The sequence below is a fragment of the Aulonocara stuartgranti genome, assembly GCF_965226115.1.
Source record: "Aulonocara stuartgranti genome assembly, chromosome: 7".
NCBI classification, from domain to species: Eukaryota; Metazoa; Chordata; class Actinopteri; order Cichliformes; family Cichlidae; genus Aulonocara; species Aulonocara stuartgranti.
This window is the reverse complement of record NC_138945.1, coordinates 41,116,872-41,259,355: the sequence shown is the minus strand read 5'-3', so window position 1 is coordinate 41,259,355 and position 142,484 is coordinate 41,116,872. Positions and strand designations below refer to the sequence as shown.

General features: G+C 43.2%; 9 protein-coding genes and 1 long non-coding RNA gene across 16 annotated transcripts; 3 read left to right on the top strand and 7 right to left on the bottom strand.

The window, feature by feature from the left end:
• Positions 1-10,121: 10,121 nt before the first annotated feature.
• LOC309711897 (cytochrome c oxidase subunit 5B, mitochondrial-like) lies at positions 10,122-12,813 on the bottom strand. The gene is made up of 4 exons (XM_082542439.1): positions 12,669-12,813; positions 11,313-11,383; positions 10,654-10,753; positions 10,122-10,479 (listed from the first exon to the last, which is right to left on the bottom strand). The coding sequence occupies exons 1-4, from the start codon at positions 12,763-12,765 to the stop codon at positions 10,367-10,369; spliced, it is 381 nt and encodes a 126-aa protein (XP_082398565.1). The 5' UTR covers positions 12,766-12,813; the 3' UTR covers positions 10,122-10,366.
• Positions 12,814-24,394: 11,581 nt separating this feature from the next.
• cox5ba (cytochrome c oxidase subunit 5Ba) lies at positions 24,395-26,665 on the bottom strand. Its single transcript, XM_082542440.1, has 4 exons — positions 26,517-26,665; positions 25,642-25,712; positions 24,926-25,025; positions 24,395-24,749 (listed from the first exon to the last, which is right to left on the bottom strand). The coding sequence occupies exons 1-4, from the start codon at positions 26,611-26,613 to the stop codon at positions 24,637-24,639; spliced, it is 381 nt and encodes a 126-aa protein (XP_082398566.1). The 5' UTR covers positions 26,614-26,665; the 3' UTR covers positions 24,395-24,636.
• Positions 26,666-26,786: 121 nt separating this feature from the next.
• Positions 26,787-40,881, bottom strand: LOC309711896 (drebrin-like protein B). The gene is made up of 15 exons (XM_082542438.1): positions 40,334-40,881; positions 40,204-40,259; positions 38,975-39,087; positions 38,353-38,427; positions 38,140-38,283; positions 37,825-37,902; positions 37,581-37,732; positions 37,454-37,508; positions 36,766-36,831; positions 36,213-36,318; positions 35,938-36,138; positions 35,445-35,507; positions 34,257-34,351; positions 28,844-28,913; positions 26,787-27,747 (listed from the first exon to the last, which is right to left on the bottom strand). The coding sequence occupies exons 1-15, from the start codon at positions 40,414-40,416 to the stop codon at positions 27,611-27,613; spliced, it is 1,494 nt and encodes a 497-aa protein (XP_082398564.1). The 5' UTR covers positions 40,417-40,881; the 3' UTR covers positions 26,787-27,610.
• Positions 40,882-41,142: 261 nt separating this feature from the next.
• On the bottom strand, positions 41,143-52,029 carry dusp11 (dual specificity phosphatase 11 (RNA/RNP complex 1-interacting)). The gene is made up of 10 exons (XM_082542441.1): positions 51,973-52,029; positions 50,296-50,626; positions 49,629-49,704; positions 49,407-49,538; positions 48,988-49,111; positions 48,466-48,526; positions 48,341-48,387; positions 44,434-44,509; positions 43,007-43,138; positions 41,143-41,832 (listed from the first exon to the last, which is right to left on the bottom strand). The coding sequence occupies exons 2-10, from the start codon at positions 50,331-50,333 to the stop codon at positions 41,481-41,483; spliced, it is 1,038 nt and encodes a 345-aa protein (XP_082398567.1). The 5' UTR covers positions 50,334-50,626; positions 51,973-52,029; the 3' UTR covers positions 41,143-41,480.
• A 277-nt stretch (positions 52,030-52,306) lies between these two features.
• Positions 52,307-75,195, top strand: LOC309711910 (caspase-7-like). 4 transcript variants are annotated; one of them, XM_082542461.1, is made up of 7 exons: positions 52,307-52,327; positions 67,901-67,963; positions 72,540-72,679; positions 72,822-73,026; positions 73,668-73,831; positions 73,942-74,068; positions 74,729-75,195. In XM_082542461.1, the coding sequence occupies exons 4-7, from the start codon at positions 72,900-72,902 to the stop codon at positions 75,040-75,042; spliced, it is 732 nt and encodes a 243-aa protein (XP_082398587.1). In that variant the 5' UTR covers positions 52,307-52,327; positions 67,901-67,963; positions 72,540-72,679; positions 72,822-72,899; the 3' UTR covers positions 75,043-75,195. The 4 variants fall into 4 exon arrangements, with proteins under 4 accessions (XP_082398587.1, XP_082398589.1, XP_082398588.1 ...); XM_082542463.1 differs by lacking the exon at positions 52,307-52,327 and adding an exon at positions 52,336-52,442; XM_082542462.1 differs by lacking the exon at positions 52,307-52,327 and adding an exon at positions 67,606-67,680.
• Positions 75,196-76,699: 1,504 nt separating this feature from the next.
• Positions 76,700-84,951, bottom strand: LOC309711911 (caspase-7-like; the record flags this gene model as incomplete). The annotated part of the gene is made up of 4 exons (XM_082542464.1): positions 76,700-77,071; positions 80,235-80,361; positions 80,472-80,635; positions 84,756-84,951. 4 exons carry the CDS (start codon positions 84,949-84,951, stop codon positions 76,827-76,829), a joined length of 732 nt encoding a protein of 243 aa, XP_082398590.1. The 3' UTR covers positions 76,700-76,826.
• A 4,888-nt stretch (positions 84,952-89,839) lies between these two features.
• Positions 89,840-103,698, bottom strand: LOC309711900 (transcription factor 7-like 1-A). Of its 2 annotated transcripts, none has more exons than XM_082542443.1 (12): positions 101,432-103,698; positions 101,272-101,341; positions 99,995-100,134; positions 94,453-94,530; positions 93,672-93,789; positions 93,506-93,587; positions 92,806-92,880; positions 91,946-92,089; positions 91,679-91,844; positions 90,861-90,968; positions 90,738-90,786; positions 89,840-90,657 (listed from the first exon to the last, which is right to left on the bottom strand). In XM_082542443.1, exons 1-12 carry the CDS (start codon positions 101,606-101,608, stop codon positions 90,125-90,127), a joined length of 1,740 nt encoding a protein of 579 aa, XP_082398569.1. In that variant the 5' UTR covers positions 101,609-103,698; the 3' UTR covers positions 89,840-90,124. The 2 variants fall into 2 exon arrangements, with proteins under 2 accessions (XP_082398569.1, XP_082398568.1); XM_082542442.1 differs by having other exon boundaries at positions 93,506-93,590; positions 101,432-103,697.
• Positions 103,699-103,815: 117 nt separating this feature from the next.
• Positions 103,816-105,474, bottom strand: LOC309711913. The gene is made up of 3 exons (XR_014278131.1): positions 105,417-105,474; positions 105,130-105,217; positions 103,816-104,420 (listed from the first exon to the last, which is right to left on the bottom strand). It is a non-coding gene; the product is annotated as an uncharacterized lncRNA (long non-coding RNA).
• A 7,698-nt stretch (positions 105,475-113,172) lies between these two features.
• On the top strand, positions 113,173-118,702 carry LOC309710220 (G2/M phase-specific E3 ubiquitin-protein ligase-like). Of its 3 annotated transcripts, XM_082539507.1 has the most exons (13): positions 113,175-113,656; positions 113,839-113,957; positions 114,039-114,345; positions 114,412-114,503; positions 114,753-114,805; positions 116,015-116,054; positions 116,161-116,228; positions 116,362-116,448; positions 116,529-116,842; positions 117,074-117,252; positions 117,407-117,579; positions 117,734-117,948; positions 118,039-118,702. In XM_082539507.1, exons 1-13 carry the CDS (start codon positions 113,506-113,508, stop codon positions 118,272-118,274), a joined length of 2,034 nt encoding a protein of 677 aa, XP_082395633.1. In that variant the 5' UTR covers positions 113,175-113,505; the 3' UTR covers positions 118,275-118,702. The 3 variants fall into 3 exon arrangements, with proteins under 3 accessions (XP_082395632.1, XP_082395634.1, XP_082395633.1); XM_082539506.1 differs by having other exon boundaries at positions 113,173-113,656; positions 114,039-114,503; XM_082539508.1 differs by lacking the exons at positions 113,839-113,957; positions 114,039-114,345 and having other exon boundaries at positions 113,173-113,656.
• Positions 118,703-129,121: 10,419 nt separating this feature from the next.
• Positions 129,122-137,394, top strand: atp6v1b2 (ATPase H+ transporting V1 subunit B2). Its single transcript, XM_082542445.1, is given in 16 exon segments — positions 129,122-129,200; positions 130,026-130,125; positions 130,127-130,299; positions 130,963-131,018; positions 131,232-131,330; positions 131,414-131,507; positions 131,620-131,697; positions 132,742-132,881; positions 132,994-133,095; positions 133,233-133,330; positions 133,709-133,832; positions 133,920-134,070; positions 134,163-134,245; positions 134,398-134,502; positions 134,582-134,711; positions 136,663-137,394. Coding segments are annotated over 15 exon segments (1,605 nt in total). The 5' UTR covers positions 129,122-129,200; positions 130,026-130,090; the 3' UTR covers positions 136,800-137,394.
• The last annotated feature ends 5,090 nt before the right edge of the window (positions 137,395-142,484 follow it).

Below are 142,484 nucleotides of genomic sequence, written 5' to 3'. Positions count from 1 at the left end.
CTTATGTTCTATTATTGGGCATGTAATATTCGTATTCTCAGGTACTGGCTACAGGGGGAAGGCATGAATAATGCCCCGGCCCGGCTGAGTTTGGAGACTTCTTCTTGTGCCTCATCCTCTTTACCAGCCCTGATTTATGCCCAAAAGCAGCCTCCGAGTGCAGGTTCTTATAATAACTCTATTGTCAAAGTTACCTTGAAAATATGGTATCAATTTCGTCGTTATTTTAAGTTGACCTTTTTTTCCCTTCAGTCACCCATTTTGAAAAATCCCTCTTTTCAGCCTTCATTAGTTGATGGTGCTTTTTATTTGTGGGCCTCCTTGGGTATCAGGTCTTTTTCTGATCTGTACATTCAGAATACATTTGCCTCCTTTGAACAGCTCTCATTGAAATTTGGCCTTCCAAAAAGTCACTTTTTTCGCTACTTACAAATCCGGAGTTTTGTTAAGGAGAAATCCTCTCAGTTCCCATCTAGACCTCCTTATCATGACTTTGATAACCTTCTATCGCCTCCCCCTTCATCACAGGGCCTGATCTCTTGTTTGTATGGGAGAATATGTTCCTTTGGCAACTCCTCAACCTCGGCTATTAAAATGGCATGGGAGCAGGATTTGGGGTGTGTGATTCAGGATGACTCTTGGGATAAAATTCTTTACCGGGTCCATGGCTCCTCATTATGTGCCAAACACGGGCTGATTCAATGTAAGATTTTGCACCGTGTACACTGGACTAAAGTCAGACTAGCTCAAATATACCCCAACCTTAGCCCTGATTGCGACCGTTGTCATCAAACACCTGCCTCTCTAATACATATGTTTTGGTCATGTCCATCCCTCAAACAATACTGGATTAATATTTTTCTGACTTTATCAAAGATCATCCAGCTAACCCTCCAACCTGTGCCCTTAACTGCTTTGTTTGGGGTTCTTCCTGATACAGTTGCCTTGCCGACGCTCCAAGCGGATCTGGTAGCATTTCTCACCTTATTGGCAAGACGCAGAATATGGGAAGTCCCATATTTATATGGGATATTGGAAGTCCCCTTCTCCCCCATCCTGGGAAATCTGGATCAGAGACGCTTTGCATTTTAGCAAACTCGAAAAGATTAAATTCACCCTGCGTGGGTCTATGGCCAAATTTTTTAAGACCTGGCAACCCTTTTTTGACCATGTTCAGACTTTGCGGTCTCGCAACGCTCCCAATTAGCCAGCTCAGACTTTATTATATTTTATTTTATCTTATGTTTAAGTAAGATGTTTAAGTTTAAGTATATGGACTCTATTGTGCCTGCACCTTATGATGGCATTTACTTACCTACTTTATACATATTTCTTTTCTCTTACAGAATTGACTTATCTCTACAACTAAGCTGACCACTCATTATGTTTGTGTTTTGTTTTTGTCTTTTTGTTTTGTTTTGTTTTTTCTTGGTTTGTGTGTTTTGTTTTCTCTGTGTCTGTGTGGGGGTGTGGGCTTTGAAACTCTCCACATCTCTCTTGTACACTCAGGAACTGTTATCTTGTACTCCAGGGTTTGCTACTTGTATTATTAGATTGGACCCTTTCTTTTTTCTTTTTGTACACCCACTGGTACTCCTATAATTATGAGGTGGGAGTGTATGTTTCATATTGTTTTATGTTCTTCAAAAAGAAAACGGTATATCATTCAATTTGTCTTTTGTAAAAATGGATGCAGAAACTTTAATAAAAATATCTGAAAAAAAAAAAAAAGAAACAGCTACAAAAGAAGCTGTGTGAGGCTGCTAAAGGCAGTGGATCCCTCACCAGATGGATTAAAAAGAGCACAGGTAAAAATAACACATGTACCAGTTGTTGTAGACGTATTCAAGGATAAAAACTATCACTTCTACCTCTTCTTAAAGTCATTAAAGAGTTCTTTTACTGATGGCATGAAGTTGGCTTTAATGTTAGTTGTAAGGTCTTGGGGTTGTTACAGCTTCACCTTGATCACAAACTACGCCACCGTCGAACTAAAACATAACATAAAATTCAATGAAATAGTAAGACGAGTGAAATAAAAACATAAAATGATCTATATAACATACAAACATACCTCGCTGGCTGACCCATGCTTTGAGGCAGAAATGAGCACTTTACAGATACTTTTAAGAAACAACTTTCTCTGAATTAAATTGACTTCTCTTGCTTCAACTTGCCATGCTCACACATCAACATGGGCGTGCATCTCCCTCAGGTGCACCAGTGGAACCAACATGCAGTACAATAGTTCCTACATGAGAATTTTCACAATAAATGACCTAATGGCATATAAAATATGCATAGTGAAAAACAAAATACATTGACTGAAAGTAAGGCAGTAAAAAAACAATAATAACAGTTGCAGTGTTTTGGTTCTACAACATTTTCTATCATTACTTTACCATGGACTAGGTGCAAAAGTTGTTAAGTGTAGATAATTAAATAATAGATTAATGCGATATTAAATTGTGTGTTGTTCTTAGATAAACAGCAAGTGGAGGGTGATAGTTCAGATGAGGAGATGGAAGGAGGAAGCGAGGCAAAGCCTGAGTCACAGACAGAGCCTAGAGAGAATGTAGAGGAAAGGGCAAGCCAGGAGAAAGAGACTGGAGTGAGAAAGTCAGAGAGTGAGACAGAGCTCAGAGAGTAGAAGAGTGAAGCCATAGAGAGGACATTCTCAAACCTACTTGGACACACCCAACTGATCCTGCCCATGTCATAAAATTCCACATACAGTATGATGAGGCCTTTATTCAAATGTGTGACAATATTGGACCCTGCCAACCAGTACTGTCATCATATCCAAAGAATGAAGAGGGACGATCGTTTCAAAAGAAGTGGTATGAGAATAATCCATGGCTAGAGTATTCTCCAAGTGCTGATGCCATGGTTTGTTTCAGCTGCCGTCTTTTCTTAAATGATGAAAAGTACACAAGTCACAAAACCTGGAAAACGGAAGGGTTCAGTCGGTGGAGAAGGGCTTTAGAAAGGATTAAAGAGCACATACAGTGGGGCAAAAAAGTATTTAGTCAGCCACCGATTGTGCAAGTTCCCCCACCTAAAATGATGACAGAGGTCAGTAATTTGCACCAGAGGTACACTTCAACTGTGAGAGACAGAATGTGAAAGAAAAATCCATGAATCCACATGGTAGGATTTGTAAAGAATTTATTCGTAAATCAGGGTGGAAAATAAGTATTTGGTCAATAACAAAAATACAACTCAATACTTTGTAACATAACCTTTGTTGGCAATAACAGAGGTCAAACGTTTACTATAGGTCTTTACCAGGTTTGCACACACAGTAGCTGGTATTTTGGCCCATTCCTCCATGCAGATCTTCTCGAGAGCAGTGATGTTTTGGGGCTGTCGCCGAGCAACACGGACTTTCAACTCCCGCCACAGATTTTCTATGGGGTTGAGGTCTGGAGACTGGCTAGGCCACTCCAGGACTTTCAAATGCTTCTTACGGAGCCACTCCTTTGTTGCCCGGGCGGTGTGTTTTGGATCATTGTCATGTTGGAAGACCCAGCCTCGTTTCATCTTCAAAGTTCTCACTGATGGAAGGAGGTTTTGGCTCAAAATCTCACGATACATGGCCCCATTCATTCTGTCCTTAACACGGATCAGTCGTCCTGTCCCCTTGGCAGAAAAACAGCCCCATAGCATGATGTTTCCACCCCCATGCTTCACAGTAGGTATGGTGTTCTTGGGATGCAACTCAGTATTCTTCGTCCTCCAAACACGACGAGTTGAGTTTATACCAAAAAGTTCTACTTTGGTTTCATCTGACCACATGACATTCTCCCAATCCTCTGCTGTATCATCCATGTGCTCTCTGGCAAACTTCAGACGGGCCTGGACATGCACTGGCTTCAGCAGCGGAACACGTCTGGCACTGTGGGATTTGATTCCCTGCCGTTGTAGTGTGTTACTGATGGTGACCTTTGTTACTTTGGTCCCAGCTCTCTGCAGGTCATTCACCAGGTCCCCCCGTGTGGTTCTGGGATCTTTGCTCACCGTTCTCATGATCATTTTGACCCCACGGGATGAGATCTTGCGTGGAGCCCCAGATCGAGGGAGATTATCAGTGGTCTTGTATGTCTTCCATTTTCTGATGATTGCTCCCACAGTTGATTTTTTCACACCAAGCTGCTTGCCTATTGTAGATTCACTCTTCCCAGTCTGGTGCAGGTCTACAATACTTTTCCTGGTGTCCTTCGAAAGCTCTTTGGTCTTGGCCATGGCGGAGTTTGGAGTCTGACTGTTTGAGGCTGTGGACAGGTGTCTTTTATACAGATGATGAGTTCAAACAGGTGCCATTCATACAGGTAACGAGTGGGGGACAGAAAAGCTTCTTACAGAAGACGTTACAGGTCTGTGAGAGCCAGAGATTTTCCTTGTTTGAGGTGACCAAATACTTATTTTCCACCCTGATTTACGAATAAATTCTTTACAAATCCTACCATGTGGATTCATGGATTTTTTTTTCACATTCTGTCTCTCACAGTTGAAGTGTACCTCTGGTGCAAATTACTGACCTCTGTCATCATTTTAGGTGGGGGAACTTGCACAATCGGTGGCTGACTAAATAAATCGTAGTCTAAGGAGCTTGGAGAGAAAAGCGTCTGGACTTGGACGTGGAGAGCCACCTCCACAGGACAAGACTCAGCAGTCCATTACAGTAACACGTTAACGCGTTACTGTAATCCAATTACTTTTGCAAGTAACGAGTAAAGTAAGGGATTACTATTGCAAAAACGGTAATTAGATTACTGTTACTTCCCGTAGGAACGCTGCGTTACTGCGTTACTAAAACCATGATTTTTTTGCGAGAGTGTCTCATGACAGTGACGTAAGCGAGTGCGACGTTCGTGACAACAGCTGTGTGCAGATCAACAGTGGATCATATATCGAGTGCCGGAGAGAGTATGAGCGTGCAGTGTTTAAAGCGTGGAAGTACTGACCTTACTTTAAGTTTGATTCCATAAAAAGTGACAAAAACATTAGCGTCCGTTGTGCGTGGGAAGAAAAATTCTTTTTACAGCAAAAAAACCCCCTAAACTTCCAAGCAAGCACCAAGTACGCTACGACGTAATGGGAAATTCAGAGAAACTCGCGGATTCTTCAAATGACCGCTGCGGCACACCTGCACCAGGGTAAACCTCCGCCTACCCCACTCCTGCTTTACAGGTGAAAATAGAGCAAAAGGACCGCTGAGTGTTTGACTTTATTTATTTTCTGCTGTGATTTACTTGCATCTATTTGAAAGAGTGACTGTAAACACACACACACACAAAAATGTATTTTATGTGCTGGAATGTGCAGAAAATAGGTTTAAATGTTAAACAAATTTCTTCCAGTCAGGGAATGGTGCATATAATTAAATTTTTGCTTGATGCATAAAGTTAAAAGATTAAAACTGATAAAACAAGTTAAAAAAAGAGACTTTTCCATTTGATTACATTTTGTATGATGGATTATGCAGAAAAAGTAGAATTGGGCTGAAAGATCTATCACTTTATCACCTCTTCAGGTTGTAAATCATGTTTTTAAAAAGTAACTAAGTAATTAATTACTTTACTCAGTAAAGTAACAGGATTACTTTTTTGGGAAGTAATCAGTAATTAGTTACTGATTAGTTTTTTCAAGTAACTTGACCAACACTGGAGAGTACAGATGGTTTGAAAGAGGAGTGAAAGAAGCCATCTATGTCCACTGTGAGCGACCATCTTTGAACAGAGACGGTGGTTTACGACACCAACTGTCTGCCATCTATAATCCAGTTTTGAGATCCCTTCCCAGACCCCTTAACACCCACTCACACCCTGGGCCATCTGACCTCAGGAAATCACATGATAGGGTGGGGCCAGGTTTCACAATGAGCTCACCAGAAACCCTGGCTGACTGTGACCCACACCAGTTTTCACGCCTTGGCTCATGTGACTAGGTAGAGGATCAATCAGGGGGTCCTTTTGTCCCTCTTTGGGGGGTTACTCCCACAGGGACTCTCCACCATTTGACCCTCGAACTTAAGAAGCTTCTCGGATGAGAGGTGAAACGTCTTCAAGCAACTTAAAGAAGTCCAGACGCTTTTCTCTCCAAGCTCCTTAGATTAAAGCGCACAGTGCCTCAGAGTCTCACATGTGTGGTGACCAAGTGTCACAAGCTGTAAAAGACAAAGAGAGAGAAACAGAAATTTTGTCTTGTTTTATAGACATCACTCTTTACCTGGCAAGACAGGGTATGCCTTTCAGGGGAGATGATGAGACCTTGTCAAGTCAAAATCAAGGAAATTTCTCAGAGTTAGTTGAGTTGTTCAGCAAGTATGGCAGTGTAATTAAATTACACCTTAATGCCATAAAAGAGCGACAGGGAGCTGGAAAAAGACCTCTCGTTTTGCTTCTCTCTAACAGAAGTCAGAACAAAGTCAGAATCAAAGTTTTGGCCACATCAGTAAGACGTGTCATCCAAGCAGAAATGCAATAATCTGAAGATTGACAACATCTGGGGTCAAGGTTATGATGGGGCTGTCAGACACTAGGTGAGCCTGCAGAGAAGCTGCCCTCAAGACAATGAGGAAGATCCTCCCAGCTGAAATACTACAGCAAGATCCTCCAGACTCTTCAGCAGGTGATGCAATGATCCTTCTCAAAAGCATCAGTTTTGAATTCATCCTGTGTCTGGAGATCACCTGTCCCATCTTCCAAGTGACTGCTACTGCATCTGATGCATTGCAGAAGAAAGACTTTGACCTGGCTGCAGCATACAAGATTGTTGATGATGTTTTGCAGAGCCTGGAACACAGTAAAACAGAGGAAGAGTTTGAGAAAATTTATGAACAGGCTAGAGAGAAGACGGCATCAGTGGGTCTGGACACTCCATCTGAGGTCCCTGGACAAGCTCGGAGGAGGAAAGTGCCAGCAAAGTTTAAGTTTGCTGCCACAACAGCTACTGCTGATGACCATGCTTTCACAACTCCCCAAGCATACTACTGTGTTAAAGAGTTCTGTGTTTTTGTTGACACAATGACACAGGAGCTTCTGAGACATGTTAGGAGGAGGAGATAATTCCACATGGGAAATCTTGAATGCCTTGCATACCCTGACAGTCCCAGAGAACTGGAAAAAAAAAAACACCAGTCAGTGTGGCATCCATTCTTTCAGTGGTCAAAGAAAACAATGACATCTGATCTTCCCCAACATGACCGAGCTGCTGAAGACATATGGAACACTCCTGGTGTCCACAGCAACTGGGGAGCATTCTTTCTCAAAACTAAAACTAGTTAAAAACAAACTGCACCCTTTGCTCAGAGGAGAGGTTGTCAGACCTTCTTTCATTGGCAGTTGAGAAGGATGTTCCAGTCAACCACAGTGATGTCATTGACATTTTTTGGGACATGGCAAACAGAAAGTTACTGTTATCATTTGGGACAGGACATGAAAAGCATCTTATTTCTTCCTGCTCTTTCCAAAACATACCCTGTGTTTGTTTTTGTTTTCTGATTAATAAAATGTTTGATTTATCCTCCTGTTGGTTTATTTTCTTTACTGTTGTATTGTTAATTTTAATATTTGAAAGAAAGAAAGAAAGAAAGAAAGAAAGAAAGAAAGAAAGAAAGAAAGAAAGAAAGAAAGAAAGAAAGAAAGAAAGAAAGAAGATTTTACGGTTCTACAATCTAATCCTTCCCATGGTAAAGTTGATGGTGTGATGTTCTGTGCTCTGTGATGTTTAGAAGGTGTTAACAGGACTCACACACTGTATGTATATATTTTTTTAAATACATGTTCATCCTACCATGACCACCCCTGTCTTTTGTACTACTAATATTCTGGTTTCAGTTTATTTCCCAGTTTTTAAAAAAAAAATCTGTTGCCTTATGGTTCCAAGCATTGTCATCAGAATCAGAATCAGAAAGGGTTTTATTGCCAAATGTCATCAATCTTTTTACATTTTATTTTTTATCTCAAAGCACTTGTTTACTTAACTACCTATGGACCTTTTAATGTCTAGTTTCCTGTGAACTTTAAAGCTTCACCTGAAATCTGCCTGAGCTCTCAGGAGCCAACATGGAGGACGAGATCTCCTGAACTGAGCTCCTCACTGTGGAACTGCTGTATTACCAACATTTATGCCTGCTCTACCACATCAGGCATTTAATGTGTTCCTCCACATTCATCCCACAGCTCCAGGTGTTACCTGTATGCTCTTCTTGACCTCATCTCACTTGTATCATCCTCTCAGACTCGAGTCAGGAGGCTGACACACCTCTGATCCATTAATCAATTAGGAAATGAAATGAAAACTCATTGAAAAGTAAAATACCCAGAATCACTGAGCGAGGGAGCACAGCATCGAGGGCAGAGGGACACTCACAGCAGATATACGTGCACCGAAAAAGAGGACCAGGACGACAGTTGACATGAATCCAGGAAAGAAACACAGGAAGTAAAAGAAAAACTTGTCACCAAAATAAAAGGGGAAGAGCTGACACACACCAACACAGCAGCTTTGCTCTTACAGAAATGGAGATCATCGTTAACAAAGTTCTGAGTGAGCTCCTTGGGCTCTTTCAGTCCCTTTCAGCTCCTTTTCTTATTCGTGTGCAGCTCTGAGCGGAAACTAAAGGAAGCAAAGCAGGGGTCACATGATGCGTGCTTTAAAAAGCTGTGATGACAGTTTTAAGAAACTGTGTGAACCATTTCACGGCATCTATCTATGAAGCTACACTACTGTCACAGGAAGCTGCAGACAGCTGTTTCCTCCTGTGGTGGCGGGGTGACTTCACCTGTGACAAGACTCGCCAGTGACTGCGCTGACGTCTCAGACCAAACAGACCTTTCACCTCCTCGCCTCACGCCAGCAGGCTCCTTAATCCACTTCATCACTACTGTGAACTGGTCTCAGTGTCTTCATCGCATCATGTACGAAACACTTTAGATTCTATTAGCAAGAAGCGCCCCCTGCTGCCAGAGGCTCAGCAGTGACTACAGACTTTTGAGATTACATTTCAATTACATTTAATCAATCTATAAACTATATTTAATCTATAATCCATCTATAATCTGTACTTTATCCATCTACAATGCATATCACCTGTAAGAAAATGATCAGCAACACAGTAAATCAGATGATCAACACAAACTGTAAATAATCTATAATTTCAAAGTTCATCCTAAACTTCATTAATCCCACTGAGCAGTTTTGAATGATTCTGATAAAATTGTTTGTGATCTGGCTTCCATCATCTGAGGTCTCCAGTTCATGTGACATAAATAAGTCATATTACCTCTGACCTCTGTCAGGTTCAACAGATTGATCTGAAGGTCAGAGTGATGCTGATGCTGTTTAAAACGGTTTCTTGATGGATGCCTTGTCAACATTTAGGAAATTATATACTGGTATAAGGGGATTATGAATGTCTGATTATGGTGATGTCGTATCTGACCTCTCTTTTACATTTCACATCTGCCTCTCTGGCAAGTTGTCCCCAGCATGCACGACATCTTTCAGAAGTCTTTTTCAGAAATACACTGCAGATTGATCTAATCATCATCCATGTTGTCATTACACATCACCGTGTGATCAAACATTTCTGATTCCTACTTCACTACAAACCTTCTACACTACATTTCGATAAGATAATAGAGCGAGCTGAACACTGAAGGTTTATGCTCTCACTGCTTCATGTTCACTCAGTTTTTCATTTTCAAGTTAACCCTTTATTTAAAAGACTCATTTACTAATCCCAGCTGAGCTGGAATAAACTAAATTCAAATTTTGATGTAAACAGTCTGATGTATTCTAGTTTTATGTACATCATATTTAGCACCAATAACTTTCATTTTCTTCATTTCTTGATATATTCAGGAGCTGTGGTCCAAAAATAAAACGCTAACACTGTAATTAACCTGTGTGTAATATGACACATTCATTAATGTGATAACACAGAAACAACCAGAGACGTCTGTTAATATTTCAATTGTATAAATAAACTAGGAGCTGACAGTGAATACAGATACACTTCATTCTTTCATCCTCAGTTTGCTATTCTGATGCTGGGTGAGAACTTCACAGCTACACTTCCACGTTCAGGTGGAACAGATGACACAGACAGCGTGTTGACAGGAAGTTAAAGTTTATTGCTGCTCCTGGGAGGTGGGAGGAGTGTAACGTGTGCAGTACAATTGTGTGTGTAAACTGACTGAATGGAAATGTCTGAAGAAACTCTTTGTTCCCCGAACGTGTCTGATCCCGAGTACATGTAACGTGTACGCAACGACTGATGAGGTCAGCAGGTATGTCAAGTAGAAGAAGGTGGGAAGCAGACAGCGCCGCTTCCTCTGCAGGAGGAAGAGGAGGCAGGTCAGTGGGGGAGCTCATGGGGAACCAGCTTGTAGTGGGCGCCGCAGGACGGGCAGCGCTGGGCCTCACCCTCATGGAGCCAGAACCAGACCACGGCTGTGTTGTCCTCCTCACCTGCACACAGGAAACTGGGTGAGAACCCTAACCTGCAGCTCACATGCATGCTCAGGTTTCCCAGTGAAGAATAAGCCCCACCCCCTTTAAGCCCGGAGACGAGTTTAACCCTCGTCTGAGAAAGCTGCCGCTGCTCACATACGCGCTTTCACACAGGAAACAACAACAACTCACACACGCATCCCACAATCCTCTTGTTCGTGATGGAGGGAACCAGGTGGGGGTCGGCCTTGGAGCCTGCATAGTGCTTTGGCTTCATCATGTTGAAGGGGTCCTACAGGAGGGGGAGGAGTCAGATGAGTCAGGGCGTGACAGTATTCAACATCAGTTTCACCTCAAAGTTTATCTTTCATCATCTTCATGTGCAGGAGGAGGACAGCTTAGGCTACGTTCACACTGCAGGTCTTAATGCTCAATTCTGTTTTTTTGATCAAATCCGATTTTTTTGTCTGCTTGTTCACACTACAAATAAAATGTGACAGCAAACGCGCTCTAGTGTGAACCCTCAAAGCGGCCCGCATGCGCAAAAGAAGAGGTCACACACAACGCACTCTGTATAGACCCAGACCCAACAGTACTGTTTGACTGATGGCCGTTAATATAAAGACCTGTTTCGGACTTTACGTTTCCCAAATTTTCTTTAAGTCATACAGTTGTTTTGTTATTTACATATGGCCTAATAATTATCCTTATTGCTGTTTAAGAGAGGAGCTGTACTTCAAAGGATAGCTGCAGATTTCTGTCAGAATCTGATGCCTGCAGTGTGAACGTAGCCTGAGATACCCCAGAGACCCGTCAGGTCAAACGGGGCTGAATGAACTCAACGATCTTACCTCGCCATGCTTCATGGCCTTCATGATGACTTTCTCCAGCCCTGTGGCCTGCTCTTCATCAGTGGGAATCCCTGTGAACACAAAATCAGCTTTCATCTTCACCTCATCTTCATTCATACACATAAATCAATACTTTGTTTAAAAGAAAAACAGGATTATTTTTTTTTAAAAATGTTTACATTTACGTCGTTTCACAAGATACTGACAAAAATGAGAAAGAAAGCATCAAACGTTCCTCACAGCGTGCCAAGAAAACCATTAATGGCTGGTGGAGAAAATTCAGATTATACTTTACTTATGAGGAAAAATTCAAAGTTTAAATGTTTCTGCTTTATTTTATTTAGAAAATAATAACATACTTTATTGTTCATTTTGATCTGAGTTTACAGTAAGCTCATGCTGCTGCACACACACAGGTTGGAAAACACATGGCTGTCTGCAGACTTCATGCTCTGAAACACAATGACTTCTTTAAACATCTTGATGCATGCTCAATCATCCAGGTAAGTAAATTCCCAAAGCTTGATTCTGTTCATCTGGACGTAGCGTTTTCAGTGGGAGAAACGTTTAGTCACTCATCCAAGTGCATTTGCATAATGACCGTTTCAGTCATTATGCAAATGCACTGTTTATAAGACTGGGGAAACCTGCACTCAGCTGAGACTGAAGAAGTCACTTGGACGAGTGACGAAGCGTTTCTCCCACTGACAACGCTACGTCCAGATGAACAGAATCAAACTTTGGGGACTTCTTTAAACATTTAATTTAAGCCAGTCTGAGCTCTTCTCGTCCTGTTCATGTCTTCTTTACATTTCATATTTAGACAGAATCTCGGTGAAAGTTTACTTTGTTTTTTGGTCATTTATTAAAATCATCACAGAGCAGATTTTTTCCGAATAAAAGATCAATCAATAATCAACCAGATTAGATAATTATAACCAGAGAAAATATTCATTACTATCCGAAAGCAGTAATGTAATCGATTAACCGAGCGTTTTGTGTAATTGAATAACTGACTAATAATTAACTGTTAAATTGAACTCTGACCTCCCGAAGCTAACAAACTGCTAACGCTGCTAAGCTATTAACAGCCAATTGTCTTATTTCCGGTGTTCCGTCCTTTAAAGTGTGCCGATCTGAACATGGGTTTATTAAAATCTACTGATTGGACCGTTTAATCGTTTTAAAATGAGCCGATCCATCATTTATATTTGTTCTGAATGAAATCTTGTCTAAGCGGCGCTGTCACCGGGACAGGAAGCGATTGGCGTTCTCAGTCTTCCCCGCGGATTAAACCCTCTCTAAGCCGCCTGTTCCCGCCGAGTTCCAGGTGTTCTGTGCCGGCTTGGAGCTCACCTCCTGCTGCCATGCTGCGGCTCAGAGCGGGGGTCCGGACGGAGCGGCAAGCCGCCGCGGCTCTGACGGCGGAGCGGAGCAGTAACCTTGCAGCCATTTCTCCTTCTTCAGCGATTACTTAGGTCGATCGGTGATGACGTCATATTTGTGGACAGGTTCTTCTTCTTCTTTGTTTATTGGCAGCTTTGAGGTGCACTAGCGCCACCTGTGGATCTCCAGATTCAGGAGGTTACAATATGTGACATCAGCATCAGTTCATAATGTGACGTGTGAATGAAAACAAACGCTGTTGTGACAGTGATGTACACAGTCTTGTTGGTATATATGTATGATTTCTATACATTTTACATCAGATGAAAACTTTAGTTGTAAGATCCAGATTATTTATTAAAAGCTAGACATTTTAAATGAGAATAAGAAAGAAAAGTATTTCTTTGTGCCCCCCTTTCCCTGTTAATATCCTACCTGGCCCCCCTGGGAAAACTTTGCTAGACCCGCCCCTGCACAGTTACCAGCTGTCAGCTACTTAGAAAAGGATCCTGGTGTTATTTGTTTCTCAGAAACAGTTCATAACTTCCCTTCAACTCATTCATGTCACCTCAAAGGTAAACCTGTTTGTCCATCACCTGTTCAACTCTGATGATCCAGTAAGGACATCTCCGGGTTTCATCTTCATGTTTCCCTCTCACCACATATCCAAACCGATATCATGACCAGCAGTTTTACAGCTGTGGCTCCAGCAAACATCAGTTGATACTAGAAATTAATATTAAATAACTTCTAACAACAGCTGATCAAGCTTAAACGTATCGGATTGCAATACCCTACAATGGATAGTAAGAACTGCTGAGAAGATGAACGGAACCACTGTTCCCTCCATCACAGACACTTATTGCACCCGCTGCATCCGCAAACGGTTGATCTGATATCCTCGTGTTGGTGTTGTTCCCAGATCATCATACTAAATGTTGTTCCAGGATCAACATTGCAAGTGACCAATCAGATGTTGTGACGTCATACTTTTGCGACTTCGGGAAAAACCGGCGTAAAACAAAAAACTGTACTTAAGCTGCGTGAAACCGCCTCTGTCCGCCGATCAACGGACCCTGACCCTAACCCTAACCGTAACCCTTTAATAAACAGTAAGCAGAATTGATATTGTCCTTGCAACATTGGAATTTCATAAATGCACGAATGGCTTGGCGCGCAAAAGAATAACGTCACAACAATGTGATTGGTCACTTGCAATGTTGAACCTGGAACAACATTTTCATGATGGTCTGGGAACAACACCAACACGAGGATATCAGATCATCCATCCGCAAACCCACCAGCATTGTGGAGGACCCCACGCACTCCTCACACACACTCTTCAGGCAGCAGGGCAGTCGGGCCCTCACTGCCAGACTGCAAAACAGTGTCTTCTACCAAGCCGCCAGACTTGGTAGACAGAGGCAGAGCCAGACATTTGAAACACCCGGGGCTTAGCCCTAAAGGGTAGTATGCATGTGGGATTTTTTTTGGGGGGGGGGGGGGGTTAGAAATGACTGAGATCAATAGGCTCTGTTTTGAGTTTTGTTCAAAGAAGAATGACTTCATATAGGAAAGAAATATATCACATATGCAGGACACCTTAAACTAGGTTTTTAATTAAGCAGCAAGGCAGAACAAAGTTGGGCTGTATCAAGACACGAGGACTAAACCCCAATTCAACCAGACCCAGAACTGATCCGGAATTAAAACTGGACTACAACAGTTCAAATTCAGGACTACTTAGGACTTAACCAAGACAGAACCAGAATCAGAACTAGATGATAGTAGCACTAAAAATCATCATAGACCTGCACTACACTTATTGTTTAATTCTACCAAAGTCCACTATTTAGATTCAGAAAAGTTTATATAATTATTTAGCCTTGTTGTGCAAACAAGCCTGCATAACTTAATAAATATAGAATTTGAAAAATAACAAACCTAAAAAGAAACACTAGGTACGAGATACATGAGGACCTATGATACGGTGATACTTTTGGTAAACAACCATTTGACTAACATGTGTGTCTCACCTGCTCTTGTTCCATCTCTACTAACCTATCAGAAGCTTCTTCAGCTCAGAATGGAATCATCCGGAGTTTTCTTATTAATTAACAATAAACTTAGTGTATATGTGATCCTAAATTTGATGAAAGTGATAAAAAATAGACAGCTTTGTCTCTCTTTATTCTGACATTTAACTAATTCAAAAGATATTTCAATATTTATTTAACCAAAACAAAACAAGTTTACTCTAAATTGATGTTGTACAGTAAAAAAATGTTCTTGTGTTTTCCATAAAGTGTGTGTAAATATCTGGTTTAAACTGTGAATATACTGCTGTGTAAATGCTGTTAAAATGTTCTGTGTAGATTTCATGATGTAGATGACTGATTTATAATAAGTTAGTTACATAATTTCATGAATATATATAGTTTGTGTTGAAATGTCTTTATTTGAAATGTACATGTGTAAAGTGTAAGAGCTAGTGTCTCGTGAGAATACCCTTAACGAGAGTACACGAGACTCTTCATGGACTGCGAGGGAGCAGATGTCTCTCATGAAGCGATTTTAAGCTAAAAGTTTGCTAAAAGAAAAGGCAATACAAGGACTTAAGGACGTCTTTTCAGGACAAGCAGCCAACGAGGTATTTGTCATTTGAGAAATGTTTTTTATTTGTGTTTGGACTTAATATGTGTACTGTAAAGTTGCTAATTGGTTTGTACTGTTCGCTCGTGACCAGTTCTCACGGCGTATCGGCGTACTGGTGATGGTGAAGCTGAGGAGAGAAGGTCCAAGTAATAAACGCCCATTTCAAAGAACCGACCTGTGTCTGTGTTGTCATGAAGAGAGCTACATGCTGTGTATTGAACTTCCTCTTGTTTTGCATAGAAATATACTGAACAACATACAAAGCACAATATATAAAATACTACCAGAGTTTTTTCTTTGAAAGAAGCTCCTTATGTCCATTCTTGTATATCAGTGCATTACTGAAACCGATTTATTTAGCCGTGGAGGGAAACAACTGAAAATATGAAATAAACACACATGTAAGCTAAGACTCTCTAAAGAAACAGCATTGTTGTTGTTTGGCTTTTCATTTCGCCATTTGTTGATTCACTCGAAGAGCAAGTAACGTAATATGGGTCAAGTGATCAGTTTGACATCAATCTTTCGTGATACACCGTCATATTGACATTATTTCTACAGTACGAATGACTTGCTTTGGTAACTGGTCAAACTTCAGTTCTCCTCTGTCTGCCTGGCTGCGCTTCTCCAACAGCGCACTCGCAGGCAGCAGCTGCCCCGCCCCGTCTGAGCTCAGATCATACCAATATTAGGGGGGATTTACGCACAGTTGTAAATTCCCACAGTGTGCTCTATGTGCTTTTTTCAGGTCGGGTTGTTGAACTGCATAAGCAGGGTCTCTCGCAGCACGCCATCGCTGCTGAGGTGATACACAGTAAGACAGTCATTTGGAATTTCTTAAATGATCCTGAGTGTTACTGAACAAAAAAGTCAAGTGGAAGACCAAAATAATTTCACCAGCACTGAGCTCCAGTTGGCTGTCAGTCAAGAAACTGGGTGATCCTCGACTCAAATTAAGGCCGTTACTGGTGCCAACTGCAGCCCCATAACCACCAGACAGCAAGCTAAGACCGAAGAGCTTGAAAAACAAAAATCGTCTTCAAGACCTCTTCTCCAAGAGAGGACCAAACATTGGACAATATAAGTGTGGAAGAAAGTTTTATTCTTTGATGAAAAATATTTAACAAGTAGATCCCACCTGAGACGTTTTCTATGTGCCACAGAGGAAGGGGAGCCATGATGATCTGGGGTGCTTTTACCTTCAGTGGAACAATGGAGCAGGGAGGTGCAGGGCCGTCAAATGGCCGCTGGCTATGTCCAAGTGTTGCAGAGAGCATCCCTCATGACTGAGGGTCTGAGGGATCCAGTCGTCATCTGTGTGGTGACGACTGGGTTTTTCAACAGGACAACACTACAGTCTACAATGCCTGCAGGACAAGGGACTTCTGCCAGGTGAATAATATCACTCTTTTGGACCATCCTGCATGTTCTAAATCCAATTGAGAACTTTTGTGGATGGATAGCAAGGGAAGTTTACAAAAATGGACAACAGTTCCAGATAGTAGGTACCCCTCGTGCGACCGTCTTCACCACCTCATAAAAACTTTTGTATCAAGCATGCCGCAACAAATTTTTGAAGTGATCAACAATAATGGTGGAGCTACTCATTACTGAGTTGATGTTTGGAACGTTGAATTGTATTTTGGGGGGTTTACAGGTTTCTTTGGAGGTGTGGTCTTAAAAATTTGATCAGCTGTAAAACAGCCTGTTTCAATTTATTTCAATAAACTGTATGCTGAAAAAAATGTTTTGTCTCACTCCCATTTCTTCTTGTTGCATGTTGAAGTTCTACTTGAAACCTTGTTAAGATCCAACAGGTGTCCCTGCAGGTTTTAGATCTCACCCTGGGTCAACGCACCTGAATCACATGATTAGTTCTTTACCAGGTCTCTGGAGAACTTCAAGACATGTTAGCTGTGTCCCAATTCAGGGTCTGCACGCTTGAAGTACTGATTTCAAGTGCGGTTACGTCACCGCCACGCGACGACGGCTGTCCCAATTCGAAGTGTACTTCAAATGCATACTCCAAATGCGCCGTCGATTTCCCTCAAATTGAGTTTTGAAATTTACATTTATGTATGTGGAATTTCCCTAATAAGATGGTGCGGCCGAAGAGTGAACTGTGAAACGTACTGAATATGACGTCACTTATTTATGTGCGAAGGTTTAATAATTAAAGTCAGTCATATATCCACAAACACAACAAGCTGAAAGTCAGTGATATATGTATATGTGTGTGTATATAACAACACCAACACGAGGATATCAGATCATCCGTGTATATATATATATATATATATATATATATATATATATATATATATATATATATAAAAAACACCCAGCACGCCCCTGCGGGTGGTTTATCCTTCAAGCTCGGGTCCTCTACCAGAGGCCTGGGAGCTTGAGGGTCCTGCGCAGTATCTTAGCTGTTCCCAGGACTGCGCTCTTCTGGACAGAGATCTCCGATGTTGTTCCCGGGATCTGCTGGAGCCACTCGCCTAGCTTGGGAGTCACCGCACCAAGTGCTCCGATTACCACGGGGACCACCGTTACCTTCACCCTCCACATCCTCTCGAGCTCTTCTCTGAGCCCTTGGTATTTCTCCAGCTTCTCGTGTTCCTTCTTCCTGATATTGCTGTCATTCGGAACCGCTACATCGATCACTACGGCCGTCTTCTTCTGTTTGTCTACCACCACTATGTCCGGTTGGTTAGCCACCACCATTTTGTCCGTCTGTATCTGGAAGTCCCACAGGATCTTAGCTCGGTCATTCTCCACCACCCTTGGGGGCATCTCCCATTTTGACCTCGGGACTTCCAGGTTATACTCGGCACAGATGTTCCTGTACACTATGCCGGCCACTTGGTTATGGCGTTCCATGTATGCCTTGCCTGCTAGCATCTTGCACCCTGCTGTTATGTGCTGGATTGTCTCTGGGGCATCTTTACACAGCCTGCACCTGGGGTCTTGCCTGGTGTGATAGACCCCAGCCTCTATGGATCTTGTACTCAGAGCTTGTTCTTGTGCTGCCATGATTAGTGCCTCTGTGCTGTCTTTCAGTCCAGCTTTGTCCAGCCACTGGTAGGATTTCTGGATATCAGCCACCCCCTCTATCTGCCGGTGGTACATACCGTGCAGGGGCCTGTCCTTCCATGATGGTTCCTCGTCTCCCTCCTCTTTCTTGGGTTTCTGCTGCCTGAGGTATTCACTGAGCACTCGGTCAGTTGGGGCCATCTTCCCAATGTATTCTTGGATGTTCGTTGTCTCATCCTGGACTGTGGTGCTGACACTCACCAGTCCCCGGCCCCCTTCCTTCCGCTTAGCGTACAGCCTCAGGGTGCTGGACTTGGGGTGAAACCCTCCATGCATGGTAAGGAGCTTTCTTGTCTTTATGTCAGTGGCTTCTATCTCCTCCTTTGGCCAGCCTATTACCCCAGCAGGGTACCTGATCACGGGCAGGGCATAGGTGTTGATGGCCCGGATCTTGTTCTTACCATTCAGCTGACTCCTCAGGACTTGCCTGACCCTCTGCAGGTACTTGGTGGTTGCAGCTTTTCTAGCGGCCTCTTCATTGTTCCCATTCGCCTGCGGGATCCCCAGGTACTTGTAACTGTCCTCTATGTCTGCAATGTTGCCTTCTGGTAGTTCAATCCCCTCAGTTCTGACTACCTTCCCTCTCTTTGTTACCATCCGACTACACTTCTCCAGTCCGAACGACATTCCAATGTCATTGCTGTATAGCCTGGTAGTGTGGATCAGTGAATATATATATATATATATATATATATATATATATATATATATATATATATATATATATATATACACTCTAAACCAAGGCACAATGTACATTTCAATTCCTTTAATTTTAAATATGTTTATATTGTCTATCCTGTAAAATAGTCAGATGTCTATTCTTATTAATGTACAGAATTCACCTGCTTGCTGCTACTACTGCACATTCACCCAGTGTATATACTGTATGTATGTATATATATATATAATGTTCTTCCTCTACACACCCCCCCCCCCCCCAATTTTTGCACATGTCGAGGAGCATGTCAGGCTACATTTCACTGTGTGTCATACTTGTATGACTATGCATGTGACAAATAAAGAACCTTGAACCTTGAACCTTGAGCAGGGTACCTGATCACGGGCAGGGCGTACGTGTTGATGGCCCGGATCTTGTTCTTACCATTCAGCTGACTCCTCAGGACTTGCCTGACCCTCTGCAGGTACTTGGTGGTTGCAGCTTTTCTAGCGGCCTCTTCATTGTTCCCATTCGCCTGCGGGATCCCCAGGTACTTGTAACTGTCCTCTATGTCTGCAATGTTGCCTTCTGGTAGTTCAATCCCCTCAGTTCTGACTACCTTCCCTCTCTTTGTTACCATCCGACTACACTTCTCCAGTCCAAACGACATTCCAGGGTTCAGGCCTATGCAGAACAGCAGTGGGGACAGAGCATCTCCTTGGTAGATCCCGCACTTGATGGTGACTTGATGGTGACTTGTGCAGCTGGATATATATATATATATATATATATATATATATATATATATATATATATATATATATATGTATATATATATATATATATATATATATATATATATATATATATATACATATATATATATATATATATATATATATATATATATCATAATAATCTGACAATACTATGATATTGGCCATATTATATTTACATTATCAAAGTGAGATGATTTTAGTCTCATGAACAACGTTAACTAATTGTTATTTACTAACTAATCTTAAATGACTGTTCAGCACAGAAATGAAGCCCAACAATCATGTTTACAGTCCCGTGGTCTCAGCCTCAGATACTCAACTAATCAAAGTGATGTCATGAATGACCAATAAAACATTTTTCTCCTTCATTTCTGTCAAACAAAGCTGTATGTAACGTGTCTCGCGGTTAGTATCATGGTTGCTAGGCAACCTGAACAGCGCGACGAAGCGTATACTGTCCCATTTCACAAGCCTCTCACTTCCGCACTTCTCGTACTTATAGTACGTAGTACGCGTAGTGCGCGTACTTCAAGCGTGCAGACCCTGAATTGGGACACAGCCGTTGAGAAGGTAATTTATCCATTTAAATCAGCTGTGATGGATCAAGGACACATCTAAAACCAAATATCAGAGAATAAATGTCAAAAAGCTTTTCTGTTCACTGAAAACTGATAAGACAGGATAATATTCAAAGAACTTTGTAAATATTCATACATCCATGTTCTTCACCTCTTCTCTAGCTGAGCTCTTCAGAGTTTCCACTATGGAAATAAGATGACTGTTATGAATTCTCTATGATGCTCACTGCATGTCCAGCATCATGCTCTTCATTTTTACATGTTTAACCTGTGATATGTGATGGGATGAAATAAATCATACACACACCTGTTGTTTTCTCCTCTCTCCCTCCTGCCTCTGTTCCTTTTATTTGCTGAAAAAATGTAAAAGAATTCAGGCTAAACAGAAATATTTAATTCACTTTTATTTATATATCACAAAACCACAACAACAGTCACCTCAAGGTGCTTTATACTGTAAGGTAAAGACTGTACAATAATACACAGAAAACCCAACAATCATATGACCCCCTATGAGCAAGCACTTGAACAGCGACAGTGGGAAGTCCCTATTAACAGGAATAAACCTCCAGCAGAACCAAGTGCAGCTGCGACTGGTTGGTAGTGAGGGGAGGAAGACAGGACAAAGACATGCTCTGGAAGGGAGCCAGAGATTAATAATAACTAATGATTAAATGCAGAGAGGTGTCTAAACAACAGTGAGTGAAGAACAAACACTCCCAGTGCATTATGGGAATCACCCAGCAGCCTACACCTATTGCAGCATAACTAAGGGAGGATTCAGGGTCACCTGGTCCAGCCCTAACTATATGCTTTATGAAAAAGTAAAGTTTGAAGTCTAATCTTAAAAGTAGAGATAGTGTCTGTCTCCTGAATCCAAACTGGAAGCTGGTTCCACAGAAGAGGGGCCTGAAAACTGAAGGCTCTGCCTCCCATTCTACTTTTAAATACTCTAGGAACAACAAGTAAGGCTGCAGTCTGAGAGTGAAGTGCTCTAATGGGGCAATGTGGTACTATAAGGTCTGTGTTTAAACGTTAAACCCCTCACACTAAAAGGTCAAAGGTCATCAGTGTGTTCAGGCAGGCCTGATGAAGAGCTCATGAACATCACTGATCAGTTTTCTGACCTGTCAGTCAGCTGCATTTTAGAGAACCAGTGTGAACCTCAGTCACCACTCGCAACAAGTGTGCTTGTTAACCGCTTTAACTGTTGATCAGTACAGCTTTCCAACTGTCTCCATATCACACAGCACAGGAAAGGCGTGAAGAAGCTGCAGCTGGCATGCCAGCCTCCCTGGAATTGCCCCTCAAGACTGCTGATCCAGACTACACCTCCACCACCGCCAGACATGTTTGCATCAGTAGCTCTGAACATCCACCATCAGTGACATCATCCACACAGGTGGAGCTTCAGTTTTTAATATTTCCGTGTTTTAATCTTTTAATTATTGTTGTATGAAGCACATGGGTGGGGGGGACACACAGAATTTCAGTGTGTTTTGAAATTACAGTGTGATGATGTCACATCATTAAAGATAGACTCGCAGGAATAACATGGCCACATTTTTACAGGAAGAAAAGAAATAATTATGTAAGTGCAGGGCGTATGTGAGGTTATAATGATGGAGGCAAGTCTGACTGAATCTTCCACAATCACCATCACTGTTACCTTTCAAAAGGCATGTACAGCAAAGTAAAGCACCTGGAAGTTGGGCCAGGTTAATCCACTGATATGGCCCACACCCTGAAAAACACAGCTTACTTATGAAGTAATATCTAAAAGCTGTGTTTCTGTAAACATGCTGAAAGTATGCACTGCTTAAATATACTTAGTGTAATGATGAATTTCCTGTGTAACCTGACTGCTCACCTCCTTATTCTAGTATTAAGTATTTGTAGGTAAATATGATTACACAGTTACTTAATATAAAATAAGTTTCTTATTTAATCAGAGGAATTAGGCCTTCAGTCATGTGCTGCATTATATAGTGTGACCTTGTTTTTCAGGCTCAGTGGGACGTACCGGACGTACACTGCAGTCCCGTCATCTCAGCGTCATCACTGCCACACGCTGCCGTTCTGGTCATTATTATGACAGCATGTCGATTACAAACAGCTGCTGCTACTGTATCCGTGACATCATAAATATGGTAACACGTAGACATTGAGGGCTAGCAGGAGGGACCATGCGCTTACCTGCTGCTCTCTGGCAGGTAGCTCCATGCCCTCCTGGGTTTTAAATGCACCTTAGAACACACATGCATCAACATTACAATGAGCGGGTGGAGGGAGGTTTGGAGTCTTCTCTCACCCCCGTTCTCTGCGGCCTGCTGGAGCGGGGGGGCTAGGAGGAGGAGTTGGCCGTCCGACTGCGGTCTGGGGTGTGGGGCCTCCCTGCTGCTGCGGAGTCGGGGCGGTCTGCCTCTCCCCAGCGCAGGGAAAAGGGTAACACCACCTGGGTCTGGGTGCAGTTCCCCCCTCCAGGGGCAAGGGTACCTAGACCCGGTTTGTAGAGTACGCTTGGGGAGTGTGATCGTGTGTACAGCGTCTCTTTATGTCTGTCTCCACGTTGGTTGAGTGTGCATAAGTGCATATGAGAGCATGAGGGTGGGAATGGATGTTTGTATCTGTGTGTGCCTGTATTTCTGTGTCTATATGTCAGGTTGGGTGTCAGACGCCACCTCTCTGGGGACATCTCAGGCCCTCCAAGGTTTGGAGGCCTATCTCCCCCTACCACCACTTCCCCTGCCAGTGGCGGACTCCCTCAGACATCGGTGCGTTGGTGGTTCTTTGTGTCCTGGGATGGGCCTCTGGGTACACACCGGCTCACTCCTTGATGGCCGCTTATCAGGGCCTGGAGCCTGGGGCTCGCTCGGGCCACTTCGGAGGTGGGGTGCCCCCGGCCTCTCGGCCTGGGGCTCGGCCACTCAGGCACGGCTGGCTGCCGGCGGAGCTCACGGGCGCATCACTGCAACTCCCCCTGGCTTCTGCTCCGCGGCTGCTGAGTGAGCCCTCATCTGGGACTCTCCTCAGCTCTTTCTGGGACAGTGGCGCGGCTGCCCCTCTGTTGGTCTTCCTTGGTCTCTTGTGTTCTGGGGGCCTCTGGATGTCTGGAGTTTTGATCTCCTCCATACCTGCTTCATGCCCTGGAGGACGGGGCTGTGGCCCCCCCACACCCTCTAGCAGATCGTTACATGAAGGAACCTTTTGAAAACAAGCGCGTCCATGCTCACAGGTGTACACACGGGTGATCACACCCACAAACTACACCCTTTTTGGCTCCTACCTCAAAGCACACTGTGTTCTGTTGATCTTATGTGCTGCAAAATAATGTTTAATATTTAGTATTTACTGTCATATTCCCATATATCATTGTGATGTTGTTTATTCTATTACTCTTGTTCTCTTCTGCTTGTTTTCTTTTTTCTTTCTCAGCAGGTGATCCAGGTGATCGATAGATGCATTTTTTTTTCTCTGCCCGTTCTGTTGGTTTTTGTCTTTTGCCCTTCTCCCCCGTCCCTCTTCTCAGCTGTTTCTCTTTCCCTCTTTCTTTCTCCCCTTCTTTCTTCCATTCAAGTCTGTCCCGTATTCAGCAAGTGAAAATAAAATAAACAATAAAAGGTGAATCAAATGGACCATTATGGCAAGGCTGGGATGGTCAATTTGGTAAAGTAAATCCGTTGGGCATCTTTCTTTGCCTTTAGACAACAATTCTGATGGCAAAAGAGCCAAACGGGACAGGCCAAAAAAAATAAATAAATAAATATGGTAATAAAAAGACTGAGTCAGCTGATTCAGGATAAACAGATCTTTGTTGTTAAAGGAACAGTTCACTCAAACTACAAGAACAAGTCTAGAAGTTCGATGTAAAACACATTAATCATGGTTAACTATGAAAAACAGGAAGAAGACTCAGAGACGCACACAAACAGGAAGTTACGTTTATTGCTGCTCCTGGGAGGTGGGAGGAGTGTAACGTGTGCAGTACAATTGTGTGTGTAAACTGACTGAATGGAAATGTCTGAAGAAACTCTTTGTTCCCCGAACGTGTCTGATCCCGAGTACATGTAACGTGTAAGCAACGACTGATGAGGTCAGCAGGTATGTCAAGTAGGAGACAGCGAGAAGCGGACAGTGCCGCTTGCTCCGCAGGAGGAGGTGGTGGTGAGTCAATGGGGGAGTTCGTGGGGAACCAGTTTGTAGTGGGAGCCGCAAGATGGACAGCGCTGGGCCTCACCCTCGTGGAGCCAGAACCAGACCACGGCCGTGTTGTCCTCCTCACCTGCACACAGGAAACTGGGTGAGAGCGGTGCCACCTGTACGTCACACGCACGCTCAGGTTTCCCCAGTGAGGATTATGCCCCGCCCATCTTTGAGCCTGGGGCAAAGTTTAACCCTCGCCTGAGAAAGCCGTGGCCGACACTCACACACGCTTACAAACAGGAAACAACAACTCACACACGCATCCCACAATCCTTTTGTTCGTGATGGAGGGAACCAGGTGGGGGTCAGCCTTGGAGCCTGCATAGTGCTTTGGCTTCATCATGTTGAAGGGGTCCTACAGGAGGGGGAGGAGTCAGGTGAGTCGGGGCGTGACAGTATTCAACATCAGTTTCATTTCAAAATTCATTGTTCATCAAGAACGATTCACACGACTCAGAGGCTGACCTCAGATCAGCTGAGGCTGAGCTGCAGACAGAATAATTTATATTAATATTTGAAAATGAGCCGAGCAGCGAATATACCACAAAATAATTATTAATCATCAATAAAAAGGCAAAACATAGAAAACTAATGTTAATCAAATAACTGCTATATGAAAATAAACAAATAATCGAGAATACATTAACAAATATTAATACAAACTTAAACAAGCCCAAAAATACTAAAAATAAATATTATGAGTAACAAAATCAGTAACTACTCAAAATAAAAATGTTTTATAGTTTTGCTGAAATATGTCGACACACCGACAGCTTGAGTCTTCTCGTTTCTCCTCAGATTTGATGTTTAATGATTTTAATCTTGATTTAATTTCTGGTCTGTGTGAAATAGTGTTAAGATGAATCCACATCACGCTCTTCTTTTTCTACTGCTGTTTTTTTTTTTAAAAACACTATGTTTTTCATGTTTCTGGAGCACATGATGTCAGAATTCCTGTGCGTCGGTCTTACCTCGCCCTGTTTCATGGCCTTCATGATGACCTTTTCCAGCCCGGTGGCCTGCTCCTCATCAGTGGGAATCCCTGTGAACAGCACAGTGTGATTAAGAGCTTCAAAGCAAACACTGTTCATCAGAACTGGCTAATGTGTGGACTCCCTGTGGGTCACATGACTACAGTACACGTTATTACAGGTTCTTATGACCTCAGTGAGTTGCTGAGTTTGTGAAACCTAAAGCAGCACGGGTTTCTCTCACAGACATGAAAACATCTCAGTGTAAAACTGAAATGTTTGATCTGATGTTTTCATTCACGTCACTCTGATTCACTTCATTGATCATCGTCAGTCATGGTCACACACAGCAACTTAAAAATGCATTGATCACTGCCTTTAGCTGTTCCAGACTACATACAAATTATTCAGGTTTCTGGGAAACTCTGCAAGTTAAAATGCTATGTTTATCGATACCATTACAATCTTACTGATCACTTCGATCGGCAAACCAGACCAATGACAACTTCCGTTACTCTCTCATGTGTTTAATCTTCATACCGACGAGACGTTCAAGGACCTTCATGGAGAAGGTTAAAATATGACACGTTAATTGTTTCAGATATAAAATATATTTTAGGTTTTAAATCTCACCGTATTGACCGTCGTGATTACTAAATTCTGATATATTAAGACTTTTTAAATCTACAAGTCAAACAATCAGCCAACACACGGTTTTTAATAAATCGCAGGATATTAACATGAAGTCTGATCCGAGAGGAGCCGTCACCAGGACAGGAAGCGCTCGGCGTCCTCCGACCTCCCCGCGGATTAGACCCTCTCTAAGCCGCCTGTTCCGGTGGGTTCCGGGTGTTCTGTGCCGGCTCGTGGCTCACCTCCTGCCGCCATGCCGCGGCTCAGAGCGGGGGTCCGGGCGGAGCGGCAGGCTGCCGCGGCTCTAACGGCGGAGCGGAGCAGTAACCTTGCAGCCATTTCTCCTTCTTCACTGTCAGGGAGGCCGGGCGCACGGAAATGACGTCAGAGCAGCAGCGTGCTGCTTTAAAAAACAAACAAACAAACAAACTTTATTCAGCACAAATAAAGTAACAAGGAAACAGCTGGTCGTGGACAGATGGCAAACATGGCAGTTTGTCTTGAAACAACAATGATCATCTCCACATTTCAACTTTATTCTCAAAACACTTGACTTTTCTTTTCTTAATGTGGCCCTGATACTCCTTCCTACAGTACAGTCTGCTCAAATCAGGTAATAAAACACAAGACAGATATTATGAAACATGACAACATTAAAACTAAGGACGGACATTAAAAAAACAATACATGAATATTGTAATAAATATAAAATAATATAATAAACTTAATTAACATTGACATAGATATTTAAAAGAGGTACGGAAATAAAATAATTAAAAAACCAGGGAACTGAAGAACTTTTCTGACAAAGACAGTTTTTATATTTGAAACTCTGCTGACTGGAGAGCAGTTTTTCCCCACATTTTCAGAGACTCCAAACTATCTGGACAAATTAACTTTTTTTTTTTTTTTTTTTAAATATAAGAAAGTCAGTGACTGCCTGAAGAACACAGGAGCATCACCACATGCTGTGTGTCCTCCTTGAGATGCTCTGCAGGCCCCCTCTGAGGTCCATAGTCCCAGTCTCGGCTGAAATGCCACCTGTTCACTGAGGCATTTGAGTTTTGTGCGTAAAGCAACCTTGAGTTTATTAAAAGGCTCTATATGAACCTAATTTATACTTCTTATTAATTACGGTAGTAAGACTGGCCAAATAGGACAAAAGAAAAATAAGAGCAATATCCAAACTGCACTTGAAAATGACTGTATTTATTGTTTACTGGTTTTTACAAAGGTTTATTAATTCAGTGATACTGAACAAGTTAATGTGAGTAAAATATCCATCTGAAACACCCACAGCTTTATTAAAATTAACAGGACAATGAGCCAATGACAACTAGATAAGCTCCACATAGTTAGCCGGGAACATGCCGTATTCCCCATCAGGTCCAACACCTCTCCACCAACCCTCATCCAGCATTTCTATCTGAGTAATAATGTCATCGGGGTCAAAGGTGATCTCAGTGTCATCCGCTGTGAGGAAGAGAGAAAACTCAGTTAAACTAAAGGTTTATCTAGAAACACCTTTCAAGAGTTTCAAGTTTAAAATTACAAGCATTTAAAAAAAAGAAATGAAAGAAACTGTTCTGTATACTCGACTTTAGATCTGTATGTAAAACAACAACATTTCAGTGTTTCATCAGGTAAATGTGATAAATAATAACCAAACTGGATGGCTTACTGCACTGTTGAGGTACAACAGCTCTTTCCAAATGTAAGACCACTGCAAGCTTATTTTACAGCCAATAAAAAGCATTATAATAATAATAATAATAATGGATACTTTATTGATCCCCATGGGGAAATTACTTGTTTTTCTCTGCATTTGACCCATTCACTCAGTGAAGCAGTGGGCAGCCCACTAAGCAGGCGCCCGGGGAGCAGTGTGTAGGGACGGTACCTTGCTCAGGGGTACCTCAGGGTAGCTGTTAAGTGGATTCGAACCGCCGACCTTCCGATCATGGGGCGACCACTTTACCTACTGAACTATCCTGTTTTTACAGATTTGATTTACAGATTTGATCTTCTTGATTCATTTATTGAGATTCATCCTTCTTTAACAGCTTTTCCCCTGTGACAGTCAATGGTTCATTTAAACACTTTTCCTCAATTGAAGAATACAGAATACATTTTGGTCAAATATTTGCAGGTAAATTTATAAAAAAATGTGGAAACTCAACTAGTTAAGCATTTAATCATTAATATTCAATAACTGATAATTATTTGATAATCAAACCAAATAAATGGATAAATAAAAACATGTCATTTACTGTGAATGATCTGCTGTACCTTCACAGGCCACTAGAGGCCCCAGTGCAAACTCAATTACAATAATGTTGTTGTGATATCACAGAAGTCTTATTTTCATGATATCAGTATGGTGAACAACACTCTGGACTCTTTCCAATTTCATTCAGACATGTTAGACCACAAGACACGATGGTCCTCAGTAGTCACAGAGAAGACGGCAGACCCCACAACTACCAAAAACATGAGTGTGTGTGTGTGTGTGTGTGTGTGTGTGTGTGTGTGTGTGTGTGTGTGTGTGTGCGCGCGCGCGCGTACGTACCGGCCTGGTAGTCGTACAGAGCTCTGGCACAGATACCTTGTCCACTGCCATCCCAATTAATACCATCAGCCTGAAATTCAAAAACAGCTAATTAACATTTAAACAGTATTTTAAATCATTTCATTCAATAACTTTTTACTCATACACTGGAGGACCAAATCTGCCAGAAGAGATTAAATAAATACATGAATCACCTCAATAAATACACTCAACAAAAATATAAACGCAACACCTTTGTTACTGCTCCCATTCCCCATGGGATGGACGTAGAGACCTAAAATTCATTCCAGATACACAATATAACCATCCCTCCCAAACAGTGGTCACAAATCAGTCCAAATGTGTGGTAGTGGGCACATCTGCTATATTGAGATAATCCATCCCACCTCACAGGTGTGCCACATCAGGATGCTGATCTGACATCATGAGTAGTGCACAGGTGTACCTCAGACTGCCCACAACAAAAGGCCACCCTGGAATGTGCAGTTTTGTCTCACAGCAAAATGCCACAGATGCCACAAGCAATGAGGGAGCGTGCAATTGGCATGCTGACAGCAGGAATGTCAACCAGATCTGTCGCCCGTGCATTGAATGTTCATTTCTCAACCATAAGCCGTCTCCACAGGCGTTTCAGAGAATATGGCAGCACATCCAACCGGCCTCACAACCGCAGACCTCGTGTAACCACACCAGCCCAGGACCTCCACATCCAGCAGGTTCACCTCCAAGATCGTCTGAGACCAGCCACCCAGACAGCTGCTGGAACAATTGGTTTGCACAACAAAACAATTTCTGCACAAACTGTCAGAAACCGTCTCAGGGACGCTCAACTGCATGCCCGTCGTCCTCATCGGGGTCTTGACCTGACTCCAGCTCGTCGCCGTAACAGACTTGTGTGGGCAAATGCTCACATTCGATGGCGTCTGGCACGTTGGAGAGGTGTGCGCTTCACGGATGAATCATGGTTCACATTGTTCAGGGCAGATGGCAGCTGAGAATGTCCCAGTTCTTGCATGGCCAGCATACTCACCGGACATGTCACCCATTGAGCATGTTCGGGATGTGCTTGACCGGCGTATACGACAGCGTGTACCAGTTCCCACGAATATCCAACAACCTCGCACAGCCATTGAAGTGGAGTGGACCAACATTCCACAGGCCACAATTGACAATCTGATAGACTCCATGCGACGATGTGTTGCACTGCATGAGGCAAATGGTGGTCACACCAGATACTGACCGGTTCTGGGTCCCCAGACCCCCAATAGCGCAAAAAACTGCACATTCCAGGGTGGCCTTTTGTTGTGGGCAGTCTGAGGTACACCTGTGCACTACTCATGATGTCAGATCAGCATCCTGATGTGGCACACCTGTGAGGTGGGATGGATTATCTCAATATAGCAGATGTGCCCACTACCACACATTTGGACTGATTTGTGACCACTGTTTGGGAGGGATGGTTATATTGTGTATCTGGAATGAATTTTAGGTCTCTACGTTCATCCCATGGGGAATGGGAGCAGTAACAAAGGTGTTGCGTTTATATTTTTGTTGAGTGTAGGTCTACAAATATAGGTATTCATTAACTTAGAAGCCAAGAACTTACAGTGGTTTGCAAAAGTATTCGACCCCCTTGAACTTTTCCACATTTTGTCACATTACAGCCACAAACATGAATCAATTTTATTGGAATTCCACGTGAAAGACCAACACAAAGTGGTGTACACGTGAGAAGTGGAACAAAAATCATACATGATTCCAAACATCTTTTACAAATAAATAACTGCAAAGTGGGGTGTGCGTAATTATTCAACCCCCTGAGTCAATACTTTGTTGAACCACCTTTTGCTACAATTACAGCTGCCAGTCTCTACCAGCTGGTAGAGCTGGTATGTCTCTACCAGCTTTGCACATCTACAGACTGAAATCCTTGCCCATTCTTCTTTGCAAAACAGCTCCAGCTCAGTCAGATTAGATGGACAGTGTTTGTGAACAGCAGTTTTCAGATCTTGCCACAGGTTCTCGATTGGATTTAGATCTGGACTTTGACTGGGCCATTCTAACACATGGATATGTTTTGTTTTAAACCATTCCATTGTTGCCCTGGCTTTATGTTTAGGGTCGTTGTCCTGCTGGAAGGTGAACCTCCGCCCCAGTCTCAAGTCTTTTGCAGACTCCAAGAGGTTTTCTTCCAAGATTGCCCTGTATTTGGCTCCATCCATCTTCCCATCAACTCTGACCAGCCTCCCTGTCCCTGCTGAAGAGAAGCACCCCCAGAGCATGATGCTGCCACCACCATATTTGACAGTGGGGATGGTGTGTTCAGAGTGATGTGCAGTGTTAGTTTTCTGGCACACATAGCGTTTTGTATTTTGGGCAAAAAGTTCCATTTTGGTCTCATCTGACCAGAGCACCTTCTTCCACATGTTTGCTGTGTCCCCCACATGGCTTGTGGCAAACTGCAAACGGGACTTCTTATGGTTTTCTGTTAACAATGGCTTTGTTCTTGCCACTCTTCCATAAAGGCCAACTTTGTGCAGTGCACGACTAATAGTTGTCCTATGGACAGATTCCCCCACCTGAGCTGTAGATCTCTGCAGCTCGTCCAGAGTCACCATGGGCCTCTTGGCTGCATTTCTGATCAGCGCTCTCCTTGTTCGGCCTGTGAGTTTAGGTGGACGGCCTTGTCTTGGTAGGTTTACAGTTGTGCCATACTCCTTCCATTTCTGAACGATTGCTTGAACAGTGCTCCGTGGGATGTTCAAGGCTTGGGAAATCTTTCTGTAGCCTAAGCCTGCTTTACATTTCTCAATAACTTTATCCCTGACCTGTCTGGTGTGTTCTTTGGACTTCATGGTGTTGTTGCTCCCAATATTCTCTTAGACAACCTCTGAGGCTGTCACAGGGCAGCTGTATTTGTACTGACATTAGATCACACACAGGTGCACTCTATTTAGTCATTAGCACTCATCAGGCAATGTCTATGGGCAACTGACTGCACTCAGACCAAAGGGGGCTGAATAATTACGCACACCCCACTTTTCAGTTATTTATTTGTAAGAAATGTTTAGAATCATGTAGAGATGGCACGATACCACTTTTTTATGTCCGATACCGATATCATAAATTTGGATATCTGCCGATACCGATATGAATCCGATATAGTGTTTTTTAATCAACAAAACTGTTTTTTTAAATATCTTGCTGCATTTTGCAAGTCTGCAAGTTCATACTCAAGTTTAAAACAACAACTACACTAAAGCTATTCTGTTATACCTGTATACAAAAAAAATATTTCATAGTTCAGCAATACTGATCAATCTAATAAACTTAGACCTACACCATCCTCCCTATTCTGGTATTTTAAAGAGTACTTAGCGTAAATATTAAGCAACCTAACTAATAGGGTTCCAACTCCCAGCAACAACAACAATAAATAAATAAAAAATAGGGAACCACCCCTCACGCGCCACCTCATGATGCTTAATCGACGTAATCAACCTTAATTTGATGCAGTGTGAAAAAAAATGCACAGAAATCAATTATTTTTCAAGAAATATTAAATAGATTCAACATCTTTCTTCAACAAAATTGCAGACTGCACAGATGGTACCTTCCCAAAGGAAAAAGTACTATAGCTTACTAGGTTATATATATATATATTAGACTTAATAGTCACTATATACAGTAATTGACTTCTATTCATTTTACATCAAATTAAAACTTTGTGTGTCAGATAATTATTTATTAAAAGCTAGACATTTTAAATGAGAATAAGAAAGAAAAGTATGTCTTTGTGCCCCCTTTTCCCAGTTAATGCCCTATCGGCCCCCCTGGCTAAACTTTGCTAGATCCGCCCCTGCACAGTTACCAGCGTCAGCTACGTAGAAAAAGATCCTGGTGTAGAAAGTAATATTAAATAAATTCTAACAACAGCTTATCAAGCTTAAACGTGCTGCTGTTGTTCAGCCGCTGGTTTCCTCTTTCTGGTGCAAAGTGGGCCAAAAACAAAGACGGACTCGCAACAGAAAAGCCGATCAGCTGATCATTTAAGCAGTTTCACGATTGAAGTAGCAGCCGGAGAGCGAGAGGCAGTCGCTCGTTAAGCTTAACGCAGGAATGCTTTACAAACATTCAGAGATGGACTTACACACTTGCTTTACTTCTCTCGGGGATAACTTTGTCGGAGATGAAATGCCAGGTTGCTAGCGAAGCTCCAAATGCTATCCAGACCACCGACAGGTCCCGCATGCCACAGCCGCTCTATCACGTGATGCATACTGCTCCGACATGCTAACGTTCTGAGGTGAGTTACGGCGTGTTGCAAGTTTTGTGAGGTGCTTTCGTGATATTTAATGGATCGGATTACATTTTTTATTTTTCTCCGATATCCGATCCAGTCATTTAGGTCAGTATCGGACCGATACCGATACGTAATATCGGATCAGTCCATCTCTAGAATCATGTATAATTTTCATTCCACTTCTCACGTGTACACCACTTTGTATTGGTCTTTCACGTGGAATTCCAATAAAATTGATTCAGGTTTGTGGCTGTAATGTGACAAAATGTGGAAAAGTTCAAGGGGGCCAAATACTTTTGCAAGCCACTGTATGTGTATTTTATTTCATGACAAATATGAGCTCATTCTGAATCTAATGGTACCAATATATCTGAAAAAAGTTGGAATGAGAAAACAAACGTCTGGAAAAGTAAACAGAAACAGCTGGAAGAGTATTTATTTAAACAGTGCTTCACTGGAAATTCAGAATTATTTCTTATGCTAAATGAAACATTTTCTGATTGAGGCATGGTCACAGTATGTTTCCCATTTCAAGGTTCTTTTTTTGCCATTTGTGCATAAAACTAGCAGTCAAGGCACACTGGAATTCTTGTGCAGAGCACTTTCAGTCATAGTAAGCAAATTTTAGGGATTTTGCATTATTTTACAAAACACAATCCTGTTTATGATTTCTTTGGTTGAGGTGGGACACATTAAAAGGAATGACTGAAGGTTCAATCTTGGTGTCAGGGTTAAACATAGAATTAGATGCTGTGGTTTAGGTTAGTGTTTTGCTATGATTAAACTTGGGTATAACATCTTCAGAAAATGATCAGAACAAACACGCCTCCCCCTGTATCAGTTTATTCTAACAGAGAACAAATTTTAGCCAAAGTCTGAGATCTAGTCATCCAAACAACCTCAAACTCAGCACTGCACTTACTCGAGACCACAGAGATACACCCACTAAGTCTCAGGTCTATTGGTCAGTTTTTGAGTCAGACACATTTCTCAAACTGTTAGTAAGACGTTAAGGGAGGAATCAGAATCAAAATACGTTGTTAATTTCTAAGGAAAATATTTACTGGGAGTGTTGTACATGTAAATGTACTTATGATGAAGAGGACTTACTGCTGGTGCATGCTGGGAAACGTTTTGATACAGGTCCTCGTTACTCCAGGCTGAATGCGGTGCCATGTATGGATCATCTTGAGCTGGACTTCCCTCTGCACATTATAAAAATCACAAGTTTTAAATACCAGAGATGAAAAAGTGTTCTTTGTTTTCCAGGACAGCGAGAAAAGACACAAAAGTACCAACAGGATAAAGTATTAATACTCCAATTCCAGGAAAAGTACTAAGTATCACCACACTACAACCCTCAAAAAACAGAAGTTACAGAAATGTTACTATGAATTATGTTACATAGTCTGAGATTCTGATATAGCCAGTGAACAAATCTATCTATCTAACCAGCGCTGTGCTACAATCGTGGTGTAACAGCTTTACAAACATGAAGGCCAACGAAACAAAAACCAAGCTGTGAGCTGTAAACATGATGGAGCAAACACAGAATAACCACAAATTATTTCAGCTAACGTCCATCATTTGCTGCTGCAAACTCAAAAATTCACTGACTCGCCAACTCTGACAGTGACTCTTACTCAATATGTAAAATAGTTCAAATTAATTAATTTTATTAACCAAAAAATTTGAAAATATAGCAAAGTTTAAACTTTAAACTGCTAAGTTTCCAGTATTTAACATATTTAATTACTTTTGTTTTTTTGTCTTTAATGTTTCAAACGTAAAAGCACCACTGAGGAAAAATTCATTAGTATTCACTTCACAGTGTTATAGATTTAATTTAAAATGGATAAAAGTGACATTTTCAACTCTAATGTTTTCTAATGTGGTTTCAGATTGTTTTAGGTTTATTTTGTTTGCTTTATTATTATTGAGATGTCTGTTATTTTTAAATTTACTGAACATTAGATTCATTGACTAATTAATTGAATTAAATTGATATGGTGTTGTTCTGCAGCTATTTGTAATTCATGTGTTTAAATCTCAGCTGCAGTTATAAGACTAAGAAAACTCTGAAATGTAGCATACTAGAAGTATAAAGTATTGTGTAAATGTACTCGGAGTGATTTTTGTGGGTGTTGATGTTAGTGACAAACTGATCATCATATAAAATATGGTCTTATAGGAAGAAAAAGATTAAAAAAAAACCTAATTCAAACGACTCTGATTATTGATAAATGATCAAAATTGCACAAAACAAAAGTTTAAATGAAATGACGTTAAAGTTCACACCTTGTGCAGCTTCATCTTCATCAAAATCATCTGACCACTCGTCTTCGTCACCATAACCAGCGTCTGTGTTTGCAGGAGGGACGTCTTACTTCATGTCATACACACAACACGCGGGTATTTCACAGTTCAGGTCACTAATCAGTTAAATTAATACATAAAAAAAGGTTTCCAGACTCAACTTTTTCAGCTGATTCAGCATATCCAAAGAAAATATCAGTGTTATGTGAACACAAGTTTTCTACTCATCACACAAATCCACTCCTAAATTTGAAAGTATTTTTAACAAAGCTTAATATTTAAAAATAAAAAGCCACCTTGGTTCTGACTGGCTAACTTCTGGACGCCTGCTGAAGGCCAGCAGTTTTGTGAGAACTGTGAGAACAACAGTTACTCCACAAAACTTACTTTATTTTTTATTTCTGTTCTACACCAAAGAACTGTGGTTCCTTCTGGGAACCTCCTGCAGTTGAAAAGCTGCCTCAATATGTCTCACCTGCAGGCTGCACAGGTGAGTGTGACCTCTCTGGTGCTGTAGTGGAGGCAGGTGCAGCATGTGAGACAGGCAGCACAGGTGAAGCAGATGTAATCAGAGACAGGGGGGTCACTGCTGGAGGAGAGGATGGTGGAAACCGAGGCTGAACCGGGACGTCTCGCTCAAACGATTTCTGCGATAGAAACGGACTCTGCAGCCTCCCTGCAGGGGGAAACTTTAAGGTGAACCACCATCATCATCATCATCCTCATCATTATCATCATCGTGTTTCTTACCGGGTCTGGAGGCAGCAGGTGTGTCGCCAGCATCAAAGCTCTGCTCCTTCTGCTTGAAGATGTCTCTGGGATTAAACGCTCTCTGAGAAATCAGAGATTTCGCCTCCTGTGAATAAAACTGGGTGACATTAAAGTAAAGAGGCAGGATCCTACACTTCTCTCAATGCAACTCTTCAGCCTTTGTAATTCAGCTCTTCCTGTTCATTTCAATTTGGCTTACAGTAAAAAAATGTAAAGGCTTCCAGGCTGTAGAACTAAACATGTGAAGCAGACTACAGTTCCCATGATACGTCTTGGTGGGCAACATCCAATCACAGAGCCAAACAAATGTGAACAAATCACCAAGAAAATCCTCATTTCTCTAGTTTTAACATCTGCTCAGAGCCATCCACCCAGCTGATCAAAAATGAAACTGGAATAACAAAAAAGTTAAACCTGTGTGATCATTTTTTTTATGTTTCTGATGCTGTGTGAAAATAAATAATGAACATTTAGAGGGAGAAACAGGAGCAGATATTACGTTACAAGAATTTATGGTCAAAATTGCGCTCACGTTAGCTTTCTGCACCGAGGCAGCAGCGGAAATTCCCGTCATCTTCATGTTCTCCAGCTGCTCATTCTGAAACACAGAAATTATTCATACATGACGTTAAATATAATTTTAACATCACACAACACAGACTTCCCTGCCTCAGTGATTTGCCAAAAGGATTTAAAATCAAGTTTCAATAAAGAAATGACTCATAATCCAGTATTTTTTACTTTCTTAATATGTTTTTTTATTTATTTATGAATTAAATACACAAGTTAGCTCATCCTTTAAAAGTTAAAAACATCTTTCTCTTACCCTCAAAATCAATTAATTAACTAATATCTATGTCATTATTATTGGGTAATTTAAAACATGTTACCCTTTCCATTATTTCCTGTTTATTTACTTTTCATTATCTGAAATAGTTTTCAGTTTAATAACTTCTTTTATGTTTGCTTTTATGTTTGAATTTATTCATGTGTACTTCAGGATTTTTGCCCCTTTATATTTCTGTTTATTTATGTTTATAACTTTTTTTAAAAGGGGTTAAATAGTAATGTTGAATATTGTTTTTTATATTGTTTGTGATCAAATAAACTGTTGTTTTCCAAATTTGATTTATTTTTAATCTATCAGGAGCAGTAATGTGATGCTGGCTGGGCTCATAAACTCAACCGAATCAGGATCAGTGAGCTGAAGCTGAGCTCACCCGACGCTGCTGTTCCTGCTCTCGCTCCTCGTCCTCCCGCTGCTTCTGCCGGAGCCTGAAACACAAAATACTTGAAGTGTCTTCTTCATGAGTTTCTGTGATTTTGTGTTTTGTGTGTCTGACTCACTTCTCCTGTTCGATCTGCTGAGCTCTCTCTCTCGCTATCCTCTCCCTCTCCTTCGACTGTCTCTCCTCCATGTCCCTCCTCTCCCTCTCCGCCTCCTGCCTCTCCTGTTCCACTCGAATGCTTTCCTCCTTTTGACGCATTTCTTCATCCCGCTGAAGGAGAAGAAGAAGAAATAGAGAGTCGTGTGACTTTGCTGACTGAAACCTGTGGTACAATCTTGGAGGACTCGGAGTTGAAACCGAACCTGAGCTTTGACCCAGAAGTCGTCCTTGTTGATTTGTTGGATTTCCTCGACAGCATTGACTTTGCGGTACACAGAACCCTGACGAGAGAAAAGGCTCAGGGATTATAACAGAAATGTCCTGTTTTTCTTCTTTGTGCGCAACCCTGATTATTTATTCTTTATTTCAGCATTCTCTCTCTGTAGACAGAAGTGTTTGAGCTGAAGAAGATCTACATTAATGTTCATGCAGGGGTAGGAGTGCACTGTGAGATGAAATATTGGCTTATTGGATGGTAAAACGAGGCTGTGCTGCCGATTCAGGCGGCGTGATCTCACCACGGGTCCTCTGGGAACGTCTCTGTACTCCTGCGTTTGCTTGTGGAAGTTAAAGTTAGCGCCGGACGCTTTGGCCACTTTGGCCAAGATGGTCTCTGGGTCCACGTCGTCCTCCGCACGGGCGTTTACAGTCACATGGGCTCCCTGTGATGTCACACATGTTAATGATGCAGCTCTTCACACACATTAACAGGAAAAAGAGGCCAGACTCACCTTCAGGAAACCTGCTATGGTGCTCACGTGATTGGCACACTGTCCTTTCCGAGAGTCCTTCACACCTTCACCTGTCTTAGAAAACAAAAATCATCCATTCAATCCTGTGAATATGGCATCCTTCTATCACTCGACACTCATAGAAAGTAAAGTCTGCAGAGCTCTCTACAGGATCTCAGAACTGGATATGGACTGTTTAGCCTCGCAGACTCTGCCAGACTTTAGGAGGAAGTCGGAGGGCTAGTTTCCATCTAACGATGACATGCCATGTTCTGACTGTAGGATCGAAGATGGAGTGAAGTGGGCATATAACGATGACCTACTCGGTGGCTAGGCTAATATGAACACATCAGCAGGCTGAAGATGGAGGATGGGGGTTAAAAAAAAGTACATGTTGAGGGGCTTCCTGTCATGTGACTGGAAGATGCTGAAACCAGCCAAACTTCACTCCAGAGGTCTGAGATGATCCGTCCACAGCATGAGATCACTTATTAATGGTCTGGATTACTCACTGTGAAAAAGTCCTGAGCTTCACATCCACACTGAAATCTTCAGATATTTGTGGTTTTCAGAAAAAAGAAAAACTTCAGGAAAAAAAGCTTTGAGTTAAAGTTGGTCTTACCCAGTTTATGAGGATGTATTTGGGCAGTCCAGAGTTCGGGTCCCTGACTCGACAGAAAGCGTACATCACCTTCCCGCTGTTCAGCTCCTCCACCATCTCCTCCAACCCTCCATCTACACAAAACACAAAGGAGAACATGATCTCATTTAGATCAGACCGCAGACACCTGAAGGCCAGACTGGAGATCAGAAGGTTATGAGGGTGGCTTACGCTGGTGTTCCTGCGCGCACGTCCTGTGTAACACATAAAGAGGTCAAGTGCTGCACGAAAAACCCTCCACAGCTTGTTTGAGACGTTCCTCTGACACTCTTAATGCCGGTGATGTCATTGCATCATTTCTCAGCTGCACAAACCAGTTTGGAGCGCTGAGCAACTTTTTCTTTCTTTCCCACCTGAGAGCAGCACATTCTTATCTGTGTGCTTCAACACACCAGCTGTACCAGCGTTCACAGACCTGAGCCCAGTGGTTTTCTTTGCTTTCACTTGCAGCCTCTGCTCCATTCTGCTGAAACTTATTGGTACATCACAAGATGTAGCCGTGGCTCAGCTGTGGAAGCTGAATGCTTGTAATAACCACGCTGTTAATGTTTGCTTCATATTTAATAATAAGTTTTAAGTGTATTAGGGCAAACACCACTCTGCATGTGGTCGGTATGCTCCTGGATTTTAACATGAAACCCTCAGAAACAGAAAACACTCTGGGAGCAGACCAGAGGAGTCAAACATAAGGCCTGGGGGCCAGAATCAGCCCAGTAAAGCCTTCATTCCGGCCCCCAGGAGGAGATAAATGTTTTTTGCTGCTGACGCTAGAAATGTCTGTTTTTACAGTTGGTCCAAACAAAAGGACATTTTCTGTGATGAACACAACTTTGTTTTATACTTTCGGACAGTCTGGATGAGTGTATTTCTTACAGTCATGATGATCATCACGTGGAAAAAGCTGAACTTGGTTGTCTTACATTAGGAAGTCTTAGGGTTTACATGTGCACAGAGGGACAGACTGCAGCACTGCTGAAAAGTCAAACTGAGGTCAAGAAACAGGGTGGAGTGCAAGAACACCTCAAACATCTCCTCAGGTCCAAAAACAGCAGGAAACCAGCAGAGAGAAGAGTCAGAGAGGAAGGACAGCAAAGAACACAGGACCTGACCTTCAAAATAAAACAGGAAGTGAGGGGAAATCCACAGGAAATAAATTCGGAGGGATCAAAAGTTTGGATCCAAGTACTTACCTCCTTTCTGTGCCACTCGGAGGTTGTTGGTGTTTCCTTCGTAGGTGAACAGTGCCCTGAAACAGACAGACAGGTGTGGGTGTGCAGCAGATGTAGGTGTGGACAGACACACAGGTGAACTTTATCTCACCAGTCTGTGTTAGACTTGCCGCTCACCACCTCCTCGTAGGCGGCCATCAGCGCGGCTCCATTCTTGCTCAGATTAACAGACATGTTCCTCCACAGCACGGCAGCAACGACCCAGCAGTACTGTGGCAAACCTCCCACAGGCACCAACTCAGCTCAGGTCTGAGGAGACTAACCGGGCGGGTCGAAGGACCCAAACCTGACTGACCGCATTCTCCCCAGGTGACTCCTCCCACCTACACACCTGTGCTCAGCAGCAACAGGACACAGGTGAGTGTATCATGTGACCCTCTGCAGCAGGGAGTGTGTGTGTGTGTGTTACAGTGAACAGGGTGTGATCTGTGTTATTGTTGGCTTATTAGGGGCGGAGCTTGCCATACCTGCTCACCTGAGTTTCTGTTTTGTTTTTTTACAGAAAGGAAAAAAACTTGAAAACCTTCAAAAAGCACAAAAACAAGTGAAACCAGAAGGAACGTGATAAATGTTCTTCAAAAAAAACCCAAACAAACCCACTGCTCTGTCTTTCTGTTTCTATAGCCTCACCCGTACGACCCCTCCCACCTCAGAGGCAGACAGCAGGTTAACGAGACTATGAAAGCCACGATCAATGGAGCTCTGACACCAGTATTCACCATGGCAACAGGTAAACACCGAGCAGCTCCTCGTTTGAATCGGGTGGCATTTATCTCACAAACAGGAGACTGAAGACAGAAACGTGGACGACTGTCCACAGTTCAGTGAGCTCACAGACGCCCGACAGAGCGCTCAAGTCACACCACTTCATACCAGTTTATAATTTACTGACACACAACATTTTCAGCTTTCATTTAATAAAACAAGCACACAAACAACATGTTTCATTTTCTTCTTATTCACTCATGAAAACATGAAACTTTAAATCACTCTCCACTCTTCACCTTGAACTCTGACCTTCAGACATGTGGCACACACACACGCACATCAAATGTCAGTCTTGGAAGCTAGAGCGAGGTTATCAAAGTAATAATGACGACATTTGAACTGCGCTGTGATTGGCTGAAGTGGACTTCAGCAGCGTTAATTTTAATTCCTGTTTAAATATTCTCATTCAAACACTAACATCCTTAAAAGGCCACATCACCTCAGTCCATTCTTCTTCTATCAAATAAAATCTAGTGGTCGTATCCGCTTGCTCTGCCTCCCCGTATGTGTCTGCTGTCGCTGTGTCTCATTTGTGGCCCCGCCCACTCTTCCTCAGGCACTCCATAGCCTTCAGCAGTCCAGCGTGGTGAGTAGCGAGGGAGGATCGGAGGAGGAGGAGTTCTCCACGTGTCCAGCGTTGTGGCGCCTGGCCTCCACTGAGGGTTCCCCACACGGCTATCCTCCAAGTGTGGCGGTCTCCTCCAATGATTATCCGCCTGAGGACGTGTCCATCGATACGGGTTGAGCGATGGTGGAGGAGGGGGGAGAAAGTCACCCTGAGGAGGGCGGTGATGAAGGTGGACGTTCCCTTGTCGTGGAGGTCTTTTTTCATTTGAAAAAAAAAGAAAATATTTTTATTCATATTTTTAAATATATGGAAAATTGATAATTTTTTTGTTTTATTTAAGAATATACACACACACACACACACACACACACACACACAAGATTATATTTCAATCATTTAACCCTTTAAGACCTACCATAGAACCAAGTCCGCCAGAGCTAATATTATATTTTTACATGTTGTAGAGCCATTTTTGGGAACATTTCAAGTTGATATACATCAATACAACCATTATAGCCCAAATTTCAATAATATGTATGCATTAAGTGCATAGTAATTACATAAATTGCAGAAAAGTGCAATAAACTACAAAAAAATTAAAATCGTTTTTGTTTTTTTAACATATATTTCTAGTTAGAGAAATTTAAGAGGCTTATCCCTCTAAACTGTAAATACAAAAAAGTTGCACAAAATAGTTTCCCACCACAGGAATTTATTTTGAGTGTCTTCATAGTTTTATTTTTGAAATACACCAATTTTTATATACTGCAGGAAAAACGAAAATAAATATTATAGTGTAAATTTGCAAAAAAAACAAAACACCATATGCATCAAAATAAACTATTTCCAGCAGTGTAATATGAGTCCTAAGCATCCCAGAAACGATACAGAAAGTCATAAAGTCAAACACAACTTTTAAAAACACCAGTATAGGCTCATGAGGCCCTGATGGTAAAAAAACTACATTTCCGCAAAATGACGTCACGTCCGGTTTCGGGCAGGTCATGGCGGACATGCGATAGTTCGCGCTGATGGACGTAGGTAGTGTTATGAACAGCTGATCGGATCGGCAAAGCGTGTTTCTGGAATATTATGTTTTTGTTGCTGCAAGTGCTTTTTATGCAGTCTTTGCAAAGCTATACGTGGAAGGAAACTGTGACCTAGATGTAAGTACAACTCCTCCGGTTTCATATGCAAAAAACATTTACTGCGCTAGCTCACGTGGTTGCAGTGCTACAAGGATTTAAAAATAGTTACGCAAAACGGAGGATGCCCGCTTCGACCGGCTTTAAAGGGTTAAAAAACTTTATTCACTTCTGTAATGAGTGAATTTGAAAGCAGCAGGATGTAATGATGATTCTCTGACGTTTATTAAACTTAGTTCCTTCCTTCTATGACTGATGAACATATTCAGGTGTGTCGTCCTACCTGTGGTGCCGGGACTTTTGAGCGTGTTCGCGCCTCTTCTGATCGCAGTCATCGCTTGGCAAGCTGGAAAGCGGGCGATGAACAGCTTGACCTCTCATTGGCTCCTGCTCCACCTCCTCCATCCCTTCGTTACTGTGACAATGGACCAGAAAGAGTCAGGAACCAATCAGAGCGCAGCAGTTAGTCGGCATGACGACTCAGAGCAAGACGAAAATGACAACTGTAAATACAATTTCTAAAGGCGAGCTTAGACTGTGGTTAAAATATATCAGATATGTATTTCTAATATTTTATTTGTACTGTAATAAATAACCAAATAAAATTGAAGAACATTCGTTTTTCCTCAAAAGAAACTTTCACAAACATTTTGAGTATGGAAATGTGTTGATTGTTCTTTGATGAATAATTTGAGATATTTACATTTTTAAATGTTTTTGTCGTGTTTTAGTATTTTTTCCTCTTCATTTTTAATATTTTTATTATTTCATAGCATCCATCCATCCATTCACTTCCGCTTATCCTTTTCAGGGTCGCGGGGGGCGCTGGAGCCTATCCCAGCTGTCATAGGGACAGAGGCGGGGTACACCCTGGACAGGTCGCCACTCTGTCACAGGGCCAACACACAGGGACAGACAACCATTCACGCTCACACTCACTCCCACATTCACTCCTATGGGCAATTTAGATTTTTCAATTAACCTATCCCCACTAACTGCATGTCTTTGGACTGTGGGAAGAAGCCGGAGTACCCGGAGGGAACCCATGCAAACGCATAGCAGTTAAACACAAATATTTTAAAATATTCTATGAAAACTTCTGCACCATTTAAATATTTTGAATTCATTCTGATTATGAAAACACATGAAGGGAATTTCTGTTGATATTTTACAACATTTTAAACTTCCTTTAACCCTTATATTCATAATTTATACTGTAAAACAGTCCAAGTCCAACTTTTTTTGCGCCCTGTACCAGTTTATGTCCGACAATATTTTCACGGATTGGCCTTTAAGGTGTCGCAGACAAATACAACAAAATGAAACTAGTACTGGTATTAAAAAAAAAAAAAGATTTATTCGTAACAGACGGGAAAAGACCCAGAGAAACCGAGTTAACGATAAAAACAACTTAAAAAATAACGATAAAGACCCCCAAAAATCCCAAAAAAACATACATTTCACACCCGAGCCTCAACTCTCGCGGCCTGGTACCAAACGCCTCATGGACCAGCCCCGGGGCTGGGGACTGCTGCTGTAAAATATTTGAGACTGTTTAATATTCTTTTTTTTTTTGGCTGTTATTTGATTTTTTTGTTTGCTACAAAAAAATTAAAGTTGAAATATTTTTGTCTTTAGGATATTTCTAAAGAGTCTATCTGTTGATTTTGAATAATTCGTGTGGGTGCAGTGAGTGGGGGGGAGCCTCACCTCCTCCTGCGCCCGTGCTGCAGGTCATGCAGGTAGTTCTGCCTCTCGATGGCGTGACCGCGGGACAAGTTAAACACTGCAGAGAGAGACAATGCTTACACATGCTTCACACGTGAAATATGAACAGTGTTGGGAAGGTTACTCTTCAAATGTATTTCACTACAGATTACAGGATACATGGCCCAAAATGTATTTTGTAACGTATTCAGTTACGTTACTCAATGAGAGTAACGTATTCTGAATACTTTAGATTACTTAATATATTATTATGCTTTTTACAACTACATGAATGTACTATTGCTGTGTGATTTATTACTATTACTGAAGGTTAGTCGCCATACCAATACCGACTAGATTTTTAAATCTTAATACAAAATGAGTAACAGTAGGTGGACATTAGGTAAGGCTGCACTTTTTGCAGCGATCTCGTAAAACTATTCCACGCGTATATAAAACAGGTCCGTGGCTCCGAACCGTAGTAAAGGGACCTCTGGCTAATACGTCGGGTTCGTGTCGGGCTCGTAGCCGAAAAATAGCTTTACCGTATTTCCCGGACTACAAAGCACACCTGAATATTAGCCGCACAAGCTAAAATCAGGGGAAAATCCTGTTTTGTACATACATTAGCCGCACCTGACTAAAAGCCGCAGGTGTTTCAATGTTGACTTATCATATGTAAGAGAATATGCACAAAGGGAATTGTCAGGAAAGAGATGGCTGTTTGGAGACACACCCCTTTTATTAATATTTTGAAAAACAAGTTATGGGTACATATTTGCATAACTTTTTAGGTATATGTACAAGTAGCAGTAATTACAAGTACGAAACATGTACTGTGCTTCATAAATGAGTAACAAATGTAGTACATAACAATAACCTACAGCACACCAGAAAAATAGACTCAGGTGCAGTGACATAGCTTTAACAAGAAGAAAAGTCAGTCATTCACCATCTTCCTGCGCACTAAAACCACCAAAGTCCTCTTCTCCAGTGTCGGATACAAACAGGCTCAGGATGGCTTCGTCATCCACTCTCAGCTTCTTTCCTTCGTTGTCACTTTCAAAACCAAAGAAATCCTCGTTGTCAGTGTCGGAGTCGAACACCCTCAGAAGGGCCGTGGCGGTGTCCTCCTCTCCATCATGCAGCAGTCCAGCCCTTCGAAATCCGTTGGTGATCGTGGATGTTTTCACACTTTTCCACGCTGTCAGAATCCACCGGTGGAGTTGAGCATAACTTGCTTTTCGCAAGTTTATCGCCGCTCGTCATCCACGACTCCCGCTGAACGCGTAGCGTTAATTTGAAGTTTGTTTTTCGCGTTACTTGTATGGCACTATGTTGCCTGGCGGATGGACACGTGACCAACATACCACTCTTGAACCCCGATCCTTCCGCCAGGCAACGTAGTGGCGTACAACAGCGGAACAAACAAAACAAATCGTCTTACGATATGACAAAAATCATGGACAATCCATAGAAAAGCTGCACCTGACTAAAAGCCGCAGGGTTCAAAGCTTGTGCAAAAAGTAGCGGCTTATAGCCCGACAATAACGGTACTTTGTTGTCTGGGTCAACTTTGCTAGCGAGAGACAGAGAGAGGCGTTGAAAGGCTGCTCCAACGGAACTTATTGTTTCGGAGGAAAACACGAGCACAGCGTACAGTCGAGTCGAGTCCACGGCCTCTCTGTGTGAGGATCTAAACGTATTCTACGCTAGATTCGACACAGCGAACACCATGAGACCGGACAGTGTGCGCACCGCGGATGACGTCAGTGCGCACACTGTGTCTGAGGAGGATGTGCGGAAGTGCTTCAGGAAGGTGAACGCACGCAAAGCTACTGGTCCGGACGGGATTCCCGGCCGCGTCCTCAAGTCATGCGCGGCTCAGCTGGCTGGAGTGTTCACACACATCTTCAACCTTTCCCTCTCTCTGTCTGTAGTCCCAGCCTGCTTCAAAATGGCCACCATCGTCCCTGTACCCAAATCCTCCACCATCTCCTCATTGAACGACTGGCGACCTGTAGCCCTGACCCCCATCGTAAGCAAATGCTTCGAGAAGCTGGTCAGGGACTTCATCTGCTCTGCACTACCCGACTCACTGGACCCTCTACAGTTTGCATACCGCCACAACAGGTCCACTGATGATGCCATAGCCCTGACACTACACACTGCCCTGTCACACCTGGAGAAGAGAGACACGTATGTGAGAATGCTGTTTGTAGATTACAGCTCAGCATTCAATACCATCGTTCCCTCGAAGCTGGACAGGAAACTGCAGGATCTAGGACTGAGCAGCTCCCTCTGCAGCTGGATCCTTAGCTTCCTGTCTGACAGACGCCAGGTGGTCAGACTGGGCAGCATCACCTCATCCCCCGTCACACTGAACACTGGTGCTCCACAGGGGTGTGTACTGAGCCCTCTCCTGTACTCACTCTACACCTACGACTGCACAGCCACTAACAACTCCAACATCATTGTGAAGTTTGCGGACGACACTACAGTGGTGGGTCTTATCACCAACGGTGATGAGACGGCTTACAGGGAGGAGGTCAGCGCCCTGACCCACTGGTGTCAAGACAACCATCTCACCCTCAACGTCGCAAAGACAAAGGAGTTGATAGTGGACTTCCGGAGGTGCAGAGAAGTACACAACCCCATCACCATCAACGGCGCTGCTGTGGAGAGAGTGAGCAGCTTCCGCTTCCTTGGTGTACATCTGGCTGAGGATCTTACGTGGTCAGTACACACAAACAAAACAGTGAAGAAGGCGCAGCAGCGCCTCTTCTTTCTCAGGAGACTGAAAAGATTCGGCATGAGCCCCCGCATCCTCAGGACCTTCTATCACTGTGCCATTGAGAGCATCCTCACTGGATGCATCACCACCTGGTATGGCAACAGCACCGCCTACAACTGCAAAGCTCTCCAGCGAGTAGTGCGGTGCTCTGAACGGATAATTGGAGGTGAGCTTCCCTCCCTCCAAGACATCTACAGGAAGCGCTGCCTGAGGAAAGCGGGGAGGATCATCAAGGACTCCAGTCACCCCAGCCATAAACTGTTCAGACTGCTTCCATCAGGAAGGAGGTTCTGCAGCATCCGGTCCCGAACCAGCAGACTGAGAGACAGCTTCTTCCACCAGGCCATCAGACTGCTGAACACGTCATAGACACCTCAGCTTCACTACTGGAACTTCAACATTATGCACTCCACACTGTATATAAATGCCACTTGTTTTGCACATATTCAACTCTGTATATTTTTATATATTTTATTATTATTATTATTATTATTATTTTTTTTTTACTATTTAATTTGTAAAAATGTGTATACACACACACACACACACACACACACACACACACACACGTAGGAAAATATTTAGTATACACATCCAGAAATGCATACACTATTATATATTGTACATATATTTATTAGTTTCAGGTTGGCCATTCTTGTATTTTGCTCGTTTGTGTTGTTGTGTTTGCACATCTCTGTTGCTTGTGGGGCTCGCACACAAGAATTTCACTCGCATGTGCTGTGCCAGTGTGCCTGCACATGTGATGTGACAATAAAAGTGATTTGATTTGATTTGATTTGAGTCTTAACAGCTTACTTACAACTGGGCTCGTCAGGCACTCTTCTTGGCTGCGGTGGTTATTATTCTATTTACATGCTTCCAGCTCTCGTTTCTGGTGGGTCATTTGTTGAATAATAATTTTAAAAAATATTTCTTCACGTCATTATGCGGCTGCAAGTAGTGGTGACATGGGCCGTGAGATTGAGAAACAGGCATTTGAGCCTCTTAATGTACTCATGTACTCATATGTTGTATTTTAAATACGTAACGCCGATACATGTATTCCATTACTCCCCAACACTGAATATGAAATATGGACACAAGAAGCCGACTCACGCTGCACCGCCTCCCTGGGGTCCATCCCATCCACGTCAATCAGATACCTGCAGGTGACACGTGGCAGTTAGATCCCGCCCACACCCTTGAGTCCAGCCAACCAGCAGGCTTAAGTTTGTACATACCTGCAGATCAGGTACCCGGTACGGTTCAGGCCGTGGGTGCAGTGCACGCCGATCAGCTTATCTGCAGGAGACACAAGCCACAGTTAGAGCTCAGATCGCACTTCTTCTACTGTGGTTTCCTATTAAAGGACACAATGCCAATCGCACACGATCTCATTCATGCAAAGCCTAAAAGTCATGTGACCACAGCCAGCATGACGGGTTTGATTGAAGTAGGAAACCAGCAGCTCCTCGTCATGTGACTGCTTGAAATCTGACCAATCAGCTGCCTGCGAGCCTGAAGTCCCAGCAGACTTCCTCCTCCTCCTCATCGGAAGAGGAGGAGAGCTCCTGTGAGACAGCAGCTGATTAAAATGCTCAGAGCTGATTTTCTTCCCAAAAGTCCCCAAATCTAAAATCTGAGCAGCCTCAAATCTGCAAAACATGGCAGTCATGCAGGAGCAGCAGAGCAGCAGGAGGTGAAGGAGGAGATCAGACTTAAACCTGTGTCAGCGAGGGAGGTTCACAGTAGCTTGCTCTCACCGTTCTCCTTATTCTCCCGCAGGAAGCTGCAGACGGCGCGTTTGAAGCTCAGGATGGTGTCATCACTGGGAACCTCGTGACCTCGCGTGAAGATCTTCACACACAGCAGGGACCTGGGAATGTCCTACACACACACACACACACACACACACACACACACACACACACACACACACACAGTTTACTTTATCATCATCAGAAAGCTGCAGTTCCTCTAATGTCCAGATAAGGCTCTGAAAGAGAATGAACGCCTGGAGAAAATCCATCTTTTATATACATTCTGTGGGATAAGCAGTGCGTCTGTCTGTGTGTTCATGTGTGTCTGTGGTCAGGTGGAATAATAGCAGCATAATTAATAACACTGATCAGTAAACACAGACTTGATCGATTTGTCTATAAATGCAAGATCTTGTGCTCACCTCGAGCCTGTAGTAACGTGTGGTGAAAGTGAGGTCGATGATCAGCCCAAGCTCCTCCTCCTCGCTGCTCACAGCATCTAGCAGCTCCCAGGGGCCAAACACATCAGAGTGCGGCAGCTGGCGGTTCAGAGACTGCACAGAAGAAGAAGAAGATGATGATCATGATCATGAGTGACGCTGAGCGAGGCATTTGTGGGGAGGAAGCTCAGATGACACACTGACCTGCTTCAGAGGAACTTTGAAGGCGATGAATCGAGTCCCGCGGAGGCGTTTTCCAACCGGCGAGTAATCGAGCCACCTGCAGGACACGAACAGTCAGTCAGCATTGTCATGGAAACCTGAAGATGCCCGATTCTTACTTCTACTGCCGTTACTCTCACCTGAGAGAGAACTTTCACATTAACATCTCAGTTTAAAGATACGGTTATAGATGTTCAAAGACGTTCCCAAAATAACAGTGAACTTCCATGTAGCTTTCCTGTAGCTCTTTTAAATAACTCTTTATTTACTTATTTCACACACAGCTGAATTTTTTAAAATAATCTTTAGAAATAATCCACTCGTGTTTCCTTTGCAGGCGTGGCTGCTTGATGATCACAGATTACACATGAACGCTCAGTGTAAAACCCTTTAAACGTCACATCGGTGACGTCATTATGATCATGCGCTAGATGTTTATTTTTTATATTTACCTGCGGGTCATTATTTGTTTACGTGTGTGATGATGTAATCGCGGTTACTCGTAAGACCGTGCGCTGGTCATGAGGTCACACAGCAGCAGACTGGAGGCTCTCAGGTTCATGAAGCTGTTATTAATAACCGTCTTTGTAATAAACCCCGGACTCTTAGTTATACCTGTGCATGCGCGGAGCTGTAGGCTGACACGCACCTGTCAGGTATGCCGTTCTTCTTCGCGGATCTGGACATGTCTCCACTGCTAGACGTTAGAAATAAAAGAGTAAAAGCTTGAACCCAGCGGAAGTCCGTCTCTGACCACGTGTCTCTGCCACGGCGACTCGGAGCCGGACCACAGCTCCTCCGCCGCTGTGTCGCTCCGCTCGGGGGTAAAAAGGCGGATTAGGTTATGCTGTGCTCTGGACGGTGTGCGGTGTCACGGAAAGTTGGAGCAGTGTCGCAGCACCAATACTGCCGGCGCACACGGATGACGCAATGACAGCCGCTCTGGCGCCTACCTGCCGCCAGACGTCGCACCTGAGAGACTAATCACAGACAGAGGATACGAAAAATAAATGATCTCAGATCAATCCAGGTTATTCCGGATGAAAACAATAAGATTTACTCTTTTAAAAAAGAAATGTGGAACAGCTGTTTTCAGAGGAATATTTCTAGTGCTTGTCCTTTGTTAACAAAGACGGAAATATTGTAATCTCAGAATAAATTTTGACACACTTCATCAGACAACATTATTAAAAATTATAGCAAATTCATTATACTTTTTGGAACATTATATTATATTATATTTTTACATTAATAAACATCTCATCCAGGAAAAAAAAACAAAAACAAAAAAACAAAAGCAAATAGTAGAAACAGGAGTTCTGATGTGATCTTTGTGGTTTTGAAGTAAAGACAGTGTTGAAACAGTTTCAGGCATTTATAGAAAATAAGCAGCAGTTATGGTTTAGTTTCCCGGATTAGTCTTTCCTAAAATCTGGTGTCTTAAAATTTTGGCTGAGGCGTCATTTTGACTCCTAAAAGTTTCTGATGATCATGTGCATCTATCAAAGTGTCACTGTGGTACACACCAGGGGCTATTGTAGGATCAGAGCTTTGGGGGTGCTGAGCACCCAGACGGCTTGTGAAATGGGACGGTCTAGCCTCCGTTGCGCTGCCCAGGTTGCCTAGCAACCATAACACTAACAACTGGAAACGTTTCATACAGCTTTATTTGACAGAAATGAAGGAGAAAATCTTTTGTTCGTGTGTTTGTTTGTTTCTACATGAGCTTTGATTTGATAAGTATCAGAGGCTGAGACCACGGGACTGTGAAATCATGATTATTGGGCTTCACTTCTGTACTGAACGGTCATTTAAGATTAGCTAGTAAATAACAATTAGCTGATGTTGTTCATGAGACTCAAAGTCATCTCACTTTGGTAATGTAAATATAATATGGCCAATATTAAAGTTATAATTTCAATCATTATTAGTTATTACAGCAGTAAATGAACTCTGTGTCAAATACTGAGCTTCAGTAAAGATTCAAGCTGCATTTGTTTATATTATTTATATTTTCTGTCACCTTAAATCTTCACTCAAAGACAGGTTTCTTTGACACTGTATATATATAACTGTGTTATATATATGAGAGACAAATATTGTTCTTTTAATATGTTGGCATTACTAAATTTGTCTCAGTGCTTACTTTAAATATCCATAAAATCATCACATTCTCTGTAAGATTAACGTCAACTATTGAACCAAATTAGTACAAACATCGCTAATGTCACATAACTTTGCCGACATGTGGCTAACAGTAATGTTTTAATGTTCTTCGTTATTAAACATTCACACATAAATAAGTGACATAATATTCAGTACTTACTTTTAAAAGTTTACTCTTCGGCTGCCCCTCTTCCGCCGTTTTTTTTTCCGGCAAAACTATCCACACCAGGGGCGATTTTAGCCCATTTTTGGGGTTGCTTCAGCATCTCCAAAAATGAATCAAAGCACCCCCAAAGATTTCTTACTTTTTTTGACAATATTTGCTGTTTGTGTGACACACTGCTAAAAATATAAAAAGCATACAGTACGTAATTGAGATGGAACATTTTAACAACAAAAGTATGTATAAACCCCCCCCCCCCCCCCTCCCAAAATGGTTTGGGAGGGGGGGGGGGGGGGGGGCTCTAGCGCCGTTGCTGCCAGAGCGATGGTGGCTGAGACGCAGCGGAGCAGAGGTGTGAGTGCCTGGCTTAAAACAGGACATATTAGCTGCATTTAACCTTCTGTTACTCTTTATATAGTTGGTAGGAGTCAGACCATGTTTCTTTTTACTGAAAAACATTACACCAGGTAACCAGGGTGTAAAAAAACTTGTTTTCCAGCGATGTTTGCTACCCTACAATTTGTCCTACACTGCAGTAAAATCAGTGACTGTTCTGAAGGCAGGACTGTGATGCAGTTTTCTGCCTCGCCACTAGAGGGCGCGGCCGTTTTGTGAGTAATGTTTGACTGGGATGGAAAATGGTGTTCATGAAGGCAGTGTGAATCACAAGTTATGCTCGGGAGCAGTTTATGTGGGTTCAATGAGAGTGTGCGTCCATAAGACTGAACCACACACACACACATACCCACACCCACGCTAAATCTGCCATTAAAGAGCTGAACGATCATCCCCTGTCCTCGTTAATTTCTGGAGGGTCATAGTGGCACTTGACCTGTGCACACCCTGCGATCACCACCGTAGAACTGAACCTCATATCAGAAATCATCATAACAAAATTGGTCCTTCGAGCCGGATAGGTGATTACAGAGTGAAGATGGATTATGACCCCCAGAGAGCAGGTGCACGTCCACGGAGGGCTGTGCGACCACCAGGATGGATGACTCAGTATGAAGGCTACACACTGCCACCCACTGCTACATTGGAGCAACAGCAGACTAGAGAGGGATACGCCAAGATGACGCCCCTCACCCAGACTCCTGGTTCTATTGGAGCTGCAGGACAGACTCCAGTGTCATCCAGCATCCCTCAGGAGTTCATGAACATTGTGCAGCAACTGCAGGAGGACAACAGGCAACTTCAGATGATGGTAGGAGACATGAGGAGGCAGATGGATCGTAATGTCAGCACGTTGGAATCCACCCGCTTACGTTCTGCCCAGCAACCAGGGGGCTACATTTCAGCTGATAACACTTGGGTCTCCACACCTCTAACTACACAGCCTTTTCCCCTGAGACCAGAGCAGCACAATATATCCTACACACAGGATGCAGCTGAAGAATGGCCAGTACCACCACCTCCAGTTTTTCTCCCAAGAGATCATCCTGATCTACCAGAGGTACAGTCTGTTCCACCTCCACCGCTACCAGCCATTGCACAAGAGCTTAGCCAACGCTTACAAGAGCTACAGTTACAGCAACCCTCAGCCACTGAAGCTCCTGAGTTTCAGCCTCGTGCGCCACAGTCCACCCCCTTATCTCAATCACTAGCTGGACCTAGTTTCGACGCGAACATGCTCCCCCCAGAACAAATGCTGGCTCCCACTACAGCCATAGGTGTAAAGGAGAAGACCTACAGAGGACCATCGCCCTCCATCCCAGAGTTCACGCAGGGTGATCCCAGGCAGTTTGCTAGATTAAGGCTTGCCCTAGACAATATTCTCCCCTTTGATGCAACGGAGAGGTTCAAATATCAGGTCTTATGTGACCACCTTAAATTTGAGGAAGCTCTTTTAATTGCTGACTCCTACAGTAACTCACCTCACCCCTACTCTGACACGATGGCCTCGCTCATTAAACATTACGGTCAGCCGCACCAGCTGTCACTGCAGAGGATAGCAGAGCTTATGGATGAGCCCAGCATCCGCCCAGGTGACACAACTGGATTCAGAAGGTTTGCACTGAGAGTCCGTGCTCTGGTCGGCATGTTAGAGCAACTTGGGGAAGATGGACACATAGAGCTGCAATGCGGGTCTCATGTTGCTAGACTGACACGAAAGCTACCCCAAGACCTACGTGCTGCTTTCCGCCGCTACCTTTACCCACAGAAAGATGGAATACCATCATTGAGAGACTTTGCAGAGTGGCTGGAGTATGAGCTGGTCATTCAAGAGGGCGGAGATCACACAGAGAAGGTAGAGGAGAACTCGAGAGACAGGAGCAGCATGAAAAGAGATAAACGAGCCACCAAAAGGACTACCACCGTGCTGCATGGTGCAACACACAACACTGCCCCCCAAAGGTCCTCAGCCACAACCCCTTCCACTTCTGAGGTCCAAGACAAGCACACAGCTTATTGTCCATATTGTAATAACACTCTGCACTTCCTAGATCAATGTGTCAACTTCAAGATGCTGACTAAGGAGCAGAAATCAACTTGGATTAAGTCCAACAATCGCTGCTGGCGTTGTGGGCGGCACCACCAGGCCGCTCAGTGTCGACTTAAAGTGCAGTGTAAGACATGCAGGGGAAAACACCTAGAGGCCCTGCATGAAGTGAATCTCAGACCTGCTGCACCCAATCCACCAATGGAACACGTCGCTGAGCTGGGGAGTAAACCATCTACTGAGGTACTTTATCTAGACCGGCGTGCTGGCTGTAGCCAAGTACTTCTGAAAATAACCAAAGTGCTGCTGCAGAACGGTGAGCACACCCTGGAGACATTCGCCATATTGGATGATGGATCTGAGAGGACGATCCTTCTCCCTGAGGCCACTCAAAGACTGCAGTTACAGGGCACGGCAGAGAGTCTTACTCTACGTACGGTGAGACAAGGATTGAGAACCTTGCATGGCGCATCAGTGACAGTCAAAGTCTCCCCTGCCAGCCAACCATCCAGAACATTCACCATTGAGAGAGCCTTCACAGCAGATGACCTAGGCTTGGCTGAACATTCCTACCCTGTGAAGGCACTTCAACAGAAATATAGACACTTGAGAAGGCTTCCCTTGCAGCCCTTCACAAATGCCCAGCCACTCCTTCTGATCGGCTCTGACTGTCCTCACCTAGTAACGCCCATCAAACCTGTGCGCCTAGGCTTACCTGGAGGACCAGCTGCAGTCAAGACTAGACTTGGTTGGGTACTACAGGGACCAATCCCCTCCCTTAAGCACTCTGCTCAACCACAACAGTGCCTCTTCCTCTCAACTGCCTCTCCTCAATCAGAGCTTCATAGTCAAGTAGAGAGGCTTTGGCAACTTGACACTCTCCCATATCGAAGTGAGAAACTAGTGACATGGTCTCGGAGGGATGAGCAAGCTATGAGGCTTTTGGAGGCAAAGACGACAAGACTGAATGTCGAGGGAGTAAACAGATGTTCAACTCCCCTTCTGCGTGTCAGTGATATGCCTACACTCCGGGTGCCACCTGAAGCAGTACTCCCCAATCTACGTGGCACGGAGAAGCGCCTCAGTCGAGACCCAGAGAAGGCTAAAGCTTATCAAGCGGAGATGGCAAAGTTGATAGCAGCAGGCTATGTCAGAGAAATCAGTGAGGAGGAAATGAGGGCCTCCACAGAATCATGGTTCATCCACCACATGGTGACACACAACGGAAAGAACCGTGTGGTGTTTAATTGCTCATTCACCTATAGGGATCAGAACCTCAACGAGCTGCTTTTACCAGGCCCGAACCTGGGGGCCTCTCTTCTTGGTGTGCTGCTACGCTTCAGAGAACGCTCCATCGCAGTTAGCAGTGATATCAAGGGGATGTTCCACCAGGTGAGACTACTGCCTGAGGACCGGCCACTACTACGTTTCCTCTGGCGCGATCTGCAAAGAGACACCCATCCCAAGGTGTATGAATGGCAGGTGCTCCCCTTTGGGACAACATGCTCACCGTGCTGTGCAATTTATGCACTCCAGCGACACGTCCATGACCACAGTGACCAGGGAGATGACGTGCGTGACTCCATTGAGAAGTATTTTTATGTTGACAACTGGTTACAGAGCTTCTCTTCTCCAGATGTGGCCACAGAGGTTGTGGACAAACTACGGTCACTATTATCGGAGGGAGGATTTGAGCTCAGACAGTGGGCCAGCAGCACCCCAGATCTCATCAGCCATCTACCAAAGGAAATAAGATCGGAGAGCAGCGTACAGTGGCTGAATCAAACTGATATGGACCCTCAAGAACCTGCTCTAGGTTTGCGCTGGATGTGCTGCTCTGACACTCTGCACTACAAGTCCATGCAGTTGGAGAGGAATCTTCCTACCATGAGAAACATCTACCGGGTTCTGGCGAGTCAGTATGACCCACTAGGGTTTCTCGTCCCCTTCACAACGAGGGCGAAGGTACTAGTCCAGCAGCTGTGGGACAAAAAGCGTGAGTGGGATGACCCCCTGTTACCAAGTGACCTGCTCTCGGCATGGAACGAATGGGAGGGTGAGCTGCAACATCTGGACGACATTAGTCTACAACGTTGTTATGTAAGCCCAGAGCTGGACAAATCTGACAGTAGGCGTGAGTTGCACATCTTCTGCGATGCATCTCAACAGGCATATGGAAGCGTTGCCTACCTACGGACGGAAGATGCTGCTGGAAAGGTGGAAGTTGCTTTCCTGACTGCCCGCTCTAGGGTGGCCCCTAAACGGCAGATGTCCATGCCACGTCTGGAACTATGTGCAGCCTTGACTGGAGCTCAACTTGCTAGCCTGCTGACCAAAGAGCTCACCCTACCACTATGCAGAGTGGTGTTATGGACAGACTCCACCACTGTCCTAACATGGATCCAGTCAGAGTCCTGTCATTTCAAGGTGTTCGTGGGAACTCGGATAGCTGAAATCCAGGAACTGACAGACAGCCAGTCTTGGCGTTATGTGACAACATATGACAATCCGGCAGATGATCTAACTAGGGGTAAAAGGCTACAAGACCTCACAGTCCAGTCATGTGGGCCCCCGTTTCTGCAGCTACATCGAGACCAGTGGCCAGAGCACCCAGCCACACCATGTACAGACTTTGCTGAGGAGCAGCGTAAACCAATAACTTGCTTAGCTGTGTCTACTGACTCTATCTCCCTGCCTGATGCACAGCAGTTTACCAGTTTTAGCAAGCTTTTGGAAGAAACAGCCAGGTGCCTTCACGGGGCGGCTGGTGACAATCTCACATCAGAGAACTACAAGGAGGCTGAGCTTATTCTGCTGAGAGCTGCTCAGAAAGACAGTTTCCCTGATGAGATCCAGTGCCTGACCACTGGGAAACCAGTTCTCTCATCCAGCCGTCTGTTTTGCCTAGACCCGGAATTTGATAAGTCGCTTCAACTCATAAGAGTAGGTGGTCGTCTCAGACGATGCCATGATTTGGAAGCTGCTGTGATACATCCAGTAGTATTGGACCCTAAACATCCAGTCACCAGACTACTCATCCGACAGGCTGACAGTGATTTGAAACACCCAGGAGCAGAGAGATTGTTTGCAGAGTTGAGAAGGAAATACTGGATTCTTCGCGGCCGTGAAGCCGTAAGAAGCGAACAGCGCTCCTGCCCTGAGTGCCAAAAATGGAGAGCCCAACCTGCCAACCCAAAGATGGCTGACCTTCCCCTTGCACGCCTACGATTACATCAGCCAGCCTTCTTCTCAACAGGCATCGACTGCTTTGGGCCAATGTGTGGTGGATCATAAATTTGATTAGTTTTGAAGTTGTACATCTCTGTTCCTTATATTTCATGTGATGCCCTTATTAATGTTTTATTTGTTGCTTTGACTGTTTTCGAATAGAATATGCAGTGGGAATATAGAGGGAGATAAGCAGTGAAAGTTTTGCCTGGGTTGATTGTGCGTCGATCCATTGTTAATGCCTCAGGGCTCCAGTAGGTGGGTTCGCGCGCTTCCTCCTTCACTCAATACAGACGAGTGAGAGCTGCGTGTCTGTGCCGTTCTTTCACCTCTCCTCACTATTTCCCCTGTTTAAGGTAACTGTCATGCACAAATCTGTATAAATGTGTGTTACTGTTGATTATTACATTGTTATCATTGTTCATTGTAGCGGAAGATGTGAATTGCAGACTATTTTGCTGAGAAGTTCCAGTTAATCTCTGTTGCTGCGTATGCTAGTTTTCGCTATTACTCCGCCATATTGTGTGAAGATTTTTCTGTTACGATCTGTATAAGTTAACTACTGAAAGACATGCAGTACTTAAAGTATTATTTCATTGCTGTGAAAAGTTAGTGACTGTGTCAGCTAACATGTGCGAGTTAAAAAGATGTTTTTGTCTAATGCTACAGTTCAGTTATCTAAAGTATTCTCATCAGCTAATGCAGCGAACAATAGTAACTTAGTTTGGATACAGTTGTCCTGAGACTGAGTGCATCCATAAGAATATTGTTTTGGTTGTATTGCTTCTGAAACTCAATACAGACGAGTGAGAGTGAGAGCTGCGTGTCTGTGCCGTTCTTTCACCTCTCCTCACTATTTCCCCTGTTTAAGGGCACAACATTTGGAGGCACCGCTGGGATGATTGATTCGAGGACCATCCCTGACCTGTAAGAGAAATCCTCTCGTTGATCATCCCCCCAGACGACCCAGGTATCAGAAAGGAGCATAGTAAAGCAGCAGAGACATCGCTAGACCTACGTTGGTATCTGTATCCTGAAGTGAAAAAGTGGCCACTAGGGGGCAGTAAAAGCCAACTAAGTCTGATCATTTCTCAACTGACTGCTTGTGCTAACTCCTCTGACAACATGGAGTCTGAATTAGAAAAGCTTCAGCTGGAGATTAAAGGAACACTGTATCAACTGACTTTAGAGCAGCTGACTAAATTATGTGATGTACTTCAAATCTCAGGACCAGGAAAAGAGTTTGTGATTAATAGAACGCGCAGTCAGCTAGTCTCGCATTTAGTTAAGCACCTTGAACGCACAGAGCTGGCTACCCGAGAGGACGAAGGTATGTCAGAACTTCTTAATGTCCAGGACATTATAAGTGACATACAAATGGATAAAAAACAAGGTGTGAATGAAACAGTGGATCCAGCTGTTCAGGACCAGGAAAGTAGCCAGGAGGAGATAGAGACATTAAGACTGCTCTTACAACAAAAAGAGGGTGAAATGCATGACTTGATGAGGAATAGCATGAATCCTGCCTTAAGTCCTCGCACCCCAGTGAGAAACATTGTTCCAACAGCACCAAACAGTTCCATGTGGCGCAAAGATTTTAAGATATCAGGCCAAATAGGAGAGCCGGGGCAAAAAGACAGGCTGACATTCTCCAGTCTGGCGAGACAAATTGAAAGCGGGATCAATAGAGGCTACCCAGAATCAGAAATCACTGATGCTGTAATTCGTGCTATCACGCCAGGCTTGCAGCTAAGGAGTTATCTTGAAGGAAAAGAAAACCTCACATTACCTGCTCTTAGGAGAATCCTCAGGTCTCATTACCAGGAGAAAGGTGCCACAGAGTTATACAAACAACTTACCTCTGAGGTTCAGAGTAGTAAAGAGACACCCCAAAATTTCTTGATCAGGACAATGGACTTGAGACAGAAAATCCTGTTTGCTTCTCAGGAAGTTGAGTCCAGTCTAAAGTATGATCCAGCACTAGTCCAGAGCCTTTTTATGCATACTGTCCTGACTGGCCTTCAGAATGACAATATTAAAAGTGACCTGCAACCTTACCTCCTGCAAACAAATACTTCAGATGAGTTGTTGCTCGAGAAGGTAAATATTGCAGTCGCAAATGAAAAGGAAAGACAGGACAAAAAGAAACATGCCGCTCCATCACGAGTAACAGCTGTAAATACTGTCCAGTCTAATGATTCCCCAGTGGGAAAGAGAAGCACAGCTCAAGAGAAACCAGCCCCTCCACCCCCTGATCTTCTAACAGAAATAAAGGAAATGCGTGCTGACATGGTGCTGCTGAAAGACTTGAGGGCTGAAGTTTCCCAAATCAGAGAAACCATTCAAAAGACAACCCCAGCACCTCAGCAGCCTTTCCCCATTAAGGCTGAACAAAACTGCATGCCATTTTACCACCAGCACCCTCCTGCAGCAGCACAGGAACACCACCCAGCACATGGACCTGGACATGTGTATGGGACAGCACAGTTTCAACAAAGATTCGCACCACAGCGATATTATCCCTCACCAAGTCACCGTTCCAGATGTTTTGCATGTGTGCAGGCAGGTGAGGCATATTGCCAGCATTGTTTTAGGTGTGGGAGTAGTGAGCATTTCCGTGCAAGTTGTAAAGCACCTAGACTGACAAAATCAGATAAAGGGAGCCCTTTAAACTAAGGGAGGTTGCTCCCACGGGACATGGGGCAACCGACAGCATTGAAAAGTCCCAATATTGTGCTAACTGTGAGGGAAAGGAAGAGAGTATGAAGTTAAAATGTTGTTCTGTTTGTAAAATAACATTGTACTGCTCAAAAGACTGTCAAGAGACACACTGGTCTGTGCACAGAAGGTACTGTAAGCCACATACATGTTCATCTATTAAGAAACAGGAAACACAGTCAAGTTGCAAACCAAAGTGTAGGAAAAGAAGTAATCCAGTGAAGATGCCTACTGTAAAAGAGCTTGTAGGAGAGAAATGTCTTATTCAGTGCTTTCTGCACAACCAAAGAATCCAGGCACTTTGGGACACAGGTTCACAAATTTGTGCTGTAGATGCGGCCTGGAAACAGACCCATTTGCCTGATGTCCAACTAAGAGATATAGCAGAACTAGTAGACCCACTTGAACCACTGCAACTTGAAGCAGCCAATGGGACGGAAATACCATATATTGGTTGGCTCGAGGTAAGCTTCAGACTTGCTGCTAATGATAAAGATCTGCTAATACCTGTGTTAGTGTTAAAAGGCAACCAACAGTCATGCCCCATAATTGGCTTCAATGTGATTTCACACCTAGTTGCAAACAGAGTACAGGATAAGACAAACACTAAGAATAAAGAGAAACTCATGAAAACAGTAAAAGTAGCTTTTCCTCACCTCAGAAAGAGTAGGGCAAGAGCTTTTGTTAATGCAGTGACAGTGGGACAGCCATGTGAGCACAGTGTAAGAACAACAAATGAGAGGAGTTGAAGTGCCTAAACAGAGTTCCGTCCAAATAGAGTGTCGTGTGCAAGCCCCGCCTTTCAAAGAAGATAGAACCCTGATCTTCGAGCCTCATGAGAACCCACAGTGGCCTGAAGGACTCGAGTTCTGTGATACCCTTGTTTTAGTAAAGACTGGTATGACACCAAAAATTGTCATTAGTGTACAAAATCCCACCAGCCATGACATCACACTGCCAAGTAGGACTGTTATTGGAACTGTGCAGTCTGTTGCATCAATATATCCTACTAATGTATTCAAAACTGACTGCCTCCCTACTGCATCAGTCCGTCCCATCCAGGCTAAGAGCTCAGGTGAGAACACACCTAAAAGTGAACAATGGGACCCACCTGTTGACTTGACTCACCTGAATGACCACCAGAGACAAGCTGTTAGTCAGATGTTAAGAGAAGAGTCAGAGTCATTCTCTAAATCTGATGATGACATAGGCTGTGTTGAAAACTTGCAAATGAACATTTCGTTGAAAGATAATGAGCCAGTCACACGGACTTATCTCTCTGTCCCAAAACCCTTGTATCAGGAAATGAAAAACTACCTACAGGACCTAATAGCTCAGGGGTGGGTGGAAAAATCGAACTCATCTTACTCCTCTCCAGTAGTCTGTGTGAGAAAAAAAGACGGTACATTGCGCTTGTGTATTGACTACCGAGAGCTGAATAGGAAGACTCACCCAGACCGCCACCCCATTCCCAGAGTACAAGACATCATGGACAACTTAGGTGGCAACACTCTCTTTTCTCTACTGGACCAGGGTAAAGCATACCACCAGGGGTTCATGGGCAAAGACAGTAAACACCTAACAGCTTTTGTGACCCCCTGGGGCCTGTATGAGTGGGTCAGAATCCCATTTGGACTGATGAATGCTCCGGCAGCATTCCAACGCTGCATGGAGGAGTGCTTAGAAGGGTTAAGGGATGAAATATGTGTGCCTTACCTCGATGATGTCCTTGTCTTTAGCAGAACGTTTGAGGATCATGTTGAGGATGTCAGGAAAGTGCTGCGCCGACTCAGGGAGTACGGAATCAAACTCAAACCAAGGAAGTGTGACCTGTTTAGGACAGAAGTGAGGTACCTTGGCAGGATTGTGTCAGCAGAGGGAAGCAGGATAGACTCCACAGACACTGCTGCTGTAACAGCTTTGAAAAACAAACAGCCAGGTACTGTTGGTGAACTAAGAGCAATGTTGGGCCTACTAAGTTATTACAGACAATACGTCAAGGATTTTGCCAGAATTGCAAATCCTCTGTATGACTTGCTCAAGGGACCTGCAGATGCTGAGACCCAGCGAAACACAAGATTAAAGTGGCAAACAAAGCGAAACAGGTGTAGTGTCCCTTCGAGTACACCTATTGAGTGGACCGACATGCACCAGTTAGCACTAGAGCAGCTGATAGACTGTCTAACTCAGCCCCCTGTTCTAGGCTTTCCAGAATTTTCACAGCCATTCACCCTTCACACTGATGCGTCAAACCAGGGATTAGGCGCCGTGTTGTACCAAAAGCAGAATGGAAAGCTTCGTGTGATTGCTTATGGTTCCCGCACTTTAACTGCAGCTGAGAAGAATTACCATCTCCATTCAGGCAAGTTAGAGTTTCTTGCTCTCAAGTGGGCTATCACAGAAAAATTCCGTGATTACCTATATTATGCACCATTCTTCACCGTGTACACCGACAATAATCCACTTACCTATGTACTGTCCACTGCCAAACTGAATGCAACAGGGTGTCGATGGGTAGCAGAACTGGCAGATTTTCACTTCACAATTAAATATCGCCCTGGTAAAGAAAATGTGGACGCAGACAGCCTCTCCAGGATGCCAGTAGACATGGAAACGTTTATGAATGAATGCACAGAGGAAATGGCATACGATGTAATTGGAGCAACCACACAGGCAGTGGAAAGGCAGGATGACTCCAACGTGTCATGGTCCATGGGTGTCTCAGTCAGGTGTTCAGCCATGGCCACAGATGTTTCCATCATTCCACTGACAAAAGGCCAGATCAAACAGGACCAGAGAAGTGATCCGACTATTGGACCTGTAACTCAGTGTAAACTAACACAGGAAAAACCATCACGTTCAGAACTAAGAAAACTCAGCCCACAGGTCATATGTCTCCTGAGGGAGTGGGACAAATTGGAGATGGATGAGAATGGGATCTTGCACAGGAAAACAGCAAACAGAAAACAGTTGGTCCTACCAGAAATACACAAAAGTACTGTACTAAAGGAGCTACATGATGAAATGGGCCATCAAGGTGTAGAGAGAACATTGTCACTGATACGGGACCGGTTTTACTGGCCCTATATGCAACGGGAAGTAGAGGATTATGTGACCAGAAGGTGTGTTTGCATAAAACAGAAGAAGCCGTGTTATGAGAGCAAAGCACCACTGACTAATATTGTCACTACTCACCCATTTGAACTTGTCTCAATTGATTTCCTGCACCTTGACAAGTGCAAAGGGGGTTATGAATACATCCTTGTAGTCATTGACCATTTCACACGCTTCGCCCAAGCGTATGCCACAACTTCCAAATCAGGTAAAACGGCTGCAGACAAAATCTTTAATGACTATGCTTTAAGATTTGGCTTTCCAGCACGAATACATCATGATCAAGGTGCTGAATTTGAAAATCATCTGTTTGCACAACTAAAAAACTACTGTGGAGTTGCTGGGTCCAGGACTACTCCCTACCATCCCCAAGGGAATGGACAAGTGGAGCGATTTAATAGGACACTACTCCAGATGCTGAAAACACTCTCACAGAGTCAGAAAACTAACTGGAAGGACTCGCTTAACAAACTGATTTATGCCTATAATTGTACCCGCAGCGAGGTAACTGGATTTTCCCCTTTTTACTTGTTATACGGACGCTCCCCACGATTGCCAATCGACATGCTGTTCAGCTTGACCTCAGAACAAGGAGATGGCAATCATCATGACTACATGGTAAAATGGAAACAAGGCATGGAAGAAGCATATGAGATCACGAGAGAAAATGCTCATAAAGCAGCTGTAAGAAGTAAAAGACATTATGACAGCAAGGTGAAGAGCTCAGTATTACAGCCAGGTGATCGTGTTTTAATAAGGAACATGACACCTCGAGGAGGTCCAGGCAAGCTGAGGAACCACTGGGAGGATGTGGTTCACACAGTCGTTCGTCAGGTCAGCAGAGATATCCCAGTTTATGAACTCAGACCTGAGAAAGCAAAAGGGAGATCAAGGATATTGCATCGCAATCTTCTTCTGCCATGTGACCATCTGCCTGTTGAAACTGGAGTGCGACCACGAACAAGAAAAAGAGCCGTGGAGACAAGTGAGGAAGTGGAACAAGCTGAGGAAGAGGATGACGATGATGAGTACTATCCAGTGTCATCTCAGCAGCCATTTGAGCCACTTTACCCTCCGACACTGAATCCTATGAGCACTGATGAACCAGCCAAACACCTTCAAACAGTGGAAAACATGTCATCTGAGCCAGAGAATGAACATGAAGTACTGAACCAATGTGAACAACTACCCGACCAAGAGGAAAATTATGTCGAGGAACCATCAGTGGAGGAACCTGTTCCTGCACCTGTTCCAGACAAACACAGCAGGACCTGTGAGCAAGAGCATCAGCGACCGAGTAGAGAGCGCAAGCCACCAAAGATCTTCACATATGATCGGCTTGGTTCACCAGCTTGTTATAACCTGAGAACACCATCACATCATACACACTTCATGGTTCCACGGACTGTTCAGGCATACTGCCACTGATAACTGTATGGACTTGAGTGAAAAGAAACATTGTGATCACACACGAAACACATTACTGAACAGAGACAATGTACTTACACTCCACACCAACCACAAGGAAATGGACTGTTTAACACAGAATTCATATTCAAAGTGACTTTTGGACATTGAACTGATTCATATTGTGCTTGCAGCTTAACAGACACATCCAAAGCACACCACATGGCTACGGCCACTTGTATCACTCTCATGGACATTTGTCAAAGGAGAGAGTGACTGCTTTGACAAGCTGCACTAAAATGACTTTGTTCTCAAGCCAGCAGCAGACTGTGTTAATGTAACTGCATGGACACTGTAATTCATACAGACTGTATGAGAACACTGAAAGACTTTGGGTAATAACCCACACTAAAGAATGTATGAAAAGAGTTCCAGCTTGTGAAACTATTTTTGTAGAGTACATATAAGGTACAAGAAACAGTTATAGTATGCAATGGTTTATTGTATGTGGTTTTGGTGATATTAATGTTCATAACTCCACGTTTGTGCTAAATGTTAAACATTTGGATGTTGAGGACAACATCTATTCTGAGGGGGAGTATGTGGTGGATCATAAATTTGATTAGTTTTGAAGTTGTACATCTCTGTTCCTTATATTTCATGTGATGCCCTTATTAATGTTTTATTTGTTGCTTTGACTGTTTTCGAATAGAATATGCAGTGGGAATATAGAGGGAGATAAGCAGTGAAAGTTTTGCCTGGGTTGATTGTGCGTCGATCCATTGTTAATGCCTCAGGGCTCCAGTAGGTGGGTTCGCGCGCTTCCTCCTTCACTCAATACAGACGAGTGAGAGCTGCGTGTCTGTGCCGTTCTTTCACCTCTCCTCACTATTTCCCCTGTTTAAGGTAACTGTCATGCACAAATCTGTATAAATGTGTGTTACTGTTGATTATTACATTGTTATCATTGTTCATTGTAGCGGAAGATGTGAATTGCAGACTATTTTGCTGAGAAGTTCCAGTTAATCTCTGTTGCTGCGTATGCTAGTTTTCGCTATTACTCCGCCATATTGTGTGAAGATTTTTCTGTTACGATCTGTATAAGTTAACTACTGAAAGACATGCAGTACTTAAAGTATTATTTCATTGCTGTGAAAAGTTAGTGACTGTGTCAGCTAACATGTGCGAGTTAAAAAGATGTTTTTGTCTAATGCTACAGTTCAGTTATCTAAAGTATTCTCATCAGCTAATGCAGCGAACAATAGTGACTTAGTTTGGATACAGTTGTCCTGAGACTGAGTGCATCCATAAGAATATTGTTTTGGTTGTATTGCTTCTGAAACTCAATACAGACGAGTGAGAGTGAGAGCTGCGTGTCTGTGCCGTTCTTTCACCTCTCCTCACTATTTCCCCTGTTTAAGGGCACAACAAATGCAGGTGAAAGTTGGTCGGAGAAATGAAAAACGCTGGGGCCTGCTCTTCAAATGCTTGACGACTCGTGCCATTCATATTGAGGTGTTGTCTAGTATCAACACCGACTCATTTCTAATGGCATTAAGAAGATTTGTCTCTCGTCGTGGGAAACCAGCTGAGATACTGTGTGACCAGGGAACAAATTTCCGAGGTGGGGATCGGGAGCTCCAGGAAACTTTCAAAGCCCTGCATCCCTCTTTACAAGGCAAGTTAGCAGAGCAGCAGATCAAGTTTCGATTTAACCCTCCCAGTTCTCCCCACTTTGGAGGATCCTGGGAGCGAGAGATCAGGTCCATAAAGGCAGCTCTGGCCTCCACATTGGGCTCACAGGTTGTAAAAGAGGAAATACTCCAAACAGTGTTGATCGAGATCGAGGAAATACTCAACTCGAAACCTTTGGGGTACGTGTCATCAGACGTGGCTGACCCAGACCCCATTACCCCAAATTTGTTGCTGATGGGGCGGCTAGACCCTTCCCTACCCCAAGTGATATACCACGACTCAGAGCTCATTGGACGACGATCATGGAGGACCTGTAAGGTGTTATCCGATCGCTTCTGGACACAGTTCATACGCCACTACCTGCCTACACTGCAGACACGGTCAAAGTGGCAGAAAGACACTGCTCCGATCCAGCTGGGCACTGTGGTGATGATAGTGGATCCCCATCTTCCCAGAGCATCATGGCCTGTTGGGAAGATCAACAGGGTATTCCCCGGAGCTGATGGTTTGATCCGATCTGCAGAAGTGGACGTAAAGGACCGTACCTACGTACGCCCAGTGAGCCGCCTTATTCGACTACCTGCAGTACCAGAACAAAATGGACAGTAAATGACATTCTGCAAACTTGCGAGGGCAAGTTTGGGGGCGGCTGTTCTGAAGGCAGGACTGTGATGCAGTTTTCTGCCTCAGTGACATTTGAAAACCTAAAACTTAAAATTGTCCGTAGCCTGCTGTTGTTACCACTGTCCTGTTTTAAATCGATACTAACTAGCTAACTGACCGAATGCCCATTAACCTTAGAACTCCTGTTGTGTGTGTGTGTGCGTGCGTGTGTGTTTTGGGGCCACCCTGGGGCGCACACATGTCAGTGCGCCCCAGGGTGGCTGTGACTACAATGTAGCTTGCCAGCACCAGTGTGTGAATGTGTGGATGACTGGATGCGTAAAGCGCTTTGGGGTCCTTAGGGACTAGTAAAGCGCTATACAAATACAGGCCATTTACCATTTTTTTTGTACAGAGAGACAGCCAGGTTCATAATGGATATAAGGAAGTTGTTTTTGTTTTTTGTTTTGTTTTTTTTTAAAAGGAGCCACATTCAGGTAAAAGTGTAAAATCAAACGATCCGTCAATCAAGAATAATGTTGGATCAGTGTTTCAATATTTATATCTTTTATTAGATATTCATGTGGTTTGGTTATTTTCCTTTTGGTTGAAAGTAGACTGAGAGAGGACTTTGTGTTAGCGATTTTAATAGTATTTTTTCATATTAATGTAATTTATCATCTAACTGAATACAATCTATTTGTGTATGATTGTCAGTCCAAAGAGGGAGAGAGGAAAGAGGAGAACGTGAGGAGAAAGTACAAGGTCAGGAAGAACCAGGTAAGAAAACAGACAGGGAACAGTGACAGGCAAAACAGAAACTGTTAAACTGACAAAGAGAAAAAACCAGATTTTACTCAAACAATCTGGAAGTTGTGTCCTCCCTATATTAAAGCTGCTGTACAGAATCTGCAAAACAAACTGGGTTGAAACATTTGACCCTCTTTAACAACATTCCAATATAACATTATCATTGATTGGGGAGATTAAAATTAATAATATATTTTTATGTGGTTCAACCACAACTCTACTAAAACCTCAGCCAGTAATAGGTAGGCCAACTTTTGGACTGTCCAGTTGTCTGTATGACTGCTGCAGTACGTGCGCCACATTTGCGCACTATCAGAAAGAGCCAAACGGCCCTGGTGGAGTGAGGAGCTGTAAAGAGAAGTGCTCTGTTTCTAAAAATGTTAAACTTTTTACAGTGTGTACCACCTGAAAGTACCACTATGAAAGCATGAAACCCATAAATCTTACAACACAAAATTTGTATTATTAAATTAGATTTTTATTTGTAATAATTTATTCTGTTTTGGGAGTGTTTTTTATGTATCTGTATTATATTATACATACACATTAAAAGTGAATCTCTGTCCAAACAATGCACTCAGTTTACTTTTTACTCACTATGAGCATCACTCATTATTCTCCCCCAGTAATTAAGGTTAGGATATGTTTTCTTTTTTATTCCAATCCATTCTTCTTTTGCAGCATTTAAATAACCTTGATCAGATTTGATGGTTTTGTTACAGACTTTTCAGAAAAGTGTTTTGCTTTTCTTTCACAAATATGGGGATTAAATTGTGTTAAAATGTACAAAACAGTGATGTCATGTTTTGAGACGAGGACCCAGGGACAGAGAGACTTGATGAATTTAAGAATCTTATGATTTATCTTGCCAGGCTGGGCAGCTCTCTGGGTGAAAAGCTCTAATCCTAGAATCGCCCCTGGTTAAGCGACTGGAAAAGAAAAATTTAATTTAATATATTTATTTATGTTTTTTTGTTCATTATTTGTTTGTATAATTGAAGACTGTTAAATGAAATTAATGAGTGGATTAATCCCAGATTATCCCAGATTAAGAAATTACATCATCAAAGCAGTGAAACATAATAACACATGCATAACAAATAATAAAGGAATTCAAGGATCAATAAAAAATGGAAACAATAAAACTACCTGAATAAATGAGTAAATAAAGAAATATTATAAAATAAATAAATACTTGAATAAATGAATGATAAAACGTTATAAATGTAATACAAATAATTGCAAATATGTAAATAAAGCAAATCAAGATATGAATCTTTTTCTTCTTCTTCCAAGTGCTTCCTTTAGGTGGTGCCACAGTGGATCATCTGCCTCCATCAATCCTTTCTGTTTGATTTATTTTGCCTGAAACAAATATTTAAATAACATCAGAATAACAAATAGATGGTTAAATTGATACATTTAAATATCTAAGGATTCCCAGAGTGTGGACCAAAGGTGCTGCAGGTGGGCTGCAGTAATAACTGAAGGTCATTGTAGTATTAATCATTTATCGCCAGCAGCGTGTGATTTTTATGTCATTTTAAATAAAAAATGTGTAATCACTGTGACAGAATTAAGATCTTTGATTGGGTCATAAATGTGTGGGACAGCAGCATTCTTGACTTTAGGAATGAGTGATCTAATTAAATAGTGAGGAATAGATAAATAGATAGAGGCCATGATGGAGGGGTCAATCAAATTAGATGTGTGGATGTTGGAGGATGAGATTCCCACAGAGGATCAGTTTGGAAATCAAGGCGGGAATTAAAAGAAAGACATACAGAGAGAAAGAAGGAAGAAGAAGACATAGAGTGAATATCTACAGAAATTAAACAATAAATAATTTTTTACTTAAATATTTTGGAGGGATATGCAAATGTCTATTTTTTTAATTATTTGTAAGGACTACATTTTGTATTTATAAATGATCAACTTCTTGTTTTTTCTACTGAATTAATGTTTTTTTCTGTTGTGTGTGGGAGCAGCCGACCTCATCGAGAATTTCCTTTGGGATGAAGTCTGATGAATTAAAATGAAATAAAGACGGGTGTTCGTGCACATATGTGAGCGTGTTCAAGGATTCCTGGAATGCTTTGATTTGTTTACGTGTTATTTTTTATGGACACCTTGTTCCCGTGTGCGGCAGGAAAAGCAGGTTTCCTCTGAGGCATGAGATGCTGATAGGTCAGGCGTGTGACCTGTGATCAAAGTTTACGAGCAGCTGACAGATTAATTCATGAGTGTGACTACAGCAGACAGCACAGCGCAAACAGCTACGTTCCTCACTCACTTCAATCTCTGCAGCAGTCAACCTTGTCCAGACTCCACCACATTACATCTGCATGAGTCAGTCTGTTCTTTATTTATAGAGTGTGTCTCATTACATGCAAACTCAACAAGCTTAAAAAATTAAATCATTGTTTTAATATAGTGCAAAATTACAACAACAGTCACATCAAGGTGCTTTACACTGTAAGCTAGAGACCCTACAACAATACAGAGAAAACCTATCAATCACACAACCCCCTGTGAGCAAGACTTTGGTGACAGTGGGAAGGAAAAAAATCCCTTTAAAGTGGAATAAACCTCTGGGAGAACCAGACTCAGAGAGGACTCTGCTGTAACTGGGGGTGAGGGGAGGAAGACAGGACAAAGACGCAGAACATAAAACCAAAAACCCCTTGTTATCTCGTAGGGACACTTTAACTTCCCCTCAGTTCATCTGCTGCCTGAAACATGAAGCTCAGATAGTCAGCAGTCAGTCAGTCCCGTCAGACACCCATAGACACTTCTTGACCGTGTTTGTGCTGCTGGAGCATTTTTAATGACTTCATCTGACCAATAATATGTCCGCTAGGGCTATGACCAAAATCTCATATCCTGATATAAAACATTTATCATCCCGACAATGATATATATGACAAAAATGTTAAATTTTCTTTAAATTCTGTGAATCCCGGGCAATTCAACTTGTGTGAAGTGTTTTCAGGTGGGCATCATGCACCCGGAGTTGAGTGTATCGACCGATGCGTGAAACAATGCATTTTTAGACATAGGTTGTAACAGCTCCAATTTTCTTTGTGATTATTTATTGCACGGGGAAAAGCCTGTTGTAACGTTTGAGTCTAAGGTTTATTTTCAGCACCAGACGGCTGTGTTTTGCTTCTCATCCATAAACTCTCCATACTCTTTCACATGATTCTTGCGTAGTGTCAGGGTTCTCGGTCGGTTCGACCCAGCATTTTGAGTTTATCATGTTTTGGTTTATTTTTGAATGATCGTTTTGTTACTCTTGTGCTTTGTTGATTATTATTAGAATTCTATCTTTCTGTTTATTCGTTTTCAAGGATTTGTTGTCTCATGTATAGTTTGAGTTCCATGTGTTATTTTCTGTCTGCCTCTCAGTGTTGAGTCTGTGTCTTTGTGTAGTGATTTCGTGTTTCCTGTTTTATTGTGAAGGTCTGCGTCTCATGTGAGTGTATTCAGTTTTACCTCCCTTGTCTCGTCTCGTTAATTACTTCCAGCTGTGTCCCCCACCTGTGTGTAATCGCCCTGTGTTTCTCTGAGTGTATTTAAGTCGTGTATTCTGTTGTAATAGTTGCTGGTCCGTCTGTCCATCCACCGTGTTTCATCTGTGTGTTCTCCCTGCTGTCCATCGTCATTTACCTCTACCAATCCTCCTTCATGTTTGTGTTCATGTTCAGTAGATTAGTTCTTTCCAGTATAGTTTAGCTTAATCTCTGTTTGCCATTTTTTCCCCTGTGCTTTGTGTTTCAATAAACCGCCTTCACATCTTCACGAGTGCCTGCAATTGGATCCTCCTTTATTTTTCCCCACACAGCTCATCTCACTCGCCGTGACACATAGGTGGTAGAAGAGGTTTGCCGTGTTTGAGTCTGAGGTGGGGACCAGTTTCATGCATAATTTGCATAGTACAGTTTTCTGGTCCGTGTCAGACTTTTCATAACCAAACCATGTCAATGCTACAGAGGGAGCCCCTCGTTTAGAAATAAGGTCCTCGATTTGTTTTGAATGGTCCTTCTGCTTGTCATCATTTCAGTTTATTATTTTTTATAAATCTCAACAGGATCTTCAGCTTCATTGTGAAAGGTTTATGTGGAAAACAAACAAATGGAAGGCGGAGCCACACAGTGGGTTTACCATCATTGTTGCTAACGACAACGCGTAAAAACAGTTGCGTAGTGTGGTTATTTTAAATATAAGAGAAAGAGAGAACTTAATATAGCCACTACAGGGACCTGATTTTAAACCATCTGTCTGGAGTTTTCAGGATCACTGAAAGATTCAGACGACCAAACAAACCCCACAGCCAGTGAAGTAGAATAAGGCAGAATAAAGTGGAAACACTCACTTTTATTTAGGTTTTTACTCACAGGGGTGGCAAAAGTCTTGCTTGGAGTGAAACAAGCTTTATTTGTAAAGATGACAAACACAAACTTCACATTTTTAGTAAAGTGTTTTTATTAAAATCAAAAATCATAAAAGGCTTTAAAAACTCCTCGATTGTTTTCTGTTACTGCAGGAAAATGTTTGTGTGCCGTGAAATGATGACATGTCATCCGTGAGTGGAACACACCTGGATATCTGGCACAGTGAGAAAAAACATGAAGTTGTGTAAGACTTGAGCACATAAGGCTGATAAGGCAGCAGAGGAAGTTCCAGGTAAGGTAAAGAGGTGTGGTCACACCTTTACAGCTCAGGGGCTCTTAAAGTACTTTCAGTGCAGAGCCAGGAGCTTAAATCTGACAGACACTCACAGAGACAGAGCTCAGCGGACCTCAGCTACATCACCATGTCCCAGCAGAGACGACCAGTGGGTGGGAAGGCTGAGGTGAACCGGGCAGTGGTGGTGTCCGTGGCCGAGTTTTACCCCGGGGTGAAGATGGGGAACAGGGCCGGAGCCAAGAGGGATGCCAAGAGGCTCCACAGTACCCTCAGCAGGCGGGGCTTTAAGGTGGAGTTGCACAGCGACCTGAGCGGCGCCGAAATCTACGAGCTGTTTGAGAAAGGTAACCAATCGCATCACCCCGAAAAGCCCACTTCCAACAATAAAAACAGGACGCAAAACATTCTAACTTTATTTAAACACAGCACAGAGACAAAATATTTAAATTGAGAGAGCTTTCAGCCAAGAACTCATTCATTTAAAAAAACAGCTGATGTCACAGAAACTCAGAGGGGGCGGGGCATCAGTGCCCACAGCAGGGCCTGCGTCTGTGAGCCCAGATAAGGAAACATTTGCAGCTCCATCTCCCTGACAGACACGCAGCTTTAACATTACAGTCTCTGTGTGTGTGTCCACACACACAGACACACCTCTGTTCTATTTACAGGTAAAGGTGAGGCTTACACTGCCCTGACACTCATTGGTGACATGCCAGCGCTGACTGATACATTTGTAATTATATAACATGTGAGGATGTGATTATATGAGTGTGTTTTACAGTGATGGTGATTAAACACTGTTACAACTGATTTCCACTCATAGATCAAACATAGGTCATAAAGTTTCATTAGTTTGAATCTTCTGCATGTGAACGTAAACACAGGCTGGCATACCTGCTGCCATGTATCCAGTGGTATGGCTGCTGTGAGAATGCTGACTGAGGGTCACTGACAGCACTACTGTCTGTTTGTGTCTGTTCTGCAGAGAGCAGGCGGCCCGTGAAGGACTGCTTCCTGGCTGTCTTGTCGTCTCACGGGGAGGAGGACTGCGTATTCGGAGCCGACGGCAAACCCGTCCGGCTGTCTCGGATCTTCGCATATTTTGACAACGAGTGCATGGAGAATAAGGCCAAAGTGTTCCTCATACAGGTAGGTGGCAGAAGGGCGAGGACAACATGAGTTTAGGTCGTGTCGAGGGAATCAAATGATCTGTTTTCTTCTGTGATGCTGAGGTCATCCTTTTGATGCTGTCTCTGCAGGCGTGTCGCGGAGACGCTCTGGATGATGGAGTGGAGGTGGACTCGGCCGGTGACGCCACCGACTGCAGCTTCTCCCTCCACCTCTCAGTTCCTGTAGATACAGCTGTGATGTATGCCACGCCCCCAGGTAAACACCAAGCCTTCAACAGACCACCACCACTACCCTCTAAACCTCCTCAGCGGCCACTCAGACCTCCTAAACTACCCTTCAAACCTCCTGACAGGCAGCATAACCATTTTATCCATCCCTAGAACCTCCACAGTTACCATGAAACATAGAAATTAAACCATCTTTATGACAACTGCAACACTTGCAATATGATCACATCTCTTCAGGGACTTTTAAGACCTACCAAAGGACTTCTAAACCTCCTTAGTAACCAGAGAAATCTTCTATACTACCCATTAACCTCCTCTATGACTACTGAAATCATTTTAACTGTTCATGGAATCTCCTCACCTGCCACAAAAGTGCCCAACTACCTGTAGACTCTCCCCAATTACTGCAGACCTCTAACTTCCTCTGAGGCCCGCATACCTTTCCAGCTGATCCTGGAGAACCTCCTTCATGACGCACAAACACATTAAAAAAAAAACCTCAGAGCTTTTTTGGTTGGCAGAAACCTTTATATGATGGTTGATACAACAACACAAGTCCGACTCCGGATACTAATAAATCGTGATTTTCTTTCTCAGTTATGTCCTCAGGAGCTCTCAGAATTCTTCAGAGGTTGTACGTGTTTAACCATGTCAGATTTCTCTGTTTACCTCCTCCTCTCTCCATCAGGTTACGGAGCCTTCATGAGCCCGCTTGGATCCGTCTTCCTTCAGACGTTCTGCACTTTGTTGGAGGACGAGGCCCATCAGAACCTGGAGCTGACTCGCCTGATGACCCGCCTCTCCCACAGGGTGGCCTACACCTTCCAGGCCAAAGGTCGTGAGCTGGGCGGGAAGAAAGAGATGCCGTGCTTCCTGACACGACTGACCAGAGAGGTGTTCCTGTCCTCAGAGTCAGAGAGAGCCGGAAAAGCAGAGGGAATCTCAGCCACATTACTGGTTGGTACTGAGAGCACCAGAACACGGACACCTTCCATCAGTTAGACCAAATCACGGCAGAGCACATGGAGGAATGGAAATGATCTTGTTTTTGTGTGGTGTCGTTCTAAAACTGTGTGAAGAAAATGTTTAGCATGTCCTGTACATATGTATGTATGCACTTTATTATTTATCTGCAAATACACAATGTTTGATACAGTCACGGGTCTGCTTGGTCTATTTCCTGAACATCTGTCAGTAACAGGCGTAAATCATCATGCCTGACCAGGTAAACGTGTTTATAGGACGATGCAGACATCGTAAACACACTGGAGCCTGAGCTGGAAACCCTGCACGTTCTTTTTTACAGAGCGGTTGGTGAGATGCAGGGGTAACTTCTGCGAGGCTCATTAATGCTGAATATATCTGCAGGTCAGGGAAGCTCTTTCTGACATCTGAAAACATCTGGACTCTGTGAAGCAGAAACAGGTCAGGAGAGCTGAAAAGCATGAGAGTTTGATCTGCCGTCTGTACCTCTGCACTGACCTGCGGATGATTTTGTGGAGAGGTCTGTGAACTTGCTCTGTCTTTCCAAGCTTGTGACGTTAGAGAACGAGGATGATGATGTTTGTTTCACGCCTTCAGATTTTAATCATGTGGTCAGAATAAACTCAGTTTGTGACAGGAGCTTCTTTTTTTTACCTTTGTGAATGTAACACTGGAACTATTTTGCTTCTAGAGCACCACTGAATATCCATGTAACGTGTCTAAGCTGTGAATGAAGAGGGTGTAGTGATGTGATGGAGCAGTTGTGGGGAAGTGAAACAGCTGAGTTCTGGGAAATGTCGTGCTGTGTGTCAGACATGAATCATAAATGTGTTGCAGGTACTAAACTGAAAGTAGATGAAGGAAGGCCTCAGGACAAAACCACTCCCACACCTCTGTGAGCGTAAACTTCCCGACCTGCTGACTGCTCATTCCACGTCACATGATCTGCTTTATTACATATTCAGTGATAACAGGTGTGGACTCTGTAAGTTCTGGTTCACGTCCAGACAGGAAGTACTCAAACCCAGACAGACTGACTTTATGTGATCCCACACGTGTCTCTGTATGAACACACACCTGCTGACTCAAGGAGATGACTCAGAAACATCTCCACCTAAGATTCTCACAACTCCTGTAAGAGGACAAAATATGTGAAATGTAAATCCAGCCTGACCCTGCAGGTTGATTGGTCACCTGTTAACAGATGTAAAGTTCAAACCCTCACCTGGTTTCTGGTTTAAATGCTTAAACATGTGACTCATCCACAGCTGTACCTTCACACTGCTGATGAAGAGGTTAAAACTTTTAAATTACTGTTTATACCGACCTGTTAGACTCACATATGCAGTAAATCTTACATTTTATTGTTAAACATGTGACGGTGTTCTTCAGACTGACACTTTAGTTTAGGAATAATCTTTTTCTTCAACCAACAATTCAAGATTTATTTGTAATGTCTCAATACAGGAGTAGAAATTTTTAAGCACTATAAAAGATTTCTGCACCTACTCCAAATTACTGTTTTTTATTATTAAAAACTACCTGCTGTTAATTTCTGATACTCAGTTATTTGTTCATATTCAGATGTATTTATCAAAGGAAAAATAAATGCAGATATAAAAATGTGTGACTACGTGGATAATGAGTGAATAAGTGAAGAAATAACCTTCATAAATGAGAAAATAAGCTCCAGTTTATTGCAGTCGCATTAAAGTGGATCAATGAACAGCTGAAGTTTGTGAAACTTCTCAAAAAATGGTGACACAACATCTTCAAGAACTTTAGGAAAACCTTTCCCAGGATCAGAGATCTTCTCTCTCTGACTCTGAGGACAGGAACACCTCTCTGGTCAGTCGTGTCAGGAAGCACGGCATCTCTTTCTTCCCGCCCAGCTCACGACCTTTGGCCTGGAAGGTGTAGGCCACCCTGTGGGAGAGGCGGGTCATCAGGCGAGTCAGCTCCAGGTTCTGATGGGCCTCGTCCTCCAACAAAGTGCAGAACGTCTGAAGGAAGACGGATCCAAGCGGGCTCATGAAGGCTCCGTAACCTGATGGAGAGAGGAGGAGGTAAACAGAGATACTGGTCTCTGGACCGTGGTGAAAAATCTGCAGATTATTGATTCAGACAAATGTCACCACCAGGTGTCAAAAATGAAGAGGTTCTGTGGTCTCTTCAAAGGTGTTAGAGTTTTCAGAGAGGGTTCTGTAGGATTTGGACAACACTACTAAAACACTACTTGAGTTGTCAGGAAAAGGTTCTAGAGGTCCTCACAAAGTTGTAGGACTCACTGAGGAAGTTGCACTGGTATTTTAAGTTTAAGGGATCCTGGAGAAAGGGAGCCTTGAGGAGATTAGACTGGTCAGTGAGAAGGTTCAAGGTTCTCTGGTAGGCTGGTTATGGCCAGAGAGATTTAAACAGCTGTTTGAAAAGTGAACTTAATATTTAGGATGAAGAAGGTCACCTAGATTCAGTTAGGAATGTGCAGTGGTCATTACAGAGGTTCAAGGGCTTTGTAGTCATTGTGGAGCCTCTAAGCGTAGTTCACGAGGTTTCAGTTGTCAATAAAATGTTTGAGGGGTCTTTAGGATGCTGTAGCAGTCACTGGGGAAGTTTTATGATCACAAAAAAGGTTCAACAGATTCTTTAGAAGATAGAGGTCTGCAGTAATTGGGGAGAGTCTACAGGTAGTTGGGCACTTTTGTGGCAGGTGAGGAGATTCCATGAACAGTTAAAATGATTTCAGTAGTCATAGAGGAGGTTAATGGGTAGCAGGGGCGATTCTAGGATTAGAGCTTTGGAGGTGCTGAGCACCCAGAGAGCTGCCCAGCCTGGCAAGATAAATCATAAGATTCTTAAATTCATCAAGTCTCTCTGTCCCTGGGTCCTCGTCTCAAAACATGACATCACTGTTTTGTACATTTTAACACAATTTAATCCCCATATTTGTGAAAGAAAAGCAAAACACTTTTCTGAAAAGTCTGTAACAAAACCATCAAATCTGATCAAGGTTATTTAAATGCTACAAAAGAAGAATGGATTGGAATAAAAAAGAAAACATATCCTAACCTTCATTACTGGGGGAGAATAATGAGTGATGCTCATAGTGAGTAAAAAGTAAACTGAGTGCATTGTTTGGACAGAGATTCACTTTTAATGTGTATTTATAATATAATACATATACATAAAGAAAACACTCCCAAAACAGAATAAATTATTACAAATAAAAATCTAATTTAATAATACAAATTTTGTGTTGTAAGATTTATGGGTTTCATGCTTTCATAGTGGTACTTTCAGGTGGTACACACTGTAAAAAGTTTAACATTTTTAGAAACAGAGCACTTCTCTTTACAGCTCCTCACTCCACCAGGGCCGTTTGGCTCTTTCTGATAGTGTGCAAATGTGGCGCACGTACTGCAGCAGTCATACAGACAACTGGACAGTCCAAAAGTTGGCCTACCTATTACTGGCTGAGGTTTTAGTAGAGTTGTGGTTGAACCACATAAAAATATATTATTAATTTTAATCTCCCCAATCAATGATAATGTTATATTGGAATGTTTTTAAAGAGGGTCAAATGTTTCAACCCAGTTTGTTTTGCAGATTCTGTACAGCAGCTTTAATATAGGGAGGACACAACTTCCAGATTGTTTGAGTAAAATCTGGTTTTTTCTCTTTGTCAGTTTAACAGTTTCTGTTGTGCCTGTCACTGTTCCCTGTCTGTTTTCTTACCTGGTTCTTCCTGACCTTGTACTTTCTCCTCACGTTCTCCTCTTTCCTCTCTCCCTCTTTGGACTGACAATCATACACAAATAGATTGTATTCAATTAGATGATAAATTACATTAATATGAAAAAATACTATTAAAATCGCTAACACAAAGTCCTCTCTCAGTCTACTTTCAACCAAAAGGAAAATAACCAAACCACATGAATATCTAATAAAAGATATAAATATTGAAACACTGATCCAACATTATTCTTGATTGACGGATCGTTTGATTTTACACTTTTACCTGAATGTGGCTCCTTTTTAAAAAAAACAAAACAAAAAACAAAAACAACTTCCTTATATCCATTATGAACCTGGCTGTCTCTCTGTACAAAAAAAAATGGTAAATGGCCTGTTTTTGTATAGCGCTTTACTAGTCCCTAAGGACCCCAAAGCGCTTTACGCATCCAGTCATCCACACATTCACACACTGGTGCTGGCAAGCTACATTGTAGTCACAGCCACCCTGGGGCGCACTGACATGTGTGCGCCCCAGGGTGGTCCCAAAACACACACGCACGCACACACACACACACACACACACACACACACACACACACACACACACACACAACAGGAGTTCTAAGGTTAATGGGCATTCGGTCAGTTAGCTAGTTAGTATCGATTTAAAACAGGACAGTGGTAACAACAGCAGGCTACGGACAATTTTAAGTTTTAGGTTTTCAAATCTCACTGATTTTACTGCAGTGTAGGACAAATTGTAGGGTAGCAAACATCGCTGGAAAACAAGTTTTTTTACACCCTGGTTACCTGGTGTAATGTTTTTCAGTAAAAAGAAACATGGTCTGACTCCTACCAACTATATGAAGAGTAACTGAAGGTTAAATGCAGCTAATATGTCCTGTTTTAAGCCAGGCACTCACACCTCTGCTCCGCTGCGTCTCAGCCACCATCGCTCTGGCAGCAACGGCGCTAGAGCCAGAACAGGGGAGAGCTGGAACAAACCATTTTGGGTGGGGGGGGGGGGTTTATACATACTTTTGTTGTTAAAATGTTCCATCTCAATTACGTACTGTATGCTTTTTATATTTTTAGCAGTGTGTCACACAAACAGCAAATATTGTCAAAAAAGTAAGAAATCTTTGGGGGTGCTTTGATTTGTGACATCTAAAATCTTTGGGGGGCTAAAATCGCCCCTGATGGGTAGTATAGAAGATTTCTCTGGTTACTAAGGAGGTTTAGAAGTCCTTTGGTAGGTCTTAAAAGTCCCTGAAGAGATGTGATCATATTGCAAGTGTTGCAGTTGTCATAAAGATGGTTTAAGTTCTATGTTTCACGGTAACTGTGGAGGTTCTAGGGATGGATAAAATGGTTATGCTGCCTGTCAGGAGGTTTGAAGGGTAGTTTAGGAGGTCTGAGTGGCCGCTGAGGAGGTTTAGAGGGTAGTGGTGGTGGTCTGTTGAAGGCTTGGTGTTTACCTGGGGGCGTGGCATACATCACAGCTGTATCTACAGGAACTGAGAGGTGGAGGGAGAAGCTGCAGTCGGTGGCGTCACCGGCCGAGTCCACCTCCACTCCATCATCCAGAGCGTCTCCGCGACACGCCTGCAGAGACAGCATCAAGAGGATGACCTCAGCATCACAGAAGAAAACAGATCATTTGATTCCCTCGACACGACCTAAACTCATGTTGTCCTCGCCCTTCTGCCACCTACCTGTATGAGGAACACTTTGGCCTTATTCTCCATGCACTCGTTGTCAAAATATGCGAAGATCCGAGACAGCCGGACGGGTTTGCCGTCGGCTCCGAACACGCAGTCCTCCTCCCCGTGAGACGACAAGACAGCCAGGAAGCAGTCCTTCACGGGCCGCCTGCTCTCTGCAGAACAGACACAAACAGTTGTGCCGTCAGCAGAGATGGGCAGTAACTCGTTACTGTAATCCGATTACTTTTTCGAGTAACGAGTAAAGTAAGGGATTACTATTGCAAAAAAGATAATTAGATTACTGTTACTTTCCCATAAGTACGCTGCATTACTGCGTTAATAAAACCGTGATTTATTTGCGAGAGTGTCTCATGACAATGACGTAAGTGCGACGTTCGTGGCAACAGCTGTGTGCAGATCAACAATGGATAATATAACGAGTGCAGGAGAGAGTATGAGCGTGCAGCGTTTAAAGCGTGGAAGTACTGACCTTACTTTGAGTTTGATTCCGTAATAAGTGACAAAAACATTAGCGTCTGTTGTGTGTGGGAAGAAAAGTTCTTTTTACAGCGAAAAACCCCCTAAATGTCCGAGCAAGCACCAAATACGCTGCTGCTGGAATCTGAAATTCACAGAGAAACTCCCAGATCCTTCCACTGACATGATGGCTGCGGCACACCTGCACCAGGGCAAACCTCCGCCTGCCCCACCTCTGCTATATAGGTTAAAATAGAGCAACAGGACCGCTGACACTTTGATTTTATTTATTTTCTTCTGTGTTTTACTTGCATCTATTTGAAAGAGAGAGTGTAAACACAAAAAATATTTTATTTTATGTGCTGGAATGTGCAGACAATAGGTTTAAATGTTAAACAAATTTCTTCCAGTCAGAGAATGTTGCATATAATTTAATGTTTGCTTGATGCATAAAGTTAAAAGATTAAAACTGATAAAACAAGTATTTAAAAGAGACTTTTTCATTTGATTACATTTTGTATGATGGATTATGTAGAAAAAGTAGAATTGGGCTGAAAGATCTATCACTTTATCACCTATTTAGGGGATAAATCATGTTTTAAAAAGTAACTAAGTAACTAATTACTTTTGAAAATAAGTAATCAGTAAAGTAACTGGATTACTTTTTTCGGGAAGTAACCAGTAATTAGTTACTGATTACTTTTTTCAAGTAACTTGACCAACTTTGGCCGTCAGTGACCCTCAGTCAGCATTCTCACAGCAGCCATAACACTGGATACAGTGGGGCAAAAAGTATTTAGTCAGCCACCGATTGTGCAAGTTCCCCCACCTAAAATGATGACAGAGGTCAGTAATTTGCACCAGAGGTACACTTCAACTGTGAGAGACAGAATGTGAAAAAAAAATCCATGAATCCACATGGTAGGATTTGTAAAGAATTTATTCGTAAATCAGGGTGGAAAATAAGTATTTGGTCAATAACAAAAATACAACTCAATACTTTGTAACATAACCTTTGTTGGCAATAACAGAGGTCAAACGTTTACTATAGGTCTTTACCAGGTTTGCACACACAGTAGCTGGTATTTTGGCCCATTCCTCCATGCAGATCTTCTCGAGAGCAGTGATGTTTTGGGGCTGTCGCCGAGCAACACGGACTTTCAACTCCCGCCACAGATTTTCTATGGGGTTGAGGTCTGGAGACTGGCTAGGCCACTCCAGGACTTTCAAATGCTTCTTACGGAGCCACTCCTTTGTTGCCCGGGCGGTGTGTTTTGGATCATTGTCATGTTGGAAGACCCAGCCTCGTTTCATCTTCAAAGTTCTCACTGATGGAAGGAGGTTTTGGCTCAAAATCTCACGATACATGGCCCCATTCATTCTGTCCTTAACACGGATCAGTCGTCCTGTCCCCTTGGCAGAAAAACAGCCCCATAGCATGATGTTTCCACCCCCATGCTTCACAGTAGGTATGGTGTTCTTGGGATGCAACTCAGTATTCTTCTTCCTCCAAACACGACGAGTTGAGTTTATACCAAAAAGTTCTACTTTGGTTTCATCTGACCACATGACATTCTCCCAATCCTCTGCTGTATCATCCATGTGCTCTCTGGCAAACTTCAGACGGGCCTGGACATGCACTGGCTTCAGCAGCGGAACACGTCTGGCACTGTGGGATTTGATTCCCTGCCGTTGTAGTGTGTTACTGATGGTGACCTTTGTTACTTTGGTCCCAGCTCTCTGCAGGTCATTCACCAGGTCCCCCCGTGTGGTTCTGGGATCTTTGCTCACCGTTCTCATGATCATTTTGACCCCACGGGATGAGATCTTGCGTGGAGCCCCAGATCGAGGGAGATTATCAGTGGTCTTGTATGTCTTCCATTTTCTGATGATTGCTCCCACAGTTGATTTTTTCACACCAAGCTGCTTGCCTATTGTAGATTCACTCTTCCCAGTCTGGTGCAGGTCTACAATACTTTTCCTGGTGTCCTTCGAAAGCTGTTTGGTCTTGGCCATGGCGGAGTTTGGAGTCTGACTGTTTGAGGCTGTGGACAGGTGTCTTTTATACAGATGATGAGTTCAAACAGGTGCCATTCATACAGGTAACGAGTGGGGGACAGAAAAGCTTCTTACAGAAGACGTTACAGGTCTGTGAGAGCCAGAGATTTTCCTTGTTTGAGGTGACCAAATACTTATTTTCCACCCTAATTTACGAATAAATTCTTTACAAATCCTACCATGTGGATTCATGGATTTTTTTTCACATTCTGTCTCTCACAGTTGAAGTGTACCTCTGGTGCAAATTACTGACCTCTGTCATCATTTTAGGTGGGGGAACTTGCACAATCGGTGGCTGACTAAATACTTTTTTGCCCCACTGTACATGGCAGCAGGTATGCACGTGCTCAATGCACATGCGCCTCGTCTGCAGAGTGGTTACTCATGAGAAACAGGAACACTGAAGCAAAAGCCAGCCTGTCTTTATTTTTTATTACCATCTAATAAGTTGTTAGTAATTAAATAGGTGTTACACTGCAGTTCCTCTGACATCCAGCAGAGGCAGCAGGGAGTCTGTCCCCATGTTCTTCCATGTTAAAACTAGTAAACATCTTTACAGTCTGATACACAAACTGTTTGGTCTCTCTGCATAATTTCTTAACCCATACCTGTTTAAACTGGATTAAGGCTTAAAGTGTGCATTATTAGGGCCGTGGCCTCTTTGACAAACAGGTGGATGGTGACACAGGTGGCTGTTGCTGCTAGCTATCTGCTAGCTTCACCTCAGCTAACTGAAGTGCAAAAGCAGCCCAGCATAGCCAGGCTTTCTCTGTTTTAGCTGGATTAAATCCAGTCTGAGTTGACCGGCATCACGATGGTGGTTACTGGTTAAGGCATGCATGATGTGACTCTGCGCAAAGCAAACATTATCAGTGGTGAAAGAGCTCTGAAGATTATAAAAATACAGCACCAAATACAGAGCTGGTGCTACTATAAGATCAGTGATTAGATACTTTATTGATCCCACATGGGAAATTGTTAAATGAGCCAACACACCTGGGCTACGTGACCAGTAGTCAGTCATGTGATCGTTCAGATAAGATAAACTTACGATGAACTTTTGTTTTGATGTTGGAGCGAATAAATGACGCACCTCGCCTGTCCTGTGAGAAGCAGGTTCTAGCCTGGAGCTGCTGAATGGCACAGTGAGCTGCTCACAGACACTCTACAGTCAGCTGATCATTCACCTCATCACGCTATGATTCAATTTGCCCTCCGGCCTGCAGCTGTTTGGGTCTTTAATATGTAATAATAGAAATAATATACAACATGGAAGCATCCATCAGTATATTCTTCTTCTTTCTTTAATGTATTAGAGCTAATCGGCACTCGTCTCATGGTGCTCAGGGCTGAAAGTCAATAAATCCATAAATCCATAGAGCAATACATAAATGTCCAGAGCTCGCTGTTCCAGAGTCAGATGCAGGTTTGCACACCTAAGCTGCGCTGTCACAGAGAAAAGAGGCTTTTTCCTTTAGACCGCTGCTGCCGTGAACTTTAACCTTTGACCTGATGGCATGCAGGGACAATAAGCATCTGACTGAGATGACTTTGCTGGGAAGTTTGTACGTGTGGAAGCTGCAGACCTGCTCAGAGCTCTGCATTTACACAGGCGGTCTCACCTGCTGATCAGCAGCACCTGGTTACCTGTGAGATGAGTGAGGCTGGACATGTTCACGCCCACCTGCACATGAGCCCATGCCCGCTGCAGGTGATTTATCCTTCAAACCACACATGATGCTTCCATGGAAATGTTACCTTGCACAAACAGCTCGTAGATTTCGTCACCGCTCAGGTCGCTGTGCAGCTCCACCTCGAAGCCTCGCCTGCTGAGGGTGCCGTGAAGCCTCTTGGCGTCTTTCTGGGCTCCGGCCCTGTCCCCCAGACTCACGCCGGGGTCAAACTGGGCCACGGACACTACCACAGCCCGGTTACTCCCTGCTCTGGCATCCATCACGCATCTGTTAGCTCTCCACCTGCAGCAGATGTGAAGGTTCAACCCCGCCTTCTGGCACACCTGACAGTGTGGTGGACTGCCCTGGACAGGTGTTGCACAACTATGTTTTTTCCTTTCCTGCAGGTAACACTGGTCACGATGCCCTCAGCTGTTTGAGTTTCACAATGAGTCAACACTCACCTGCAGACCATAAATCCAGCAGTTTGACAGCAGTGACGTGGCCCAGCACACTGCTAGGAATCAGCAACAACTGCAGGTCAAAGGTCAAGATGTGTCCTTCGGCCTGTGAGCAGCTCAGCTCACACATGAAAGGCGTGAGCTGAGTGCCTTTGATGTGTGAGATGAGAATAGCAGATTAGATGTGTTTCACTGTAATCTGAGATTAGCAGAAATGAAAATCTCAGTACAATTTATCATCTCTCCCCAGAGATTTATGATATTCCATCCATCCATCCATCCATTCGCTTCCGCTTATCCTTTTCAGGGTCGCGGGGGGCGCTGGAGCCTATCCCAGCTGTCATAGGGCGAGAGGCGGGGTACACCCTGGACAGGTCGCCAGTCTGTCGCAGGGCCAACACACAGGGACTCACATTCACACCTAGTGACAATTTGGATTATCCAATTAACCTATCCCCACAAGCTGCATGTCTTTGGACGGTGGGAGGAAGCCGGAGTACCCGGAGGGAACCCACGCAAACACGGGGAGAACATGCAAACTCCACACAGAAAGACCCCGGCCTGATGTTGGAATTGAACTCAGGACCTTCTTGCTGTGCGGCAACAGTGCTAACCACCGTGCCACCGTGCCGTGATATTATAAACTTTAAATTAAACTTTAATATAAACTTTAATCCAAATTTTAAGGTTTTTTTTTTTAATCACTGACTGATAAACAATGGTTTAATTTTTAACAGTTTTATCATCTAAGACAAAAAATTAAAAAACAGCAATTTTTCTGTATTCTTACACTGAACTGACAGTTTATTCTTTTTGGAAATGTGCATAAACTGCCATAAATCACTGGGACACAGTCAGGTTTTTTAAGTGATTTTTACTTTTATTTACTTAAAAAAATTTTTTTATGAAATCTTTAATCTTAGAAAGTATCTGGGGTTATTTCTTGATACAATACTCAACAAAAGACTCAAAAACAACACAAACTTCCACAAATCTACTACAAACTGGAACTGGGAACAACATGCTTTTTTGCACTTTTTGCATCTTGCACGTGTCTTCGTCCTGTTTTGTCTACAATATCCTGAACATAACTTTGTATTGTCTCTGTCCAGTCTTTGTGTATTGTTCATAGATATAGTTCGTAATAGTACCTTTTTAGCTCCTAATTTTACCTCAAAATAAAATTATTTTTATTTGTAATTTCTGGTTTTATATCTCTTCGAGATATACTTCTTATATAATTATAATGAACGAGGGGGCTTGGGGTGAAACGGCATTTTGGTATGCTGTATATTGTGTATATTGTTGTACTGACAATAAAGACCTTAAATCTTGAATCTACATGCCATATCAGTGGGAGAAATGTTTCATCATTATCCAGGTGACTTCTTCAGTCTCAGCTAACTGCAGATTTCCAACCTTATAAACAGGACATCTGCATAATGACTGAAACTAGCACACTAACAATATGAGGTCAATTTATGATCATTCATATGCAAATTGTCATGACCATTGTTACAAAATCAATTCTTTTTTATTCCTCGAGGCATCCAGAGACAGCACCGGACTCAGTAGTCATTTTCACAAAACCTTTATTCATCTTCATTCATCTTCATTTAAGCATCTTCTAGAAGGGGAGACGTGCAAGGCTGGTGTCCCTCTGCAGATCTTCCACTCCTTTGTTTGTTACAGTCAGCTTTATAGAAGCGACCCCATGGTGTGTTGCAAACTCTGTGTTTGTGTGCGTATGCATGAGCACGTGAGTGCCTGTGTGTGCACGTATCCGTATGTCTATGTAAGTGCACGTAAGTGAATGTGTGCGCGTACCTGTGTGTATGTGTGAGTGTAACAGTTTAAGCACTGTGTGTGTGTGTCTCTGTGTACATGACATCCTGCCGGTCATAAAAGTAATCTCACCCAAGCTACACCAAATTCCTCTACACAACATAGAAAACAGAGTTAACATATTTCAAACACTGAGACCCCCACTCTGCATCCACTGGGCCAGTGGCCTCTTGTTGTCTTACATTTACAGATCATGTGGAGAGTCTCCTGCAAACCTACTTCTAAGTTATAACAATTATGAGTTTTTATTAAAGGTACAAGCATCAGCATCAGCAACCCCCAACTGTAGCTTCCTGTCTCCTTTTATGACAGCAGACCTCCAGTGTTAATAAATTTATTTCCCTCTAAACAATTACACACACTCTCAGGCCTAAAGCTAAGCCAAACTGAAACACAGACAAATCCTTCCCTATTCCTCTGATCTAAGCAAATTTAAAACATTATATTGTAATAATGATTTGTTTTGTACTCACACCATTGATCATTGGTCATGAGTACATTCACAGAGAGTTGGCTGCAATCACAGCATTGTAAGAAAAATGAACCCTTAGGCCCCCTTCTCGGTTCAGAGATGGTCTTTTCTTTGAAAGAAAAAGTGAAAGTCAGTTTCAGTCTAGCAGAATCAGGTTTACTGCTATCAGGACGTCTTTGATCTCTCACCAGGACGTCTGCACATCTTTGTTCTCCTCCAGAGGTCAGGTGATGGAAGAGCTTCATTAACTTACATTAAGGCCTCAAGACCTTACCCCCTCAACTCTCCATGATTGTGCTTCGGGTGGAGGCCTCTTGCTGTTTAAATCAACCTCTTCCTCCCCGTTGTTGTCAAGTGTAGCTAATATGGGGTTTCCTGTCCATGATCACAGGGTTTTTACCTGACAGCATGAAGCAGCATGAAGCAGCATGATGCGGCTGATGTACCTTCAGCTGTGTGAATTGTGTTCAGTGTTCAGGCCCAGATTAGAGTCAAGGTCTTTCCTTCGAGCTCCTCTGCCGGGTCTTTGTCGGAACAGGGTGACACAGGAAACTCTTACCTGCTCAGAGAGCACTGGGCACCTTCCAGAGCACAACTGCACCTAAAACGGCAGAAACTCAAACCTCTGAAATATTTGGTGAGTGATGTTCATGTAATGGTCCAGCAGCGGCTCTGAGTTTGGAGGAAATGTAATGAACAAGTTTATCATGGTTGGTTTCAGTCCAGCAGGTTCAGGTATTCATGACTGGACTCCTGGTTGAGCTTTTGAATCTGGAAGTGCTGTGCAACACTGCAAACATTGGTATTGATCCAATACCAAGCAAACTAAGAGCAGTATTTCTGGTTCTAATACTTTTAACCAGCTGATGTAGGGGAGAGCAGTGTGTCATTATTTATGAGCTTTTTTTTCTTTTACATTTGCCAAATTCTGAACACATTTTAATTAACACTAAACAACGACAGCATTGTGATTTTTACTACTTATGATGATTAGTTAACAGTTTTCTTACATATTGATGCTGTGTGTTTTGTAGAGCTGGGGTGTAAATGTGCCCGTTTTTAAAGGCCAGCGTCTGTTGTTTAAATGTGCTAAAGACTGTAAACGACTGACGTTTATTCTTTCATAAAAAGATTAAAACATTAATTTAACACAGCTCAGTGGGATACAGTGTGGTTGGGTTAATTGGTGATTCTAAATGCATGTAGGTGTGAATGTAAGTGATTGGTTCACGCCCCACCCCCATGACCATGACCTGCAGAAGACAATGTAGGTATGGGTGGGCGGTGGGATACATACTGGACTTTGAGAAACAAAGCATGGATCCGATACTGGCACCAGTGTTGGTATCGATATGCTGCCCACCTCTAACCAAACACGGATTTTCAGGAATCTTACCTTCAGGAAGGGTCCATGTTTTTCCTTACAACCTCACGGAGAGGAGCCACACTTCTAAAGAACATTCAGGACCTTTTTTACCTTCCTGTGAACGCAGTTACAGATATGTTAATGTTTTAATGACTTTAATCTCAGAACACAGCAGAGCTCTTTAAATTTGAGTTTCTGTACAGATTATAATTTTACAAGGAAAACTTGGATCATCTCTACACATTATCCAAGGTTTTAACTTTTGATGACTTTAATCTACCTTTTTTGTCACCTGCCACACTTTAACAGCCACTGTTAAAATGTGGCACAGATTATTGGGGCCCCCTCACCGTTACTTCCTGAGAGAGTCGCCCTTTTTTGTGATAAATTTCTGTATTTAAATGTTGGATTTTCCAAGTATATTTTCTTTTGCTGAGTGTTTCTCAAAACCTTTTTCCTAAATCTTTCCAAGACATTAACGTCAGTGGAATCAAGGCTATGACCACATGTACACGAGTTTATTATTTTTCCCAAATTAGTTTTGGAAAATGTTTTTGTCCTCATAAAACCAAAACAAAAAAATAACCTCAAGGTTTGTGGAGCTGGACAGAGCAGTAGGTGGTGACATAACCATATCCAACAAATAATTCAGCTTGATCCAAAAACACGGCACAGAGGCCAAGTTTTCTTTTTCCTTCGTCTACACATAAAACACTGAAACTCTGGAAGCAACAAAGAAAAAGCCTGCGTGTAGTAAAGTACCGTGTATGTGTGCACCTTTATTTTTCTTGTTTAGTCTCAGAGATGAAGCTCGTTTTCTTTATAATTCATGACGTCAATGTCGGACATTATCTAGGCTTGATTCTTTCAAAATATTCCTGACTCTGATTCCATAGGGACTCGGATAATCTGCTGCAAACAGTAAACGAGATAAAAACAATGGGGCGTGATGTTTCGATGATGATCTTTGACCCCAGAGTCAGAGCCTGTCGGACGCTGCACACAGAGAGCTCTGAAACTTCAGGTGAGAGCTGAGTGAAGGTTTATTGACAAAGAGGAGGAAACAGGAAATCTGTTTACACTCAAAACTACCAGGTAAAAAAAGCATGTTAAACAAACTAAGCCCCGCCCCCTCACTGTTACTTCCTGAAAAAGTGTAAAAATAGTTCCTTGGAGTCCGAGGTGCAGTCAAATATTGACCAATTACACGTCCTTTTATTCTCGTACAAACATGACACGGATAGAAAAGAGCATAAAAAACAGTGGCGGTAAAAACGAGGTCAGAATTTATATTTTTCTCACGCCGTTCGTCACGGCTGATTGGTTCTTCGGAGCTGCTGAGTTAAGGCACCGTGAGAGCTCGAAGAGGTAGGAGGCGGGGCCAGGAAAGGCTGAGAGCGTAGAGGAGGGGGCCGTTGTGGAGGGGACGAGGCGGTGTTGGAGGAGGGCGTGGAGGGGCCCGTGGTGATGGTGGCGCGGTTCAGGGACAGTGGTGGCCGCTGGGGCTTGGTGGTAAGGGAGAGCGGCTGCAGCTGCTCGGGGTACGGTGACGTGTGCCCACTGAAGGACGACGAGTGTGTGTGCTCCGTGTGCGTCGGCGCCGGGGCAGCGGGCGAGGCCAGCGACGTGGTGGGAGTCGCGGGAGAGTCCAAGGAGGAGGCGGGGCTCGCCTGTGACAGGTGGGTGTGTGTCAGGTGAGAGACGGTGTGCGGCTGCGTCAGGTGATGGCGCGCGTGTGCAGTCTGTGTGTGCGGTGGAGGCGGCGGTGGGTCCTCGGCTCCCACGGAGACACGAGGCCTCTTCAGCTGCGGGGGGAAGTTGTCTGACGGTGCCGCCGCGGCAACTGAGGAGCAGACGCACAAAAGTGACATCATTGTGACATTTTCTACATCGTCACAAAGAAAACAGCAAACATTGCCTCACCTTCGAGCTTCATCTCCATCCTCGCCCTCTTCCTCTTCTTCTTCTTCCCCTGCAGGAAACGAGCCGTGAGCACGTCAGCTGACACGAACATGTGACACATGATCACGCGACTTTCATACTCACATAGTTGTCTCTGGCCGACCAGCCGGGGTAAAGCTTGGAGTGCAGGAGCCTCTCTTGGCGTGCCAGCTCGTAGTATTTGGCCTGCTCGTCCTTCGTCAGTGAGTGCCACTGAGGACGGAAAAAACACAGCACACACGTGAAAAATGACGAATCCACGAACACGGAAAACAAACAAACAAACAACCCACCAATCAGATTCAATCTAAACTTATTTATATATACTTATATTTATTTACAGCCCTGCAGGACTCGGCCACAGTGAGGAGGAAGAACCCTCTTTTAACAGGAAGTAGGATCAAGAAGGGACAATCTACCTCATCACATGACTTTACCATTATTTTAGCTGTGATGAAATGATTTCATCATAACTTTGAATGTTTGATGATTCAGAGAATCTTACAACTTTCCTTTATGTAATTTTGATAAAGTTTAAATCTCAAACATGAAACTGATTTGATCCTTTCTGAACTTCAGTTTCTTCAATTCATCCCGACGGCTTTATGACGCTACACCTGACATCACTTTCTCCATAATGTCACTAAGAGTGACCTCTGACCTCCAACTTTCTGTCCAAATGACAACTTAATTATTAAAATTTATTTTATTCATAATTGTCTTGATTTATGAATCAAGAATAAAAACTTGATTTATTCTGAAAACATCACAGCTGTCAATCATTTTACATTTTAAATGTGAAATAAATGTAAATATGAAAACATGAATATTTGAACATGAATATGTGAATAAAATGTGTCTGGAACGTTAAAATGCGTAAAGACATTAGACTAAAAATTAAGCTCCGCCCCCTGGTGCAGTACCCTCTGTCCGAGGATCTGGTTGATGGACGAGCTCTCCTTCACTTTGCACATGGCGACCACTTTGGGCCGCTCCTCCCTCATGTACAGCATAAAGGCGTTCAGCGGCTTCTTGATGTGCAGCTTTTTGTCCTCGTCGCCCTCGCGCTTTGTTTCAGGCGTCGCCTTCCTGTGGGGACACAGGCGTGAGACGGGTGAGTGTAACCTTGGTGACAAAATGGGTGGGAGGAGCAGCTGCTGGAATTAAACTGTGAGGCCATTTATTTTTACCTTGGCTGAACGCTGCTGGCCCCGCCTTCGTCGCAGCTATCACTTTCAGGCTCCTGCTTGACTCTGGTGCGGACGATGGCGGGGTGGGGGACGGACAACTGAGGGGTGGGCACCAAGCGAGGAGAGAAGCTGCTCGACACCAGACTGAACAGAACAGGGAAAGGTTAAATACTACTGGATCATTAACAAAGCAACAATTCAAGGAGTGCTGCTACGTCCCATATCTGAGCATGTACTAATAAAAGCGTCACACAGACAGAATGGTTTATGAATGGTATACAGTTGGTATATTGTTGAATTCCAACAGTGAAATAAAGCACGCAGAATAGAAAATGAGACGACAACAAAGAAAATGCTATTTTCCATTAACTTTCATGCTGAACTGAGGAAATATGAACCACATATTTTGAATACCACAAAAAACAAGAAACTGCATTAAATATGGACATGTTTATTTTAACACCTACTTTGCCCTGAAGAGTCCAGGATAATATATGTTAATTAAATCAGCTTGAGCTATAACACTTTCAACAATGTGAGAAAACTGGCCTGGCTCACCTGTTTTTAAAATATGAATCTGGATTTTTTTTCTTTAGGTTTTGTTTTATTTTGTTTATTTGTCATTTTAACAAAATAAACCCACAATAATCCAAACTGACTCGAAATGTAAAGCTTTTACTTTGCTAACACAACATCGTGATCCCTCAAGGTGTCCTGAAGCCTGAGGAGTAATACGAGGAACTCTGACATGAGGCGATAAGGTGCGAGGATCACGCTTCACTTCAGCCGCAGTGAGCAGGTGGAGCTGATTCAAAATACACATGAGCATCAAAACGGCGTGTTTAGTCTCGGTCACTTACCTCGACATGGAGGCGTTCATGGCGAGTGCTGCCGGCGAGAAGCCCCCGGCCATGGGGTACATATGCTGGCCCTGCCTGCAGACAGAAACACGAGCAGATGTGAGGACTTCTTGTTAGCTGACAGCCGTGTAACGTGTGCAGAAACCTCTCGCCAGCCCCACGACTGGATCTGCCGATGAGGACGGCCGAGGAGGTGGGCGTGTCCCCTCAGTGTTTAAGGCCGGGGCTTTTCCTGGAAGCATTGCTCTGATTCTCCAGCTTTTACCAGTTTTAGGTAAACACGAGCCTGTGTTATTCAGCAGCTGATTGTACAGGTACGGCAGGTTTCACATGAATCGTCGTGATGCCGTGTTTTTATGACTTCCTGGTCGGTGGGAGCCTTCAGGTTGAACTGGATCAACAAACAGAAAGTTCAGCTCCTCGCACTCGCTCTGTCGCTTCCTCATTCATAACTGTGCCAGAAGAGCTCAGCTCTGATTGGCTGAAAGGGTCACTGCAGAGCATCAGTGATCCATGTCAGCAGTGGTACTTCAGTACATTTCCTCTGTGCTTCCATGTGACTGAGTTTTTTTCTCTGCCCTCAGAAACAGCATCATTGTTTCCTCTGAGGGCTGTGATGTAATTGTGAGATTACCATGGAAACCCTGAACCGTGTGTGTGTGTGTATGTGTGTGTTTGTGTGTGTGTGTGTGGTACTCACAGCCATCCCAGAGGGTGTGGGATCTGAGGCATGGCTCCGGGGGAGACCGGGTAGCAGGAGGCGTGAGGAGACCGGGACACCCCTGCTGCAGAGACAACTCAGCTTCATGCTTCAGCTTCACCATCATGCCCACAGGATTAAAGATGGAGGCAGGGATGCCGCTTACCTGCTTCAGGAGAGAAGCCAGGTGAGGTCCTCGGTGGGGAGAAGGCCTCGGGGCTATAGGACAGCAGTGGGTGGAGGTGGGACACGTGGGGATGCTGCACTATCGGCACACTGCTGGACTGCAAATGGACAGAGACAGCAGCTAAGAGGCAAAGATGAATATGAGATTATAATCTCAGGGTTCTGGATTATTGTATCAGAGGAAGGACAGATTATTTTCTTATAAACAGCTCTTCGTGTTACTGATGCTTCTGGGCGACTCCCCGACCCAGGCCTTGGTCTGACTCTACCTGTGACATTACTGTAATACTGCTATGTGAGGGTGACTCAGTAATAGGGAAGCAGTTAGCGGGATTAGCGCAGAGCTGGAAGAACAGAATGATCGGATTAAAGCTTTCTGACGGCTCTTCTGTATGCAGATCCACCAGGATATCATTAAAACTGCAACATCAGAAGAATGAAACTCAAAGAAGTGAAGAAGAGATGGATGAAATGGCTGTGTTTGTCCACCAGAGGGCGCACTACAACTACAAAGGCCGAGCAGCTGATCGGGGCAGTAAATAAATAAGTGCACTCTCCATAAGAGGCTGTGCACATCGCCCTGATTTACAGCGTGGTGATGGTGAGGATGAGAAGGAGCACAGTCCGGCTTGTTTTAACCTCACATGTTGAATCAGTGACTATCTCCATGACAACATGATAAACTGGAGAAACATCATCCTCCACCTGCCTGAGAACCAATCAGGACGGAGCTGATGTTAGTTTCATCTCTAAGCTCTTACCAGGTGTGAGGGAGTCGCTGTGTCTCTGACGGATGCTCTTCCTGGGACGTCGAGCAGCGGCCACTGAAAGGGCAGGTACTGTGGAGACACACACACACACACACACACACACACACACACACACGTTGGTCATGATTTCTCTGCAATATTTACCAGTAATCCCAGCACTGACACAAATCTGGATGAAGGGATTAAAGCCCGAAGGAAATCATCTTCCTCAGCCTAATAAAGTCTTTGCTGAAGGCCACGTCTGAGTTTCCTCCCAGCAGGTCGGACTAATCCACAGAACGCCCACAGGAGCAGCCTCCGGCCTCAAACTCACCGTGAAATGTAAACTCATCACCGAGGTCGCCCATCTTATGAAAACGAAGCAAACTTATTGGTGGAGGAACTGAAAGGTCAGACTTTTGCAGACTTTAGCTAAGCTGGCTGAGCACCGCGTGTTCCAGCAGCTCTGTCATAACTGACCAAACTCCATCAATGCTGGAACGAAAGCTGCTCAGACACGTTTCACCTAAGCCTCGTCTGAGCAACGCCACACAGGGAGAACCCGACACTCCCACTTCTGTTTTCATCCAAGTGAAGCTTCAACACGTGTGTCCAAGAACACGTTCACAGATCAGGTTCATGTCTGCAGGAGAACAGCTCACAGGAAGTCATATTACACCATCTGGACACCTCGTTTCCTCACATCAGGATGAACAAACTCACTGCTGCAGCGGCACCAAAGTGTGTGTGTGTCCGGGCTCTGAACACACACGGTGCATCTTTACTTTAACAGCTGCACTGAAACACTCTGACCCACCTGGATGTTCAGGTGAATGCTGATAATGTGCAGTGATGGAGGTGATGGTGTGACCTGTCCAGGTGTGTTGATCTGAAGCTCTGTGTGTCAGTGTTGCAGGAAACACTGACACCAAGATGAGACAACGCACTTTGTGACGCATGTTTACATTCCTGCACACCAGAAACACCAACACAGGGCCACACCCACTGATGAATGGACCCTGGCTTACACAGGAGGAAGAAGAGGGACAGATTAGATCTAAACCAAAGTTGTTCTGACCCCACCCCTTCCACAAACTCACACCCCCATCCCCCTCACTTTATCAAATGTAAACAGACCCCAGGTGCTCAGTCCTCCAATCAGCTGTGATCCCTGACCCTTAACCACAGGACCACTGTGACTGATGTGCCTTCTGGACTGCAGTGACATCACCACCAAGCACCTGAGCAGGTGAGCAGTACGTGCTCAAAGTCCACAAAACACCATGAACCACCAATAAGAACACAGCTCTTATCTGCTCCCACGCTCTGTAACAAGCATGTAAACACACACACACACACACACACTGCAGTGAGATGACTTCCTTTGCATCGTCTCACTTTCCGCCTCGCTTGTTTACACAGAGCGGTGCAACACCTAGTGGTAGGCAGTGTCATAACATAACAGGAAGTTACTGAGTAGGACTTTCTGTTGCAGACTAGCCAGAGCAGTAGAGTCTGAACATCTCCATGACTTGCTGCGATCTCCGGGTAGAAGAATGACGGCAGCTTCCTTCCAGAGTCCAACCTCAGGGTTACCGAGGCACTCCAAAATAAACAAAGCAGACCCCTCCCCCTCTCAGGGAAGTAGTGCTGCGTAACCCTGAGTGAAAAAGAGGCGTGCTGATGGTGGCAGGATGCCCTGGGTGGATTCAGAAGCGTTGGCTCACGGCGCACAGCAGACATGTTTGGCCTGACTTACGTCCACAGCTCAGCTGCGTCAGTTGCTTAGTCATCCAGCTGCTTTTAGGGTCCTGAAGATGCTCCACCTCAACCTGCAATTCCAGCCTGAATGGAGCTCCTTTCTGTAGGTCTCTGGGGGTCCACCTACACCGTGCTGTGGGATGGAGGAGGCAGTGATTGTGGTCGAGGTGGTTTTCGCTGTCCAGCTGTTGGAGGTTATTCTGGAGCGATGATTGGCTGAAGCAGAACCATGGTGCTGTGGTCTTTTCTTATGGATGTAATGGCCTTCGTTTCCTGGAGGGCGAGGTTGGGAGGAGCAGTCCACCCTGACTGCTGATCTGAGTCTGGGAGGTGAAGACACCTATCAAGCTGCTGCCTTGTCTTCCTGTTCTGGTCCTGATGGTCCGGGTTCTGCCTCGGGATCAGATGAAGGAGACGCCTTCAGTTTGATGATGTCAGAGCGTGTGTCATGAACCATCAGTCTGACCCAGATCTGCAGCGAGCAGCAAGAACTTCCTGTTTCCTCCACGTTTGGGAATAAACTGTTTCTGTTCTGTGTACAGGAACACAGTGAAGAAAGCAGAACTGTGTGTGTGTGACTGTGTGTTAGTGTGCGTTAGTGTGTGTGTCCCTCTGTGTGTGAGGGTGTTTAAACAGGTTGTCCTCCTGGTATTTTAAGACTCTGCAGACAATATGAAGGAAAACAAAGGAGCTGTGGGACTGTCTGGCCTGCTGAGAGGGACCAACTTTAACTAAACACACACACACACACACACACACACACACACACGGCCGGCTTTATCAACAACCTTTTAAAGCCCAGCCCCCTCGGTCCTCCTGCTTCCATTCACTACAGCTCAGGTGTGACTGACTGCAAGCCATCTCAGCCAATCAGTCAGATGCTGATTACAGCACTGCAAACAGACGAGAAGCTCTGTGTGTAAAATAAGAATCACCAACACTTCACCAGCGTGTCCCCACAGGTCTGAGATTCAACTCAAAACAGAGACACTGAAAACAGCACATCAGACTGGTTAAACTGGTTCAAGTTGGGATTAAATCCAAAGCTCACACAAAAATATAGATATAATAAAAATATAATCATCGTGTTGTTTTCTGTTCTGCAGAGGCTTCTATGCAGACATTCAGACACCACCCCACAGAGCAGGTGGAGAACCAGCTGTAACCTCAGGCTAAAAGATTAAAGTCGGAAAGCTGCAGTTCCTCTGACGGCCAGCAGGCGAGGCCCACACTGAAATGTCCAACTTTGGGAGAAATGATTGGTCACTTGGATGAGTGACTGAAAATTCATGTGTAGATGAACACATTCACTTTTTTGGGACTGGCTGACTGAACATCATCAAGACAGTACAGCAGACATGAACATGCTTCCAAACCTGCTCTCCTGTCACGTGTTTATAAATCCATCCATCCTCTTCTGCTTATCCGGGACCAGTTGCGTGGGCAGCAGCACAACAGCACAAGCAGAGAAAGCCCAGACCTCCCTCTCCCCAGCCACCTCCTCCAGCTTGTCCGGGAGAACACCAAGGCGTTCCCAGGCCAGCTGAGAGATATAATCTCTCCAGCGTGTCCTGTGTCTGCCAGGTGGTGTTTATAAATCACCAGTTTAAACACCAATGATGATGTCACAGTGCCCCATCAATCTTTTGTATACAGTCTATGCACTAACCTGCAAAGGGCCTGAGTGTGTGGGCAGCTTTAAATGGAGATATTCGCATGTATCAACATGCACGTGTTACCAAAAAACAGGACTGACACGCTCAAATTACCCCCCCCCACACACACACACACTGCATACATAGACACTGCAAATACACTAGCTTCAAGGATCTGAAAGAAGGTGTGTGTGTGTGTGTGTGTGTGTGTGTGTGTGTGTGTGTGCACATGCGCATGTTTGCAGTGCCCGATTAATGACAGCCTCTGACCCGCCCTCAGACTGCCAGGCACACCTCCTCCTCCTGCTCCTCCAAAACACTGAGGCTACGTCCACACTAATGCGTTTTTGTTTGAAAACGCATCGTTTTCTCTCCGTTTCGGCCTCCTGTCCACACTGAGACGGCGTTTTCCTCAAGGAAAAATGCAGCGTTTTGAAAACGCTCTCGAAAACGCATACATTTCAAAACGGAGCTGTCCAGTCGCAGTGTGGACACTGGAAAATGCAGACTTTCTAAAACGATGACGCATTTTAGTCATGTGACCAACTAAACAAAGATAGCGGAGGGCATTATACAGCAGTTGCTTTGATTGCTCTCAATTTTGACAGCCCTAAAAAAAGATTAATATCAGTTTGTACATGCTCCAGGTAGCTTTTCTTCAAATTCTTTAATTCTCACTCACTTTTGCGAATGCGCAGGACTGGAACATAAGCGTTTTGGGCCGTTTCAATGTGGACACACAACTCTGTGAAAACGACTGAAAACGCAAGTGTAGACGCGGAGCGTTTTCAGACGAAAACGCTGTTTTCAAATCTATCTGTGCTAGTGTGGACGTAGCCTGAGAGGGGTGCAGGAGGTCTGAACTGTGAGCAGAGCAGAGATACCTGTGCTCTTTCACACCTGAGCAGCATCACCAGACTGCAGGTGTGGCTCGTACCCGACACCTGGACCCGGCTCTGGTCTTTCAGCAGCTGCATAAAGGCTTCCTTTGCTGTCTTGTGTAATCTCAACAATGAACATAACCCACTTTTGGTTATCACACATGTAAAATAATTTGAAGAGAAATTACAAAAATGAAATTTTTCTGAACCTGAAATCCACTGCGGAGTCAGTTTTATCCTGATGCTCTTTTCTCAGTGTTTCTGTCAAAAGACGTTTCAGTAGCCGGAGGCCGAACTGCGACTTAGCTAACCAGCTCTCGGGTAATGATAACAATAACAAACCCACCTGAGAGCTTTCAGACTTTAAACACACAGGAGAAGGAAAGAAACCCCAGACCTGGGTTCCTGGGAATACTCGGCTGTAAAACTGACATGAAATGTGGCCTCAGGGGGAAAATGATTTATTTGTGACAACCTCAGGGAGTGGCACCAATCATCCTCCACCTCTGGTGCCAGGATAACAACTGGACAACTCTGCCCTCCCAACACAGTGGTCCCTAAAACAGCATCCATCTTTCCTCCAGTCTGTCATATCGACTCTTTTTAAACCGCATCACAAACTTCCAGATCAGGCTGAACAACCGTAAAACCACCTTCTCGTCATCATCCACTTTGCTCTGTAACCACGGTTTGCTTTAAGCCCCGCCTCTACCCAAGAGCAGCATTCAGATCAGAGCCCCTCACCGTCACACTGCATTAACCTCTAATCCCAGCTCGCCAACCCCAAGCTACAGCAGCTAATCTGCAGCTCGTCACTGAGCTCGACCTGCCCAACCACACACGCGCGCGCACACACACGCTCGTGCACGCAGCCTTCAGGTGAGTCAGCGTGATTTTCGTCTCTGCTGCGGCCTTCTGTCGTGTTAAAGTGTGTCACGTGAATGGCTTCATGTGCATGAGCGTGACTGAGCTGTACCAACTGTAAGTACACATCTAAAAATAAATCACCTAAAAAAGTAAATAAATAAATAAACAAATAAATAAAAATGCTCAAATTGATAAAATATTTGAAAAACAGAAAATCTATTTAAAAAATTCAATAATAAAATTTAAAATTCTATAGATAACATTTTATGTTTTTCAGATAGCATTGACAAAAATCAAAAAAAAAAAAAAATGTAATTAAAATCTGAATGAAAATGAAAAATGAAAGCCAAATGAAAAAACACTTTCAGCATCTCTGTGTCTGCGTCTTACCGTTCGGGCACCTGCCGTCAGGGCTCCATTGGCGAGGTACGGGCTGCAGAGGTTCCCGAGGTCAGGGAACATGAAGAACGGGTACCCGACGTAGGGCGAGGGCTGGAGGACGCCTCCATCACGCTGCTGCTTCCTCAGAGCTGAGAAATAGATAAAAAGGATCAACAGTGCACGCTGACCTGAGACCAGTTCAAGTTCAGGCTCACATTCAGTTCAGCTTTTACAGCCCAAGACCTGAATCAGATTATTAATCAGCTGCATCTCCAGTGAAACCCTCATTCTGATTAAGATCAGGAATTTACGACGCCAAACACCCTCTGACTTCACCGCACTGCTGGAAGCAGGAAGCTTACACGTGTAAGCACAAAAATGTCGGCTAAAATAAATCAATACCAAAAACAAAATTTAAATCAAGCTAATGAAAAATTTCTTTTAAGTAATTTATCATTACTAAAATATCTAATTAAAATAAATAAAGTGTTCTAAAAGAGCCAATGAGAGAGATATAAAATACTGAATATTTGTAGCAAAAATTTAAACCCCCCCAAAATGATTAATATTTAAAAAAATAAACAAACATTATATGACAGAAATATGCATGAGAAATAATATTAATATTTAAATATAAACAATAATTTTAATTAATATTAATATTTATTATTTTGTATATATTACATTAAATTTAATATAAAATGTTACATTCCAAATGTACTTAAATGTCTAAAAGACATGAAACACACTCAATATAATTAAAATAAGATTCCAACAAAGTCAGGAGCAAATACATGAAGACAAGTCAAGTTGTCCAAGAAATTACATTAACCCAATAAAATTTTCTAAAACAATTAAAACAGTCAAAATATTTGCAATGAACTAAAATATATAGCAAATAAACATAATAAGTGTTTGTAAATATAACTGCTAATAGCTCTCTGAGACACCCAGAAATATTTATATAAATAATGTAAACATAAATGTGGCATTATCCTTTAAATGCAGAAAAAATGTGCTTAAAATATTAATAAGAAAGGTCAGACATGTTTACAAATACAGAAACATGGGTGTAAAATAGGGCTAGAAATAAAACAAATCTAAATGACAATAGAGGATTATGTCAATAAAGTACCCAGAAACACCTGGACTCTTACAGGTGTGTCTCTTGGAGGTTTCACCTGGTCTCAGGTACACAGAGCTCCGTGTCCAGGTGTTCTGCTGCTGGAGACCATCTCCCTCCCAGCGGGCTCATAAACTTCATAAAGCAGCACTGTGGCTCTTACCTTCCTCGCTCAGCTGGCTCTGCCTGCCCCTGCTCACCACACCTGGACGGGGCTCGGGGCGCCGGTCTGCCTGCACAGAGGAGCACACGGGGAGGGTAAACACAGCGCCGATAGCCCGCTGGGGTCCCGGCTGCCCCGCTGTGGCCCCGCTTTGACTCACCTCTGAGTCCGAGCTGCTGTTGGTCTCTGACTCGTTGACCAGGGAGGACTTGACGTCGTCCAGATCTCGCTCGGCGGACACGTTGCGCTTCTCCTCCTGCTCACCTTCGTCTTTGAAGGCGATGAGCTCGTCGCTGGCTCCCAGGTCGTCGCCGTCCTCCCGGCTCAGCTGCGGCATGGCTGGACGCTAACGACGGCTAACACTAGAAGCGACTTAAGGGCTAACTCGCAGTTAGTACACAAAAGTCCCGGAACACCGAAGCCCTCTCCCAGGAAAGTAGTTAGCTAAGGTCAACTGTGCGGGACCCCCTCAAAGTCAGCGTTAACGCCAACTTAACGGCTTTTTCTATCCGTTTAAACCGTTAAATAAACAGAAAACTCCCCCAACAGCTAGCTTACATGCTAGCTAGCTCCGTGCGGCGTTCACGGACACTTCAGCTTCAGGCGTCGAATTCCTGAGGAGCGCGGTCCTCCTTCAGCCGAGCTCCTCCAAGAAAAACCTCCTTACAAAAGCAAAGTCTCAGCCACAGATGCTTCAATGATTTTAAAACACCCCGTCCCACCAAACATGAAACTAGAATTTTAAATCCTTCACGGACGGACCGTCGACATCTTAATAAGCAAGCCCGAAAAGTTCATGTCCCCCTGTGTGCAGTTACTGCTCCAGCGGAGAAAGTGGAAGGCCTGCCCACGGTGATCCCTGCATCGTTAGTCCGCTCTGAAACGTGCATAATTCCGCACACCGCTGCGGTTTTACTCTGCTCGTTTCCGCATATCGCGCAGTTTGCTGATTCAAGACGATCACTGGAGGCGTGGGAACGGAGACGGGCTGCACTCAAGTGGAGTGGAAGGAAAAGACTGCGGGGGTGGAGGCTGGAGGAGCAGGGGACCTGCACTGGCCCCGGATCAGTTGACCGGAGCCGGGTGCACGGGGCCGCGGGCTGAGCTGATCCTGGATCAGGCACAACAGGTTGATCCTATCTGCGCGCAGAGGAGGAGGAGTTCACACGGAGAAAAGGAGACTTTCAGAGTTTAAAGGAGCAGTTCGACACTTTGTGCCCTCACGGACTGAAACGGGACACACTTCCACCGCAGATGCCGAGCACAGACCCCGGGCCTCAAATTCCGCACTCTGCAGCTCCTCCAGTGGCCAGCAGGGGCGCCAGCGGCGGGTCAGCCCCCATACACTCCCGTGTTAACGTGTCCGACATTTACAGCAGAAATAAACGCGTTTACAGCAAACATACATATATACACACACACTTGTTTTCATATCATAACCCCAATACTAAGACCACATTTTGAGTCTCAAAAATATATTTTTCTTGTTTGTCTGCCAATATTCACTAACTACTACCTAAGTAGTAGCAAAACTGTAAAAAATGGGATGTAAACTGGAAATAGAGAAAGTTCACCTTCAAAGTAAAAGTCAGGGTTGCAGTTAACATCTTTCATAAGGCAAAACTTTTATGTTGAAGTCTCCATATCCACTTTATGTCCCGCTCAGGTAGTAGTTTGATTTTGATTTGATTTTTATTGATTAGCATTCAAATATCTCAGTGAAGACAGAACAAAGATCTACCACAAAGCACGAAAGCATGAGACAAGGCTAATCAAAAGGTAGTGATTATTTGCGGACAAAAACTACAAACATTTAATACTACAGACACAGGCGGCTGTGGCTGCTAGCTGTCTGCTGTCTTCATCTCAGCAGGTATCTGTATAAACAATATTGGGAGCAGACTTTCCAGAGAGTCTGAAATCCGGGTTGGATGAGTGAAAGTCTGTTAATTAGAGCTGTACCTGTCCAAATGTCGCCCCCACATATATAAAAGTGTTATGAGCCCAGCGGGAGCTCTTGGATGGTCTGTTAGTACAGTAACTTCACAGCAGCCATTTTATTGGCCTCATGATGTCATTAAAAATGCTCCAAAAGGCTCCAAGAGCCACAAACATGGTCCAGAGGTCCAGTTAGCAGACAGCTAGCAGCTAGAGCCACCTGTGTCACCATCAACCTGCCAAAGGGGCCACGGCTGTAGTAATGCAAACTTTAAGCCTTAATCCAATTTAAACAGGTGAGTGTAGGAATAATAAATTGGTGAATGGCGCAAGTTGTATAAATGCTTTAAAATTAGGAGTCTATTGGGACGGACTCACTGCTGTCTCTGCTGGACGGAAGAGGAGCTGCAGCTCACAGGTCTCTGTTTCAGTGGGATCGTGTGGATCTGGCTCTGGATTGGAGGAAACGAGGTAAAAACAGCTGGCACACCGATACCGTCTGTCCGGCAGAGGAGGAGCCAGACATTTGAAACACCCGGGGCTTAGCCCTAAAGGGTAGTATGCATGTGGGATTTTTTTTTTTTTTTTTGAGGGGGGGGGGGGGGGGTGTAGAAATGACTGAAAGATTAATAGGCTCTGTTTTGAGTTTTGTTCAAAAAAGTGACTTCATATAGGGAAATATATATATCACACATGCAGGACACCTTAAACTAGTTTTTTAATTGAGCAGCAAGACAGAACGAAGTCGGGGCTGTATCAAGACACAGGGACTAAACCCCAATTCAACCAGACCCAGAACTGATCCAGAATTAAAACAGGACTACAACAGTTCAAAAGCAGGATTACTGAGGACTTAACCAAGACATAACCACAATCAGAACTAGATGATAGTAGCACTAAAAATCATCATAGACCTGCACTACACTTATTTATTTAATTCTACCAAAGTACAATATTTAGATTGAGAAAAGTTTATATAATTATTTAGCCTTGTTGTGCAAACAAGCCTGCAGAACTTAATAAATGTAGAATTTGAAAAATAGCAAACCTAAAAAGAAACACTAGGTACGAGATACATGAGTACCTATGATACGGTGATACTTTTAGTAAGCAACCATTTGACTAACATGTGTGTCTCACCTGCTCTTGTTCATCTCTGTTCTGTCCTCATTCTCCATCTCAATCTCTGCTCCTCTCTCTCCCTCTTTGTGCTGACAATCATCAAATATACAGTTGAAACCAGATATTTACAAACTCTTCAGATCAAAACACAAACACTTTTTTAATTGTAACATCAAATCAGACTAAATGTTTATTTTTTTAGATTGATAAATATAAAAACATATTTGTTAACTTTAAGAGTAAAGAGAGAAACTGTCTGTGTTTTTTAATTGCAAATGGCACCAAATTGTATTCAAATTGAGCCACACTTATGGAGCTCCACAGTTCTGTTCCTGGTGTTTTGGTTGACATCTCTTGATGTTCCCATGTCAAAGAAACAGGCTCTGTGTTTTGCCTTATATGCATCCACAGCTGTGCCACCAATTTACTCACATGGACTCTACTAACCTATCAGAAGCTTCTTCAGCTCAGAATGGAATCGTCTGGAGTTTTCTTATTAATTAACAAACTTAGTGTATATGTACTCCTAAATTTAATGAAAGTGATAAAAAATAGACAGCTCTGTCTCTCTTTATTCTGACATTTAACTAATTCAAAATATATTTCAATATTTATCTAAAACAAAAGTTTACTCTAAATTGATGTTGTACAGTAAAAATGTTTTATGTTTTCTCCCTAAAGTGTATGTAAATATCTGGTTACAAATGTGAATATCCTGCTGTGTACTGAAATCCCTCTTGTTTTGCATAGAAATATACTGAACAACATACAAAGCATAATATATAAAATAACATTTACCTGAGTTTTTTCTTTGAAAGAAGCCTCTAATGTCCATTCTTATATTTCAGTACATAACTGAAACCGAATTAGTCGGGGAGGGTAAGAACTGAAAATATGAAATAAACACACGTAAGCTAAGACTCTCTAAAAAATAGCATTTGTTCGGCTTTTCATTTCGCCATTTGTTGATTCACTTGAAGAGCAAGTAAAATAATATTGGTCAAGTGATCAGTTTGATATCAATCTTTCGTGATGCACCGTCATATTTACATTATTTGTACGGTACGAATGATTTGCTTTGGTACCTGCTCAAACTTAAGCTCTCCTTAGTATGGCTGGCTCCGTCTCTCCAACAGCGCACTCCTGAGCTTGGATCATACCAATATCAGGGGGGGATTCACGCACAGTCGTAAATTCCCACAGTGTGCACTATGTGCTTCGAATATTGTGTGTACTTTTTCTTTTATACAGTTGTCAGCCAGGCATCTAACTATGAAAAAATTACACTCCAAAATACCCCGGGCTTCTGACAAAACAACCCGGGCTTAAGCCCCGTAAGCCACCCCCACGCTCCGCCCCTGCTGTCCGGTATCAGTTTCTGCTGCACATGAGCACAGTGATGGGTTGTGGTTCTAGAAGGCAGAACCGTTTTGGCCCGAGCGCTGCGCGTGTGTTTGTGAAACGTTGGGATGCGTTTAGGGCCGGTTTGGAGCTTCGGGTTTGATGGGAAAAAGAAAATAAGCTATCATCAGCAGAGCCGGGCTGAGGAGCTGATTATTGTTTCCAGCCTGTCTGTCTGTGCTGATGAAGCAGAGCAGGAGGCATGTACTATCCCCTCCCAAAAAACTGAACACACTCATTACTGCCCACTCACAGTTCTGCTGTGCTCCCTGTGGAGAGCAGCATGGTGGCCCCACTGCCCCCACCCCTTCCCCTCCCCCTGTCTTTTTGTTTGTTTTTTCCTCATTTTCTAGGCTCTCTTTGTCCCCCCTCCTCGCACCATGCAGATTACGGTCATGCATGTTGAGATTACAGCAGCTCTCTGCAGAGGAAGTCTGAGGACCAAGCAGAGACACACTGAGTATGTGAGTGATACAGAGGCCTCACAGAGACTACCTTCACGTTAATGACAGGCTGCCTCTGTTAAATCAGCTCTCATTAAAGACAAAGAGCCTGTTTCCATCATAAACACATCCCTGAGTCTGGACACACACACACACACACACACACACACACACACACACACACACACACTGAGGAGACTTAACAACGCATGCTGGGATTCTTCTCTTCTTTAAATAGTTTAAACTCCCAAACAGGACTCTGAACCACACATATCCCTCCGTCTGCATCCTTCTGACTACAGGCGAATCGCTCAAAATTCCCGACTTTGACTGGACACGTTAATACTGTGTGATGTTAACCACGAGCAGAGTGTTGAATACTGAGTTCAGTGTGTGTTCAGGAGTCCCAGTGAGGCTGCAGTGATCCAAACACTCAGCTTATCACAGAGATGCTCAGCATGTAAAATTACCTGTAGTAGTGAAACCATACATTTAATGTTGGCTTGTATACATTCAGTTTATATGAAGCATGCATGCATAAATTAATAATCTATGACTTTGCATTTCACTCAGAATTTTTGCTTCTTGTTTGAAGGTGCAGAATAATGCAAAGAAGAATTATTTTGAACTGTGAATCATGCAAAGCTGAGCAGCTCCTGTTGTTTTTGATTTCATCTTTTTCTTAATCACTGGATTATTATAATAATAATTTTATCACTTAGAACACACACAAGCAGACACTCACTCACACACACACACACACACACACACACACACACACAGACAGACAGACACTCACAGTCACACAGACACACACACGCACACGCAGGCAGCCACTCACACACACACACACACACACACACACACACACACACACACACACACACACACACACACACACACACACACAGCTGGTCCTGAGCCTGTTGACAGAATCACACCGATTCATCGAATGTTCAATAAATAATCGATAAATATTTAAGAGTCCTTGTGTGTGTGTGTGTGTGTGTGTGTGTGTTAAAGCTGTGCTTGTGAGGATATGCTAACACAGTAGTGAACATGTGTTCATCATCTAACATAACTCAGATTAAGCCTCTCGTCCTCACTGAGTGAGCCTGCTTGTGCCAGAGGAAGTGGCTGCTTTCTCAGAGCGCAGCTCGTTATTGAGCGTCTCTCGGCCACACTTCACCCTCCTTCACACACAGCACACACTCCACTTCCTTGGAAACAAAAGAGGGATTTCCTCCTCACCGAGACGCTCTGGAAGCTCAGCACACACCCACGTCCGTGTAGAGTTAGACATATGTGTCTGGTCCCGGTCCTCGGGGTCACCGGGTTCACGACGCGGGCTGCAGTGGGAGGCAGCCTCTGTGGTTACGACTGAGCGGCGGTATGCGGGCCTGGAGAGCCCTGGGGAGCCTCGCTGTGATCCTCCTGCTGATGCACAGCTGCTCGAGTTTCAGCTGCTACAGCCAAACAGGCCCAGGAATCAGACCTGAACCCTTACAGGGCTTCAGGTCCGTAACCCCGCTTCCTGCTGATGAAAGCAGACACCCCGGTGTATCCTCCCCCCTTCAGATGTGCTCATGCTCTCTGACTTCTTCCTCAGAGAAAGAAGACTCTGAAAGTGTTGGAGCTTAGTGAGGACATGCAGTGAAGGAAGTGTCTGCTGCTATTTCAAACTAAAGCTCTCGATCAGATCCACAGATGATGGATCCTAACAGGCTGAAAACATCTGCTGAGGTTTCTCACTCAAACTCATTGTTTTACCAGCTGCAGCTTTCAGCAGAGAGCCCAAAAACTCCAGATTACAGATTACTCTGACAAACAGAGCTGAAGTTTAACTCAACCACAAGACAAACCAGCAGCTTCAGAGAGCAGCCCACAGCTGGAAGGCACAGCTGTTAGGAGAGGGAGAGGCTCTGCGCACATGCAGCTCATGGTTTCCGTTTGTGAGTGGCGGCCAATCAAAAGAAAGTTGAGTTTAAGAGGGTGGAGTCTAAACAGCTTGTTTTAAACCAGAGCTACACCAAGAGCCAGAATGAGAGATTTGAGGTGTGCATGATTCACAGGTGCTCTGTGAGAGAGTCTGGAGCTGTGCACTTTAATCTGACAGTCACTTTAAATAAAAGAATAAAACTTTCCAGACATTTGAGGTCAAATGTGGAAGCAGCACATTTTGACTTTTACTGAAAGCCAGAAAAAGAACAGCGTGGAGTGTCATGATACAAACCCACAAATAAAGCTAAAGGTTTCTCACACAGAGATGAGCTCATCCTGATGGTGCTCTGAGGACAAATGTTAAATTTGGGAAGTCTGAGTGTGCATGTGGGTGAAAATACAGAAGTGAAACTGAAAAAGGTCAAAGCCATTGAATTTGGTATTGCAAATATGTTTTCCTAAACCTCAAGCAGCCACAGCGTTCATCACTGACAGCAGAATGCATGTTTGCTCTCAGGCTCCTCAGGGCAGCTTTGCATGATCACAGCTCAAAATAATTCTTTTTTATGTGATCCTGGGCCTCAGTGCAGCCTGTCTTACACTAGCTGTTTTAGCTCCTCCCCCTATCTTTTGACTGGCTCCCCCTCACAAACAGAGGGTTGGACTGCAGGTGGGGCTTCATGGCCGTGAGCATGTCACAATAAGTGATGCAGCATTGATCCAGGAGAAGAAAACGAGAGAGAAAGTTTCTATGGAAGTTTTCTGCAGAAGGTTTCCAGCAGGGCAGAACCTCTGTAACCTCTGAGCTCCTCACATACTGCCGAGATGGTGGCCAAGACAGACACAACCGCAGAGCTCTATCTTCAGCTGTGATGTCACTTCTGGTGTTTGTGAGGCCGCTGGCATAAAGCAGGTGTAGCAGGTGAGGGGAAACCTCACTTTATATAGGGATATCCTGTCTGTGTGACATCATACTGAGCCAAGAGTTGAAAAAAACACCTGAACCCTGAGTGTCTGCCTCGCAGGGAGCAGATTAAAAACAGCTAGGGAACATCAACACGTGGAGATTTAGCTTCATCCTATTTATTACACAGCTCTTTAAATTCACAGCTGTGGGCTTTGACATTTTTCCAAAGTTTAAGTCTAAACATCTACTCCTCCTCCCTCGGACTCAGGGGGTAAGTGGGCTCCCGTTCCCTCTGTCAGCCGTCTGCAGATTAAACTGCAGCAGATTGAGGACGTCTGGCAGAGCTCAGGTGAGTTTATCAGCTCATCTGTGAGTGTTTGTGCTGCTCTGAGCTCGTCACAGCCCAGAAACAGAGGAATCGTAACAGCCGAACTCCAGCCGTTTCATCACCCCCTGGACTAATTTACTGTGAAAGTCAGAAACTTCCTCTCTGAGGGTTTCTCTAAGTGGCTGCATGGAAGCCTCAGACACCACGCTGAGCAGCATTTGTGTGTGTGCGCGCGCGTGTATGAAGTGTCTGAGAAATGATGTCATCGACAGCGGGGCGCAGAGGAGGAAACAGCTGCCAGTTGAGTCTGCAGCTGGAGCTCTTTCTTTCCTCCGTTCTGCTGGACCCCAGATCAGGCTCCCCAGTGACTGCAGCCATGCTGAAGGTCAGAGTTCAGGGTTGAAGCACATAACTTTTAAATGACAGATGCAGTGAGCTCAACTCTCAGTGACTTCTCTCCTGACTCCACTCACTGGTTTTGGAAGTATCTTTGAGCCTTGGTGTTAGCGTTCTGCCCAGAAACAAGCTCATTCTTGTTTGTGGAGGTGTTCACATGAGAATCTGCACCCACAGACCTGCTGATCAATCACATCCGATCACAGTCCTCAAATTTAACAGCACACCAAAGCTGGAGCTAAGCCAGCTTGGAGGCTCTGATAGTGCAGTTAACAGGACAGCAGCCATATCGTCAGGTGACTGTGTTGGCCTCCAGGCCGTTAATGTTTGAAGGTTTGCTGTCAGGTGTTCATTGTTTTCAAGGCCAATATTCACTCTAGAAAAAAAGAGCATTTAAAAAAAAAGCCTGTCAGCATGAAAAGAAAGCTGACTCCTACTCAGGAGCTTGTTTTAGACAGAGGATCATAAAGAACGATTATTCTCGACTCTAAATCATGTAAAGCTTCTCCAGTGAGGTCCAAGAATCAGAATCAGTCAGCTAGTTTAATAAATGTTGACAGCAAACTTTTGTCTAAAATATTGTCCAGCAGACTAGAGAATTATATACCTAAGCTTATTAAGGCAGATCAGACGGGCTTTATCAAGAATAGAGAATCAATTACAAACATGAGAAAATTACTGAATATTATAGAACACTCCAATGTAACCAAAACACAAGGACTTGTTGTATCACTTGATGCGGAAAAAGCTTTTGACCACGTTGAGTGGACTTATATGTTTGCTTTAATGGAGAAATATGGCTTGGGCAAGGGGTTTATAGACATGATCAGATTGTTATATGTCACCCCAAGAGCATGTCTTGTAGTTAATGGTATTAAATCATCAGAATTCTGTTTACAGAGATCAACAAGACAGGGGGACCCGATTTCCCCATTAATTTTCGCTTTAGTAATTGAACCACTGGCTGAGGCCATTAGAAATAATCAAAGTATATCTGGATACCTAATTCAAGGATTTGAATTTAAAATGTTACTATACGCAGACGATGTTCTGCTGTTTGTCACCAATCCCCAGGATTCTATACCCTCTGTATTATCTATTACAGAAACTTTTGGATATTTGTCCGGGTATAAGGTTAATATGACCAAAACTATTGCTATGCCACTGGGAAATTTGCCTATGACATGCAACATCCCATTTACCTGGTCGGGTTCTTGATTTAAGTACTTGGGGATACACATTTCACCTAATATAAAAAGTGTATTGAAACAGTGTCAAACAAGATTTTTCTAGATGGATGGATCTCCTGGTCTCCTGGATGGGGAGAATAAATTAAATTAAAATGAATGTGTTGCCACGGCTTTTATATCCTTTACAAATGCTCCCGATAACTCTTACCAAAAAAATTGTAAAAGAAATTGAAAAAGATCTGTCAAGGTTTATTTGGAGGGGAAAACGTTACAGCTGCCCAAAGATAAAGGGGGTCTTGCCTTTCCTAACATTTTGCTGTATAACTGGTCATGTCATAGTAGAGTTATACATGAATGGATCCACGCATATCTAAAAGAGACAGAGAACCCCCTAGAAGCCTGGACATGTTCGCCATTTAATCTCCTAAGCGAACTAGTGAGTAAATATATTAAAAAACATAACAAAGTAATGATTGATACTTACTTAAAAACATGGCGTGATATGAACAAATACATTGAAAGTAATCCTATACTGAGTTATTTAACACCTTTTATAAATAATCGGCACTTTACACCGGGAATGAAAAGTGCAGTATTTCAGAGATGGTTTGGTGCAGGAATACATGTGGTGGGCAATGTTCCCTCTAATTTTTCATGTGTCTGAGCGAACACACAAACTCCCTGAGCGGTCTCCTGGACCACTGTGAGCAACAGCAGACGTGTGCACTGTGGTCACGCCGGCATCTAATCCATCCAAGTTACATGGTTTATTAAAATAATCAAATTACAGCCTTTACACTTATGTTAGACTACTTTTAATTAACTGCCTTAGCCCACTTACAATGAAAATGTAGGAAAAAAATCTATTCATTGACCTGTGTAGGGATGTTAACACTATTGGAAGTAAAAATAACTTGAACTCCAATTTTGAAAACACAACTTTCTTTATAAAAAAAAGCTCTGACTGGTATTATGAGTCTGTGGTCTGGGAGAGAGTCCTGTAGCTCTCTGTCTGCAAAATATAGTATATAATCACCAAAGCTGGGCAATTAATTATATAGTTACTTCAAAAAAAAAGTGACTCAGTTTGGCAAACAACAAAGTTTTTTTGCAGCTATTTTTTTAAATGCAGCCAAGGCGTTTTTAAATAAACATTTCAAACTATTTACAGAACAATCAGCTGTTCTGCATCAAATTTGATGCCACACAAATTATTTGTGCCACTCCAAAAAATCATTTCTGTCCACTATGAGATAAAGGAGAACAACAGCCTGATACCTGCAGGCCTGGCAACAGGAGATGTATCACTCCTGTAACACCTGTAACATTCAGCAGTCGCCTCATTGTTCTGACACACACAACAAAACTACACTACACACTAACTACACAAGATTTGCGCTAAACGTCTCAAATCTCTCACATCTCAAAGCTTCCCCCCGTTTCTTAACAACTAGATGCCACGTTGCCATATCATTTTTTGATTGGTCGACATGGTACTTTTTTGGACGAATAGGAAAGGGAGAGGGGGTGGAGTTTGTTTTTGCTCACAGGCTTTCGAGCTTTTTTTTCTTATAAAACGCAGTTTTTACCGTTTCTCCCCGCAGTAAATATAAACAACGACAGTATTCAGGAAGAAAACCAAACATTGCAGATATTTTTATCATAACTCTGGTTTTACGTGGCCTATCAACAGAATTTAAAAACTGGTATAAAGTCCACACTTTTTCCGTCAATTGTTCCGTCTGTCCTGCTCACATCTCCAATGGTTGTACACGTTGTCATTACCGTGGCTTCACTCCACATCAGCCGCTTTGCTAGCTAAAACACCGGCGTCGGCACATAAGGACGCTGTCATAGCCTGTCAACGACGTTGATTAGCTGCGTATATACGAATGTTAATCGCGTGATTGGCTGAACTATGTACGGTGGCTGGGAAGTGCAAAGCGCAACAAATTAAAAAACAGCAACAAATTAAAAAACCGCAACAAATTAAAAATCCACAACAAATTAAAAAAACGCAACAAATTAAAAAACCGCAACAAATTAAAAATCCACAACAAATTAAAAAACCGCAACAAATTAAAAATCCACAACAAATTAAAAAACCGCAACAAATTAAAAATCCACAACAAATTAAAAAACCGCAACAAATTAAAAATCCACAACAAATTAAAAAACCGCAACAAATTAAAAATCCACAACAAATTAAAAAACCGCAACAAATTAAAAATCCACAACAAATTAAAAAACCGCAACAAATTAAAAATCCACAACAAATTAAAAAACCGCAACAAATCAAAAATCCACAACAAATTAAAAAACCGCAACAAATCAAAAATCCACAACAAATTAAAAAACCGCAACAAATTAAAAATCCACAACAAATTAAAAATCCTTGACGGAAAGGGATTGTCTGAAATACCGGAAGTGGCACAACGATTAGGCTTACTCCATATTTGTAGCTCAGAAAAGTGATTCGGGATGTCAACAAACGTTGAGAAACTCACGCCTCACAGCGCTTCCTTATCACCCTGACGGTGCTTGCTGCACTACATAGAGAACCGGAAAATGTTTTGCCCGTTTTGTGGCGTTAGCTTCAGCCTCTTCACCCCTTTTTGTGCTTCCTGTGGACGGTCTCTGGAGCTTTTGCGGGACACAGACCAGGCTGAAGGATCAAACTCCCCGGGGACATCAAAACAAACAGAAAATTCTGAACAAAGTAATTTTGATATATTACTCACTTTTTGTTCTCTTCAGACAGTCTATGCTATTTCAGTTAAATAGCACGTTTATTTACCATTTTGGCTCCTGTTTCTGTTTCCTTATACTGTATTCTCGTCTACGTTTAGTAATGGAGAGTGCTAACCCCGTTTTGATGTCAAACGTTTTTCATTCAACCAGAACAAACATGTCCGTCATACAAGCAGTTCATGGAGTACAAAAAATCAAAATCCAAAGAGCGTCAGGCCTTCAGCTGTGGAGCAAAATTAAAACTCAAGTTACAGAGTAAACCTGTCAAGGTAAGCCATCACAGGTAACTTTATAAACGAGGATTTGGCAATTATTCTTAAAGTGATCTGGCTTTTATTATTTGTTTGTAGATCAATATCGGATTTATGGTGTCACAACAAACCGACTTAAAACCGCTAAGAGGGAAAACACTGCCCTTATTTATTACCCCCGAAATTACAGCCCCTGACCTCCTGAAGCAGGCTGTAGAAAAAATGAGAACATTCAACAAGGACTTGGTGGAGGGACCATATGTCCTTTTGTATCCTGACTGCACAGAGGTGATAAATGTGCCTGGGACAGAAAGGCCATTCCGATTGGCAGACTACAAAGAGGAAATAGGAAAGAACTACAACAGGATTTCTCTATTCATTTGCCCAGAGAGCCACTTCAAACGAGGTTTGTTAATTTTATATTTTGATGTGTTTACATATACAACAACTAATAATGTGTCTACTTTCTCAGCTCTGATTGCAGAGGATGGTACCTCAGACTCGGACCCTGAGATTGTGATTACATCAAGAAGCACAGCTGAGTTCAACCAGGCAGACACATTGGTGTGTACTTTTTTTCCCTCTCCACCATGCCAGAGGCCTGTGAGTGGCCCTGGCAGAGGTGCATGTCCTCTGAGTGCTCTATTTTTTTTCTCTATAATGATCATAATTCTGTAACATCCATGGGTCTATTATTTTCATTGTGTGATTATATGTTCTTTAAAAAAGTATTTTTTTTTAAGTATTGATGGACTATCTAAATGCGATACGAAGTTGGTGAAAGCTTTGAAAAGTGCATGTTTTTCATCTTAGGTTTTCAAACCACAAGACCAGAGTACCCCTAATGGTAAACATGCAGAGAAGGAGTAAGTTATTTAAGAGCTTGTTCTGCTATATATTAGAGTTGGGCAATACAATATATGTCTTTGTTTTATTTCAGGGAATATTGATCACGATATAAACCGCTAGATTTGTACATATTAAATGTGCCGTTGCTCATGGTAAATGGTAAATGGCCTGTATTTGTAAAGCGCTTTATTAGTCCCTAAGGACTAAGCGCTTTACACATCCAGTCATCCACCCATTCACACACACATTCACACACTGGTGATGGCAGCTACATTGTAGCCACAGCCACCGTGGGGCGCACTGACAGAGGCGAGGCTGCCGAACACTGGCGCCACCAGTAGGCAATGGGTGAAGTGTCTAGCCCAAGGGCACAACGACCAAGACTGTCCGATCCGGGGCTCGAACCGGCAACCTTCCGATTACAAGGTGAACTTAAAATTTCACATAAGTAAGATGTGAAATCCTCAGAAGCTTGTTTTGATTTAAATATTTATTTCCTGTCATAAGTTCAGACAGACGGATGTATTAACATATTACATCCGTTTCAGATAACTAAAAAAAGGTACATGTTAAAAACTAAATCAAAAGTCAGGGATAAAGATTTCCAGTTTCAAAAGACAACAAACACCAGATCACTCAATTGCTTGGTCAATTACATTTAAAAACAAAAAAGAATGATTCTAAACATAAATCTTAGTTTACAGTAAGTTTTACAGGAGAACAGACATAAAATTGACAAAGTCTTTGTCAATATCAAATGAATAAGCTAAGAAATAAAAGCAAATTCTCCTAATCTCTCCTTGTATATTTATTTTAATGGTTGGTTTAGATGTAAATGGTGCCCAAACATCTCCACGGGTGGCGCTGCTACTTCACTGTGCTGCAGGTAACAAGTCACCCTAACTGGACATGATGCTGTTCCCAGAGCGATTGGTTGCTGCGCTACTTGATAAGGATTGACTATTCTTATGTCAATGAAAAAAAAGAGTGATTAGAGGAATAAGCAGCATATAAAATGGATGGATGGATAGCTCTATTGCAATAGTCTCATATTTCCTTTGAGAGAAAAGTATACTGCAATACATATTGTTATTTTATTGCCCCACCCTAATATAAATATTTATTGGTTTCATAGCCTTTTTATAATGTTGGTATCATAAATAATATTGAACTGTATGAGCTTCTTATCTGGACATTTTAATTCCAATACTCTTATTCTGTTTCAGACATGCTCCAGGACCTTCATCTATCATACAGCCATGTCAGGTATTTGGGCAATTTATGTCAGCATGACGTTTTTTGCTATTGCTGAAATAGTACAAAGCTATGTATGTTTATATACAGTATGCAATTTTTGTTCTTTTTTTTCCAGATTGTAATATCTGATACAGAGGATCTTGATCACCAAAACGAAACGAATCCAGTCATGAGTCCCTATAGGTAAATAAAATTGTGTCTTATATGTAATTTTAAATCTGTAACTACAGTACACGTTTGGGTTTGTGAAATGGGTAAAGATAATTAAAGGGTGAATAGAAGTTATTCTAATGTTGGAATTATAATTTCTCAACAGTAAATATGCAGACCTGTGTGCCCCCTGCATTGAGGACGAGGATGAAGAGCTGGTTGAAGTTGCTTCACCGATTGATGACAGAGCACTGTAAAATATCAAATACTACTTCAAATAACAATGCTAAATTGTATAGTCTTGCATTCGGTCTTTCATTTTTGTGATTACAGGGAAGACGTTAACATTAATCTACCTGACATCATTGCAAACTTATCCAGTGCTATTCATCATGGAAGTGTCAGCAGATTCAACATCTCAAGAGCAAATGTCTGGGATGGAGCAGTCAGGGGTTTCAGGCGGTTGTCATACTCTGAAACCAATGACATGCTGGTTAAATTTACTGATGATTCTGGCATTCTAGAAGAAGGACTTGATGCAGGTGGCCCAAAACGAGAGTTTTTGAGTCTGCTAATGAAACACATGAAAGATCGTCCCATTTTTGATGGACCCGAAGGACGTCGATTCCTCGTCTACAATGCAAAGGGTATGCAATGATCAGATGTTTGATAAACTTAATTTAAAGACTTTTTTGGACTTTTAAATCAATTTGTTTTTAATTATTATCAGAAGCAACTCATAATAATTTCTTGGATTATTTCAAAACAGCATTAGTCTGTCTATCTGATCGATCTATCTGACATCGATCGGATCTGATCGATCGGTAGAGAGAGGTGTGTGTGTGAGAGAGTTTATCATTTACTGTATTCATTCACAGCTGTAAGGGAGGATGAATACTACCTAGCAGGAAAGATGATAGCCGTGTCAGTTGTGCATGGTGGTCCAGGGCCCCATTTCCTGTCAGAAGAGCTGGTACATTATCTTGCAGGCCAGACTTCAGTAAAAGCAACAGTTGCCTCAGTCACAGATGACGACATAGGGAAAGCTTTACAAGAGGTGAGGACAGCGCAGGATTTGAATGCAGGATAGAACTACAGCTTCTTCATCTGTATGACATTAAAAAATTCTTTCTTTGTGTAGGGAAAAAACAGGAATGAAAATCAGACACGTAAGCTTACATTGTGTATGTCCATTTTTATGGGTTTTTCAGATCGACAGTGCTGGTTCAGTGGATGTCCTGCGTGACTGTGTCATAAAACACAGTACTATGCTACAGGTGGCTGGTTGTCTAAGGCATGTTTCCACAGTTGAGGAAAAGAAAGACATTGTGTCTGACTATCTCCGGTGGTATATAATTGCTCGAAACTCATCTGTAATTGACAGGTGAGACAGGTGAATTATTGTTATGACAGTGTTGTTCATAATTTCCGACTGAAATATTTTACATTCTCCAAGGTTTCCAAAGTTCACAGTTTGTCCATAGTTTGTGCATGTACTATGAACTGGTAAATGACACAAAGTTCTCCTCATTCTTTAGATTTAAAGAGGGTCTTTCAGCACTTAATTTCCTGAGTGCACTCCAGCAACACCCTACTTTGCTTTCCCCGGTCCTGTGTCACATGGAAAAGAAACTCACAGCCCTTGAACTTGAGAGACTTTTCAAACCTGACTTCAGCCCATCTGGAAGTAACAGGAGACGTCTGGAAAGTCAAACTGTGGGCTACTGGTCAGACTATCTGCTGGACTGTGAAGGTTTATACCAGTATTTCTTTTAGTACTCATTACAAGACAATGTGTTGAATTCACATATACATATATAATTTTTTTTAAAATTTTTTGCAGAATCACAAACTGCTGTGTCGTTGGGCGATGTTCTGATGTTTGCAACTGGGCTAACATCACTGCCACCTTCTGGATTAGATCCACTACCAAGCCTACAGTTCCTGGATGACTCTTTATTCCCGATGGCAAATACATGCTTAAACTTATTGAAACTACCAATGATAACTTCATATTCCTTGTTTAAATCCAACATGGATTTTGGAATTCAAAACTCCCCAGGATTTGGATGTTTCTAGAATGTCTGGCCTTGTAGTTCAAACCTGCTGTTGATTTATTCCTCAAGTTTTTAAGTCAAATTTTTTTTTAAATATGTTATGAATAGGAGAAGGTGGGACATACTGGCGGTACAGCACAAATCCATTATAGTTTACCAGGTTTATTGTAGTTTTATTAGATAACCCAGTTACTTACAGCTGCTTCTTCTTGGCATTACATTGTAAATTCTGTAGGTTTTTTGCTACGGGACTTATCCAGAAATCTGTTATGTATTTGAGCATGTTTTTTTTATTCTAAAATGTAGGTACATCTGTTCAAAGGAGATTTAAAATGCAATCGCTAGACTTGATTTGTTCAAAGTTTTGACAGTGCTACTAAAAGTAAAGGCATTTAAAGGTGTACTGTGTTCTACTCTTAAAAGTTGTAATAAACACACAATACAGTGCAAGATGTGATTTTGATTTGATTTATTATTTATATAAATGTTCAGGACTGTATCTCAACTTCCATCAGCTAAACAAGGACCAGAATTATCAAGACATTCAATAAGAATATGCTTTTACAAACACAAACTTAAACTTTTGGCGTCTTCAGCCAACTCATGTAGCCTAGTTCAAAAAAGCAGCATATGCTATAGGTTTTGGTGAAAACAACAAAAAGCCAGGTTTTTGTTTTTTTTAGAAATTTGCAATTTCTATTAACTTCATGTAAAGTTCAGTGGCAGACTCCCAGCAGACGGGCTTTTGAAAATGATTTTGCTCCATTACAAAATTCAGATATGTTTGAGTCCCCACATACAACTACTGACAGCCTAGACTCAGGAAAAGCGTCCAGTTCAGATTGTTGAATCAGGAATCCACAGTCTCTGGAGCCGTATCTGTGATCAATGGAAGACAATTGCATTAATATAGGTTTACACATAAAGTAATTATTTGATCATTATTATCCGTTACCTGTGGGGTAGGTAGTACAGTTCATTTGGCACACCTCCTGGACATGAAGCTGTTCTTGAGGGACGAATCCGATGAGTGTTCCACAGCTTCACACATTCATCAAGATCCTTCTGAACAATGACAGTGAAGCAAAATCTCAAAAGGCACTGATGCTCGTGACTTCCATTGAAGTGTCCAGCATCTCGAAGATCCGCAAACAGCTCCAACCAAAACTGAGCCCTAAAAAAATTGTTTAGAGATAGTTTAGTTTGTTTACATGGCATCGTTTCACAACACGTCATCGCATGGCACTTTACAGTTCATTTTAACTGAATCATATATAGACTCCAGTCAGTTTAAATGTTTTCTATTGAAAGGGATTGCATACAGGCAAAACTCTAAAACATTTCAGTAATGTGCAAAAGTTAATTTATTTTAGGAATTCTAATTAAATGTGAAATTAGCGATACTGAGTCATTACATACAAAGTGAGGTATTTCAAGTATTTCTTACAATGTTAATGATTAAGACGTAGAACTTATGAAAAACCCAAATTCAATGTCTCTAACAATTTGTATGTTCTATTTGTTTGGGTCCTTTTTGCATAAATTACTGCCTCCATGCAGCGTGGTATGGATGCTATCAGTCTGTGGATCTGTTGAGGTGTTATGGAAGACCAGGATGCTTCAGTAGCAGCCTTGAGGTCTTAGCCACTACACTATGTTACACCCCTTTCATCCACACTTACATTAGACAAAACTTTCTATTAATGTGCTTTGATAGTCTCTGTGAACATTCAAATTCTTTTAAGGTGTTCTTTATGGAGGGTGTCAATTATGTTTTTTTCCCCACAGCTGTCAGGACAGCAGTCATGTCCATTCTGTGAGTCCTCCTGAATTAGAAAGACCATTTAGAGGCTCAGGAACCCTTTGCAGATGATTTGAATTAATTAGCTCATAGTAGAGTGGCACTTTAAGTCTAAAATATTTAACCTTTTCACAATATTATGGTTTTGAAGTTGGGTTTTTCTTAAGTTCCAAAGCATAATCATCATAATTACTAAATGGGCTAAAAATGTATAGTTTGGCATACAATGAGTATTTAATATCGGTTTTACTTTTTAAGTTGAATTACTGAAATAATAATAATAATAATAATAATAATAATAATAATAATAATAATAACAACAGTAATAATAATAATGGATTGCATTTATATAGCGCTTTTCGAGGCCCTCAAAGCGCTTTACAATACCACTATTCATTCACTCTCACATTCACACACTGGTGGAGGCAGCTACAGTTGTAGCCACAGCTGCCCTGGGGCAGACTGACAATAAATCAACTTTTGCACGACATTCAAATTTGTTACGCCTTTAAATATCAGGCAAAATTAAATGTTATATTTACCTTCCTTTTCGATATATGGACCACCAGGACTCAATTCGCTGGTTATTCGTTGATGAACCAAACATGTGACTGGACTCTCCGCTGAAGTGGTCATCATGATGGTGACGTAGTGCGCACTGAACTGCAGCCATAATGCCGTTTTCTGTCCCACAGTCAGTTCTCAGTCTCATCGGTACAACACCAAGGCTCCCAACACATGACAAGTAATAGTAAGCTATAACCACTGGATTATTATTGGTTGGTCCACATTCTAGCCACAAAACCTTGCGTGAAAATCCATCAATGCACCCTGAAATGGCCAAACCGAATGGTTTGAGCTTGTCATAACCATCAGCATGCCACATGTAGTTGGGTCCCAGCGAATGATAGGTTCTCCTAATGAATCTTCTGCGTGTTCTCATCTGGCATCCATGAGGATTAAGCTCCCGGAGTATTTTCATCACATCATCCCTCTTCACTTTAAGATGATGCTTTTGTTTAAGTACCTGCCACATTGTTCGATACCCAAACAATCGCCCAGGTCCTTGAAGCTCCGCTCTGATTGCGTTAATGATCGTTGTTCTGGAGTGAAAATATTTTCTTCGGTAAAGTCCAGCATTATTAAGTTTACTTTTAAGACTCCTTAAACTTATCTTTACACCATGCAAACTTAACATCATGTCCATGATAACACTATATGAGTGACCTTCGTTGAAATATTTAATGCAGTACTGTAGGGTGTCTGATCCTTCAGCCTGGTCTGTGTCCCGCAAAAGCTCCAGAGACCGTCCACAGGAAGCACAAAAAGGGGTGAAGAGGCTGAAGCTAACGCCACAAAACGGGCAAAACATTTTCCGGTTCTCTATGTAGTGCAGCAAGCACCGTCAGGGTGATAAGGAAGCGCTGTGAGGCGTGAGTTTCTCAACGTTTGTTGACATCCCGAATCACTTTTCTGAGCTACAAATATGGAGTAAGCCTAATCGTTGTGCCACTTCCGGTATTTCAGACAATCCCTTTCCGTCAAGGATTTTTAATTTGTTGTGGATTTTTAATTTGTTGCGGTTTTTTAATTTGTTGTGGATTTTTGATTTGTTGCGGTTTTTTAATTTGTTGTGGATTTTTGATTTGTTGCGGTTTTTTAATTTGTTGTGGATTTTTAATTTGTTGCGGTTTTTTAATTTGTTGTGGATTTTTAATTTGTTGCGGTTTTTTAATTTGTTGTGGATTTTTAATTTGTTGCGGTTTTTTAATTTGTTGTGGATTTTTAATTTGTTGCGGTTTTTTAATTTGTTGTGGATTTTTAATTTGTTGCGGTTTTTTAATTTGTTGTGGATTTTTAATTTGTTGTGGATTTTTAATTTGTTGCGGTTTTTTAATTTGTTGTGGATTTTTAATTTGTTGCGGTTTTTTAATTTGTTGTGGATTTTTAATTTGTTGTGGATTTTTAATTTGTTGCGGTTTTTTAATTTGTTGTGGATTTTTAATTTGTTGCGGTTTTTTAATTTGTTGCGTTTTTTTAATTTGTTGTGGATTTTTAATTTGTTGCGTTTTTTTAATTTGTTGTGGATTTTTAATTTGTTGCGGTTTTTTAATTTGTTGCGTTTTTTTAATTTGTTGTGGATTTTTAATTTGTTGCGGTTTTTTAATTTGTTGCTGTTTTTTAATTTGTTGCGCTTTGCACTTCCCAGCCACCGTAACTATGGGATAAGGTGGCATCGTTCTAATCCCATACGGGAGCAGCCAGTCACTCACTGACTAACACTGCAAAACAGAATTGTTTTGTATTAAAAAGTATTAATTTTAATTTCAATTCAGGTTAGATTTTTTTGTGCGCAACACAGATTTTCTGTGTGCAGAGACCGTGCCAGCAGTGCGCAGCTTAGAGGGAACATTGGTGGTGGGTGATCTGTTTAATGGGAATGTTTGTATGTCTTTTGAGCAGGTCCAAAAAAAATATGGAATACATCAAATTAATTTTTTTTTTTTTGCATTTTTGCAGGCTCGTCACCTAATTACTTCAAATTTTGATACTTTGCACAATACAATGCAACTAGGACCCATGGAAAATTTCTTTTTAACTTAAATGCAGATAATAGAACTATAAGACAGTTTCACAATACACTACAAGGTTATAACAAACATAATATTGGAAAACTTATTAGGAGTTGGGAGGGTGACCTCCAGTGTCATTGTGATGATCTTGCCTGGAGTGAGTACATACAATCTGTGCATTCTTTATTTCTTAGTAACAGATTTAAAGAAACACAATATAAAATTTTACATAGACAGTATAGAACGCCTATTTTTCTGGATAAAATTGATCCGAGCAGGTCAGCACAATGTACTAAATGTAAATCTGTGGCAGGGTCCTACTTGCACTGTCTTTGGACTTGCTCAAAAATTTAAAAATTCTGTCTCTGTGTAACAAAAGAATTAAAAGGTATATTTAGAAGCAGAATACAAAAAGATCCAGCTCAGTATTTATTGGGGCTGCCAATTCTGAACAAATTTCCAGATAAAAACAAATATAAACTATTATGTAAATTATTGTTTTTGGCTGGGAGGTGGCTGGGGAGAGGGAGGTCTGGGCCTCTTTGCTTAGGCTGCTGCCCCCACGACCCGGCCTCGGATAAAGCGGATGAAGATGGATGGATGGATTGTTTTGGCAAGAAAATGTATTGTTTTCAATTGGATTAATGAAAAACCACCAACAATAACTCAGTGGTATAAAGAAATCTTTTGAGTTTTACCAATGGAAAGACTGAGTGCAAAATTAAGTGGCAATGATGATATTTTTTTGGATATATGGCGCCTGCTATTGGATTAAAAAGAGTGCTTATCTCAAAGTTCAGCTCCTCTTCTCAAACTTTGACAAGTGCAGCAGCTCTAATCTGAGTGCTGTGCTAAACAATGAATGAGCCAGGCTTAAAGCTGGTTTTAATATCACATCAGGTTTAAAGCAGGGTTTAATATTATATCAGGCTTAAAGCTAGGTTTAAATCTGATATAAAGGATTAAAGGGGGCAAGTTTGGATTGAGTCTCAGGATGTTCCTCAGCAGCAGATATGAAGAGACAGGTCTGATATTTGTAACATAAAGCTAATGTTCTCAGCTGTCTTTGGGACAGTGAAGAACCTGTAGTTCCTATGACATCCAGCAGAGGCAGCAGCGAGTTAGCCCCATGCTACAACTTTACAGCAGAAATAAACATGTTTACAGCCTGATACACAAACTGATTGGTCCCTGTGGTTAATTTAAACCTTCATAACACCTTTATGGGGGAAGGAGGTTTCTATAACTCACCTGTTTCCATTATTAGGGGCGTGGCCTCTGTGACTGACAGGTGGATGATTACCTAGGTGGCTGCAGCTGCTAGCTGTCTGCTAGCTTCACCTGAACTGGACCTGTGGACCGTGTTTGTGCTCTCGGAGCCTTTTGGAGCATTTTTAATTACATCATATGACCAATAAAAATGGCTGCTGTGAGGTTACTGGATTAACACACCATCCAATAAGGCAAAGCTTCAGATTTGCTGAGTGAAACCTGAGAGTTTTGATTGGATGTCACTAATTAGCAGGTATCTGTGAGTGTGAGAGATGCTTGCTGAAAGTGAAAGCTGCGAGCCGGTGTTTATTTCTGAACATAGTTCACAGATTTGTGACCTGAGATAGTTTTAACGCTCTTAGTGTCCAATCAGAGCACAGGAAGAGGAACAAACCACAACAACCTATTTGTGTGGACTCAGCAGCTTTGTAATGAAGACGAGGAGGAACACAGTGCTGCATGCAGCTGAGCGTGTTATTGACCTTGTGCTTCAGAGATGTCACATGACGCCTCTGTGAGGTCATGCATCATCTGACGTGTTCTTGTCCTTCTAACTCCTCTGATGAGAGCCTGTCCAGCTGCCGGTCAATCCAGCTAATGAGCATAAAGTTGTCCATCATTTGACCTCTGACCCTGCAGTATCGCTGCAGAGTCTGACAGGACAGATTCTCCTGCTGCACTTCCTGCAGAGCTCCATCTACACATGAATCACTCCAGGCGCTGTCACAGCACTGAAACATTTAACACATGATAATCACATCTGGATCTGCTTTAATGAAACAGGAGGACAAACGTGTTCTCAGCATGGTTTCAGTGACTTCAAGAGTCTGGGAGTCCTTCTGTTCATGCTGTGATTATTGTTCCGCATACTCACATGATGATGTTATTTTCATTGATACATTCAAAAACAGGAATTCACCATGGTGAACAGACCAATCACAGCAGCTGCAGCTCCTTTGGCCTGACGTGTCACGGCATTCCCAGGAGGTAAAAGATCAGATTACAGTTTTCATGCTGAAGCATAAATCCTCCGTGAGCATCAGGGACAGTTTATGGCTCTGCGGGATTTAGTGACCACGAAGGAGATGACCACAAAGAAACTGAACCAGTGGTTTATTCTAAGAATACTCATTTTTCACACATGAGGACACTGAAAAACATGAAGCAGTAAATCTGAGAGAAACTAAACTGAAATATGTAAAATGAAATGTTTATTTATGAGGCTCTAGTCTTTTTCTCCAATTGATCTCTCTGAGTTAACTTCAGTAATTACTTGATTCAAAGAAGTGCTGCCATTAATTAATGCTTCAATCTTAAATATGATCAACCTCTCTCTAATAATCGGCTACGTACTACAGGCCTTCAAGCTGGCTGTAGTTACTTAAAAAGCCATCTGTAGCTAATTACAGGCCATTCTCTCACCTTCCTTTCATATCAAAAATTCTTGAAAGAGTAGCTGTCAAACAGCTAACAGATCATCTGCAGATGCAATTCAAGGACACACAAAGAGGAGGAAATCTCTGCTCATGTGCTCACCACACTATTACAGATGGCGTACTCACACTTCCAGGTTATTCTTACATGTTGGTGAAGTCACAGATGGAAGTACAGTGAGGGCTAAAAGTATTGGAACAGTAAACCGATTACACGGAGACCCGCAGACTTTCTCATTTGAAGAGTGTCAGTCAGGTTTCAGAGCTCATCACAGCACAGAAACAGCTTTAGGTTAAGGTTAAAGGTTAAAACTGATCTTCTTATGGCCTCTGACAGTGGACTCATCTCTGTGCTTGTCCCGCTAGACCTCAGTGCAGCGTTCGATACTGTTGACCATAATATTCTATTAGAATGATTAGAGCATGCTGTAGGTGCTAGGACCAATTCTGTTTACATTATACATGCTTCCCTTAGGCAGTATCATCAGAAGGTCTAGCACACATTTCACTGCTATGCTTATGACACCCAACTTTATCTATCCATGAAGCCAGATAACACACACACCAATTAGCTAAACTGCAGGAAAGTTTTAAAGACCTGGATGACCTCTAATTTTCTGCTTCTAAATTGAGATAAAACTGAGGTTATTGTACTCGGCCCTGAAAATCTTAGAAATGTGGTATCTAACCAGATTCTTACTCTGGATGGCATTACCTTGGCCTCCAGTAACACTGTGAGGAACCTTGGAGTCATTTTTGACCAGGATATGTCCTTCAAAGCACATATTAAACAAATATGTAAGACTGCGTTCTTCCATTTGCGCAACATCTCTAAGGTTAGAAATATCCTGTCTCAGAGTGACGCTGAAAAACTAGTTCATGCATTTATTACTTCCAGGCTGGACGACTGTAATTCATTATTATCAGGATGTCCAAAAACTCGCTGAAAAGCCTTCAGTTAATCCAAAATGCTGCAGCAAGAGTCCTGACAGGGACTAGAAAGAGAGAGCATATTTCTCCTGTTTTGGCTTCCCTTCATTGGCTTCTTGTTAAATCCAGAATTGAATTCAAAATCCTGCTCCTCACATACAAGGTCTTAAATAATCAGGCCCCATCTTATCTTAATGACCTTGTAGTACCATATCACCCTATTAGAGCACTTCGCTCTCGCTCTGCAGGCCTACTTGTTGTTCCTAGAGTATTTAAAAGTAGAATGGGAGGCATAGCCTTCAGTTTTCAGGCCCCTCTTCTGTGGAACCAGCTTCCAGTTTGGATTCAGGAGACAGACACTATCTCTACTTTTAAGATTACTTTTTGTTAAATCATATAGTCAGGGCTGGATAAGGTGACCCTGAATCCTCCCTTAGTTATGCTGCAATAGTTGTAGGCTGCTGGGGGATTCCCATGATGCACTGGGTATTTCTTTTTCAGTCACCTTTCTCACTCACTATGTATTAACAGACCTCTCTGCATTGAATCATATCTGTTATTAACCTCTGTCTCTCTTACACAGCATGTGTTTTATCCTGTCTTCCTTCTCTCACCCCAACGGGTCGCAGCAGATGGCCGCCCCTCCCTGAGCCTGGTTCTGCCGGAGGTTTCTTCCTGTTAAAAGGGAGTTTTTTCTATCCACCGTCACCAGAGTACTTGCTCTAAGGGGGTCATATGATTGTTGTGTTTTTGTCTGTATGTATTATTGTAGGGCCTACCTTACAATATAAAGTGCCTTGAGGCGTCTGTTGTTGTGATTTGGTGCTAAATAAATAAAATTGAATTGAATTGAAATTGAACTGAATTTGTCCAAATAATCAATCATTAAGAAAAATGTGCTCACATTAAACTGAACATTTAGTACTCATCTAATTCGATTAAATTTAATGTTTTACAAAATTTGAACATTAAAAAGGTTCAAATTTGGACTCGAGTCAATTTCATGTTTCCTTCAGTCAGACTGAAAAACGTTTAAGCGCGTCGTTTTTCATCCCTAAGCACACGCTGTGAGCGGGCTGTGCGAGCCAGACTCAGACACAGCAGGCTGAAGTTAGCTGGGATTATTCACCTTGCAGTCAGACTCTGCCCCACGATGTCAGCACCACTGTGCTGTCACACACAGGAAACACTCTTACATACTCTGACCGCCTGCCCCAGGAGACCCATATACACCCGCCACCTAAAATAGTCCACGGCAGCTGCGCGTCTGGTCTGTTCACCACAGAGCAGTTTTTCAGGAAGTGACATCAGACATGTTTCAGGCGTTCAGAGGATACGCTGGGTTCTGAGCTCAGAGACGCAGACACAGCGCAGGAAATGTTGAAGTTGATGGTTTGATTCCCACAGCAACAGGGCAAGACATCAGGTTACATCACTGATGCTCCAGCTCCCCCTGGTGGCCAAACATGTGCATAAACAGTCAGTTCCATGACATCTGTGGCTGTAGCACCTGAACAGGTAGAAGAAATCTCTGCATCTGTCTGTGAAGAAGAAAGCTGTCAGCGTGTGCGAAACATTTATTGTGTCCCACTTTGAATAAACTCATTTAATAATTTGTTGCGTAATAATCCATCTGTCTGATGGAGAAATGTCTGTCTGTGTGATCATGTTAAAATTCTGAGTGAAGACTGTAAAACTGGACAAAACGTAGTTTAGGCTAACTTTTAAAGCAGGGTGAGACAGTCTGAAGCTGTTCTGAGGGCAAAGTTTCCATCCACTCATCAACATCAGGGTCATTTTGGGCTTTTAATGATTTCTTTGAGTGGCTATGTTTCCAGGTTGGAATGATTGTCCAACATCTTTACTGACTTTAAAGAACAAGTTTGACTTTATTTGGGATTTTCAAAATAAAGTTCACAATTCAGTTTTATCGATATATTTAGCATGAAATCACAGCAGCAGTCACCTGAAGGCACTTTATATGAGCAAGCGCTTTGGTGACAGTGGGAAAGAACACCCTTTTCAACAGGAAGGGAATTAGGCTCAGCTCCGACTGGTTGGGAGTGAGGGGAGGAAGACAGGACAAAGATAATTGTTTAGTTTCATGGCACAGACCTAGCTTTTAACCAGAGTCCACAAACTTTCCACAGGGTTGAGGTCGGAGCTTTGAGAAGAACTTTCCAGAAGCTTAATGTTATCCTGCTTTATCCAAAACCAGTTCGGATGTGCGTTTGGGATCATTGTTCTGCTGGAACACAGTGGGGGTGTCCAAATGGTAAATGCTCTGTATTTGTATAGCGCTTTACTTGGTCCTAAGGACCCCAAAGCGCTTTACACTATACACAGTCATCCACCCATTCACACACTGGTGATGGCAAGCTACAGTGTAGCCACAGACGCCCTCGGCCCCACTGACAGAGGGGAGGCTGCCGGACACTGGCGCCACCGGGCCCTCCGACCACCACCAGTAGGCAACGGGTGAAGTGTCTTGGCCAAGGACACAACGACCGAGACTGTCGGAGCTCGAACCGGCAACCTTCCAATTACAAGACGAACGCCCAACTCTTGAGCCACGATCGCCCCAAATTCATAGTCTAGCCTTCAGTTTTTGTGTCTTGGTAGAGTTTAATAAAAACTCAGCTGCCTGCTCCTTGCTATGTAAAATATAACAGGACACTGGCGTAAATTCTCGATCATGTCACACTTCTGTTTAATCAGTTTTCTGTTTGACATTTATTCAGCTGTGTGAAAACTATAACTATAATCTCAGCCAAACTGATTTACTCACGAACAAATAAAACAGAAAAAAGCCAAACAAAAACATTTTCAAATTATCTAAGTGACTTATGTATCATGTTTAACCTGAGTAGCGAAAGACCGCGGGGATGGTGGCTGAAAACAATAGTTCACTGTTCTCACCCCGGCTAGCTATTGAGCGGGTGGGTAACAGATGTCTCAGAAAAAGTCGGAGGACTTTTGCAAATATGTGATGGCTTGATAAACCAAGCAGATATTTGAAATTTACACTCCTACATTCTCGCCTTAAAAGTTTATTTTGTAACCCAGAAAAAGTAATAAGAGCAAAATTAAAACTAAGTAACTGCCACCATTGTTGGAAACTGGAATTGGCTGGGCTGTGCTGTGAATTCTGGGATATGGTGGGCCAGCAAGGATACACCCGACCCATCCTTCAAATCTGGGGAAAAGGAGGACGCATTTGTTGGCCGCATTTGGAGGAGTCTATGAATTTGGACAGCCTTCGTCACGTCGCTGTAACATAATCGGCCTACAAATGTAGTCTCAGGAGGATGCAGCCTATGAATTTGGACACCCTTAGTGTCCAAGTTTCAAACATCTAGCTGTTGATTTGAGGTGAAGTTGATGAATTTGAAGGCAGTCCTCCTCCTTCATTATTCAAGCCACTGACTGCGAAACAGCCCAGAGCATGATGCTACCAACACCATGCTTCAGTGCTCTTCGGTTTGGAAGCCTCACCTTTACTCCTCCAAATATACCTCTTATCATCGTGTCTTATAAATTCATACATTTATATGTATTCTAATTATAACATTATTGTTTTTATTCTAATGAGAAGTTTAGATAAAAAGTGCAATATTATTACAAAAATAATTTATTGACAAAAAGCTCAGTTAAATGTAATATTTTCAAACATCAGCTTTTCTTTTATTCATTCACATTGTTATATAATAATAATAATAATAATAATAATAATAATAATAATAATAATAATAATGTTGTTTTAGCATCACTGAGGTTCCATAGACACATTCCTCGGCGTCCTTTCTGATGCAGCTGAAGTTTCGTGCGCATGCGCCGCTGCTGTCACGACTCGGACGCCGCTGCGGGGAAACATGGCGATGAAGGCGCTCAGAGGGATGGTGAACGGGGCGATGAGCGAGCTGTCCTCGGCCGTCAGCGGGAGCAGAGCCCCGGCCGCCGCTCCTACCTCCGCCACCGCTGCCGCCCGGGAACATGTGATGGCCGTCAAACGGGATTACATCTCCCAGCCGCGCCTCAGTGAGTCCCACCACCATCATTATCATCATCATCATTATCAGGCAGACTGAGGTCCGCAGCAGGAGGAGGAGGATGAGGGTTAATGGAATAAACCAGGCGATGATGGAGGCTGAAAAAAACTCTCAGGTGCTGGCGTTGTAATCTCTTACTTTTGTCGGCTTGTAAATTACATGCTGAGCATTAAAAATGTTCCTGACAGCTCACCTATATATCTGTTTCTGCACTCTTTCACAGCAGTTCACAGTCACAGTTCAGAATAATGCTCCTGTGTCTGATCCTGGGAGTGTTTAGAGCAGGATTAAAGTGTTAGCGATGAGGCTCACCTGCACAGGTGAACATGTGCGAGCTCATTACACCCGTTCTTTCAGTGTGATGTGATTTAAAGTGAGAGGGAAACGCTCTTCAGAGGCTCGTGTTGAACAGAAACTTTTTTATTCATATTTAGGTTCTGCACACTGCAGAGTCTCTAAGGCTCGTATCTCCCGTCAGACTGTGGTTCATGTGACTTCCAGCAGGTGGAGACTTTGAGCTTATAAAAGAAGATTTCACATGTTGGAGAAACGGTGCTGTCATGTGGAGATCTGCAGCTGTGCAGCGCTCCACCTGTGCTCCACCTGTGCTCCACCCACGCTGTACTGACTTGTGCTGTTTTTGTCTCCTCAGCCTACAAAACAGTGTCTGGAGTCAACGGGCCGCTGGTGATCCTGGACCAGGTTAAGGTAAGAGGAAAACCTCCTCAGCTGTTTGTCTCAGCGTCCTCTTTACTAAGCGTCTCTCAATAAAACCAGCAGATCCTGCAGTCGGAGCGTCCTCACACCACGTTTAAATCCGTTTATGTAGTTTCCCTCAAATAAATGGTGAACTGTGCTATGTTTTCTGACACGTGTATAGTGGAGGTTGGTAACTCTCGTGGTCTCCCTTCACACCGACAGTTCCCAAGGTACGCCGAGATCGTCCACCTCACGCTGCCGGATGGAACCAGGAGGAGCGGCCAGGTGCTGGAAGTCACCGGCTCCAAAGCTGTGGTGCAGGTATTCACATCAGTCTGACACAATGTGGGCACTTCCAGAAGGACCCCGATGAACTGTTTCCTCCTCCGCTCTGCCTTCTGCAGGTGTTTGAGGGGACTGCAGGCATCGATGCCAAGAAGACCAGCTGCGAGTTCACAGGTGACATATTACGGACGCCGGTCTCAGAGGACATGCTGGGTACGTCACGTGACAGAATGAAGTTCACAAAGGTCCTCATGAATCCCCGTCCGCTGTTGAATGTGTGATGAGGTCCTCAGATGTGTGCTGAGGCGTGTTTTTGTGTTTGCAGGTCGTGTGTTTAACGGGTCGGGTAAACCCATCGACCGAGGACCCGCTGTCCTGGCCGAAGACTTCCTGGACATCATGGGTATGTCTCTGCTTTGAGGAGACTTGCCATGATCTGATTGGTGCAGCAGTCTGATGCAAACATCTGAAACAGGCAGTAAAGTTTCTTCGACTTGTTCGGAGGAAAAATGTCAGAAATGAGAGAAAACACAGCAGATTTAACCTGATCTCAGTTTTAATGTTTTATAGAGACACACGTGGTCAAAATCAGGCTCTGTCTGTATGTTTGACTCGCAGTCACAGTAACGCCCACCTTCTCATTAATACCTCACCTCAGTGTGGAACATGTGGTTACACACTGACGTCACTCAGGGTTCGAGCTGGGCTTGATCGCGTGGACTCACATGCGGTTCAGGTCAAAGAACGACCCACAGAATCAAAAGTTTGGAGGTTTAATCGGAGAAAAGTCAGATTTCAGAAGGAGGGAAACGATAAAAACAGCTTTCTATGAGTTTTTAAGTAAAATGTGATTAGAATAAATTTAAAGGATGTGTTTTAGGACGTAGAGTTGTGGGCAGAGTCTCTTGTGCTGTGGGTCATGATGAGTTTATTTTTAGGAACTTTATTTCGCTAAACCGTGGCTCAGGGGGTTGGGAATCGCATCTGTAACCGGAAGGTCGCCGGTTCGATCCCTGGGCTCTCTGTCCTGGTCGTTGTGTCCCTGGGCAAGACACTTTACCCTACTTGCCTACTGGTGTTGGCCAGAGGGGCCGATGGCGCGATATGGCAGCCTCGCTTCTGTCAGTCTGCCCCAGGGCAGCTGTGGCTACAACTGTAGCTTGCCTCCACCAGTGTATGAATGTGAGAGTGAATGAATAGTGGTATTGTAAAGCGCTTTGGGTGCCTTGAAAAGCGCTATATAAATCCAATCCATTATAATTGTAGTTTTGAAATAGAAAAATACATTCAGTTTTCAGCTTTCATGTTGACTTCCTCGAGTCCTCATAAACTGCACCTGTGAATCTCCGTGTACTTGTCTCTGACTTCTTGGAGTTGTTATTATCTGCTGCAGTGGATCACGTGTTCAGTTCCTTCATACATGTGTTTGTAACCACGTTCTCCTCAGGACAGCCCATAAACCCTCAGTGCCGCATTTACCCTGAGGAGATGATCCAGACTGGCATCTCTGCCATCGATGGCATGAACAGCATCGCCAGAGGGCAGAAAATCCCCATTTTCTCTGCTGCCGGGCTGCCGCACAACGAGGTACTCGCACCCTACTCCGAGAGGGGGCAGGGTCGGTAAACACATCACCTCCTCTTCATTATTGTGATGTAATGACTGAAAAGGAAATCAGATCCCTCTTCTTCTGTCTCAGATTGCAGCTCAGATCTGCCGGCAGGCCGGTTTGGTGAAGAAGTCAAAGGACGTGATGGACTACAGCGAGGACAACTTTGCCATTGTTTTTGCCGCCATGGGGGTGAGTTCTTCAGATGCTTCCTCATCAGAAGCCTCTGAATATGAGAGCAAGTTTATTGATGTCTTAAAGCTGCCCCACACACTCAGCACCTGCAAACTCCCACTCACAGAGCTCAGTGATCTACTCTCCGCCCTCAGGTGAACATGGAGACAGCCAGGTTCTTCAAGTCGGACTTCGAGGAGAACGGCTCCATGGACAATGTCTGCTTGTTCCTCAACCTGGCCAATGACCCGACGTAGGACAAAACATTAAGAACAAAGCTCACACACACACACACACACACACACACACACACACACACACACACACACACACACACACACACACACACACACACACATTTGCATACACACACAGACAAACAGACAGAGCTGAAGGCAGATTTCCAGGTGTTTCATAGATGATGTCAGATTTGCTGTATGGGCTGTGGGAGCGGGTCAAGTGTTTGGGGGTTCACCTTCAGGCGCTCAAACAGCAGTTTTGTAACGTTGCAGGAACACACAGGTGTGCTCTGCAGGTCGAGCTGTGTTCTTCTAAGAGTTAGTGATGGCTGAGGCTAACCTGCACCGGGGGTCGGCCCACATTCACAGATTATCGGGCCATTGTGTTGCAGAATCGAGCGGATCATCACCCCCCGCTTGGCACTGACGGCGGCCGAGTACTTGGCCTATCAGTGTGAGAAGCACGTGCTTGTCATCCTCACCGATATGAGCTCGTACGCAGAGGCGCTCAGAGAGGTCAGCTGCTCTTTCACTCTCACTTACCGTAACCCCAAATCGCTGCAGGAAACTGGAAATGATCATGTGATTGCTCCCCGCCGCCAGGTGTCCGCAGCCAGAGAGGAAGTGCCAGGACGCCGAGGTTTCCCCGGATACATGTACACCGACCTGGCAACCATCTATGAGAGAGCCGGCAGGGTTGAGGGACGCAGCGGCTCCATCACCCAGATCCCCATCCTCACCATGCCCAACGACGGTACACACACATACTCAGACACACACGTGCTCATCTCACATACAAAGGATTGGAATTTTGTGGATTTCACAGCAAGTTCTCATCTCTCGCAGACATCACCCATCCCATCCCTGACCTGACCGGGTACATCACTGAGGGACAGATCTACGTGGACAGACAGCTTCACAACAGACAGGTAACAAAGCTCCGCCTTCAGACGTCACCTGTGGAGCTCTGAGCTCTGTAGCCGGCCTCAGGTAGAGGAATGCCAGGCTCTGTCAGTCAACCTGGCATACGTCAGAGCCATCAGGTGACCCTGACCTGTCCTCCCCGTCTTCCTCCACTCAGATCTATCCTCCCATCAATGTGCTTCCGTCTCTCTCCCGTCTCATGAAGTCCGCCATCGGGGAGGGAATGACCCGCAGAGACCACTCTGACGTCTCCAACCAGCTCGTACGTATACACCTGCTCCAGGCTGCACGCTCCTGTCTTCCTGCTTAATCTAAGTGTGTGTGTGTCTGTGTGTGTGCAGTATGCCTGTTATGCTATAGGGAAGGATGTCCAGGCCATGAAGGCAGTGGTGGGAGAGGAGGCTCTGACGGCCGATGATCTGCTGTACCTGGAGTTCCTCACCAAGTTTGAGAAAAACTTCATCTCTCAAGGTGCCATTGGACTCTTTGTTTGCTTGTTTGTTCACCTTTATGTAACTACGTTGAACAGATCCAGCTTTCTTTGGAAAGCTGGTTAGGATTTATTAATTGCTTTAATCAAAATCAAATCAAATCAAAATGTATTTATATAGCACATATTAAAACAACAGTGTTGACCATAGTGCTTCACAGTCAATAAAAACATGAGACAGTTAAAACAAACAATAAAAGAGGACAACAAACAATAGGTAACAACACAACAAGCTAGAACAGCCAACTAGTTAGAATCAAAAGCCAAAGTAAAACGATACGTTTTAAGATGTGATTTAAAAGACTGGATAGACTCGGCAGTACGAATATGAACAGGGAGGTTATTCCAAAGTCTGGGTGCCACGGTTGCCAAGGCCCGGTCGCCTCTCGACTTCATTCGAGACCTAGGTTGTGCTAGGAGCCTGTGGTTGGACGATCTAAGTGCTCTGTTGGGATTGTATGAATGGAGTAAATCAGAAAGATAACTGGGCGCAAAATTATTCAAAATATTAAAAGTGAACAAAAGAATTTTAAAATCTATGAGATATTTAACAGGGAGCCAATGTAATTTGGCTAAAATTGGAGTTATGTGTTCATGAATTCTCGTACCTGTTAAAAGATGCGCAGCTGCATTTTGAATTAACTGGAGCCGGCAAAGAGAAGAGTGTTGGAGGCCTGAGTAGAGGGAGTTACAGTAGTCCAATCTGGATGTGATAAATGCGTGGATAAGCTTTTCAAGGTCCTTTAAAGGAAAGAACGGCTTTGCTTTGGAAATCTGACGCAACTGGTAAAAGCTGTTTTTTACCACAGTGGAGACCTGTTTCTCGAGTTTAAAAGAGCCATCCAGGAACACTCCGAGGTTTCTTACAGTGGACGAAAGATGGCTAGCGAGAGGGCCTAGGGCATCAGCTAACTGGTCTAGTGATTTTGGTCTTCGTTCAATGTAAGAAAATTATGTGATAAACAAATTTTAACTTCATGCAAACAGTTGAACAGAGGTTGCAAAGAAGCAGACACATCGGATTTCAAAGGTGAATAAATCTGGATATCATCGGCATAACAGTGAAAGGAGATGTTTTATTTTCTAAAAATTAATCCCAAGGGCAACATGTACAAAGAGAAAAGAGCAGGACCAAGCACGGACCCTTGAGGCACACCACAATAAATAGGGGCAGAAGCCGAGGAGTGTTGCTGTAGTTAGTGAGACCATTAGGGTCAAGATTTTGCTTTTTCATAATAGGTTGCACAACAGCATGCTTAAAGACAGACGGTACACAACCTGATGACAATGATGCATTCAGCAGAGATAAGATACAAGGACCAATAACATGTAAAGCTTCCTTAAAGAAACGAGAAGGAAGAATATCATGCGGGGAACCAGAGATTTTGAGATGATCAATTATATCTTTTAAAGCAGAATAAGACACTGGCTCAAACTGTTGAAAGACAGTCAAGCATTCAGAAGCTGGAACTGGGTCTAAAACTGATGATGGATGAGATGGATGAGAAGCCCTTAGAGCTGAGATTTTATCAGAGAAATACTTTAAGAATTTATCACAAAGAGCAGGGGAAGCATCCCTATAAGTGGTAGTGCGAGGGTTTATCACAGAATTAAAAGTATTAAAAAGTGCTCGGGGGTTGTGGCTATTAGTCATAATAATGCTAGACAAAAAGGCAGATTTGGCAGCTTTAACAGACTTTTGATACTTAAATAAACTTTAATAAATCCTAACTCCCAGTCAGAGATGACAGGTACGATGATGATGGTTATCAGCTTTCTCTGTTAACCCGGGTTATCTGCTTCAGGCTCTGAGTGCCCTCACATTAGGAGGAGCATTTCACGGGTCATGTGACTCTTTGTCCACCCGATACCCACATCAAACTGCTGTGATGTCAGACACTGGTGTTCACCTGTCCCTGTGTTTGTGTTTAGGTGCCTATGAGAATCGCAGCGTGTTTGAGACTCTGGACATTGGCTGGCAGCTCATGAGGATCTTCCCCAAAGAGATGCTTAAGAGGATCCCCCAGAGCACACTGGCCGAGTTCTACCCCCGAGAGGCCAAACACTAACTAGACACACACACAGACACACACACACTGCTTCCTGCCCTCGCTGTGTTCGTACAGTGTAGTGATGTGATGCTGTGACGTTCTCACACTCATGACCTTCATGTCCTGCTTCCACTCAGAGAGGAAGGAGACGAGGAGGAGGAGCCTGCACATCAGCGTGTTCATGATGATGATGATTTGCACTCTGTGGTCAGTTTAACGTCAGAGGTTATTTTATGAGGACCTGCAGAACTTCAGCAGAGACAGATGTTGAATCCAGATGTTCTGTCGTGCTCATTTCATGCCGCATTAGAAATGCTGATGTCTTCTGATCAAGGTCAAAATAATAATTCAAACACATCCAAAGAAAAGTGTAAATTCCATTTTTATTGTGTCTTTAAATCAGGTGTGAGGTTCTGTGCGTTCTGTGCGGTTCTTGTGGTTCCTTTAGATTCAGTGTACTCTTTTTTTTTTTTTTTTCTCATGCCAAAAGCTTGATGTGACGATGAATGTGTGTGTTCTTTGTAGGCACTGCGTGCTCATTGGTGGATGTACAAACTGCATGCATCGCCGCTGAATGTTTCCTGTTGGTGCCTGAAGTGCAGTCTGAAATAAAAGCTGCTGTGTCATCATTCCTGAGCGGTCGTGTGTTTAATGCCGTGTATGAACACAGCTGTGGGTTAACATGAAGGAGTCTGAGCAGCAAGGAGGTCGTGGTGGATGGACGGCTGGAGCACGGGATGGTGTGACATGGAAACACCTACACCCTCTTAAAAACATCCTTAAACTCATGAATCTTCTTCCAGAAAACTCCTCTCACTACATATGTGTGTGTATCCACACAAACGCAGCTCAGCTCAACCACCGGGTGAGCACAGGTAGCTGGGAGGAAGTTTACACGAGGACAGCCCAGTGCTGCTACCAGCTGCTCCCCAGGTGAGTCTGTTTCCCACATACCTGCGTCAGCTGCAGCCAGAGTGAGAGCAGGATGGGCTACAGGTGTGCTTTATAACCCAGTACACTAAGTGAATTATAGTTCAGTCTGCTGAGACACCTGAGTCACCTTTCCTGTGGATGCGTCACTCATGGGTCCACACAGCTGCACATTATTAATGCTGCAGATTCACAGAAATCTGTAAAGTGCATGAAAACACAAAGGGCATAGCAGCAGCTCAGAGCCCAGACCTCCACCAAAACAGAGCTCCATCAACATCCATCAAACTGTTTTTACATCTTACTGATGAACTGAAGCTCCTGAGACTCATTACATCACTTATTCACTAATAAATATCCATCAGTGAGCTCACAATAAGTCACAATAAGTTACCTAGGGAGCGACAGGTGAACTCCTTTAATTAAAGGAGTCCAACAGATGCTTGAACCTGTTATTGGAAGTGTCTGGGAAAGTTATGAATCCATAAAAGTTAATTTATCTCTCTTAATGAATGAGAATCACCTGCTGTGTTGCTTATTTCATTATAATTTAGGATTTTATCAAAGCGCCCAGATAGTTTGTTGAACTTAAACCTCAGTCTCAGCACAGCCTGAACAGGAACTTTATGCTTTGCACTGCTTGAAGCTGCCGTGGAGGACTGTGTGGGGAACAGCTGGAGCTTCATGCAGAGCTCTGTGAGCACGCGCACGACAAACACACAGCTTGAAGTGCAGGAACAAAAGTGCTGCAAAATTGTAAAAGAGTCAGAGCAGAAGATTCCAGTTAAAGCCTAAAAAAATCCACACCGAGTCCCCGTGGACGCCGACCAGCTACAGGAGAGGTCGATGACGTCACGGCAGCAAACACCCACGTTAAAAACAGTGACAGACACGAATCAACTGCTGGTGCTCCACTCAGTCCCTGCAGTTCTTCAGGGGTCCACAGGGAGGTGCTGTTGGCCTGTACGTGATCCTCCAGTATCACTGCCTGCATCCCTCTGAGAGCATCACCTTAAACCACCACAAGCTGCTGCTGCTTCTGACCACACTGCACTTCCTGTGGTGAAGAAACAGGCGTCCTAACTGACCAATCACAACACATTACAGCACACATGCTGACATTTGTCCGAATGGGGAAATATGCAGGCGAGAGAGAGCAGTGACTGTATTTTCCACGTTCAGCATGGAGAGAAAGTAATATACACAGACTGTATATAAAAGACGGCACTGTGACATCACCAATCAGTTAGCACTTTAACTGCTGTGTGTTGGGGTTAGGAAGCTGGATATGATGGTTAACAGACCTCAACAACGTCAGACTTCAGAGGAGGCGCCCCCTGATGGTCATTAGAAAACATTTCAGGCACCTGGAAGCTACCTACATATACATATCTTTCATATACAGTCTATAGTGGCCATCTCTTGGCCCTGCCCCTTTAGTATATTTAAATCTAAGTCAATCATCCTTCTTGTCCTCGGTCTCCATCTTTCTCCATCCTCCTGCAGCCAGACAAAGAGTGGTTTGTGTTTTCCTCCCACACCTGTGCGCTCTCTCAGCTTTCACAGGACAAACAGTCATTAACATCAACATGATGGCAACCATTGTTCCTGCGTTAGTTCCTGTGAGTGGCTTTAAGGCTTTTATAAAAACATCTTTGTCTTTTTTTTTTCACCTGAAGTTTCCTGCTGCTCTGCTCCATCTCCTTGTTTTATATGTTTACCACCAAATCAGTGAGAAATAATCATGTCTTTAGAAGTTTGGGAATTTAAAATCAGCTTGTGTGTTTGTAGGCGTGTTTGTGGCCCTGCAGGTCTGCAGATGTCCAGGAGGACAGCCTGAGCAGAGGGTTAGAGGGTAGGGTTTTTTCTTTATGCAGACTCACACGTGCCTTTGCATGACCGCTGCATATCTTCAGTTTCCCATCCTCCAGGCACAAACCAGCTTTGTTCTGATGAAAGGAACTCGCTGTTATCTTCTGTTACTTCACATGCTTTGATTTAACAGAATAATCAAACTGAGGGCTAGAGGAGGAGGAAGTCCAGGCGGGGGGTGGGGGGTGGGAGGGCAGAGGCTGGAGAAACTGCACGATCTGATATCCTCGTGTTGATGTTGTTCCCAGATCATCATACTAGATGTTGTTCCAGGATCAACAAGTGACCAATCAGAATGTTGTGACGTCATACTTTTGCGACTCCGGGAAAAACCGCCTTAAAACAAAAAACTGTACTTAAGCTGCGAGAAATTGCTTCTGTCCGCCGATCAACGGACCCTGACCCTAACCCTAACCGTAACCCTTTAATAAATGAACTGATATTGTCCTTGCAACATTGGAATTTCATAAATGCACAAATGGCTTGGCGCGCAAAAGAATAACGTCAGAACAATGTGATTGGTCACTTGCAATGTTGAACCTGGAACAACATTTTCATGATGATCTGGGAACAACACCAACACGAGGATATCAGATCATCCACTAATACATACAGCAGGTCTGGGGCTCACTGATCCACAACACTTTTGTTTCTCTGTGTGAAACTCAAAAGTGTCTTTAGTATTTTTATCTGACTCTGAACCATATCAAATATCCAGATATTTTACCACAGTTAAAGTACTTATACTTCAATGCACTTTTAACAAGTAAGTCATAAAAAAAGTTATATCCTCCTACAGGTGTTATGAAGGTTTAAATTATCCACAGAGACCAAACAGTTTGTTTATCAGGCTGTAAACATGTTTATTTCTGCTGTAAAGATTTAAAATGTAGTCTATGGGCACTGACTCCCTGCCATTTAACGTGTGCTCTGTATTTTCACAGAGAGATAAATGCAGCGCTGATAGAGATGATATTTTGTGTCTCTGCCTGCAGTTATTTGCATGTCTCTTTGGAAGGAAGCCGGCCTGTTAAAATGTCAGCCCAAAGACTCAGGCTTATTTACATGCAGCTCCCCGTGGGACTAAGCTGACACCTCCCAGTGCCGCAGACAGACGGGAAATCCTCTCCTTGTTATTTACTTATGAATTATATTCTTCTTTGTCAAACTAATGTTTCCTCCTTCATAACAGTGCTATGGAGGGAGGATGTTTTTATAACTCACCTGTTTAAATTGCATTAATGCTTAGAGGTTGCATCATTAGGGGCGTGCCTTCTGTGACTGACAGGTGGATGCTGACACAGGCAGCTGTTGCTGCTAGCTGTCTGCTAGCTTCACCTGAACTGGACCTCTGGAGCGTTTTGGAGCATCTTTTAAATGACGTCATGTGACCAGCACTATGGCTGCTGTGAGGTTACTGTACTAACAGAGCGTTTTGACCTGTGTGCTTACACCAGGCAGGATAGTTTCTTCTCTATTTAGCCTGAAGAGTGTGGGACGGTCTCCACTCAGCCTCATCTGACATGACCTCAGAGAAAGGGGGCAGCGTTTCTGGGGGTCTGTTTGTTCTTTGCATGGTGGGGTTTGAACTTCCTGTGTGGATGCAGTAATGAGCTGCGATGGTTTTCAAAAGCATTTCTGAGCACCTGCAGTGATTTCCAGCACAGAATGAGGCCTGCTTGTAATCCTGGTGCTTTTAACAAAACTGGGTTTATTATTTTTCCACTACAATATCAGATTTTGCTACAAGAGTTCCTGTTTAAATTACCACATTTTTATTAAAGTGCTTCATGGTTTCAGTTTGACTCTCCTCTTCTCTTCTCTTCTCTTCTCTTCTCTTCTCTTCTCTTCTGCTGTTGACATGAATTTAAATGGACAAGTGTGAGGCTGTGATGTTGATGGATGGTGGCAGGTATGTGGCATCTCTGTCTCTGCACACTGCTCTGATTGCTCACAGTGACTGGTAACCCTGCCACCCTGTCACTGTGTGTGTGTGTATGTGTGTCTGTACGTGTGTGTGTCTGTACGTGTGTGTGTCAGTGTGTGTGTGGCGGCGGTGTTGGAGGGTCGGGCGTCTCCTCAGAGCATCTCTGTGCTTCGTGGTGCCCTCGGCTGAGTGTTTTACTGACCGCAGCAGTTTATGGAAACTTTAACACAAAAAACACAACAAAGGATGTTTGCAGATCAGATACAAATGACTTTTCATGACACTTCTTCAGCCGCGAGACAAAAAGCTGCTTTCGGCCGCTCTGTTATTCACTAGAGATCCCCACGGCAGGGGTGTGTATTCGATTTACACCACTTGAGATCATTGTCTCCTCCTGGGATCAAACAGGAATCTCTGGCACTTTACACAACAACAGTAATAACAGAAATAAACCAATGACTGATTTAAAAATGAATCCATGATGATTATTGATGTCAACAAAATCACTAAATAAAAATCACTAATAGGAAAGACAGTTTCTTCTCTGTTTTATAGGCTTTATATCCAAAGCATGATCCGCTCAATCACCCACCCACCGGTTTCTGGACATCAGTGTTTTGGAGATGTGAGTGCTGGGTAAGGCTGGCTGTTATATGTTAAAGCACACTTTGCTACTTTCATGTAACTAAACCCTGTTTGGGCCACACAGCATGTGTAAGGGGGGAGGGGTGAACAGAGTATTCACATGGTGATGTCACAGTGGGACGGTGGGACTGGAGAGGCGGGGCCTTTCTCAATATGCGTACTTGTGCGTACTTGCGTTCTTGTGTACTCGTGATACGTCATCAGTCGGAGACCAAGTACTGTTCCAATTCAAAGTACGCATCAAGCCGAGAACGCGAAAAAGTCCCGGATGTGTTCTCGCTCCGCCCGTTTTATCGAGCATGCATCAGTGGTAACTTGTGTGGACTTGG

Excerpts from the sequence above, each read along its gene's own strand:
- LOC309711897 (XM_082542439.1), bottom strand. The coding sequence starts at position 12,765 with ATGGCTGCAAGGTTACTGCTCCGCTCCGCCGTCAGAGCCGCGGCGGCT. Across the intron at positions 11,384-12,668 it reads CCGCAGCATGGCAGCAGGAG|GGATTCCCACTGATGAAGAG; the intron begins GTGAGCTCCAAG and ends TTGTGTTCACAG. Across the intron at positions 10,754-11,312 it reads AGGCCATGAAGCATGGCGAG|GACCCCTTCAACATGATGAA; the intron begins GTAAGATCGTTG and ends CCCCTCCTGTAG.
- cox5ba (XM_082542440.1), bottom strand. The coding sequence starts at position 26,613 with ATGGCTGCAAGGTTACTGCTCCGCTCCGCCGTTAGAGCCGCGGCAGCC. Across the intron at positions 25,713-26,516 it reads CCGCGGCATGGCGGCAGGAG|GGATTCCCACTGATGAGGAG; the intron begins GTGAGCCACGAG and ends TGCTGTTCACAG. Across the intron at positions 24,750-24,925 it reads AAGGATTGTGGGATGCGTGT|GTGAGGAGGACAACACGGCC; the intron begins GTGAGTTGTTGT and ends TCCTGTGTGCAG.
- LOC309711896 (XM_082542438.1), bottom strand. The coding sequence starts at position 40,416 with ATGTCTGTTAATCTGAGCAAGAATGGAGCCGCGCTGATGGCCGCCTAC. Across the intron at positions 37,509-37,580 it reads CAGCAGATCGAACAGGAGAA|GCTCCGGCAGAAGCAGCGGG; the intron begins GTGAGTCAGACA and ends TTTGTGTTTCAG. Across the intron at positions 35,508-35,937 it reads CTCACCTGTGCAGCCTGCAG|ACGCTGGTTATGGTGACGAA; the intron begins GTGAGACATATT and ends CTGCAAACACAG.
- dusp11 (XM_082542441.1), bottom strand. The coding sequence starts at position 50,333 with ATGTCCAGATCCGCGAAGAAGAACGGCATACCTGACAG. Across the intron at positions 49,705-50,295 it reads AAGAACGGCATACCTGACAG|GTGGCTCGATTACTCGCCGG; the intron begins GTGCGTGTCAGC and ends CGTGTCCTGCAG. Across the intron at positions 43,139-44,433 it reads CAGCACGGGCGCAGGAGGAG|TAACGAAGGGATGGAGGAGG; the intron begins GTGAGGCTCCCC and ends CCATTGTCACAG.
- LOC309711910 (XM_082542460.1), top strand. The coding sequence starts at position 72,810 with ATGTCCCAGCAGAGACGACCAGTGGGTGGGAAGGCTGAGGTGAACCGG. Across the intron at positions 73,027-73,667 it reads CTACGAGCTGTTTGAGAAAG|AGAGCAGGCGGCCCGTGAAG; the intron begins GTAACCAATCGC and ends TCTGTTCTGCAG. Across the intron at positions 73,832-73,941 it reads CCAAAGTGTTCCTCATACAG|GCGTGTCGCGGAGACGCTCT; the intron begins GTAGGTGGCAGA and ends CTGTCTCTGCAG.
- LOC309711900 (XM_082542442.1), bottom strand. The coding sequence starts at position 101,608 with ATGCCGCAGCTGAGCCGGGAGGACGGCGACGACCTGGGAGCCAGCGAC. Across the intron at positions 101,342-101,431 it reads ACAGCAGCTCGGACTCAGAG|GCAGACCGGCGCCCCGAGCC; the intron begins GTGAGTCAAAGC and ends TCCTCTGTGCAG. Across the intron at positions 100,135-101,271 it reads GAGCCAGCTGAGCGAGGAAG|CTCTGAGGAAGCAGCAGCGT; the intron begins GTAAGAGCCACA and ends TCTATTTCTCAG.
- LOC309710220 (XM_082539506.1), top strand. The coding sequence starts at position 113,506 with ATGTTTTGCCCGTTTTGTGGCGTTAGCTTCAGCCTCTTCACCCCTTTT. Across the intron at positions 116,229-116,361 it reads CCAGTCATGAGTCCCTATAG|TAAATATGCAGACCTGTGTG; the intron begins GTAAATAAAATT and ends ATTTCTCAACAG. Across the intron at positions 117,253-117,406 it reads TAGGGAAAGCTTTACAAGAG|ATCGACAGTGCTGGTTCAGT; the intron begins GTGAGGACAGCG and ends TGGGTTTTTCAG.